Here is a 127,358-nt window from a genome sequence, read left to right as displayed (position 1 = left end):
TAGTGGTAGGATATAATGGCGACAGTCGTTACCAGAGTGCTCCAGAGCTGTTTACACAGTGATTCAGGCAGCAAAAGCCTCATAGGGGAGGCCAGGCAGAATTATTTCTTTCATGTAGTTGAAGTCCAACAGCTTGGGCTGGCCAGTGTGTATTGTGGTAAGGCCCAGAGCATTTCGAATTGATGTAAAGTTTTTTAAAAGACAAATTAGTCGTTCCATTCCCTGTTTGAGTAAACAGTTTTCCTGTTCTTGATCTAAGTTCCTGGCTAATTTTGTAGTTTTTTTTTCTTTTTTTTCTTTCCCCCCAGTGCTAGCTTGGAACAAGCAGTTCAGCCTTTGTCTTTTGACACAGATAAAGCACCTGTAAGCAATGCTCTGTCCAACTGTTTTATGTGCTGATTTCTCAAATCTGCAATAATTTACTTCATCAGGTTAATGTTTTTACCTGAATATAAATAAAAAAGTTTGCTTCACCTTTTTGTTTATAGTTTTGTACTGTATGCCTAAAGTTCAATTGTGTAAATTACTGTAACGCAAGTAAATCATCCTAAATCTACTTGGCTAACAACCTGCAACTTGTGGATGATTTACTACTAAAACAAGACCTTTTAAGACCTCCAGCTTTGAGGGAAATTTTGTCCTTTCTATGCGTTCAAAAAACGGGCAATTACAAATATTCCTGAGATGTACCTGCTACATAGGTAATCTTTATGAAAATGTGATAGTTAATTACTTTTATTCAACTTTGAGAAATCAAAATTCCTTTCAGTACTTAGAAATTGTTAAATTCTGGCTAATCAGGCTAGTTATTCCCCCTAAACTAACAAGTTTTCTTTTATCCAGCTGAAGAACTCGTGCTTCCAGAACATGTAACGGACATTCTTCTGGTGAACATTCACAGAGTTACCTGTGCTTGCTCAGACCAGTGCTACTGAAATGTAATACAGACTTGTCATGAGCATGAGTAGAATGTGAAATCCTTGCACAAAGAACCTGATAACTGAACAGTTTTTTATTACCGTATTAAACCCGACCGAAGGCGCTTCACCCTGTACATACAATAATGGTAGCGCGCAGTGCGGCATAGTTTGCATCCAACTTCAAGGCAGTGTTTAAACTATGGACTGGTGTTTAAATTGTTCTGATAACTTGATCAAACTGAGCACAAACAAGTGTTTATAGTGTGTGGATAGCAATTTGTTCATTTTTTTAAGGTTCTATATTTTAAAAAAAAACTGACTTGTGTAAAAAAAAAAGAAAAAAGCTAATATTTTGTATTAAAATATCATGTGTATTGATACTTTTTTACCCATGTTGTCTCCCTCTAGAATCTGGCTTTCATTGACTTGGAAATTTTGAGGAGCTTTGAGATTTGATAGTGTAACTGCTTGTGTAACTGTTTCAGTGGGAAAATAGGTTGGTGCCTGTCTAAAAAGGAAGGAAAAAACAAGTACCTGTGGTGATCTGTTCTGGCTGTCATTTTGAGCGCAGAATACGGTTTTAGTTTGCCTGAAAAGTGAATTAAACCCTTTTGGGTGACACTTCTTTTTTCCTACTAAGGGCAGCTTTTAGCATATTAGAAGAGCAGTCTGGCTTACAAGGTAAAGATAGTAAATTACAAGAATAAACTGAAAAGTCACATTTTGCATGACTGCAAGTACTGTCCTGCAAACAAATATGTATATCTACAAGTAGTTGAGAATGAGTGGAGGGGTGGTGCGAGATCTTAAGGATTTCTCCTTTTCAGAATTTTGGATCAAGGGAAAAGCTCACTAAAATCAATCCATGGGTGTATTTGGTCATTGTAGTACTGCACTGTTTTGTATACCTTTATAAGGTATAATAAAAGGTGCAATCAGAAGTCTTATCTTTGAAAATGGATGCTTTTTTAGCATGGTAAGTTCAACTCTTTTTAGGTAACACCACCAGTTCCTGTTTTGGATGAGTTTCATGTCCTTCTGTGTTAACATGAGCAGCAAAAAAATAATTATTTTATGGAAGGGCCATACAGGCACTGGCAGTTCCTACTGACCTTATGCAATATTTATGTTGTTGTTAGATGTGTTGGCTTTTTACCAAAATACCTGGTTTAGGGAACACTTTAGCATCCCATCTGACATGAATTAGTTACAATTGTTCTTCATGTTCTCTAGGAAGGTGCACAAAAATTAATTCCCATCATGTGTGAAGTCCTCCATGCTCACTGCCAAACTTAATCAGATACTCAAATTTCCATATGCAGACTGCTTGCATAAATGAATTGTCCAGATTCTGCTTTCCCCTCAACCATGTGTTTTATTTTCTTCTATCTCCTTTCCCTTACTGAGCTGATGAGAAAGTGGGTGCCTGAGGGCAGGGACTGGTGAAATTCCAGGTGCCTGTAACACTTGTGCCCTCTCTTCTGGCCCCGATGGAGGTAGGTCTGTCATGTGTGGAGTTTCTGGGCCTTGGTCCCCCCTGTCTTCCCATGAGTAGTGCCAGTTCCCATGCTCTGAGCAGCCTGGACTCTGCAGAGGCAGGAAATAAGGGCCTACCTGGCATGAGACAGAATGCCATGGTTTCAATATGATCGTGCCTCCCCCAAGCCAGAAGTTTGCTATAGCTAAAGCTGTTGGCAGTATGGAGAAAAATGAAAAGCCTTGCTGAAATGGATTCTGGAAATGCTGAAATTTTAAGAGGAGGTATAATCTGCTGATAGGTGAGCCTTTTCAGGGCTTGCCCTGTCTTTTGCCTCCTTTCCTTTCCTGGTTTCTTGATTGCTTGAACTGTAAAGCATCTGTGCTATGTGACCTCTTCCTGTGTTCCCAGCGTGCCATATCTCTCCCACTGTGTTGTGGTTTTAGGAGCTTTTCTCAGGTGAGTGTAGATGGCCCCAAGAGTAGGAGTGGTCACCCCAGCCCAGTGCAGCAGCAGAGGCTGCACAGGCAGTGCTTGATCAGAACCTTGGTGCCTGTTGTACAGCAGATGGGGAACATTCCATCCTCTGCTGCTTGTGACTGACAGCCAATGGCTGAAGGAATGACTGATGCCTCCAGAGGAATACCATGTTCTCGTCTCCTGGTACTGAAACGTGCCTGTGTTGATCAGGTATGAAGCTGCTTTGGGGCAGAGGGAGGAGCAGATTCTGGGTCTCTTGTGTGTATCTGGGACTAGTGATATCTCGGGCTGTAGGCAGAACTCTAAGTGGAGGGAGAATAATTAAGACACATTCAGTATTTCCAAGGCACTAGATTGAAGTTCCTGAAAGCTCTGAATTTAGTTTGGCAGCAGCTTCTGGAAAGTTGGTTTAAAGAGAGAAAAAGAGGAGAGCAAAATGCTACAAGAAGACACAGAACCCAACCTAAAAGGTGTAACAGCTGACATGAAAGCCCCTCTCCCACCTACCCTTCACAAAGAGGGAGGATCTCCCAGTCCTGTGCTATTTCCCCACGGGGAGAACACCGAGCAGTTGAAGCTGGAAGCAGTATGCTGGGGTAAAGCAGCACGTGCACTGTGCCTTTGCTCTTGTCTGCCTCTGTCCTGTTTCCCCTCCTGTCCCTCACTTCAGGATTAGGATTCCTAAGCCCCCATAAAAGACAGCAGTAGACAAGCCTGGGCGAGAGTGTGGGACAGAAACCACCCTGCCCTCTTGCAGGAAGAGATGTGGAAGGAGGTTTCCCTTGCAGAATGTAAGCTTCCACACTGAAAGCCAAGGCAGGTTCTTGCTCTGGAAATAGATGTAATGCAGTTTTCACATCTCCCAACTATTTCCCAAATATTTTACTCTTCCTTTAGCTGCTATCCAAGGTGTTCTAGGCTAAATATAGGCCTGGTCTGACTGCAGCTCGGCTGTTCTTGGGACTTCTTGCATGCAGAAGCCTCTTTGACAGGCAGGGTGATGCAAGCACTGATCCAGAAATAGTTAGCCAATCTAAGAGGTGGCATTTTATTTCCCAGCCTCATCTTCCAGCCCTTTTTACAGATTATTGCCTCAGTGTATCAAAACTGTCAGGATATTGGCTAAACAGTGAAAATTTGCTAGCTGATTACTTTTCCCCCCACAATGTTTCCCATATTCTGTGCTATGCTTCTCAGAAAAAAAAAATTTCATTCCTTCACTTTTTAACTTGGCATGCTTAATTTACTGGAAGTACTGCTGTTACTAACCATTCAAAAAGGTTCCCCAGAGTTTTGATATTTCTTGATAAAGGACCAGTTATTGTTCTGGGGCACTAAAACTATAAATGCTATTCAAAAGGGGAGAAGTCATTTAAAAACTTAACCAAGCAGCAAAATTATTCTATCTTTACTAACACTGGGTTCTAAGAGTGGTAATTGCCAATTTATAGCCAGCAGTACTGGCACTTGTACTGGACCAGGAGCGGGAGGGAAAGGGAGAAAGTGGCAAGAGAGCAGCTCTGCTGGAAAGGCTGAGCCCTGCTCAGCTTTGTGCCCTGGCAGCCAGGGAAGGCAGCAGCATCACACTGCAGTGATGGGAGCACAGCTGGTGAATCAAGGGAAGGGATTATTTCCTTTGCTTCATATCCCCAGAGGAGAGATTCTGCAGTCCCCGTGGGTTTTTTAAGACCCAAATGGATATGTGTTTGTTTTACTAAAACATACCACAAATGAGCTCTCTTTAAAGTAAGAACTGTATGACAGCGTCAAACTAAATTGGTATGCATTTTACCCTTGCACTGTTTGTGCTACATCAGTCCCATCAATTTAAATCAATTCAGTGGGAGAAATTCATATGCAGAGAGGTTTTCTAAATTTTCTGATAAAATGAGTGGAAAACACAAGGGTCTTAGCTTCAGCTGCAGATTATGGGTAATCTCCACATCAAAGCACTCCTTTTCAATTGGCTGAAAATTACAGGCCTTAATTACTTCTACCTTTCAAAATCGTTTAAATTCTCAAAACTTTTCTGGCTTCCTCGTCTGTTTTTAATATTGAATGAATTTCTCATCTGTGATGAGAAACTGTTATGACTCCATGTTCATCTCTGCCCCAGCAAGTACCTGGTCATTTCCCATTTCTTCTGGAGAAAGTAGTTAACATGATTTGACAGCACTTATGGAGAGATGCCATAATTGCATATAGAGGAGTTTCTAGAAACAGCAGTTTCCACAGGTATTAGCAAAAAATAGCATCCTGAAAATGGAAAGATGAGAATTAGCAATGCGAAATGGACAAGATAGGAAAAAGTTCTGTCCTGTATTTGGAGGGTGAAAAATGAGTCCTGATAGGTGAGTGACCAGCAGTGCTGTGGATGTCCATGGAGATGCTCAAGACATTTATGGTCATGTTCCATCACTCACCTCCTGCTTTACTGTGTTAGTGCAAAAGCTTAGTGATACAAAATACATTTCCTACCAAAAGCTCACTGTGCAGGTTACACATGAATTAAGCCTTGATCCTAAGAAATGTATGGGCAAAGGAACAGAGTAAGATGCTGTTTAGGATCCTATGCCCAGTGTTGATACCCCTTGTACGTTCCCATTGTCAGTAATATTTGATGTTGTTGAAAGCTGTTGGCAGAATTCAACAGGAGGCCTGATTTTGAATTGGTATAGATCCTTCTTGTCTATGACAGGATAAACAGAAAAAGATATATCCAGAAAATACCAATTAATTCAAATCAAGTAGGGTTTCATTTTGTATATCAGTTCTTTGGTGAGAGGCATTTATGGATCCACTAAGCAGTCTTTGTTAATGAAGTTTCATAGAAAAACATTTGTCTGAAGAACAACAGTGAAAAAGCAGAGATGGGAGTTAAAGCTGTACAGGCAGCACGTCATAGGAGGAACACAGGTGCTTTGTGCTAGCAAAGGTGACCCTGTAACTCAGCAGCCCCTGCTCTGCCCTAGCAGCGCTGATCTCTTACACACCTCTTCCCAAAGTAAAAGCAGAAGTGATGTTACTTTACTCTTCCCAAAGTAAATGCAGAAGTGATGTACAAGCTGCATTGGGTAGGCAGTCAAAGCTTTACAGCTCCTGAATTGTGGAAGCACTGCTAAAACAGGGCCAGAGGCTGTGCAGTACCAGCTCTATATTGTACAGCCCTATGTCACTTTCATCTTCTCATATCCTTGTTATTTTTGCTACATACATTATATGTTACAATTACTGTCTCCACTTTTGCTTTCCTCTTTTTCTTCTCTCCTGGTTTATTTTTCAGTAGTCTTGTACTAAAACACATTCAACTGCTTCCCTCATACTAATAATTTAAAGTGCTGAAGCAGACTATTTCTGACCAAATCACATAATAGCACTGATGTCCAGATGTTTCACATCTGTTAAGTCCAAAATAAGGCTTTTAATCATTATTCCAAGAGATTTACTTTTTTCTTTTTTTTTTTTTTTGTCACCCTGACTTCAAAAATAGATTCTTACATCCACACTGGATCTGAATGTGCTGATGCTTTGTGCAGGTCCTCTCCTATCCACTCACATCATTCAGTGGTTGCATTGGGTCCATTATGTAACTGACATTTTTGTTTTTCTTTTTTTTGCTGCTAAAGACAACGATGCTTATTCCCATTCAGGGGATGGATACACAGACTGCAGCTTTGCCTGTGTTAGTAGTCTCTTTTCCCCATGTATATTTCTTAGCTCCCTTCCCTCCACCACATTAAATATAAAGTTCTTGTCTTCCAGTGCTCTGAGAAGGAACTGTTGTTCCCTCTCTTGTTCTTCACCTCACACTTGAATGTATTCTCATGGCTGCCTCAGGCAATTAAAAAATCTTTAAAAAGCTTCTTTGTCATATTTGCCCCAGAAATGATCATGATAAATGACAATTGCTGTGCATGCTTCTGGCTTGTTGTGATTACAACTACAAGAAGATATTGCATGTATAGTGGTTAGGAGATATGGTGAAGATTCAACTTTTACTGCCATGATATGTCCATGCAAGATATAGCACCTTGGTCTTAAAAAAAAAGTGACCACAAAACGTTCAGCTAATCTAAAAACATGTTTAAAACAGCTTAATCTTAATGTAGAATCACCTACAAAGTAAAATTGCTATGTTAATTATTTTAATAGCTCCTTCATCTGTGAGGAAAAAAAAAAGTAAAATTAGACCTGGTGACTGAAAACTAGAATAATTCAGATTAAAATTATGATTCCTGAGAAAAATATACCTTGAGCCTTCATCACTAGTTGTTTTCAAATAAAGACTGGATATTGTAATTTATGCATATTTTTAGTCTGAATATAAAATAAATGAGAGGCTCTTTATGTGGGAGGCCTCATGAAAACTGGCCCAGAACTGTCTTACAACATTACCATTTTGTTTTGAAAAGGTTTTAAGAAACAGTGGAGAGAGTTTCTAACAGGCTGTCATTAACTGACTGGGGCCTGTGTGGAATGCCAGCACACATCCTCTGCCTCTGCAAACACCACTGATACCTTGCATCTGTCCAGTCTACTTCTCCCTAAATTTGTGCTGTGCACAATGGCTCTCTTTTTCATGATAATGAAGTCATACTGGCTTAATTGTTTTCCCATAAACATATAATATTTATTTTTAGTTTTTACAGAAATTAGAGCCTGGTTGTTTTCCCTAGCAAGGTTCAGCATTGTGCAAACCAGTAGTTCAGAGCTTTAGGATGAGTTTTGTGCTTACCACAGCCTCTCTGTAGCTGTTAGGCAAGAATCCAGCTTGTTGGTTAAGTCTTTAAATTGTTTAGGATCTGAAGCTTGAGCAGGAATTCTTCTCTGTGGTGGTGGTGAGGCACAGAAACAGCTTGTCCAGAGAAGCTGTGCCTGTCCCATCCCCACAAGTGTTCTAGGCCAGGCAGGATGGAGCTCTGGTCTAGGGAAAGGTGTCCCTGCCCGTGGCAGGGGTTGGGACTAAATTATCTTTAAGGTCCCTTCCCACCCAAACCACACTGTGATTTCTTTTTGAAATAAATGCTAAAGGAGAAAAAGAAACTGAAAAGACAAGCCCACACTGAGCCATAGTCTACTAATTATAAAGTCATGTAAAAGAACAGAGAGCAAAAAAGTGATATTTTATTGTGAGTTTCAACTCTAGTGAGGTTGATATTATGGAGCAATAATAAATTGAAAGACTTCTAATGAACACCTGAAAAAGGTTTGAAAGAATAATTGCATGAAAGAAAAAATTGCAACTTTGTTTTGTATTTTCTGGGAAATTTTGTGCTGAAATTAAAGCAATAAAAGCAGTTCCTTATTTGGGGCATTTTTTACTGCTGGCTGCCCCTTGAGAATCTCAGGTACTGTTCTTTTTTGTCTATCAACCACACTAAAGCATCACCTTATTGTTAACTGCTCAGGAAGAATAACAAAAGAAGCATTAAGCCTTAAAAGCTGTCAGTAAATTCTCTTATTAAATTATCTTATTATCTTTTTTTTTTTTTTTTTTTTTTGGTTGGTTGGGTTTTTCTTGAAGGGGGAAAAAAGTGGTAGGGTCAGCTGTCTATTGGCATTTTATTTTTCCATTTTACAGCTTCTAATATGTAAGGTTTCTAGTCAACCAGAACACAGATGTCACGTCCTCTGCCATTCACACCTTGAAATTCATAGAAATAAAAAGTCATTTAATTGCTGGATATAAATATAGCTCTTCTTCAGATATCTTGCTTCCTTGAAGTTCTTACGGTCAAATACTTCTCCTGATTGCTGCCTTATTAAGCACAACACTTGAATTACTGAAACATCTCTATAAATTCCAGGATGAAGATTAAGGTAATTCTGACATTAATTAATTCTGATCCTGTGCTTTGCACTTGCTCTCTTTCTTTAACTAAAAATTACTGTCTGTATGAATGATACCTTATGAATTATTTGCTTTATCTCTACTGAAGTTGTAGTAACATCAGATCATTATTTGAAAGTCTAGGTCACAGCTTAGAAATAGAGCAGAAGATTGTAAATGGCAAGCCCTATCCATTCTAATTATTGTTGTATCTACATCATAGGATTTAAAGACCTTAAGCTGCACCTCTGCTGGTTGCAAGATCTGTTTTGTGAGAGAATTTTCCAACAAGTGAATTCAAACCTGTTATAAATATGCAGAATTCTACTCGATGCAGTTTTCTTAGAGGTAGGTCCAGATCAGTTTTTTCCTATGATAAGTTTCTCATTTTATGATGTACAGTAATATCTGCTGTGGTGTCACACAAAATGGTGGTAAAAAACACTATGAGAGTATAAAAGCCACTTCTTGGCTGAAGAGTGCCTGTGTTCAAAGGATGTATACAGCTTTTTGGTGAAAGGTGTGCTAGCCATTGAAAAAACCTCTGTTAACCCTTAGAGAAAGCTTTCTTAGATATCTGAGAGTTCTGTTTGTGAAATATCTATACTGTGTATATTTTATCTCATTGTTCCAAAATTAAATAAAACCCACACAGACTGATAAAAGTTGCTGTAAACCAAGCAAACAGGTGAAGATGTGGGAAGTTCTGCCACTCCTCAGCTGCCTGCCCCTGATAAAACACACATCATGCATTTTCACAGCACGGTGGCTTTGTGCTCCCTGATAGAAGAGTTTAACTTCTGCTCTATGGATTTTGTCTTAAAGCACCATTTCTGACTCCCAAGAAGTTATGATTCCCACAATGAAGAATGTTTCTCCACCTGGGCTGGCAGCTCTTGATATTCCTTGTGTCAACACCTCCCTACTTGTACCACAGCTCCCCTGCCCAGCAGACATTAAATAACAACACACACCATGCACACAAATCTGCAGCGTTATCACCACTTCTTACTGCAAAGTTAGCAAACAGAAAAAGAAAACCTGCAATTTCCAAACAGCTTAACAGAGGGGAACAAGTTAAAATAAATATAAATGCAAGAGCTGGGTAGAAAGGCAGATAAATCCCTACACATTGTCAGGGAGCAAGGTGTGTGCCAGGCTGTGCCAGGAGAGAAGAAAACCAGCAATTATTCAGGTGCACACAGAAATGAAGCAGTATTTTCCCCTCATCCAACTACAGCAGTAAATAATGTATTTTAAAAATTCTGTTTCTGTTCAGAGCCTTAAACTACCTTTCTCCTATGGTTAAAAACTGCCCTCACAAACCCAGGAAGGAGAGACAAAATAAGTTTCAATATGAAACACCTGAGCACCTTCCTTCCAGGGTGAGTATTCTTACTGAATTCTGTGGGCTACTTGTGTGTTTAAATTTGTACTCTGGTATTTTGATAAATTGAAGTGTGGGTCATTCAAAGTTAAATTAACAGTTTCTATTCCAGTAAACTCAATGTGTTTGGAAAAAGAAAGTTAAAAACATGCAGCAAACATTTTAAATAAATGCATTTAAAGCTTATGAAACACAACTTTTAACAGTAATAATTTGTGACTCCAGCAATTATTTTCAAGGGGATGTAGCTTTAATTTTGCCTGCTATTCAGAATGAGATTGGGAGAACAATGGGCATTTTTTAAAAATTTGCCTTCAGTTGCCTGAGTGAGGCCCTTCTGATATTTTCCAAATTCCATTAAGGTCCCAGTCCTTGTGCAAATTGGAACTGGAACTCCTGAGATGCTGTAAAGCAGGCACAAGCTGAGGGAGGCATAAGGAAAATGTTAATTTTTCAATTTCAGTTTGACCCAAAACAAGCAACAAAAGAGTCACAGTCCAGACACTGTTCAGAAAAGGCTCAACACAGCAACTTTCTTATATAAATTAACTCTTATGCTAGTAAAGAAAAATGCAAGAAATAATTACTAGTTTTAAAGGAATTAATCAATATTTAGAAAATAGATCATTGTTGTCATGGGAGACATTTAACGCATGTGGCTTTCTTTTAGCAAATAAGAGTGGGGTTTTTTGGTTACTAAATATTTAATCAGAACAGATAAAAAAATCTCTGCAAAATCTCCTTCAAGCCACTAGAGGATGAGTACTTCTCCATCAAAATAAATAGTTAAGCTGTAATGTAAGCCACACTAATAAGCTATTAAACTGGTAATACAATTCAAATCCTAGCAAGTGTAAATGAGGGAGACAGCTTGAATCCTTATTGAATACTAAGATTATTAATTTGTTTATGGAAACCTGACTATGAAATTATTTAAACTATGCACATTAGAATGTTAATATGCATAAAAAGAAATAGCATTTCAAAAAAAGACTAATTAGGTAAGCATAATATCTTCTGTTGTAAGGTTAAATATTTCCATATGAAAATAATGTAAACATTGCTTATATATTCTGTAAAAAAGCTAAAAAACTGAGACTCAGAGCACTGTGTTATGTCTTGGTCAGCTGCATTGGTTGACCAGCTTATTTTTCAAGTTGTTATTTTCTGCAAATATCAGGCTACTCCACCAACAGAACTCATTGTCTAGTGTAGCTGTCAGTCCTGAAACCATATTTTCCAATGCTTATATAAATGTCATACTCCCAAAAAACCTCAGATATAGACCAGAATTATCAAACCCTTTGGGGGTACAGGAACAACTGAAAATAGGATCACTACATAGCTGACTGTTCATCCCTCTTTGTTAGGGAAGGTCAGTCAGCAGCTCAACACAATTAGCATGAGACAGGAGCAGAGCTTGAGCAGAAAGATGGGTCAGGTTCGAGAGGAGAAAATTCAGATTGTCTGGTTTTGATGATTTGTTCTATAAACAAATAGAGAACTGGCCAAAGCTTGTTATTAACAAGTATCTTCGACAGCCTGTGCAGAAAGGTGAAGTCCTATGAGACTGCAAAAGGACAAAGATTATTGAGGAGGAGGACAGAGAGAATTACAGCCCTGCTGCTTTACCAGCAAATCCCAGAGCAACCTGGGATAGATACAAGTTATTTCAGAGCACTGGGAAGATAACAGGGAGACAAGCAGCAGCCTCTGTGGACTTATCGAGAACAAATCCTGTCAAATGTAAATGGAGTCGGTTGGAGCGGAGCGGTCAGCGCAGCGCCCGGGCCGCAGCCGGCGGAGGCAGCAGAGGGAGCCGGAGCGGCACCGAACGGGCTGCGAGGAGAGAGGGGAACAGGGCCGGGGGCATGGAGGAGAACAGACAGGGCTGGGGAACTGAGGAACGGGGCTGGGGGCATGGAGGAGAACAGACAGGGCTGGGGAACTGAGGAACGGGGCTGGGGGCATGGAGGAGAACAGACAGGGCTGGGGAACTGAGGAACGGGGCTGGGGGCATGGAGGAGAACAGACAGGGTTTGGGAACTGAGGAACGGGGCTGGGGGCATGGAGGAGAACAGACAGGGTTTGGGAACGGGGCTGGGGGGATGGAGGAGAACGGACAGGATTTGGGAACGGGGCTGCGGGCATGGAGGAGCACAGACAGGGTTTGGAAACGGGGCTGAGGGGATGGAGGAGCACGGACAGGATTTGGGAACGGGGCTGAGGGGATGGAGGAGAACAGACAGGGTTTGGGAACTGAGGAACGGGGCTGGGGGCATGGAGGAGAACAGACAGGGTTTGGGAACTGAGGAACGGGGCTGGGGGCATGGAGGAGCACGGACGGGATTTGGGAACGGGGCTGAGGGGATGGAGGAGCACAGACAGGGTTTGGAAACGGGGCTGGGGGCATGGAGGAGCACAGACAGGATTCAGGGACAAAATATCATAGTCAAGCTGCTTGAGACCCTGAGGAATTGGGCTGGAGGAGCGCGGACAGCCCTGAGAAACGGGGCTGGGGGGGGTGGAGGAGCACGGACAGGATGCAGGGACAAAATATCATGGTCAAGCTGCTTGAGACCCTGATGAATTTTCAGTTCAGTTAGCATCACCAGTTATTTCTGCTCGCGATAGAGCTTTCGGTCGTATGTTAAGTGTGAAAGTTAACGAAAATTGTAGCCAGGAATCCTCCTGTGCCCTGTCAGTTACGAGAAATTCAAATACTTCACTTTTGCAGAAGCAAATGGATAGAAGGCCAAAGAACAGGGCTTATCCTTCTGCTCTCTGTTAGCTGATTTACAGATCTTGTACCTTAGTTCTAGTAAGAGGTAGTAGAAAATTCCCCAGAAGACTGGTAAAATAAAAATCGATTTTTAAAAATCAGCCGTAGGTAACCCCACTTGAAAAAACATATAGGTTCTCTACCGTATGAGAAATGACAGGATTAGTGTTTATGCTTTTCATCTGACTCTGCTTCGGCCTCAACAGAACTTTAAAGTAATCATCAGCGAATTTCACTAGTGAAACAGTAAATAAGCAGCAAATGGAGAGCTGATCTTACGCAGGAGTGTCCCTTCCCGGTGTCTGCCTGAGCCGGGGCAGCGCTCGGTCCCGCGGGGCACCTCTGCCCCGTCACTGGCACCGGCCGCGCGGGCGGGAGGCCCGGAGCGCCCCTCGGGCACCTCAGTAACGCGCTGCTCCCGTTTCACGCCAGCGGCCGGGGCGCAGCGCCGCTCCCCGTGCCCCGGCAGCTCGGCACAGCCCGGCCGCCGCCCCGCCCGGGGGATGGGGCTGGTGCGCAGCGCCGTCCGCTCCGCCTGGGCTCAGCCTGGCCCGGCGGGTCGCGGCAGCCCCAGTCCCGGTCCCGGCCCCGCTGTCCCGGCCCGGCCGCGCCCCCTCAGCCCGTCCCGCCGGGCCCGCGCGCTGCGGGCGGGCGGCGCCCCCTGGCGGTCACGCGGCGGCGCGGCAGCAGCTCCGCCCCGGCCCGGCCCCGCCCGCCCGTTGCCCGGGGAACGCGGGCCGGGAGCAGCAGGGCGGCCGCTGCCTCCATCCCTCCATCCCTCCTTCCTTCCTTCCCTCCCTGCCGCCGCCAGCAGCGGAGCGGCGCCCGCACCCGCACGCCCCGCCGCCATGCCCCGAGCCGCCCCGCTCCTGCTGCTGCTGCTGCTGCTCGCCCTGGCCGAGCGCCGCTCCTGCCTTCCCGCGCCGGCCAGCGCCGCGCCCCCCGGCCGGGACCCCTGCCTCAGCCAGCCCTGCCGCAACAACGGCACCTGCTCGCCGCTGCCGCCGCCCCGCCGCCTCCAGCTGATCCTGCCCCAGCCCCCGGTCGGCTACAGCTGCACCTGCCCCCCGGGGGTCACCGGCGACTCCTGCCAGGTAAGGGACGCGCCTCAGCGCCGCCCGCCCGCCGCGCGTCCTTGTGCCCGTCCCTGCCCTTGGGTGTCCCCGCGCTCTGTGGGGACAGAGCCAATGTCCCCCCCCGCTCCCGCCTCACCCCTGCCCCGTCCGCGGGCGGCTCTGCCCGCCCTGCCCCGCACCGCATCCCGCCCTTCCCGCTGCCCTGCGCCGGCCCTGCCGCCCCGGCCGGTCCCGGTCCCTGGCGGGCGGTGTCGCGTCCCCCCCGCCCCGCTCGGCCGCTCCCCCCGCCGGCTCCGATCCCGGCCGCCGCGGGCACTCGGAGCTGCGCTGGCCCCGGCGCTGCCCGGGCTTCCCCAGGGGCTGCCGGCCCTGCGGGCTGCGAGCCGCGACCACGGGCGGCAGATGGAGCGGCTTGGGGCTCCGGGCTCGGTCGGGGTGCGGGAGGATGGGGCTGAGGTCAGCCGGTGCTGCCGGGTTAATGTCAGTACTTCAGCCCCCCCGCCGCCCAGACCTCGCAGGTTATTTAACACTGACTTACTGTAAGGTGAAAAGGATGGTCCTTGGAAGCGGATGCTCCATTGCACTGAATGCTAGTCCTTAAATCGTGTCTCCAGCAAGCAGTCATTTTCATAGGCTAGGAGCGCTCGCTCCCACGTTTCGGGTGCCTTTTGAATTGATCTTGAATTCTGAAAGATCGGAACGCTCAAAGTAGGGATAATGATTTAAAATACAAAGAAGCAGTAAGCGGTATCTTTCTAATGTGCTTAGGACCTAATGTAATATAATATTTGAATTTAATTATTGTAACGTGAAATAGTATTTTTCTCTTTTTTTGTTTTTTCTCTTTTTTCTCTAGCATTAAGGATCTTTGTTATCATGTTAAGAAATTCACAAACACTCAGTTTTGTCTATTTCCAGATAAGGAAAAGCAGGTGCAGGTACACAGAGGTTTGTTTCGTGCATGTGTATATGCTAGGATACTTTCTGTGGCAGTGGTGTACAAAAGGCTCTGTGGATTGATGTCCATTTGTCAGTGCGCTCGTTCGTAAATGCATTTGACATAGAAGCAAATGACTTCAAGTAATTTCAGTCAGCGTTTTAGTCTTTATTTTCTTGTTCCTTTGTCATGTAGTATCTGAACTATACTGCTGAATAGATGAAAGGGATAATGAGTTTACTGAAGACTTAATGTGTAGTGGAGTGTAAGAGTCATTGTAAAGCAGGAGCGCTATGCACAGAGTTCTCTGCTTCCCTTGAAATGCCTCAGCTAGTTCAATGTAACAATGAAAGTGAAAATATTTACACTAATGAGATTCTGTAAAATCGGAGAGATGAAAGTGGATTAAATAGATTTCTCTTTGGCTATTTTAGATCTTGTCTTAGGAATTTACTGTTTTTATCTCTACAAGGAGAGAAAGAGAGCGCTGTGTGTTTGCTTCTGCACGTTGCTGTTAGACTTAAGTGTCTGAGATCGATGACTGAAAGATTAATGACCCTTTTGAAGACCTAGTAAAATGTAACACTTGCTGCCATCACACCTCCTGTGAAGTGTTGTGCCTGGGGATCTGGGTTTAATTGTTTTTCTAATAAAAGACATAGGCGATGTTTTCAGAGCAGTTATGCATTCTATTAACTAATAACAGGAGGCTCATGGTGTTACACGTTTTGTTTCTTTTTATAAAACAGTGAGCAATGACCCCTGCAAGGAATACTGATAAAGAAATGAGTGCCACTTCTAGCTATCACATCAGCAGCAGAAGTGCGGTTACCAGGTAGTTCTGGAAAGTTAATATGGTTTTTAAATGTAACTTTAACTGGAGACCAGGCAGGGTTTTTTAAAGGTGTAATATAATTGACAGTACACACATCTTTGAGGTTTTGCTCATTTTATCAAAATAGGGAATAAATAAATGTTGTATAAATGCCTTACTTGTGTTGCTCTGTCATTCAGATACCTCAGAGATCTATCAGGTCTCATTCAGGTATCATTCAGATACCTTAACAGATGCCTAATGGCTTAAACTTCCACAAAGAAACGTCATGTTTTCTAATTCAGTGACAGTAAATAACTATAATGATTTAGAAATAACTGTAAGGATTTTTTTTTCATGTGCCATTACAGGTTATGAGAAAACTATTGGCTAAATCAAGGCATCATTTGGATGTATCTAGATATGGGTTTTTGTTTTAATGCTGCAGTTGTTACTGAACAGTTGGACTCATAGAGGGAAACACCAGGAAGGGAAGAAAGAATAGAAATTATTGTCTTTAGATACTCAGTTCATGGAAAGTAAGTTTGGATTTTTGGAATTTACGGTGGAGCTGGAGTTCTTTGGGAACTCCAGCTTCCCTAAAAAGATAGGATTGCTTTTGTGTTCCTTCTTGTAGTGAAGGCAACGTTTCAATGATTCTGCTCAGATGTGTCAAGATTTTAGAATGAAGACAAAATGTTCTCAATGTGCCTGTGAGTCAGCTGGGCATGGTGAAGTTGATAATGCAGAAAGATTGCTGAGAGTCAAACCTGGAGACTGCACATCAATTTTACCCCTGAAGATTTTACTGTAACTGGTTTGGGTGCATCTGTGGATGCTGGTGCTGGCATGGGAAAAGAATAAAACTGACATCACATGAGATACTTCTAAAAGTCCAGAGCTTTCCTATCACCAAGTGATGTATTTTACTAGGGCAAGCCAATTCCGTGATTTCACGTTAGAATTGCTTTAGTAACTCATTATTTATTTAACAACAGAAATTACAGGTCCTTCTAGTGCATCCATCCCATGAATTATGCATTTGTATATATCTCACATTTTTTATGGTTTGAATATACTTTGCTTTGCAAACTTCAGGCCTTTTTTTTTTAATGGATTGTCTGCTCCCCCTTTGTGGGACATTGCTCTAATTTACCCCCATTTGTTTCCATGTTTCTGAATTTTTTTTCCACTTCTCTTTACAATACTTCTAGTCTGTAAGGGAGACATAGAATTACTGTGTTGAAGTATCTTAAACTTTGGTCTGAGCAAAGAAATCACTTTCCCAAGGAAATTGTACAGAAATTATAGTGAATTCAACTGCCTTTTTTTCTGTGGGAATTTGAAATTGACCATTTCTCAGGTTTACACTGAGAGAATTTGATGAAATAAACTGAAATGAACATATACTAAAGTTCCATTAACTTTATATTCCCTAAAGTTTGTGTTTTACTTTTAAAAACAATCTTTGTTTTTAAATTACTAAGGTAATCACTACTCTGTTATGTTTAATGATGTATAGAACCAATAATATAGTTTTTCTTGACCCAGAAAGTTGTATGTAAAAATTAATCTTTGTTAGTGCCACATGAACTAATTCTAGAGGCATCAGACACAAAGTAAGTAGTCAGGAAATGAAAAACCTTCATGAACAACTTGAGAATTTGCTTAAAAATACAGACATGAAACTTAGCTAATTGCATTGAGTTGCATGATGTTTATTTGATCTCATGCTAGTGCTAATTTTGTTAAAAGGCTATCACATGAAGAAATATTAAATTATTAATGTATTTTAAAATACTGTCATACATGCTTTGTTTTAGTTGCTTTTCTTGCTTGTTTTTTTAATTTAAATTTTTTCTCTTTTGGTTGATAATTTTCTCATTCTTTTACTTTGCTGCTTCTTAATATATTTTTAGTTATTTTATAGATTGTTAGTAATGAAAACTAGAAAACAAGTAGTGTCCAAGCATAGTGAAGCAGCAGTCTGACTTTGCAGCAGTTCCCTTCCATCCAGTCTGATTAGTGATGACTGCCTGTTCCACTTCTGACCCTGGCGTGGTAGCCACTGGTGCAGGGCGTTTTTGAGATAGTGCTCAAGTTACTCTTTTCATAGCAAAGAGTTCTCTTTGGTCTTGGGGGTGATTTGTTGTGTTTACTCTACTGGTTGTATTTCCACACCTAGAACAGAAAATATTTTTTAGACGTAACTGTGGACATTTTATTTATAATGGAATTTGAGAAGGATGTAGCCTGAGTTTAAAAAAGTCAGGGAAGGAACTGATATTATAAAAACTGGACAACAGATTATGTTTTAAATTTTGTTCTTATAATTATTTTTAGAATTTTTAAAGTTATTTTTTATTTCCCTCCTGAATTTCTGCCTGATTGCTCTTCTTCATTCCCTCCCTTTTGTTTTGTACCTTTGAATGCCAGATAAATTTATTCTTGTCTTTGATCGTAGTATTTGAATGTTTGTAGACTTTAGTGCAGGGATTTCAGGATTTTTTGTCCTTTGACCTCTGCTTTTGTACTTTTATCTTGTGTTGGGGTTTTGCTTCTTTTTTCTTTGGATTTCTTTTTTTGTCTCAGTAGATTTCTAGTAATGTGTTTAATGCTGAATGCAGAAATCCAGACTTAGAAAGTGCTGCAGGAAGAAGGGTTATTGTTTCTTGGCTCACTGGGCTAATACTTCAGCATGAGCAGTATGAATTTCATTGGCCAGGTTATTTCAGGTTGCACTGGACAGTGCTGTGTAAAAGGACATCCTTTAATCTAACTGCTAAATCACCTTGGTGTCAGTATCCTGATTAATTCCTCACATGATCCTGTTTTCTATTAAGCGCTGACATCCCTTCTGAACAGTCTCTAGTCCTTAAATTAATAATGAATCCTCTAATATATTTAAAATGCTATTTTTCCCATTCTGTACTCATTAATGAAGGGTATATACTTAGATTATGTGGTTATTGTGATTCAAATGTTTTGTGATGTGACCACTGTGTTTGCTCTTCTACCTTTAATAACAGTAACATGCAGAGTTAGCAGATGCCCTCCAATTTTCTTCTTTTATTTAGATGTCCTTAGCCTGAGTTCTGAGGTACCATGTTGTTTCCTGCTGACTAGCTCTGCTCACTCTTGCAGTACTTTCAGGATTCAGAATTTAAATATTTGCGCTGATGAATATACTGTGTATGAGAAGAGGCTGTGAGAGCTAAGTTTGTTTTACTTGGAGGCCACAAAGGGGGATCCAAGTGCCCTTCTCAGCCACATAATGGGTGGTCATGGAGAACAGGAACAAGATTTTTCCCAGATGTAATTAGTGAAAGGAGAGGGGACACACATACTATTGTAGGGGAAGTCCCAGAAATCTAAGGAAAAAATTCCATGCAATGATGGTGGTCAAACACTGCAATAGGCATTTAGAGCAGTTGTAGGACCTTCATCCTTGGAGATTCTGGGTTTGAGTGCCCAAAGCCCCTGTGCCCTGTGACCTGAGCAGGGCTTGGAGCAGAGAACTCCCCCAGGGTCCTTCCAGTCTGAACTGTTCTGGATATACACACCCCTGTATTTTTTCCCTTCCCATTAGATTTTGCATTTGCCTATTAGTCTTGTCCTGTTCCTGCCTCCCCTTTGCTGGAAATCTGAATTATTTCCCTGTTGTTAAATATGTCTGTTTTCCATCAAGTTTAGACTGTAGCTGGATGCTGACAAACTTCTTGCCATGCAAGCAGGATTCCTAAGATGGCAATGTTACTGTTAGATATCTGAAAAATGAATTCCAGGACACTTAGTTTACATCTCCTTTAGTCACAGATGACTATTTTCACATTGCACAGTCATTGTTGAGGATTTTTTCAATTTACAGTTGTGTGTCACATGGAACTTCTGGGTGTAATTTGTTTTCTGTGAGTTCCTGTGGTCTGCAAGTGCAGTGTTGTTCAGGCACCTCGTGAACTCTGATCCTCAGGGTTGCAGTGGAGCTGGTGAAATTCTGCAGTGTGGCAATGTCTGGTTTCAACAGCACAGAATAAATAAATGGGAGAACTAGTTTCTTCACCCAATTTATTTTAGCTGTTAGAACATCTGGTTTCTCTGGGTGTAGTAGAAATGTATTTCCAGTCAGAAATTTAAGCTTTTAAAATTAGCATCTTGCCTTGAAGCATATAATGTGAAAATTTGTAAGAGACTACTCAGCAGTTTCCTAAGGAGTCAATAAAAAGTTGTGCTGTGATTTTTGCCATGTGATCTAAACAAATTTATTATAAATATCTGTAGAATAAAACTGGAATTATATAATAACCCAAACTATCTCAGTTATATGAGAAGTTTTTATTTAGGTGTCATCTACACACTGACCTTTGGAATCTTTGTATTGTCTTTTCCAGTTTCTCAAAAGGCTCTCTTTAAATTAGGTAAAATAGTTAATTTTAAAGGCTAGTCAGGTCATTACATATAGTGCAAAATACTAAGTTCTGAAAAATTCCATCATAGAAATGAAAGTTTCATGTGTTACTTTCAATACAATAATTTTTTTATGATTAAAGATTGCAAAAAGCTGGATCAGGTGTAAAGTAACAGAATAATAGTAGAAGATATGCTATGCTAAGATGCTTCAGATTTTCACGTTGTATTTTATTGCAGTTTATGCTCTTTGATCTGAGAGAATCAGTTTGCAATCATATCTGCTTAAAAACCATCATTGTTTTCTTTCCTTTGAAATAATCTAACTTGATGTTGTCGTGTGTATACTGTGTAGCTCTGGAATTCATCTTTAGTGGAGCAGCTTCTCAGTGGAAGGGGAGTTGAATGCCTTGGTTCAGTGTTACAGGAGTAGCAGTAATTTCAGTAATTTCAGAAGTGGCATTTCGCAGGATCTTGATTGATCACGGGGTCATGAGTCCAGAAATCTTAGAAGATGATTAATTAAGATTAAAATTCTGTTTTAATAGGCAGATATGGGTCTGCTGAAAAGAGTGTCCCCTTGACCACCAACATACGTTTTTGGTTTTGCAGTTGCTTTTGGTGTTCTCACAGCTCACTCTGTACTTGTTAAATATCAAACTCCCGTGATATTTTGTGTTATATTTGTTAATCCCATATCTTAATTGAGTGGTAAAAAATAATTCGGCCAATTTTCATTTTCTGTCTTTCAATGTAATTGCATTTTCTTGTTATATTTTTTTCCCTTTAAAAAATGAGTTGTTCCACTCTTCCCTCTGTGTGCATTTAGTGAATATTTTTTCTTTTTGTGGTGCCCTTTCTGAACTGAGTAAGTCAGTTAATGATATTCCTGTTGTTTGTTTGTTAATCTAAAAAAAGGTTTAGTGCAATGCTAAATCCCAATTTTATGTATGCTGAGAGGTCATCTGTTCTCTTGACAGCTGCGCTAGAAGAAAGGCTTCAATAATATTAATTTTTTTTTATACTTTTGGTTGACGTGGTAAGCTGAGCTCAGCAACCTGCCTAGTGGCATGGTGATTCCCAAATGAAAGGTTCCAAATTTTCAGTGCACCAGCATCAGCTGAAAGCACATTTTTTGGCAAAAATAGGGCTAATTGCATTGCATGAAAATTTCTTAGTGGCATTTAAGTCAAATTTTCATTGCTAATTGCATGAAAATTTCTTAGTGGCATTTAAGTCAAAATCTGAAGGTAGAAACAGTTTATTATGAGCATTTGACACTGTAGAGCACTGTTAATTAAGGATCTTGTATTGTTTTTTAAGGAAAATAAGTAGTTTATTCAGCTTTTCATTTCTGTATAGTTTTTCCAATTTATACATTACTGGAATGATGTAAACTCCAAAATAAATGTTCTCTGGAACGAAAATATTAATTTTTCAATATGAATTCAATATGAATTCACAAAACATAACTTGTAATTGTGTTATTAGAAAAAAAGATCTTGAGCTGTGATTCAGTTGTAATTTTCCAACAGTTTGGTAACAAGAGAAAGGTACATCAAAATAAACATTGAGAAAGTAATGTTTGCTTGATCAGAAAACCCTTTAATTTTTCCATTGGCTGAGTATAATCTCTTACAAAGAAGCACTCAGGCACTCAAAAGCTGATTTGTGTGCTGCATATGGATCCTATTTGAGTTCAGCAGTACATATCACTGCCCTATATTATTTTTCAAGTTGACCTTGGTTTGCTTTACTATTATACAGACTGTGACAATTATAATGTATTTTTAATATTGTATTCTGGTGTAAACCCTGAAAAAGTAGCTGTAAATTCTATAGAAAGGTCTGGAATTGATAGATAGTGGCTAGGAATGGGGATATCAGGATTTGGTGCTTGCAATTCTCACTGCCTTGCTGAGTCACACTGGGCAAAAACTCATAGAACCTTCTTACTTCCATTTCTCCTCTGTAAATTCAGTTAATCCTGGGTTTTCAAAAGGTTAATTTGCGAATAAATATAAAGGCTCCAAGACTGCTGAGTGAGAAGTACTTTATAAGGAAGCATAGTATTGAAATGCCAGATTCTGAATTACACATCAGTGATCCTATCAGGATATATTTAAATTCTAATGAAAAAAGGCTTCTTATTAAAGAAAAAAAAAAATCAACCACTTGGACTATTTTTGTATCTGGCAAATATTCAGTCTAGCAGTTTACAGATGAATTTAGTTTCATAATGTTCTTTCCCACTGGAAACAGGGCAATATATCAATGACCAGTATTTCAAAGACTTCTGTAGCAAAGGTGTTTGTGAACAAGGTGCTCTTGAATAAGGTAAGAACAGAATTCCAATTGACAATGAAAGTAGGGTTGTTTTACTGAGATAAGGTCACTGAATGTTAATGATTTTGAGAACTTTGTTGTACCTCATGTATTAGTTGCAACAGCAGCTGTATTGTCCGTTTGAGAAGACTTTGGGGTAGCTGTAGGAACAATGGCTGTAAAGAAAGTAACAAGATAGGGTTCCTTTTCTTTCCAACAAGCCTCTCTTTCAGCCCAGGTAGCCTTATCTGGTCCTTTGTGCTGCATCTAATAAAGCTGCAGCTTGTTCACACAAGTGTACAAGAGCAGGAATAACTTCACTCAACCATGCTTATTCTGGATAAATAAATAAACTCTGATACTTTGGGAGGAATATCTGTAAGTTTTGGTGGGTATATGTGGTAGAATCTTCACTGAGCCTTTTAAAGATCTGCAATTTAAAGATGTGCAGATAATGTCACAAGAGAGCAGAATGTTGTTCCCTTCTATGAACAAATAGGGCTTGGTAGCCTGAAGTCACGTTGTGGTAACTTTATTTACAAGCTAGAGAAGGCAGAAATAGAGAGCACCCCAAGAAAGATCAGTAGATATGGAAAGATTTGAATAATGTGGGATGGACTACTTGTTCACTTTTATACAAACAGGAAGAGTCTGAAGGTAATCTTGTGACAAGGACAATCCCTTAAAAAACCAATATCAGTAAGGCAGTTAAATTCTTTTGGGCATCAGCTATTAATGAAATCATGTGGTGAAGGAATATAAATGGACAATTTTTTGTAATTTTCCAGACGTGGTATGTTGCTTTGATCTCCCTTTGAAATATTTATTGGTTGTGTTTGTCCATAAGGACAGTAACTATCACCAAGAACCACAATGACAATTCTTCAGTTTCTTATTCAGCCTTAATGATTTGTGCATTCAATTCAGCAAATCTGTAAAAATTAATGCAAATTTTATTTTTATTTTTGCTTTAAAGGTGATGTATGGTTTCTTCTGCTGAAGAAATTAAGCAAATTGTTAAACACCTTTATCAAAATCAAATTAGTGAATGAATTTCTGTAATGGCTAGCCAAAACAATTTTTTTAGGTTTCTTACACACCTAGCAGTCTATTAATAACTTGTGATTAACTATATACTTGTACTTCTATTGTAATCTAATTTTCAGGCAAATGTAACTGTTTTCAGACAAACTGAACATTAAACAGAAGGAAGAAGGCTGTGTAAAAGTCTAATAATAGTTTATGAGCTAATTCCATTTTGTGTTGAGATTTCTGATCCTGCTGTCTGGTCACAAGAGAGTTTTCTGGCATTTATTGAGATTATGGAACACCAAGGTTGTGTTCTGGTGTGTGGGGATCTGAGAAACTTTCGCATTTGAGAATGTCTTTGAATTTCAGGGAGTTGGGTTACATGAGGTTTACTGACATGGGCAGGGTCTGTAAGATCAGATACGTGATTAATTCTTTTTAAGGCTACAGTGTACTGTGTGATGATGGCATATGTGACAACTGAAGAAAATGGTGTTGAGTCCCCGGGGAAATTAACATGTTTAATTGAAGGAAGGACAAATTGACTTAATACATGACTGTAATAGACTCTAATGTTAAAATTTGTCTAATTATTTTAAAAATAATGGAAAGGTACTGAGTTGATGTTACAGAAATCCTGGTTAATCTTTCTGAGGATTTGTGGGGACCTGACTTGTACAGAGGATTTTGAAAATATGGAACATCTTTAGAAGGGTGCTTGGGACTTGACTGTGATATCACTTAAAGCTGATGTAAACTCATAGTAATTTTTTTGTCTATGAAAATATTAAATGTAAGTTTAGAATTTGTTATTTCAGTAACCATTTGAGCTTTAGTTTCTTGGAATGTACCAGAAATTCTCTAAGGTGAAAGAACGCAGGAACAAGGTCAGCTGTGCTGTTTGATTCCGAAACACCTTTCTCTCCAGTTAAACATCTTCCCCTGCAATCATCAAATGTCATAATTTTATTTTCTGCAGGTGAGTGAGAAAGGATGGATCATTAGTTACAGTGATTCTGCCTTTTCTACCTTTTCACAAAGGCCTGCTTAAGAACAGCAGGATAGATCTGACGTTAGTTTGCTCTCTGACTGTCAAGTCCTGCTGGTTGCAGTGTGTAGCAAACCAGGGTATGGTCCAAACCTTGCTGGTTTTGATTTAGGAACATGGAGGCTTTTCTGTTAATGTAACATATTTGTGAGTGATTTAACCATGTTTTATGTTTACATGAGACATAATGTAAATGATCATACTAATCAATTGAAAGATGCTCTGGAATGACAGCTGTGCTAACAAACCTTAGTATGTGACACACAGTAAATGCAAATGTATCATCTTAGTTATTTTTGCATGATGTATGTGCTTTTCACTTTGTAATGAGTTCTGCAGCATCTTCCAGCTTCAGATTTTTAGTTCTGAGGATATTTTTCTTTTCCAAGATACATTTGCATCCAGCTGTATTCTGTATTCTCAGATTACCTAAGCTCCTTGCCTACGATGGTTCACCCCACCTGGAGGTTGGGCTTTTCCTGCCAGCAGCTATTGAGCTGTGGGAGCTGCTGGCTGGCAGAGGCTCTTCAGCCTTCTTGGCAGTGGGCAGGGCAGCTCTGTGAAGTCTTGAGAACTTCAAGTTACCCTGGCAGTGTTATGGCTTTGAGATCCTCTTCTCTGATTCGGAGAGTGGGGCTGCAGCTGAGGGCTTCGAGGGGCAGCATTCCCTGATCTTGGAGCAGAACATTAGTGCTGCAGAAGGGAGCTAAAGTGTCTGTCAGAAACACATCTGTGATTTGGCCTCCTCTGATCAGAGGTGCCAGCACAAAACTCATTTTAATCAATGAATTGTCATTTTCTGATAACCCCTATGTTCAGCTAGAAGTTTCTATCACTTGTGGTGTCTGGAGAGAAAAGTTACTGAGTATTTAATGGTGTATTGATTTATATGCTAACTTTGCCATTACCTAATCTAATTTTGGACATAAAACTGTTGAATACCAGTTGTTGATCTGCACAGTTTATTTTTCTCAGTCTCTTTAAAATAACAGAGATGAGATTTTCTGTTTTTCAAGGGAATTGTAAAGGTGTGAGGTTGATTGCTGATCAAGCTGAGCTGACAAAAGTTGTATCCCTCATTTTAGAAGAATTTGCTTTCTTTCTAGAGACAATCATGTCAACCCAGAGGGAACCAGAGTGTATGTAGGGATGTTCCAAGTGCAGAAACTAATTTGCAGTCATTCTACTGCAATTATGGATGAGTAGAATAATAAGTCATTCAAAGTCCCTTTAAACCTCATGGAGTAAGTGGGATGAAGATGAGTGTGGAGCACAGTATTATGTGTTTGCATTTCTTTAGTTAAGACAGGAAGCTTTGGGAAGAAAGAAAAGGACAGAAGTTAAACTTTATGAATGACTTTTAAGCTTGTATAACAGATAAGCTGAAATATTTGCTGTAGATATTCATCATAGAATGAGGAAATCAATACATTCAGGCTTAATGATAAAGCACTTGTGTCTGTGCTCTGGAGTTTGACAGTTATAGAAGCTTTGATTTCATGTACAAAACCTGCTCTGAGCAAGGGGAGTTTGCATTGCTGTGTTGGCTGGTTTGGAAAGGGAGAGCTGGGCTGGGGCCCTGCTCTGGCATCCACTCCCACAGCGCTGCTGCTCCTGAGCACACAGCTGCCCTTGCCTTTGACTTTCACAGGCTGAGGAATACTTTTGAGGATGCTAGCTAGATGAGTAAATATATACTTCAAACGGCCATTAGAAGGCAATCTGAAATATTCTCTAGGTATGTTTTTCTGGTTTTCCTCTACCTTTATCAGAATAACATCTGTTCGATTCCCTGTTTGTTTGATGCTTTGGCATCTGTTCTCTGCAGTTGCAGGAATGTAATTTCTGTAGCTTCTGGTGTTGTCTTTTAACTGTGAGTTGCATAAATAAAGTTAGCTGCCAAAAATAGTTTTTATTTTCTTCTTAGACAAAGAGGATTTAGATGCTGAAAAAGTCTGATAGCTTCTTTTCTTGCTTGACTTGCATTTCAATGGCATTGTGGGATTTTCCTTTTAGTACTGACAGTTCTTTAGGTATAACTAAAAGGATAGTTGGTTTGAATTTTCTGTGTCTCAGCTAGGTGAATTCACATAATATATCAGAGAATTTGACTGCTGGCCTTTCCTCTAGCACCTGCCTGTATTCCAGGTCTGAATAAATGCATTAATGATGCTGCATAGTGTTCCAGGTGTCTTTAGCACTCTCACAGGTATGAAAGGATTATGAATTTTTCTGGTCCTGTTATAATGCTATATACCATTGTTCATGTGGATACAGCAACTCACATTATTTTTAGCCATCTGTACAGATTTTTGAATTTTGCTTCTTCGAAGGCCAGCATTCTTCTTTAATACAGAAGCAGACATAGTTAGACATCTGCCATGGGATTTCACATGAATAGAAATATTAACTGATTTGTGGCATTAAGGTATGAATTGGGATATACAAGAAGCAGATAATTTAGAGAAAAAATAATCAGTTTTCATTGCTAATGAGTTTCCAAATGTAATAATATTTATTTTCCTTACCTTTCTTTTTTGGTAGCAAATCTGCTTTGCGTTTCCACAGTGAATGCTAGAGAATTAACTAGAGTGATCCAGTTAGATTTCACTTACTCCTGTTAAACAAATGATGGACTTATAGGTAAAATATTTTTTCTCAGCAGCAATAACCTCAGCAGTGACTTACCAGCTAGAAATAATGGTTATATTTTAGTTCTGAAAAATGTAGTGATACTTGCTCAATGCTTGACAAATTTAGTAGATTTCTCTGTTTCTATCTTCTTAACCATGACTTTCACTTATGACTTTCACTTATGAACATTAAGTAATACTGTTATTTCAGAATGTATTTAGGTCTTTAGCCTTTTAAGATCTCATTTCTGCTTTGGCCAATAACTAATGTGGAGGTCACGTGCCTTTTTGCTGAAGTCATATTGCATAGTCATCTACATCAACTTGGAAGTGTGAGTGGATTGCATCTCTTCTTATTCCAGATTGAGTGAGAGGGTTCTTCTAGAAAAGTTGTTTCTCTAAAATTCCTTTTTGTGAAACATGTTGGGAGTCAGTCTTTGTAATTCTTCACAGGTGATAATTTTTGATTTTACTTATAAGATTGAATTTCTGAGGGACTAAGTCCTTCAATGAGTTTTTCCAGTTGTAATTACAATTTCACAATTGTTTTGCTGTTCCTGTTTATTCTGGAAGGATGTTTCTGGAGCAAGTAGATGGCTCCTACCACCAAGCTAGCTGAGAATGGGAATTTTATTTGAAAATCCTATCAAGCACAGAGGCATCATTCTGAACAAATTTGTTTTCAAGATTTTACTATGAAATTAAAAATGCTTTCTGGAAAATCAGATGACAAAATAACTCTTACTAGTGCTGCAATTCATCTTGTTTTGTTTGAACTAACAAGACCAGATAGCAACTTTCTTATTTTTCTACACTTGTGATAACTCAGTGCAGATTGATGGTGTAAGTAAAATCTGAGATTCCATTTTTGTATGGGTTTTGGAATTAATTTAGAATAATCTATTGTTGAAGCTGCGTAACGATAACTTCTTTCTAGCAACATTTAAAAATAATCCTCTACAGTGTTGCATTTGAGTTTAGCAGTTGAATTGGACTCCCATCACTTCTATATAAGCAGACATACCCCGTGGTGTGGCAAGTGTGGTTTAATTTTTTCACAGTGGATTGTGGTGCTGCTGACAGTCTTGGAGAAGCTCATTTCTCCAGGTACTCTGAAATGGCCTGAATAGAGCAGTGCAGCTCAGAGGCCTTGCTCTGAAACCTTGAATCATTTGCTATGCTGAATAGATGTGGTAAGCACAGTTTGTTCTAGGTGCCCTTGGGTTTTGTGCTTTTAAAATTTTTTTTAATGTTTTCATTGTGTATTGCTATAGGGTAAGTTCTGTGTTGGATTCTGTGTGAAGATAAAATATTTTATATGATTCAAGATGAATGAAGAAAGAAAGAAATAAGAATCTGTTTTGCAGGCATGTTTAAATTCCTAATTAAAGACTGTTTCCATTGCACTCAGCTGATTGTGGATTGGATCAATAGACTGCAATAGTGATTAATATCTGCAAGACTGCATTATTGGTCAATTCAGATAAAATAATTCTGGCTACAAATAATAGATGTAAGAAAAAAATTCCTGTCCTCACCCTGCTTGTTCTTCCTTGTCTCCTGCCTGATCTGGTAACATTGTTGTTTTTTGATCTAAAGGTTTGGAAACTTGGTGTTGCAAGTCTTGATTTATAATCTGCCCCTAGAAATTTTCTCACAATTTTCTTCAGCATCAAAAGTTTCTGTGTGTCTATAATGTTGGAATAAGATGTGCTCACATTTCACTTTGGAAATATCTTGATCTTTTAAGAAAAATATAGACCTTCAAACTACAAAACGGACTCTGTATTTTTCATTCCAAATATTGCAAACTTTCTCGTACAATTTAACAATATGGTGACCTTTTAGAGCTTATAGAGGTCTTCTTCAGAGCTGGTAGGTACTGTAGATTTTTACCTGCTGATACTGATTTACTTTCCTTATTGTCCCTATCAGATTTATTCTAGAAGTGTTTTAGTAATAAATCTCCAGCAATCTGGTGGATTTTGGTGCTATGTTTAATTGTGCCAAAGTCTTACTTTGTATCCCTTTGTATTTAGGCCTTCATTTTGTCCCCCTTTTATTTTTCCTTTTACCAGTTTACCTTGTTACAGGACATTATTATTTGTTTAGTTTGTCTTAATTTCTGTAGAGTGGTTCTGAATCCCTGAGAGCGTTCCTTTGTGTGGGCTACAACCTTATGGAATTCTCAGTATTGGTTAAAACTCCTCTTGTTATGATGAAACATTTTCACTCAGCAGTAATAAGCACACCAAATACAAATTCTATTTTTCACTTTATTGCAGGTTTTTGTTTGTGCACATGTGACAATGCAAAGGTCTGCTTTCTTCTCCTAACTTCCTCCTTTCCTTGTATGTTTTGGGGAAGTTTTGTACAGAAGGGCTGAAACTGGGATGGAAAAGCTTTGGACAAAATCTTTCTCCTGCTAGTAGTCACTTTCCATTATCTGTTATTGGGGAATAGCATACTCCACATGGAAGAAAGCTCCAGGGTACTGATGAGGATCATGTGGAGTCACCTACATTTGTCTGTGTAGAGCTGAGCTTTATTTAGAATGGTTAATGCTGATCAGGAGCTAACAAAGCTCCTGACTCCCTGCCAGCTCCATGCACAATTACCCTGGTCCCTGGAGTGTGGTGCTGAGGCACTGCAGCTGACTGGTAATGCAGCATCATGCCACAATTAACCCTGCTGAGCCAGCTCCAATGTTTTCCCCATCTGTAGTCTGCTTATTTTCCACCCTAAAAAATCTGCTAACAACTGAAAGCTGAATGTAGTCATCAAATTGTCCACGTGGAATTCTATTGTTTTATATGAATAAAATGAACCAGTTCTGATTTTGTGTCTTAGGAAGTTTCACAGAATGCTCTTTACTAATTACAGTAGCCTGCAGATGCAGGAATCTTTTCCTGCTCATTTTTCCCTGACTGCCAGGTCAGCTCTCTATAAATGCTGATGCACATCCAGCTCTCTCCCAGCTGTTTGCCTACAAATTGCAAATCAATATTTGATGGTCAGCCAATTGTCTTTTCTAGACTTGGTTGAAGTAAAGAATTTTTTCTTTTACAAATAATATATGTATAAATAATCATTTATTTACAAATAATAAATGGCATTTCTTGGAAGTTAGAAATTCTATTTATTATTTGTAAAAATAATGGCAGTTTCTCCTTGCCACTCTGGCTCCCATGCCAAGACAGCCTTGTGTAACTTGGTCTGATGCAGAGAATGAGCCTTCTCCAGGAGACTCTCCTCACAGGAAAGTGTGCATTGTCTGAAAGAATCCAGGCTTGGTGCATGCTGGCTCTAACAGCTTCATGGGTGCTGCATCAGAGACACAGTGTCTGTGCTCCCATCTCCATTCCTCTGCAATTTAAATTCAGGTATCTGGGTTGCTGAAGGACAAAATCAGATAGTTCATCTGAAAAAAGGAGCTATCATATAGATTCACAAAGTTTATCCTTCCATCTGTTTTCCAATTAACAATGAGAAGTATCTCATAACTTTTTAAACAAAATATATAAAATTTAGGAACCAGAATATGTATATGTAAGATGTAACTATTTAGACGAAGAACTTTGCATAATGGGTTGGCATTTGTGACAAAAAGTTTTGAACTTGGTGTGATAGCTGCAGTAATAAAAAAAAATATTCCAATAGTTATCAGAATGTCATCTGGATGTCATCTCTTCTTTAGGAAAGCATATGAAATCTAAAAGTCAAAAATTCAATTCAGCACATTTTTAAAATCAGCATTTTGAAAATTAGAGTTTTGAAATTGATGTGTTTTGATGTGTTTTGGTTTATACACCAGTCACTGTCAGGTCCTTTAGCTGTTTCCCCTTTCGTGTCAGTTCAGGCCAGCTGGTAAGAGCAGTGAAAGTGTTCAATGGTACCAATTTTGAGGCTGGTGCCCTGAGAGACTTTTAGGTATTTATCTAGCAAAATTACCCTCACATTTCAGTAACTTTAAGTGCCCATGAGTGCTTAAGTGTCCTAATTAATTTTTCTTCTTAGAATTAACATAAAAAGATCCTGTTTCATTCTGAATATGGGTAAGTAATTAGTTACAAGTACTTCTGTTTATCTGGCTTCTAAAATTAATATTTTTCATATTATACATAATTTATATAATAATATTGTTGTTGCAATACAGTGAAAGGCATTGAGTGATAAGCATTGTTCTGTTTATCTTGAACCATAATTCAGCTCTGTTTCCTAGAAATTCGGAACTATCTTATTCCTGTAAAAAGTATAATGTTTTATCTATGTTTGCATTTTGCATGCACGCGTAATTCTTAAAGTAAAAGTATTTTTTTGGTTGTTGGAAATAGAACCAACAACCAAACCAACCAACAATATGATGATAAAAAGTGAAAAAACCAATTTGATTTCTCAAGAGAAATGCTTTTTCACTAGACACAAAAATGGACACTATATATTCCTATCTAAGTTCCTTAGGGGTGTCATAGAAATCCTTTCTTTCACATTTGTCCATCTTCTGGGAAGCAGAGCCCCAGAAGAAGAATGTAAACAATTGTTATCAGCTGCTGTGAAATGTAGCAAGTGTCCCTGTGATTGGCTCATCTTCCATGTGTACCATTAAAGGCCAATCACAGGAGCAGCTCAGGGACAGATTCCCTGGACACAGAACTTTGTTATTCATTCCTTCTATTCTATTCTTAGCTTAGCAGCTCTCTGCAACTTCTCTTCTTATTCTTTTTAGTATAGTTATAATGTATTATATATATATATGAATAAATCAAGCCTTCTGATCAAGAAACAAGATTCTTGTCCTTCTCTCACCACAGTGACTGTCTAAGGTCACTGTAATAAGGGGAAATTATTGGTGCTGTCTTAACTGAACGGTTGAATGCTTAGTTGATTTTTTAAAGAAAGAAATGAAATTTCTCAGTTGTAATCCATCATATGAAAGAATTGCTTATAAATGCTCTGGTTCTATAGACATCCACAAAGTAAGTGTTCTTGCTGTTTTGAAATATGCTTGAAAATTAATGCCATATTGACAGTCCAAAAGTATAAAAGTGATACCTGTTAAACCCTAGGATCATAGGCATGTTTTACATGGTTTCTTTTTTCAGAAGACACCCTGAATGGTTTCAGACTGCATGAGTCCAGTTGAGAATCATTGCTTTATTTCACTAGATTTTCCTGGGTTCTAAAAGGATGGAAACTAAGCAGCACCTCTGGCTCTTAATTGCTCAAATCATTCATGCATTAAACAATGCACATGCAAAGCAATTAAATGCTGTCAGTGTGAAGTCTGTTTATACAGTTTTGTTGTAAGACCTGGAGAAATACTTAAAATAGCAATATCTAATAATAGAGAATGTATAATAGAAAGACTTAATAGTGTGGAACAATATTTTCTGCAGAGGGTTTTGCAGAGGGCACACAGACTGTCTCAGTGGCTGAGGTTCCAACCTTGCTGAACACCAACCTCGAGCGGCTGCCGTGGCTTTTTGCAGCCACACCTTTATTCAAAGTTCAGCCCGGCTGTGGCCCTTGGTGCTGCCCCAGGAGGGATGGGATGGGATGGGATGGGATGGATGGGATTGGATGGATGGGATGGGATGGGACGGGATGGATGGGATGGGATGGGATGGGATGGGACGGGATGGGATTCCCAGGGCCTAGGGCCGGTGCCCGGGTGGGTTTCCAGCCCAGGCAGGGCAGGTGTTGTTCGGTGACATCGACGCTGTCCCTGTCCCCGACCTGCTGATGCTTAGCTGCAGGACAAAATGCCCACGCTGAGGGGCACAATTCAGTGATGGACAAAAGCCTTCAGCCTGGGAAGTGCTTCCATCCATAGCACAAATCCTCACTGCAATGCCATCTGCATCCTTTCTTTTTTACTCCTGCAGAATCCTCATCTCATTGTTTGTGTTTTATTGCTGTTTGAGATGTGCACAGTCAGTAAAGTAAATTTATTGCCACCTCTTATGTGAAAATTAAACAGAGAAAGGTTTGTAAAATTAGGAAATACGGAGTCAGGCCTGGAGGTTTTCTGGGTTGTTTCTGAGTAGGAGGAAACTAGTGTATTTTGCCAAGTATCTTTAATTGTAAAAATGTTAACAGTAGGTCATTCTGATATTTTTGCAGGCAAGGAAAGAAGTAAGATACTATTTTCCTGTTACAAATGGGTGAATCATTGGGATTTAAAATGTTTAACAATTTAATTTTCAATCTGCTGATTTTAACAGCAGAAATTTTTGGCATATGCTTGATGTTGCACAGAGATAGTTTATTTCAGTCTTCTGTTTACATGATGATCTCTTGCAGTAAAGAAGGGGAGGGAGGGGCAATGAAAAAGGAGAAAGAAGGATGAAAGTTCACTTAGAGAAAGGGCCTGCTTTGCTTACTGTGTTACTGCAGTGGATGGTAGCACTCAGGTTGGATGAGGACGAAATTTTATTTTAAGGAATTACATTGTTAGCTAGAACTCATATAATTGATTACTTTCTGCAACATAGCTTGCATGTGTCTCTGCATCTGTGTTCATAATGAGTAAAAATTATTTGTGACTTTATATTCATTTTATCAGATGAATTGCACAATTTCAGGGAATAGTGATAGTTTCTCTTCAAAACCATCAACCATTTCAAATTATAGTGTCCATTATCAGGAAAATAAGCTTTCTAGCTTGCACTTCTTTCATGCTTAGTCTTGTCCAGATGCAGGGATGTCAGTGAACTGGTCTTTTGATGTAATAAATCAAGCATGTATTCCTAGGCACTTCTAAAAATATGAAATCTTTTGAAGTTTTGTGACAGTTGTAAGCAAAAGTTTTTGGTCTGAAAGCTGCAGTATTTAATGACTTGTGAGCTTGAAATTAGAGTATTGTAAAGCAAAAATATAATAACTGATATTGCCAGCAGCCTATGCAGTGACATCCTTCCTATTCCATTGAATTTCGTGTGAGACAGATTTATATATAAGAAATTAAATCTAAAGGATTTACATCTATTTGGAACAGGATTATGTTAAAAACAAGAAACAGGGTTTCTTTTTTCGTAAATTACAGAAAGGAAATTTTCTGACTTTGAAACCTAGTGTCAAGGTTTTTCTGATTCTGAAATGTGTTCTTTTATTTTGATGTCTCTTTTCTTTTCTGCCAGTGGGGTAGCACAGTATAATGTCACTTCTAATTTCTCCTACTTTGAACGATTTTTGAGATTTTTTTCCTTCCATATCAAAGATGGTGTTTGGTGGCAATTCCTCATTAGTCTCAGTTTATTTATGGGTTTGCTTATCCCCTTTGATAATACTTCTCAATCTTGCTCCGTGTTATATAGAAAGTAAAAAAATAGTAAGAAACATTCCTTGCTTAGTATTAAAGAAATAGTATTTCTAATAATCTAGAAGTGTATCATTTTACTCCTGTCTTTCTGTCCCCAGATGTATCTGACTCTTCTTTTCATAAAACACACCTCAATGTTCTTGAGGTGGTAAAATTTGCTATCACTATCACTGCCTTGGTTGCTCCAGGCTTTTAGTTATAATGTGTTGCTCTTTCATTTCTCTCTTTGCTTTCTGCTTTTTAATAGGTAGACATAAGATTAAATTTTAACATTCTTTAATAGGCATGCTTGACAAGCACAGAAGTTAATGAGGTAGTATTAATAACTTTTTATCAAAGTATTTACTTGGGGTTTTAGATCTTACAATTTACATTAGACCTGACTTTAATATCATATTTTTAATTAAAAAAGGAGGTTTAATGAAGGCATGTTTGTAACTAGGGAACATTTTCTACTATGTTGTTTTGTTTTGTTTTCATTAAAAAGTAAATGGTCCTACACATAAATTCTCAGTTATGGTTGTAATTTGAATAGAAATGGGGAAGTCTGGCACTATGGAGAAATTGGATCCATAGGTATGACTGTCAGGACTAGTTTGTACTTGGTTCAGTACAATGTAAGTGGATACCCTTAATTATTTTGTACTTAAAAAAAAATCCTCACAACCAAACAAAAAAAATCCTTACTTTTTCATCATAAACCGCTTGAGAACTTATTTTTGAACAAAACCTTTGAGCTGATAAAAATACTGCCTTTCAGATGTGTGCATTGTTTCACATTGAAATATGGAGAATTCCAATGGCATACTTTTTTGCATACTCTTAAGGAAACAATGAATACTTGCTTTGCATAAAATAAAAACAGCTAGATAAACAAAATTGTATGATACCCTGAAAGAGAAATAATTTTGTCATCAGCATGCAAATAAGAAAGTTTAGATTAATTTTTTGTTCTTTGATTTGACCATCATCGTATGGATGACACATGGGTTTACAATGATGGAAGAATTCACCCTTAGGTCTACTGCAGAATTTTTAAGAAAACTATGTTACACAATTTTTATAGTTTTTAGAATTTTTAGTGTTGAATCTTTTTATTTCTAGGAGAATTCAATGGATGGGATGCTAGTTTTAATAAAGAATTCAAAGAAGCTACCTTCAAACTTGCTTTATTTGACAGAGAGTGAAAACAAATACTGTCCTTTACTGTAGCCTTTTGTTGGGTTGAATATTAAATAGTGTCCTGGTCTCAATTCAAAAAAATGTCACTGAAAAGACTTACTTGGTTTAATGGATCAACCTTGTAAACCAGCAAACAGCTTATAAGTAATGTACTAATATTGGGCTGGTGAAAATTTGATTGAAGAAGTTAGTCCAATCAGCATTGCTCTGTCTAAAAATGTTTGGAATGTTTCTATAACAGTCCAACATATTATTGATATTGCAGAAGATTATATAGGACAGGACTGAAGAAGTTGCCAGAAATTATTAGAAAAACCTTCAGAAGAAATTGTTTTCCAAAATCTTGTAATGTGCTGTCAGAACCAGTAATTCTTATTGTTTCAGGTGTATGCACAGTTTAATTGTTTTGAAATTGAATAGAGAAGCACATTGTCAGTGTATTTTCTGAAAAACTTAAGTTCTACCACAGGGGAAAAATTAACGAGGAGCCTCTGAAGCTGGTAAGCTCATGACCAGAGGCTGTTAAATGCAATGTTGCCTTGTTCTTGCTCCTGGAGCATGCAGATCCTATCAGGAAAAGTGTGTCTTCAGTTACCCCTTCTATCAGACTATCAGGATTTGATTTCTCCTACGTGTATGGGTTCATATGTCAGGATCAATTAACTGAATGATTTAATAGTGGGACACACCCCCCCTCCAAAAAAATTCACCATCCTTGCCTAATGTTGGCTAGAGGTGTGATGGTTACCACATATTAGTTAAAAAGTAGTAAAATGAGGGATTATTTTGTGAATTTTCAGCCCACAAAATGGGGGAATATGTTTTTATATGTAAGAACTTAATGTGACAGCAAAGCTTTTGCACATTTTTTTCCCCAACATGCATTAATATTAATCTCTGTCACTTTCTGACAGCTGGCTGTTTATTCTGGATACCTACCTAAGAGTGAAACAATGCTAAATGACAATGAACCCCCAACTTAATTAGGTAAACTGTTGACTGTGACAAAATGTGTCTCAAACTCCTTGTTTTCTTCTACATTTCATGTAGGCTGCAGGTTTAAAAAGAGGATTTATTTTTATTTTTCCTCCTAGAACCACTGACTTCTCCCTGCCCCCCCCACAGATTTTTTTTTGATGGGTTACCTGAGGTAATTCTTGAGACATTTAAGCTCCAAATATAGAATGACCACAACAGAATTCTAAATGAAAGCTTTGAGTGGCTTCCTACATGTTTTATTTAACAGCTTCTCAATTTAAGGTCACATGTTTTGGATTCCAGCTAGTTAAATTTTTAGCAGTCTTTAAGGATGTAATGTAACATACAAAGCTCTTGCATTTAGGCATTCTCATGGTAGATATTCTCAGATATGATAGCTGAAAAGCAAAATGTGTTTTTTCCTAAGCTACCTTTAGATAGAACTTCTGAGTTACAAGCCTGTTATCCCTGGATGTAGACTCCCTTCTGATAACACTGATCATGAGGTGTCTCCTTCTTGGGTCAGATGGTTTTAGGCAGTGTCAAACACACTCGAGAGCTCTTCTGCTCCTGTTGAGAGCTGTTCACAGTGATTTAGCTTGGGAAGGGCTGCAGTTTGCATAGCCTGTCAAATTTGGGTCATTTGAGCTGACTGCAATAACCTCCCATAGAAGATTCTGACCTTGCAGCCGTGGTAATCAACCAAGACCATCATTTTCTTGTAACTCTGTGTATAATAGTTCATGTGTGTTTGTAGTATCTATACAATTACCAGTGAATGAGAATCCTGCTGTACTTGCATAACGTAGAGGGATGGAATCATTCCTATATGAAAGAGCTTCCAGTTTGTCACAAAAGAAAATGGATGGTGAGACATGGAGACCTAGCAGTGTTTGCTCCACGGTTGGTTTGTCATGACAGTGCAGAAAAAGCAGTGCTAAGGGCTTGATTAATAAGACATGAACAAGAAATATTTTTGTCTGTCTTTGGAAGTAAATGGGAAAGCTGCCTGTCTCCAGTCTAGTAATCCTCCTGCCCTATCTACCCTCTCCATGTCTGCTGGCAGCAATGAAAGTCTAGGAGTTTGAAGCAAGAGTTCTCTTTAGCAGGATTATATGAAATTCTCATAAAATGAGAACAGCACAACTTCACAGACACAATTTAAGTTGAAATAACTATTTGAAAACCTATTATAGAGAAGTCCCTGCACAAAGAATGTATAGTTTAAGAAAACCAATTCATTTAACCTGGCATGACTTCAGTAACCAGATTCCATAGGAATTGCCTACATTCTGCTAACCCTGTATCAGTGGTTCATGGCTGCTGTATAAACATCATTTTCTAGTCATAGAAGATTTTGTATAAATGTAATTCCTGGCATTATTATCCACTTTTGACTAATACATGTTTTACAAAGTGCAGAGCACTTTGATGTGAATGGGTATCCTCTTCCATTATTTACATATTCAAATCATTGTTTCCTGCAGTGTGTATCCTCAAATGAAACCTCAGGAAAGTATCTGATGAAAGATGTCAGTTAAAATACCTATTTTATTTTAAAATACCCATACTTTTTCTTTCTTTGCTTTTACAAAGTGTAGAGGGGTGACTGCTTTGGTGAGTTAAGGCAATTCAGAGATATCTTAAGTCTTACATGACATGAGATAAAAAACCAAATTACACAGCCTTGAAATATGACAGGGCAGACTTTATTCTACTGCATAAGGTGGATTTTAAAAATAAAAAGCTCCCAGAACACAATAATTTTGTTCTTATCCAAGAGATTGTATTATTAACTGGTAATCTTATTCATTTTTACTAGAAAGTTTGATAAACATCCTGAGCTTTCATATGGTACTGAAAATAAGCTGCTTGATGAAGAGGTCAGCTGTAGTTTGTGAGGGTTTTTTAGCTCGAGTGCTTTTATCTCCTCTTCCTTACTTACACACATCAGTGGTGAGAATTATCCCCATTCTTGGATCATGATGGCATCTTTGTTTTGGCCATCTTTGTTTTGTTCTGGAGCTAGTGTAGGTGTTTTCTGGGAAGTGCAGCCCTGCTCTCCCCCTGTGAACATCCTTGTGCTGCTTTGGAGCCATGACAGAGTTCAGCCAAGATTGCTAATGATTTCTGTTCCAGTGCTATGTCAGAGTATGTTGAGACAAAAGATCTTCAAAATGTGCCATGAATGTAAGGGAAGGGGAGAGAAAAAAAGAAAAATATTAAAATTTTTGAAATAGGATAGAGAAAATAAACCATTTATTCAAATCCACATACATCTGAAGGAATAGAGTAGCAATCAATCTTCATAGTATCAGGAAGGTTGGGAAATAATGCAGAGCTGATAGTAATGAACTGAACTTACAGCATCTGTCTTCTCATATCCATTTCCCACTGCAGCTAAAAGATGAGGAGCCCTAAAAGAACTAATTTAAAACCACAGTTTTTAATTTTAGGCTGTGGTGTTTTTGCCTTTCATATGAGAACCTAATGAACCACAGCATGCAGATCACAGTTTTGTTCATTAAATTTTAGGAATGTTCATTTCTTATATGTATTTATAATAAGTAGTTCCTGTTTATAATAAGATGCAGCATGATGCTCAATATAATTTTATAAGGCAAGATGGAAATGAGTTGTTTATATCTTGAATATACAAAAATATGTTTGAATGTCTCCTAAGGATGCAACAGCCTTGTTAGGAAATGTACTTCTGTTGAATCAGAGGAATTGGAACACATACCTAAAAGGTATGCACATTTTTAATTAAAAAAAAGAAAAAAAAAAGAAAAAAGGATGGTGTTGGTGGTCCATGCTTCAGTCCTGAAAAAGTTCTTTCTGCATTACACTTAAGTATTATCCTCTTATGTGTGAGGATGTATTTGGAGGCATTGGCATATAAATGTCTTGGTAAATATCTTTCTTTCAGAAGGGATGTGTTTCTGAGGATTACACAGGTGCAGGAGGGTTGCAGCTATAACTACCTTTATTTATAAAATATGTGTACTTTGCTTTATAATAACTTTTGAAAGTGTATAAATGCCCTTGTCTACTGCAAGGAACAAGAAAAAACCTTTTTCCATGTGTTTTTAAATTTTTATTTATTTTAGCTTACTAGAGTTATGAAGGGTGCTTTGGTGGTGATTGGAGCAAAAGTAAGGAACAAACAGATTTCTGGATCCACTTAATGACTTAGCTGAGATTAATTGCTGCAGTCTAAGATGCTGACAAAGTAGATTCTAATAGGGTTTTTCAAAATATTTATGGCAATTATAAATTTCAGTGTGAGATGCAGAAAGACCACTGTCTTATTTAAGCCTACTTTTGTCCAAAGGAACTTTGAAAATGTTGTAGTCCACATTTTTTGAGAGTTTTCATACTTCTTAGAACATTATTAGGAAAAAATTACTTCTTAGTCACAGAGAGGAAAAATTAAGTTGTTTTATTAAAAGGAAAGTTTTGAAAGTTCATTTTCCTGGCCCAGTGTTTTATACTTGTCAGTTACAAGCAGTAACCATATCTACAACATTTTGTCTGATTTTTTCTATAACAAAATTAATTATAGAACATATTATGAAATCTTTGCTTCCATATGACACATGCAATTTAAACTGAATTATGTTTTTTGTAGTCCCACTTCATAAGCAAAGCAGGTTGTATGTGGAAAAATATAAAATAAGGCTGATTATTCTAATCTAATTTGATATCTTTTTGAGGCATAAGAGCTTGGTTTTCAGTGTTTTATGACAGCAGACATGCAGATAATATTTGTATTATACAGTAAAAGGCTATGAAGCAAAATCCATGTTGTGCCTGTTTTGGCTGAAGTTTGATGCTTTTAGGTTGTTGGTGTCACCAGTGTTTTGTTCTGAAACAGTGAACGCATTAAAATATCCGTATTTTTTTTTTTTCTTTTAACCCCAGCTATGACCCTTCAGCATAGATTAGAGACAGGGCTAAGAGTTCTATCTAAGTCAATGTTAGATGACACAAATCTTGCTATTTTGCTTTATTTACCGAAAACCCCAAATGTTTTGACGTGGGTGAACTTTGTGATGGCTTCTGAATGGAAGTGCATATAACTGGAGATTTTATTGTCAGGTGTAGCCAAGATATATTCGTGCACAAATACAGAGGCTCATGTTTATAGACACTTAAATACTGGAGGTAATCAAAGAAATTCTGTCAAATTGTTTGCTGCTGTCAAAGCCCTGGAGATCCGTCGGAATTGCCAGTACTGAGAGTTCATAAAATTTGAAACAGCAGTACCCAATTCTAAGCATAATAAACAAACCTCTTACAGCTAAAAAAAAGAGAATTTTAGAATCAGAACAGAAAGAGTTTGGAGAGATTTTCTCAGAAGTTTCCTTCACACATGGAGGAAAGTCATCTTTGGGGTTACTGACAATAGAGCTCCTCATATTGAAGTTCAGTCACGATAGAAAGAAAATGTAGGCAGCAGGACTGGATGGTTTTGGCATTGTAAACACTTGAAGATCAGCATGTTTGATGCATCTGAGAAAATAGTTCATGCACAATGCAGGTTCCAAGAGTACTCCAGATTTCAAGAGAATTAGAGAATTGTCTTCCCACTTTGCTTTCAGTTAGTAAGATGAGCATAATGCTCCCAGTAATTTTATATGCTCTCAGACTCACAGTGTTCTGTGGTGTGCTCTGCTTGTTCTGCTGAACAATGCTGGCCCACTTGTTGGGGGACAGGTGAAGTGCTAATCTAGGATAACTCATGAGCTGTTTTTTGGATGATGTCTGTGTATGTCCTTTCTAGAGTTCTAGCAATTCCATGGCTTTTCCATGACCAGACTTACTCATTAATTTTTATATGGGGTATATGAAATGTCCCCTTGTGTACTCACAATGTCTACAGAAGTTAGGTTTGTTTTTTTCTTCCTTTGTAAGCCTGTGAAATCTGTGAGGGACAGTGCTCCTGAATGACTGCCTGGATGGGCAGAAAGAGATTAGGAGGATAAAAGTATCAAGTAGAGATCCCCCCCCCCCCTCAAATGGTTCTTATTTTTATATAATAGAACTTCACATTTTTACGTGTTTTCACAGCCCTGGTGAGAACAGCCCATTTCTGTCTTATTTCAAAGGAACCTTCCTGCCTGACTGTACATCTACAGTCTCTTGCTCCAGCTGTGGCTTTGGTTCGTCAATTCACCCAGTTCTGGGTGCTGCAGAATTCTGATAATGAGGCTTTGCCATTTTATATAGGTCATCACAAGGACACAAGGACAGAAATCAGATAAGAGGAAGCAATTGGAAAGGAAATGTGAAAATTCAGTAACCATATCTTTTAATAGGGAGCTAATTGGGTAAAACTTTTAATCCAGAAGTTTGATTAGCAAAGCCTTGGTTAGGATTTAAGACATTATACTTTATAGCCTTTTCTTTCTGGGTGAAAGACATTTTGTGATGTTCATGGATTCAGACACTTTAAAATGCAGAGGCTCCCTTTGCCTGCCAGGTTTTTCCATGGAGTCCAGGTAGAACAAGTGTTAGTGAATATTTAACATTTTTGCAGGTAAAATCACTGTGCAGAAGACTGAATATTGGAAAAGTTCTCTCCTTCTCTCCCTCATTTTAAGCATCTTCTTTTTGGTTTAGAGATGTAGTATTTAGCAGCCAAGGATATCCTGGAGTGTATGAAAAATCTCTGTAGAATCCAGGGGATTTTGCCTAGCAAGTGGATTAACACTATCATAAAATTGTAGAGTTTTCTTTGATCTTTGAGAGATTGCCAAATTATGATGATCCATGGAGCAGAGGATCCAAATAAGATTCAGCAGGTCATTATTAAAACAAGTATTGATGATAGCACTGAAAGGCCAAGTCAGGATTGGATTAAACTATGATTTAGTATTACATGAATATAAAAAAAGGTTTTGTACATAGTCCACAAACTTAGTCTGGTGTAATTGTAAGCATCTGATGCACCAACAGTAAGAGGTGTAATCTGGTAAATGTGTGCTTGTGTTAGTAAAAATCACAATTAAATGTTTGTCTTTATTCGCTGAAAACAAACTGATCTGAAGAAAGTGCAAGATTTCAAACAAAGAAAATGATGGGGATGTGTGCCAATAAATATCAGGTTTTGATGGAAATGTTGGATGCAGGGCCCACTATCAAGTTTTTATTTTACTCTATTTTTAACCTGTAATTTAAGAATATTTTGTAACCTAAAATATTTATGTATGATTCTGGCTTATCCTCAAAACATTACTGTATCTTCAAATTAGTGGAACAAAATGTAAATCCACTACTGTTTATAAAGAAGTGAATATAAAAAATCTTCCATAATGTTTTGTGTCTTGAAAGACTCAAGGACTCTGAGTGAATAAAATAAAAGTTTGAAAGTATTTTAAACTGGAATACTTTCTGGGACAGATATAGACAAAAAGGTGTACTTTTTGGTTTTTTGCTTTATGTGTAAAGTTCTCTTAACCAGTGTGGAATTTACTATTGTTCCATCTTATCTATGTGAAATTCTTGGAGAAGTTAGGCTACATTTTCTTTAACAGAAAATGATAAATGTAAGCTTTACATTTCAAGAAGCAAATTAAATTTGTGCCTAAATATTGTTATACATCATCAGAGTTTGTGGATATGTACGTGTGCAGTTCTGGCAAGAGCTCAGAAAGGGGCAGATTTCCACAAAGACATATTTGAAGAACTTGGCTTTGAGTGATAGAGGAGTGGGGAGAGTGGGGAGTTTGTTGTCTTTCAGTTTATTTACTCCCAACCTTCCATCCCTAATGCAGTTTCATGATGCCAGTGCACACTATCTGGTGCTTGGCTTTTGGCCTGTGGGTAAATATTGATTGTAAGAAAAATTAAGGTCGATGTCCTGTTTGGTTCAGTTTTCTGCTGCAGAGATCAGAGAATCTGTAGTATTAAGCAGTGTGCAAACATACATTTTATATTCCTGTGATTTACCACGTGTCTTGACTTTTTCGTATCAATTTTGGGAGACTGTATTTAAAGACTGTGGGATATATTTTTACCAGTATTTCTTTCCTCAGCCTCAGGGGTGTTGTTTGCATTGTTAGGTCATTTCTGTACTGCTGGCTGCTGTGGGGTGTAACTTGTCATATTTTGACAAGTTATGGAGAAAGACTTGATGCTAAATCAAGAGAATTTCTGTCATCTAGCTATGCAAGTACTTGAATATTAACAATGTGTCATGCATTGCTTCAGTTGTAGGGTGTCAGTATTTCTTACAGAATGTAAATTCTGCTGTCTTGTCATGTCACTAAGTATCTTACTATTTGCTTTGTCAATAAGTAGCTTGTTCTGTCTCAGGGCCTGATTGTTTTCATAGTTCTTAACTAGCAACTTAAGCTCAGTTTTCCTTCAGTATAAAAATATTTTACACTAGTTGAGTAAGTTAGTAAATAGAACTGACAGATTTTGCTAGGTGAGTTTGATATAGTTGGAAAATGTTGACAAGCTAATAATTGTGTCTATTAGGAATTCAAAGGAAAAACTGCATAGTTTGTGGGGTGTAGTCATATGTAATATGGAGCCATATGCATTTTTTGGTAAGAGCTCTTTATGGGAAATAAAAATTACAGACAAAAACATTGAAGTTCTCTGGGAGCAGAAAAGGGGTTAGGTAAGATTAGTGTAAAAAATGTTCAGTTCATTCGCTTGTTTTGGGTAGTAAATCTTGGCCAGTGATGAAGATACAGTATGTGTCTACTCAGATGGAGATAAAAGATAGTTTTATTTCTGGAAATATTTCAATATTTCTATAATAAGCAGAACAGGTAAATAGGTGAAATAGATATGCTGGCTTTTATCTAAAAAAAAGAGAGAGAATAAGAAAGAATGTGTGATAATGCTTTGTTTTGCAAGATCATTGCAATTTGAAATCCAATAAGGATTGGTGGAGAAGAACCATATTAAATCACAGGTATAATTTTCTACTTAAAGAATAAGTGCAGTTGCAGTAGGGTATATCCTAAATTGTGAATGCAAGTCCAATTTCAGCACTCTAGAGTGCATTTTTAGTTCCAAGCTGATTATATTGTGGGACAAGAAAATATGACTAGTTACCAACATATGGAAAGTTATTGTAAAGGAAACAGAGTAATTATTGTAGGCATTTTACCAGATGGCTTGTTATCTAAAAACAGCATTGCTTTGCATTGCTTTTATTTTTCTGTCTTTGCAATCAGAGTGAGCAGAAGGAACATACCCTAAAGAAATTTAGGATGGGATGGTGCCATGCTTCAATCTGCTTGTAATACCAGCTTTTCAGTTTCCAAATATTTATCTGGCAGATCTCTACATGTTTGTGATGGAAAATGACTTTATTTTTTATGTGCTAGGTACCACAGCAAGGAGTTACAGGCACACCTACAGCACTACTTGCTGCCAGTCTACTGGCTTATGAGGAAGGGGTTTCTGTGTTTGGTTGTTCAGTTAGTATAGCCAATTTTTTTAAGTTGCGTTTCAGACATAAATAGCATTGACTGTGTTCCACACAAGACAAAAATCGCAATGCAAGAAAGTCATAATTGAGGTTGTGCTTTTTATCGAGACTCAAGTTCTATTTGAGATCATAAATTAAAATGAAATTGCTCGTTATTTTATTCTTACTTGACATTTTTGTGTGCAAGAAATGATTCCCGAATGTCTTCATCAAATATGCAATCTGTTTGAGTAATGGATAATAAAAAAGTAAAGAAGTGTGACAAAGCAAACTGGAAATATATTAGCAAAGCAATGTCACAAAGCTTGTGCACGGGCCACATGCTTTTATCTTACCTTTCAATCTGTTTCCAAATTCAGTACTAATTCACAAGACCAAGAAGGTCCCTTAAAACTTTTGTGGCTTGCAGACTTCACTTTACTCTCCGAATCTATTGAGGGCTAGAGTGTGACTGCCAGAACTGGACTGACATTTAACCTGAATATACCTAGTCACTAAATTCCACTAAAATTGTCATGGCAATCGTTCATTCCTGGTAAGATATTTTTTGAACTTAAAATGAGTAGAAGTAAAGCCATTGGCAAAGGACAGCTTTTGGATATAATTATGTTTATAATTTGTTTATATTTTTGTCTATACCTATGTTTTAAATGCATGTGTGCCAGCTAATCCATCCAGAAGTTGACACTGGGACTGAAACAGTTAATTTTACTGCATGTGTTGTGTTAGGCTTTCTAGAGGTCTGTCCCTTTGTTCCACTTGGTATGGTAAAAGCAGATAGTGAAATATAATTCAGTCTTGCTGAAAGCCCAAATGAGCAAAATTTTTTATCTGATTATCTGATTTAAATGGGAATTTAATGTTTCATTTACTATTCTTTCTTTCTGCTGTCACAGGAAGCCAGTGATTCAGTAGAGAAGACCAGAAGAATAGTAGTCACTTTTTATATATTGTATCTCTCCACCCTTTAGGCTTCAAACGTAATTTCAGTAGTGTTTCACAAATCTGTACTTATTTCCCTCAGGGGTTAGGACCATGAGCTGTAGGCACACAGTTTGTGGTGATTGGGATGGGCTGAGCCCCATCCCCAGTTGGTTTCAGCTGCGAGCAGCAGGTGAGCAGCACTGCCAGCAATGAGCCATGGAGTGCCCAGGGGCACTGACCAACCACCAAAGGGAACAGAGGGCACACAGGGGCAGTGCATCAACAGGAGGGGATAAAAGGCTGGGCTAAAGAACTAGAAGCGATGACTCTTGAAGCCTTCTGAAGTGGTGTGGTGTTACCCTGTATGAGTTGAGCTTTCTGAAGTTTTCTGATGGTACTCTATGCGTTGTGGCTATCTCAACTGTGACAAGTGCTGTGACAATGAGGATTTAATATGCATCTGATTGCAGAAGATTTTTTCTTTTTTGACCACAAATGTATTGTGTCTCTTCTGTCTCTGTATTATTTTTTTTCTTCCAGCGTGTATTTGGCCCTGGAATTTAAGGAGGTATTGAAGATGGATTATGACTGGAGTTTCTCTGAATCAAATGCAGGAATTTTAGGATAATGAATTGTTTACTGCTGAGCGATATTGATCCTTCTGCATGAGCTTGTAATTCAGCAACAGATCATTTGAGCAGGGAGGGAAAATTGGTGGCTGCTGTGGGGTGGTAAACTAGGTAAACTATGGATTTGGTAAACTAGCAAAGCAGACTCTAAGGTTGTAGAGAGGGATGCTTTTTTTAGTGATTTTTGGTGAGGAGAGTGGATTTTGCAAGCCCAAACAGAAGAAAGCTTTTGGGCTGATTTGTAACCCAAGTACCCTAGTGTAGCTTGCAGAAGGGAAGAGGGATTTGTTCACCTGCTGTTGATTTTCCACCCGCTGTACTCCCTTCCTTCTCACCCAGTAAAGTGGGTGTATGTCTGGAATCTGGGTGTTAGCTGACTTCATTGTCAGAGGTAAGCAATGAGCTAGTGTAGTCCCCAATGAAATCCCCTTTGAGGACACTCACAGACTATTCTGAGTTGGAAGGGACCCACTAAAAGAGGGTTTCTCTTGAAACAAGTGCACAGAGATTTGGATGGTGGTGTCCTTCAAATAGGAGATTAGAGATGTTGGGGGTGCTTGTCAAAGGGTGCTCAAGGATTTGAACCCAGAGAGACAAGAGTAAAACTGGAGTGAGCAAATGAAATGCTACAGAAACCCAGAGTTTGTTAGAAGTTCAGTCTTTTTGTGAATATCCATCAGAACTCACAGAAGGTATCAAGCGTTGTTGTCATCTTAATTCCTAATACCTGTTAGGCAGGACAATGATATTTTCTAGGATATTTATTGAGTCTCTAATTCTGAATCTTATTCTGAATTTGCAACTTATACCCCTTTACTAAAGGATGCAATATGCAAAAATGTCGATTGCTCATTAGAAGCTCAGTTCCAACATATGTTTGATCATCAAGACCGGCCTCTGAGGGTGTGATTGCAGTAGATTTCCCATAATGGTACTTCAATTGTGTTATATTTTAGCATTTACAGAGAACTTACAGAAAATTTGATCAAGAAGCAGTAGTATTGTGATGAAGAATTCACAAGAATTTTTTTTTCCTAAAGTGAGCAGCAGCCCAGTTTTTCCTGAAGAAGAGAGAAATGGGACTATATTATTTTCAATGTTTCTGTTCCAAAATGTAGGTCTCAGTAGTTCTGTTGTGTTATTCAATTTTGCAAATACAGCATTAAGAATCTATTTCATTGCACTTTCGATCCTCAGAAGGAAGGCAGTGGTGTAGTGCCTTAACATATCGTGTAACCTGACAGAATAAGATGTGTAGGATATGGTACAGCAGGAATTTAATGAGCCTTTTTTTGTCCATTATCAGAAACTTCCTGCAAGATATGCCCATAGGAGTGGTTTAAAATCGTTACTATTTTTTTTTCTAGTTTTCCTATCTTTTAAAAGAAGTTTGTTGTAGTATAAATGTATTTGCTGAAGGTCAAGGACAAAATGCTGATGCAAGATGTGTGTGTGCAATTTTCAATAATTTATAAAAAGCCTGGCATTTGTGAAAAAGATGCCATCTCATTCCGTGATATAAATACATGGAATGGACAAAATGAATTCTCTGTTGGGCCTCCAGTGACAGAGATACTGTGCAAAAGGTGCTTGACTGTTTTGCTATTTGTAGACTTGGTGTTTGGCTGCCTGTTCAAATGTTTCCTGAATCACCATCTTTCAGTACAGTTACAACAGGAGAAGTGGCATTTTTAATATTGTGACTAACACTTGTATCAGAGCTAAGCATTCTAAGAGACAGTGTCCAAGTGCCTCACTAATGCATGATGTGGAGGCAATGTGCTGGATGATAACCCCAGAAATAACCTAGAATTCTTTTACAGTGCCAGGAAATACTCACTTGAATGCTTGTAGCTATTTCAAAAGGAGATAAGTGCTTCATCCCCTAAAAACCTGAGAATCTGGGGGAAAATAATATCAATAAACACTTCTTGTTGCCTCTGGAGTACTCTCAGACACTCTTATGTGTCTTGCTATCTATTATATCATAAATAGATATAGGAGAGTGCCTTTCAAAAGCCCTGATGTTTGCCACCAAAATTGAATGTTTTGTTATAGGAATTAATGGAAACTTGAAAAAAAAATACACAGAAAATTATTAATAATGTAAGTGTACATGTAGGACTCTACCTGATGAAAGGCTGCTGGAGTGACCTGCAGGAAACACAATTCTGCTGCTGTTGCCTTTGTGTTCCATACAAAGCTTCCCAGCATGGCTGTGGTCAGAGCTGGAGGTCCTTGCCCTCACAGATCCTGTGGGTCATTGCTGTCAGGTATTGTACAGGGAATGGGGACATGCAGAACCTCAGAGGGGCTGTGTCCAAAGCAGCCAGGACAATTTGGGCCTTGAATAGAGTGAGTAGAGAGTCATGGGTCAGATAGATAGGAGACAATGTATAGTGTCAAAACAAAGGAGACTTGGTGTAAATGTTGCTTTTAATATTTTGGTTACTGTGATGAAAGGGCCAGAGAAAAGAACAGAAGAATATCACAATACCAGTATATAAATCCAAGATATACCTGCATGTCTGGTACTCTTTCCACATCCTAAAGGAATACTGAATGAAAACAAGGTGTGTGAAACAGCTTCTAAATATATGACTTGGATCTATATTTAGATCTATGGATCTATATTTAGTTATTACCCTTAAGATTTTTTTTGGATGCTATGAAGTATTGCATTAGAAAATTAAAAGTCTAATTCATAGATCAAATCATGAAGGGATAAATTAGTATTGGTATTACTAGCTAAAACAGCAGATTTGAAGTAATTCAAAGAGAGTAATAATGGATTTAGAGAAGTAAATAATATGGGGATTGATCTGTGGCATAGGTTTCAACTTGTCTGGATACAGACTAATTCATAAGGGTAAACCACCAGAAGAGAAATTTAAGTGACAGAAATTGTAGAATGGTATTGTTTAAAACCCACTCTTGTTTCTAGAGCTTCTAGTGGACAGCAGAATGACAGCGTGCATGCAATGTAGTTTGATGAGAGGTATAAAGTCTTTTGATGTATGACCTCAGAACAGAATTCATAGGAGAGCTGATTTGGATCGCAGCCCTGCTTTCTCAGGGCTAGGAAAATGGGCTGAACAGTATTGTGTCTGTTTTCATAGATTCCAGGGTTCAGACCAACTGAAAGAGAGACTTAGACTGAAGCAGCCCTACAATGATTTATGCCCTGTAGGGGCAGGGCCCCTTCATCTGTGCCCTTTCATCTGGAAGGGGCACAGATCCTGTCCTTTCTTTCAGGAACTGTTCATTAATATTGTAATGCAGTTGGTAAAAGCTGGGATTGGGCAGATTTAAAATGATAGAAGATGGGTTTGTTGCTGGGCTGAACCTTGACTCACTTTACCATTTCTGCCATGTCTTTCATCATGGTGAACAATGAGTATGCATGGCATCTTGGAGACACCAGCAAGAACATATAACATGTTTTGAGCACTTGACATTTCTCATGTGACAGTGAACACACTGAGAGGCAATTTTCCTATTTATCATGACAGGCTCCCTGCAACTTGCTTCAGGAGACCTGAGATTGCATACAGCTGTCCAAGAGAGGAAGGCTGTGCACCAAATTTTTATTTCTCTAGACCCAGAGATTCTTGAATTGTTCTATCAGGAAGCACATTCCTCTGCACTAAAGAAAAGTCTGTGTGTATAACCAGAAGGTCTGAGAGTGGTTGAGTAGCTGAAATTGAAAGAAAGTGATCAAAACCTAGCATGAGAAGAATTGTGCGACATAGACTAGCAGGACAAAACCCTGAGCAATTGTTATTGGATGGCATAGGAAAACTGATAATCCATTTTATTTTAATACAACTTTAGAAGGTATTTTGGATCTCAAGATTAATTTGTTTTAAAAAAGTAACCCCAGAAAGGATGTTCTACTGACTGGGCAAAACTGCTATTTCAGATAAGGGTTAAAGAAGCACTGCCTCTCACCACTGAATATAAAGACCTATTTTATGGCTCTGCAGACTGGTTTATTCTCCAAGTTCCGGCATATGCTGCTGCTGTTTTCATACCTTAACTAAGTGCTGTGAAGCAACTGAGTTCACCCAGGCTGTCATAAAATGTGAGATTCAACATTGTAGTTGAAAGTGCTTTCACAGAGAGGGATGGTGACAATGGCAGTGAGTGCCAACATGAGTGAGTGAAGGTGTTTAACAAGTAGGAGTAGAGAAATTTGGGGTTTCTATCTCCATCCCAACGTTGTTCAAATATTTAATCCTGTTACTTTTTGCAGTAAAATGGTAAGTTCTTCAGGGATGAGGGAGTGGATGTTGATTTGAAACTCTTTGGACATGATGTGTGGGCAGGTGCTTTGTTATGAAATAAAGATGCCTCCAGCTCTGTCTTAAAATTAAAAATCACTTTTGACCAGAAAACTGTCAGGTTCCTAGTTCAGAAAGGAAGGCTTTGAATCCTTGTCCACTGTAACAACGAGAGAGCTGAAGTCAGTTTCTTCACACTGGCATCTCTTTTCACCTGCTCTCTGTAGATAGAAGATCTGACATTGCTGAAAATGTCAGATGCACAATGTTGTTTAGGTATATTAATTAAGTATATTTAGTAGTCAATTTAACCCTCGATAACAATATAAAAATGTAAATATGTTGTATTTGTAAAAATATCAAACAATTTGAATGTTCTTTCACAACAGGAGAAAGGCAAATATATATTTTTAAAAAAGAATTGAAAATAATCTGATGAGAAAAGCAGGAAAAAAAGTAAGGTGCTTCTCCATAATTGTTTATGTACATGCTGACATCTGACAGTTGTCAGTGGTTAGTGTGAAGCAGATATTTTCCTTTCATTGAGGGAGAGGGAAGGTGATCTCAATTTACTTTGCAGTTATTTCAGGATACCTTGAGGTAAGAATGTGCCTGAGGACAGGTAGAGCAAAGCAGTTGGTGTCTGGTAACTTATTATACAAGGGTAAATCAGCCATTTGCTGGAGCTCTGTTTTGAAAATCTATCAGGCTGTTCAAATTCTGCCCTTTATGTTTGCTGGTTTTTCAAATAGATTTGGGCAGCCAGGCTTTGGTTTGCAATTAAACAGACAATTTCTTTAGGCATTTTTTTTTCTGCTTCACTGAAGTAAAGAAAAATGTTTTATATCCATTTTTTACATTCACTGGCAGTTTCATTACTCTGAATATTCAAAACTCATGGAATGAGAATTGCAGCTTGGAAGAAATCCCAAGTTCTCATTGTTAATGGTGTTTCAAAGAATCATATTCTGAATTATCTGATAAAGGTTACACTTTATTAGATTTATTGATAGCTTTCCTCATGGGTTGGGCCATAGGGTTGAATTGCTAAATGAAAAGAGTAAGTGTTTGCTTTTAGAAAGAAGTTGCTTATATTCTGTTTTTAGTGTGACACAGTTGTTGGTCTTGGCCTTCTGAATCTTGATTAATCTCAGTTTTGTCTTGTAGCTAGTTCCTAATGATTGAACCTGACATAGCTGCCAAATTCTTGTTTTATGTAATAGAGAAATGTCCTGTTTATACTTTTTTTGAGGAAAGCCCTGGTTGCTCTGGCTTCCAGGACCTCTGTATACAGCAGTTTTTATTGCTTTGTTGTTGCCCATCCTGTTGAATCCCTGATACTCAGGTCTCAGACTGGTGTAGTTCGTTGTCCACGGGCAGCTCACAGCACCATGATGGCACAGCCTTCCTTCTGACAGACCCTGCCATTCCAATTCCTGCACGGCCTGGCTCTGCTCGCTGTGGTCACCACACCCTCTCAGGCAGTGTGTCGCTGTGTCCTGGTGCACGTGGCAGAAGAATTGCTTCCGGAGAGCGTCCTTAAATTCTCACACAAAGGACATTGCAGGCAGCTTTTAGGGAGCAGCCATTTAAGGTGGCAGTACCTGTGTGATCACAGTGCTGATCATGTTCTATTTTTACATCCTCATGTGACAGAAAGCTCTCATTCATCCTGACTCTCCTAATCAAGGTGTTTCAGCCACTTTTATTTCTGTTGTGTTCAGTCACGGCTGGAAAATGAATGTATTCTTCAGCGCATCTGTTTTGAAGCAAATCTTGTTCTGAAGAACAATAGTGTCTAAAGATGCAATATTAAGATGGTTTTCCTGTCTAGTATAGGTTAATTAAAAGAGTTAATATAATTTAGGATTTTTCTTGACTTTAAAGTTTGCTCAATAATTCTGTAAACACTTCTGTCCATTGGAGCAAAGAAGTGTTCAGAAGAAACCAGAATGGCCACAGAGAGAAGCAAAAAAGAAAAAGACTAAGTAACAAACCTGAATAGCTGCAGGTTATATATTTAGCCTTGCTCTACAGGGATGTATTTCTTGATTGTATTTATTTGTATTTCAGTGCTGCTTGAGAGTTCCTATTGCCACTGTCTCTGTGGTTCCCATTCTGAAAAAAAATTGCTTTCTAACCAGCCAGCACTGGCAGTGTGAGGAAGGAAGTGTAATCCCCATTTTACAGTTGGAAAGAGGCAGAGATGGAGTCTGGCTGTTCTCAGCTCACACAGGATGTCTCTGGGAGAGCCAGAAATTGAACCCAGATATGTTGCTTGAGTCCTACCGAGTCTCAAGGCAGTCTTTTCTCAAAACTAAAGAAAATGCATTTATTTGATATACTCATCTCAATGCTATTCCTGTGGATACTATTTGGAGCATCTGGGTTTTTTTAAAAATTCAAATTAATCTCTTTTCTTGCTTTTCATTTCATATTTAGCGCTAATATTTAATGTGAGATGGAATGGAATTTACAGCTTCACTGTGTGAAAGATTGCATTAGAATAAATTTTAATAATAGTTTGAACATAATTAAACAAATTTTTTCAAAGAGATTACATTTTTTGATAATCTTTATTGTCATTGCTATGTAAAAGATTTAAATCTGTTTCCATCTCTTTTTCATAAATTGATGCATATGCAAAAATAGATGATATTTCAGATGCTTAAAAGGAAAAATATTTCCTCCTCTACTTTGTTAAAAGCAGATAATAGGTTAGACTGTAGGTTTAAATTATTTTCTTTCTAAAGTATTCAGAAATTGATAACTTTTAATGTACCATGCAAATCTTGAAATTGGTGTGTGAATGTGGTGGATCTTCCCATGATTTCATCTGGGAGAGAAGTTGTTTGCTTTTGTATTGGGGAATTTCTTCAGCAATGCAGGAGCAAAACCAGTTTTATTTTTACTGATTTGAATTTCTCCGAAGATCTTTTTACCAGAACACGTGAAGAGACTTGTCTAAGTCCCAGCCACTTGAGTAACTCTACATATTTGAGAAGCACAGCAATTTACCCTGTAACTGGAAAAACTATCTCAGGGAGCCATGGAAAGTTGGAAACTTTGGGCTATGCCGGTTTTAATATCTGCAGGCTGTCTGAGGTACTGAGTGCTTCTGGATGCATATGCCAAGTATCAGCCTTTGACATGATTGTGGCAGCTTGGCTTTGTTAGCAGGTTAAAATTCACCATATAGAATGAATTTAAACAATCTGCTGAAGTCTTAACATGAGGACTGGTTTTACTGTTTTCTTTATTTTCCATATTTTACTGAAGTTGTAAACTGGTGTAATATTGTCTGTGGCTGTAGGCAACAGCAATAAAAACTGACCTAGAAGTTGGTTTTGTACTGACACATCTAAGAGGAGAGTTGCAGGTGGAAGAGAGGTTTGGCACAATGTTTAGAGCTCATCTGTAGCCTTGGCTTTAGACTTGCCATTCTATTTTTTGAAGCTCTCTGGAGGATCTACCTGGACTATCTCCAGGTGGAACAAGTAGAACCTCTTTGAAGAGAAGGTGAATGAGCATCAACTGACAAATTGGTGTCATCACAAGTAGTACTGGCAGAAAGATCTTGCAGATTTACATCCTGCAGTGTTACATCTTGAAACCTGAGGAAACAATTGGACTGGCTGGCAAAGGATCCATGTTTGTGAGTGTGATTCTTAAAAAAGCCCAGTTTGTTATACCATATTCAAACTGCCTTTGGAAAATTAACTATGATCTGAAGGGCACCTTGGTACGCATCTGTCTTGGGATTCTACTGGAAAAACATTTCAGGGATTACAATTGTCCAGGCATATGGAATAGTAATTGCATGCAAATACATTTTATGCTTTTTAGCTTGGCTCTGTCAGCTGCAAGGGCTGGCTGTGCCTGTTTAGTCAAGGGATGTATTATAAAAACAGACAAACTATTAAATGAAAAACTGGGGATGAAAACAAGAGGCTGAAATACAAAATATACTTTTTAATAGTGACTATGGAAATTCTGTACCTAAACAACCGTGGATTTTTTAGTGGTGATCATACTGATTTAGTATTTATTCATGGGCTATATGGATTTTTGTTACTTGCTGACTTCTTTTCTCTGTGCAAGTCTCTGAAGATACTGTGAACTGCATGAGGAGTGGCTAAACAAGGAGTTTGTAATTGTGTATGTGTATTTGCAGTACACTTAGGTATACTTAGGTCCAGCTCTTAGTTATGAGACCCAAGGTGTTTTGGTTTTTTCTTTTGTCTTGGTTTAGGTTTTTTTTTTTTGGTGAGCTTCAATAGTTCATTGAAGGGTAAGCCTTGAAATTTTGCTAGCTTTAATTCTGATGTAGCCATGCTGTTCACTTTGTCAAAATATTTCTCAGATCACTTGGCTAACCATTGCTGCCACCTTCGTGAGGACCAGAGAAACCACAGAAACATCACAACCAACACAAATTAATCAGTTTTATTTGCTTATCTCTTTTTATCTGATAATTAAAATTGACTCTTTAGTTCAACAGAAAACCTATGCACAAATGACATTGATTTGTTTTGATAGGCTTATTGGAAGACAAATGAGCTTTTGAATTCCTAGTAACTAAGGAGTGAGAATGATGATAAAATCCTTTGAAGTACTTCATAAAACTAAGTTTTGAGAAAGTCTATGGCTGAAGTTCAACATCTATTAATCTTTTTTAATTTTTCATCTAATCTAAACTGTTTTAATTATTTTCACTTCCACTCTGTCTGAAAGGGTATGGGTGGTTCCTAAAGCACAAGGTTTTCTTCAGTGCGTGACAGGGACAGCACTGAGCAGGACTTAATAATTAATTAAACACATCTGTTTCCAGTCAAACAGCTCAAATCAGTTTGCATCAAATAGAATGGATCACACAGAATTTTTTATTATTGTACTTGTTAAGTGAATGGATGTATTCAATAATGGGAGAAGTGCCCTTTGTGATTGAAGGAGTTATTTTTTTCTTCCTTGTTACTAGGCTTGCAGGTAATAACCTTAACGTTTTAGGTGTGACAAGAACAATTGAATTACTAACACAAAATAGGCTTATTTTGAATTTGGATTTATTTTGAAAGCATGAGTAAAGAGCTTATCTTTCAATAGGAAATCTGCAGTTCTTTGAAACTCAGATCTAGTCCAAAAAACTAGAATATGAAAAAACTGTTGCAAGCAATTTTTGAGCCGTGCTTTGTTCACATGTCAACACATTTTATCTTCAGTACTCTTAAAGGGAAAGAAAATTTCTATGAATATCTCTGGCACTTGGCAGTGGAGCAAGCTTAAAATGTAACTGACAAACCATAGAACAGAACTAGCTCCTTCCTGAAAATTGTTCTTTTCTGTCACTTAAATGTTATTTTGGGGAGAAGAAATGTAGAAATTGTTCTTTGAGAACTTAGGTATTGTTTTGACTTGCAGGGGAAAGAGCCTTTAAGGAGATAAGGCCTTCTGAACATAAAACTCCATACTTCCTTGATATGTCAAGTATATATGTAAACTTGCCATATAGTTGAGTGTTAAAATGAAGAAGAGTCAGAGCTTGACCCTGATGTCTAATGTATCACCTTATATGTATGAGCTGTGCCCCCAAGCAAAGTAAATAACACTCTGAACTGTGACCAAACCATGAGATAAATTATTAGACCATATATTTTGGACTGTCCTCTATGGCCTCTAAGCCTTCTGTATCAGGACAAAATCTGACATTCATCATTGACTGTCTCTAAAATTAACTTTCCTAATAATCTTTCCTCTATTTTCTGTTCAAAAATGTTACAGAGTCTGGGGTATACAAAAATTTGAACCGAAGAAAGAATTCCAGCTGAGGTCAATAATAGTATTGTTTTATATAAGGAGGTTTTAGGATTTGGTGTCCCTACACCAGACCTTTGGATTAGTGGAAAGATAAAATTCTTAGTGCAGACCCAATACTTGTTTTTTCCATTAATGATATTTAAGGTTTATGTAATTATTGAGGTATTTATAACAAATATTTAATAATAAATAACTGTGCTGCTTTACTGAGAAATGTAACATGAAGCATTGCTTATGCAGAGAAGAGAAGGAATATTGTACAGGAAAGAATGGAGTAGGTTTTAGGACTGGAGCACTTGGGTGAAATTTACATTTAAAGATGAGGAAATGTCTTCTTCCAGTGATGTGTTTTCCCTTTGATATGAAGACAAGTGAAGGGAGCTGCCTGATGGTCTTGGTTGATGCCAGAGAGCCAGCAGTGTGATTTAGCTCTCATTAAGGCAAGCATTTCTTCACTATTATCTTGGAAGCTGTTTCCAGGACAAGCAAAAGTGTTGATGCTTTTGCAAAAGGCAGTGCTAAACTTTGGAGTCCCAGGTGCAAAAATAAACATGTGTCTGGAGGGATGGGCTTGTCCTCCCCAAGGAAACAGGGCAAGTACAGCTGATTTTTCCAGGAGATGAATCTTGAAGAGTTTGTAGATGTATAGCTACAGATCTATAAATGCATTATGAATGTAAAATTCAACAGAGAAAAGGGAAGACCTTTAACTTGAAAGTCAGTGATGACATAAGGAACTACAAAATAGCTGTAGGAAAATTCAAGATAGAAATTAAAGGCAGCGAGGCTCGGAGAGCATTTTTCCTACATCACTGGCTTAGTCTTGTCCATGCTACTACAAATGCTGTTTTAAAAACAGGCACAGTTTTGCCCTTGCATTTTAACTCCTGTTAGAAAGCTTTCAGCACCCAAATGAATTGGACTCTGAAACTGCTGTCCACAAAATGAAGTGTAGGTAAAAGGCCCAGCTCTTACACAAAGGAAGTTGTGTCCACAAATAGGATTGTGTGATGTGGTTAGCTCTGACCACACAGAGCTGCTTTGTAACCTGCTGATCTCTACGAGTGCTGTGCCCTTTCCTGTTTCTGTTACTCCCTTAAATTCCAATATATCTGATGTTTTCTTTGAATTGAAGGTTACTCTTTTAAGTCTGTTTTTGAAAATTCCTGATAGTGAATAGTGGTCACGTTCCTTTTTTGTTTATCTCTTTGCTCGAATGTGGCAACAGTGAATTAGCATAAATGGTGTGAGGAAAGTAGTTAATATAATTTGTATTCTTCTTTAATCCTTTGAATTTACCTCCTTGAAGATACATCAAAGATGAGTTTGGTTCATAAATATGTTCAGAAGATGAATACAGTAGGGGGAAAGAATCCTGTTTTATGGTATTTTTAAGACCAGAAATAAATCCTTTATAATCAGTAATTGACCTATATGATGTGTTTTTTCCAGTTTGTTTCAGATCCTTGTGCCAGCAACCCCTGTCTCCATGGTAACTGCAGCAGCAGCGGGGATGGCTACCTGTGTGTGTGCAGCGCGGGCTTTGAGGGAGCGCACTGCGAGCGCTCGGCCCGCGGCCCTGCGGCCTCGGCGGGGACAGAGGCCAGCCCGCCCCGGCACAGCAGCCCAGCCTCGTCCACCCTGGAGCCCGACATTGCCCTGCCCCGCTCCAGAGCCACCGTCACCTTACCCACGTGGCAGCCAAGGGCTGGACAGAGAGTTGTGGATCTCAAATGGGATGAAATCGAGGTGAGACTATTCGGTCGCAGTGAAAATTCACTGACAAGAAACCTTTCAAGTGTTATTTTCAGGTGGTTTCATGATGTCCTCATGAGAAAGCTGAAGATGTGATCTCTGCCCCGAGTTAATATGCTGATAAAATTGAAACAAAAACCCATTTGATCCATGTTATGAGTAATGGACTTAAGTTGGCTGGTGTGTTGTATTAGATTCTTCTTTGAAATGGGGTAATATTGATTCTTCCCATCAATTGTGTGACAACATATCTCCAAACATCAAATAAATTCAGGAAATGCTAAAAATTAAAGCAATTCCTTTAATATATTTTTTGGTATTTGCCATTATTATCACATTTTGCTGCATGTTTCTGCATTATTGAGACAACACAGTTTCTTGAGGATTGGAAGTGGTAGCTAATACATTACGCAGGGCACAACTCTAGGGATGCAATGACAGTGGTGGAAACTTTTAAATGTTTAAATTGTAAACATTTGTTGTAACTCCTACAAACAAATCTCTGTCAAAATGTAACAATATCTGGTAAAACTACAGCTGGAAAGCACACAACGTATGATCCTTAATAAATGTGATCTTTGCTTTCCACTGTGTTGCACTCTGTGCTGTTTGTAATGCTTAAACATTTTGCATAGACTGAAGTATCTGCAAAAATTAAAAAAAAATCAACCTTAACCAAGTTATTGTTAAAGGAATGATCAGCTTAGTACCAAGTGCTAGGAATAGTGAAACTTGTTGCTGAAAAAATACTTTAATTTCTGTAGGCACATTTTTATGACATCTTTTTCTTTTTGAGAAAGACCTTAATATAATTTTGTTTCAGGTTATTCAGGAATAAATAGGTAAAATGTCAGTTGTGTCTTTTTTTTGAAATGTTTCAATGAGTTTGATTCTCCTGAGGTGTTTTAACATACTGCATAATGAGAAAGTAAGCAGGCAGGAGTTTAATCATGGAACAAGTGTATTTTTCATCACTCTTTTCCAGCCCAAACATATTTGTTGAAGTTTCCACTGTAAAATTTATTTAATCAATTTTATGAAAGTAGAATCAGACCATGTAAAATATATGTTTGGTGTGTTGCAACTCTGATATTAGCTGAAGTAGAAGTATTTATAGGGCTGTATTCCATTTCAGTGGGAGTGCTGGTGGGCAATGTCTGGAGCATAAAGCTTTATTTCCTGGAATTCCATCTCCCATATCTGTTATTTTACAGTAGAACATATGTCAGGCACCAAGGATGGAGTTTGGAGAGATCACTGAAGCAGAAACAAACAATGATCTGCTCTTATTACTTAGTTTAAATGCAGTCTCATCTCTGCATGGGTTTTCCATATGTCCTGATCAATTAAGGGCATGCTCTTCCCTGTTCCAGATTTCCCTGGTATGTCTTCCTCAATCTGTGGTCTGGTGTTGTATAAGGAACATTTCTGCCTGGTTTGCATTTTAGGTAGATTCAGTAAGAATTTCAGTCAGGCAGATAATTCTCAAGTGACTATTCCGATAGCTGAAATTCACCCTTCTGCATGTCTTCTGTTACCTAAGAAATACAGATAGGTCATCAGTTGCTATTGCATGACTAACGCTACCATGGCAATTACTTGCTATCCTATTACCAAATTGCTTGTGTTGATGTGTTTTAATATACTGTGGTGGGTCTTGTATTTTTGACAAGCTCTCCAGTGTGGCATAATGACCTTCTACCTTGTTCTTTGGAAGTCACAGTGAGAGAGATGATTATCTGGAACAAAGAGATTTCACTTGCTGATTCGAGACATTGTATCTGATCTCTATTAACTGAGGAGAGTTGATTTGCCTGAAGGTCTGTGCTCCAAAGCCTCTTTAGTGGAGGTTTCAAAAGTCAAATGTGTTAATAATAAAAACACTACCTTTCCTCATAGCTGTAAGAACTTTGCAAAACTTGATCATTCACTCTCTTGAAAGGAAGAGTAGCTGTATGTTTTGTATTGCAAAAATGTTCTCTTGTGATCTTTGAGTTTCAGAGAATAACAAGTACTGATATTTGGTTGTTGTTGTTTTTTTTTTTTTTTAATAAATCTTCCCGGGCAGTCTGTTTTCCAAATTATTCTATACTGGTACTGGAAGTGAATTAATGTTCTTCAGACCCTATGGTCTCAGAGAGAAATTTTGCCAGACTCTTTCCAAATGGAAGGTCTCACTATCTTCAAGGATGAAGTTTCCATGAAAGCTTTTCTGGGAAGTTTTGGGAACTCAAAGAAGGAACACCTGAGAGAAGTAAGCTGTCTAGGAGAGGCATGATGTGTGCTTACAGTTGGACATGTTTTCTGTATTCCCTGGGTAGCAGGGATACATTTAGCACTGCTTGCTGGAATCAGCTGTCTCAGTAGTGTCTGTACCAGCAGGTAACACACAGATGTCTTTGGACGCAGTTTAATTTCTGAGTGGTCTGTATAAAAGAAATTAATCTTTTCATGATGTCCAGATTAAGGACTAAAACCATAGATCATAAGCAAGTTTTTTTTGTCTCAGTTGATTTTCTTTAGTATAATATGAATGTGTCTTTGTGCTTACCCATTGACAGATAATTCTTTTTCCTACTTGGGGCAACTGGTTCCCCTTGTAGAGAGACCCAACTAACAATCCCCATTTCCCCAGTTCAATAATCTTTTGTGTTACAGTGTATAGGAGATATTTATTAGCCAGTAATGGAGGGAAAAGGAAACCATCTCATTAATCCTACTCAATTAATAGATTTAATAAAGGTTTCAATGTACAAAATCAATGGTAAGAATAGCAGTACCATACTCTTATATACAGCTTTTCATAATAGACCTAAAATTCTTTTCAAAGGAAATCAGCTGTATTATTCCCATTTTACAGACTGAGATGCTGAAGCACAGAGCAGTGGAGTGATTTGCCAGGTGTGCAGCCAGAAATTAGAATGCTGAGCATGTGAGTCCTAGTCTAACCTTCTATTTATACTGCAATTTTGTGCTCAGATTCAAGGCTTTGGAACTAATGATTAGAGGCTACAATAAACTTCTCATTCCCCTTGCAGTGGGGACAGCATTTGTTTTATGTGTGTCCTTAGTCAGTAAATTGCAAGCCTTTAGGAGAGTGGCTGAATCAGGTGTAAAATCCTGAGTGTTCCTGCTCTGTAGCAATGGCAGAATTATTCCTTAAGTATATTCTTGAAACAGGAACCTTTTAGTCTTGACTAAGTTTATGTGTTGCTAAATGTTTTTGCATTTTTTTGGTTAAAGTATGATATGAGTGCAGAAGGAGGAACAGAATCTGAACAAATCCATTTGAGATTGATAAATACAGAATAGAAACTTGATCCTTAAAAATGATGTCTTAGGAAAACCTTTCACATGGAAATGGGTGCAGGTTGGAGTATAAATGTTTGTCCTCTGCTTACCCTGTTTTCTTGACATTCACTCTTATTATTGCTGTTAAGAGCTGGAATGTGTATAATTTTGATTTGACTTACGACTGCTTTTTTAACCGTGTATAAGATTTGGTTTTGAAATCTCAGTAATTTTTCTTTTGTTCTGAGAAAAATAAATTCTACAAACACCGAAGAATGGAGGAAGCACAGATTTTGGTAGAATAATATTTACTTTCTTCTAGGATAAATCTGTAATTTCAATAACTCCTTCTCCTACAATATTAATTTCTGGAACTTTTTGTTTATATAGAAACATAATTTTCATAGACAACTTGATGTAAGTATCTCTGGATAGCTGCTACTTTTTATTGTATTTATTTTTAAATAAAACCCTAAATGTCTCTAAAAGCTCAATATGCTTAAACAAAACTTATATGAATTTCATAGAAATGTCAGTTTATTATATTCCATTACTAAATCATGTTCAATAGATAGTCATAAATACTAGGTTTCCTAAAATTTAAGCTCTTTGAGACAGAAGTTATGTCAAGATATTGAAGGTCTTCTCTTTTGAAGCTGTATTGGTGGGTGGGCTCAGGATTTTTGGTTATCCAGAGCTGTTTTTGAAAAGTATCTAGATTCATTTAACTGTTCCTTCAGAAATCATCCTGTTTTGAAGTCCTAGAGAGTATGAGGGAGAAAGAAGGGAAAAAAAACACCCAATCCTGATGTGTTTACTGCCTTTCAGTGTTTTGGTGTAGAAATATCTATAGCTGACTTGACAGTCTTAGGTTGAAATTTATGTCCCTGCTTATCCTCCAGTGACCTGAGCTCATACACTGCATGCAAAGATTTGACTATGTGCAATTTTTGCTCAATGAACTTGTTTACACAGTGTTTATCTTTCTTTTCAGAACACCTCCATAGACTCTGGAATAATAAATGGCTATTAATTCTTGATGGAAGTAATCTTTGTTGAATGACTGTGCTGTGATCTAAGTAGAGGATAGGCAGCTAAGCCTCACACAGCCACTTACTCACTGCCCCATCCAGTGAGATTGGAGAGAAAATTGGAAGGGTAAAAGTGGGAAAACTCATGGGAAGATGAAGACATTTCAATAATTTTAAAAAGGAGAAATAGAAAACAAGAAAGAAAAAACCTTAACAAAACAAGTAATGTAAAAAGCCCTAATTACTCACCACCAAGTAACTGATGCCCAGCCAGTCTCTGAGTAGCAGCAGCTCTGGCCAAGTTCCAGCCCCAGTTTGATGGCTGAGCATGGCTTCCTGTGGTGGGGATGTCTCTTTGGTCAGCTGGGATCTGCTGTCCCACTGTGTTCCCTCAGCACCCCCAGCCTGCCCCTGGTAGGGCACTCTGAGAAAGAGAAAAGGCTTTGATGCTGTGTGAACACTTCAGTGATAACTAAAATATCCCTGTTACCGACCCTGTGTTCATCACAAGTCCAAAACACGCAAGCATAGCAACATAGCACCGTGCAAGCCATTGTGAACAAAATTAACTACATCCCAGCCAAAACCAGTACAGACTGAATGTCAGATTTCATGAAGCTGACACTGAATTTGGTGGATGGCTTGAAACAAGAAGGCAGCTTGCTGAAATGATAATCTAGGTAATCTGTCATTGTGTAAGAGAGCCTCCTGTGCCTGCTGATGCCTCTTGGTGGGATGTTGGCATTGATAGTCTATGACAGAAAAACAAAGTTTTAATAATGTTATCTGGAGGATTGCCGTGCACTGGAACCTGGTGCTGTGGTTGCTGACTCTACAGAGTGGCTCTTGCTCAGATGGGCAAAGAAACAGACTGCCAGCAACAGAATTTGCTGGGTGGATGTGCAGCCTCCCTTACACCAGGTTTCAATGCTGTGATAACTGGTAAGCCTTCTTCATCTGATACTGTTTTTGGATGCAGTCTGTCAGTCTCCCCCTGGTGTTCCTCAGAGAGGCACTACTCCTACTCTAAACACTTCTGCTTTTCTCTCCCACTGGTGAGATTTGTTAGAAGTAAACCTTGATTTTCTTTCTGTTCTGGTTTTCTTTCAAGCATTGTCCCATTTGAAACTCTGAGGGTAGAACCAAGTGCAGTGATGTGGAGGTTAAGCTAAATGACACTAGATTTTTCAGCAGCAGTAGTTTTTCTGTGCTATAGGACAAGGGTCCTGGAACTGTTGGGTTTTTTTTTTTTGGTTTTTTTTTTTTTTTCTCTTTAAGGATTTTGTTCTGAGTTCAGTTTCTGTGCTAGAAATGATCCTGCTTTGTTGCTTGACATCCTGACATTAAGAAGATAGTACTAGATCCCTCTCTTGTGGTTCTATTCTGTTGCCTTTTATTTTCCTGCTTCTCTTTTCACTTTTTATTTGCCAACAGCTGTTCAAGATCTATAGTTAGGATCTAACCTGTTTTATTTCTTTCATGTATTATTTTTTCCTTACATAAGGAAGACTGCCAAAAATGTTATATGTCTTAAAAATAAGGGATGCTTCTTGCCACACTTACAGGGTCAGAAGAGAATAAATCCTGCCGGCCTTATTCTGATAAAAAAAGTAGTTGTATGTTCAGAGAAGCTAAAATTGCACGTTATGAAACTTGCTTTATTGAACTGAAATTTAATATGAAATCCCTTGGAAGAAAATCTGAAAGAACTAGCATTTACAAGACCATCCCTCATACTGCATTTGTCATGACAGTTTCTGTCCTACTGAAGAACTGAAAGGTTTTCTTTCATTATGACCATGCCAGTTTTCATGGGGTACCACCCCAGAACACAGCCTTGCTTTTCTCAAAAAACTCATTTTCTCACTCCTTCCATAACATAATGTCTTGGATGAGTTTGTGTCCATCTTTTTTATTTAGTTCAAGAATTATGTGTGCATTCATAAATTCTGTTTAATTCTGGCTAATTTGCCCCACTTTGCTCTGGCTGCAATACTGTGCAGAGTTGTCTGTTGCCCCACTACGAGGTAAAATAAGGAGAACAGTTTTTGGAGATGAAAAAACAAGAGGTTGACCAGACAGAAAATTCCCAAGGCAATATTTTGAAAGAGAACCTTCTCAGAACAGGGGGAAGGTACAGGTATCTGTGTGTGTCTGAATGTGCACACACATGCACACATACTTATTTGTGGTTAATTTGGGGATATTTTCAAAAGAAGCACTTTCACTGTGTGCTGGAGAGGGGTTTAGTGAAAGCTGTGGTGTCACTGAAGTTACAATGACAATTAACAGGGAATACTTAATAGGCAACTGGCTCATGGGATGACTTTTCACTGACAGCCTCATAGTGTAGGTGAGGCTCAAGGCACCTCTGGGTTTTTTTCTAGTCCAAACCCTTGCTCCAAGCAGGGTCAGCTAGAGCAGGTTGCTCAGGACTTTATTCAGCTGAGATTTAAGTAACTCAAAGGATGGAAGGTCCACAAGATACCTGGGCAGCCTCCTCCACTGACTGGAACTATCTGTTGGTTTTCAGAAATATTTATTAATACCTTGTTGATAGGGTAGTGAGAGCTTTCTAAGGCACATATGAATTTGGCCATCCTACTTACAAACCACTTTTAAATTTGAGGAAAGTGTGGTGCATTTTGCAAGAAGTAAAAGCTTTCTGCCGTTCTATCAACTTGGGGCTGAGGTACAAAAGAAATGCAGACGTATCGTGGCAGCAGAAGGGCTGGATTTTGCACTGTCAGGATTAGTCTGCCTGTGTTGATAAGGCCTTGTAGAATTACAAATGTCTGCTCAACTTTTTAAGAAATCTACTATGAAATTTCATATACAATAGCTCTCTTCAGAGAACTAATTTCAGCACTGAGAGGCTGCATAAATGTAGACTTAGTCTGTATGCTCCTCTTCTCAGCCTTATTGAATTAAAGTCTAGTACACTTAGGAAAGTAATAAAGGCACTCACTCATGTAAAAATATTGCCTTGAGATTTATATATGTGTTTCAGCACTTGTTGAGTTAAGTGTATATCTCATTATTCTGGTTTTGTTAGGCAGGAGAATATCTGCCTAACTCATGCTATTTAATTTCTTCAGAAAAGTTGCAATATGGAAGAATAGTCTATTTCTCTCTTAGGCACCAGTCCTGATTTTCTTTGCAATCTCTTCTATATCACTGCCATGGCCTGGTAGGGAAATCTAACAAAATCACTGCTGGCTTGTTAAGGCCCAGGTGGAGATTGTAGGAGTGAGAACTCTCAAGATTTCACTCTTGCTTTCTCAAATGATGCTGCTCTTTTACCTATGTAAAGTCTAAAAACATTTGAAGCAGAAATATAGTTTTTATATATTATCTTTTAAGAAAAATATAGCATGATTTAGATGCAAACTTGTGAAACTTATGTAAAGAGGAATTCTGTATTTAATATCAACAATTTGATATTTAATAATTTTTAACTCTAAGATATTGAAGAACCATCTTGGATGTATTCTATGTTGACACGGGAGCTTATCTTTGTAATCAACTCCTAAACATACTTCAGACTCTGGAGGGTGCATGAAGGTTTCATTTTCTTTGGTGACTATTTTTAAAGTAGCTGCATCATTTGTGTAAATGTTTATAAGTCTGTTCCCCAAGAACCTTCTCTCTGTCCTGACATTTCTGTACTATTAAATGTTTCAGGAGAAGTGTTGGATGTCATTGCAGTTATGTTATGTTTTCTTTTGATTGTCTTTAAATGACAGTAGATATCTACTCTATTTGTATTTTTTACTTTAGACTAGGAATGATCTTTTTTTTGTCCTCTGAAAATCATTAAAGTATATTTCCCAGTGACTTCAGTTTTAAATATCTCCTACCAGTTCTAGAAGCCTTTTTTTCTATTTGAGTGTGAAAATTACAAATTGTTTTCATCTTCTGAGTGTCCTTTGTTGCTGTAATATATTGGTTGTCTTTGGCCTCCTTCTTTAGTAGTACAGCTTTGCAGAGTGCTCTGTTAAGACATGAAAGAGACACACTTAAAACTCTTTATAAAAATTTATCACAGCTGTGAAAAAACTGCAATTTGTTTCTTAATGCAGGTGTCAAAGCTGTCATTTTTTGTCTCCACAGAACTTGGCTGAAATAGGACGCTGCTGAGACAATTTTTTTTCCTTATGAGAGTTACTGCTTCTTCCTATGTTTTTTTGTCTGTTTCAAGTAGCAGGGTTGTTAATATATGAAAAAATTCAAATTTCAGTTGTCATAATATCTGGGTTTAGCATCCTTTTGGTTTAGATGTTTCTTTTTACCAGATTCTTAGAGCAGGAAGTCAGGGCCAATTACAAGAGGAGTTCCTAGAGAAATACTTTGAACATTACACATCTCTTAATAGAAGAGTCAAAATCATGCATTTTGCCTTCACTCTTGTAATTATCTTTGCAATATTTCCTATGTGTGCTTTTCCTGCTGAGTAATCCTAAATTCTGATGTGTTTGCAAACTAAACTCTTTTTTTGTTTCATTGGTTTTTTTTCCATTTTATGAAGGTTAAATCTCAGGTCTTGTTCTGTAGCCACTTTGTTCAGCTCTTGCTTCTATGATTCTTTTATTTTTATTCTAGTTGCAAAGACATCAATACCTTTTACTTAAAAAACTTCCATTATTAAACAGTAAGGTAAATCAAATGCTTACATTACAATTTCCCCCCTATGTTCTAAGGTGTGATCCTTGAAATTGTAAAACTATAGAAATACTATAAAAAGGAGTGTGTTATAGATGTAGTATAAGACTGTATGAGAGTAGAGATACTTATTTCTTTTTCCCCTTTGTTCCAATAGGCATGCAGATTCTCAAAGAAAAAAAGTTTAAATGTTGGCAAATATAAAAGGAAAAGTGTTAGCCAAACTAATTTTGGATGCACTGTACTTTGACTGTTAGTTCCATACTTTTGACTTCTGAGATTTAAAAGTTGTAATGAATATGTTATAATTTTTCAAAATTAATTCGAAAAAATACAATAAAATTGCATCTTGCTTTATTTTCGTGAACTATATGTATTCATATTGTATACATCAGGGAATTCAACAATGAATTGAGTGATCTAGATACTGGGAAATCATTCACTTGGGAAATGTGAATACTGAGTATTTGTCTTGCCTGAGTCAAGATAAGCTCTGAGTGTCCTAAAAATTATTACTTGCATCATATTCTGGACTTCTGTTCATGTATTATTTACATGTGTTTCATTACATTCATGTAATATTTAAAGTTTCAATTGTATTTAAATTTACAAATTTTATCCTGGCTTTTGCTTTGATGTAAGATTAATTCATGGAAGTGTGTCAGGTTGCATATTTGTATTTTCAGATTAAGGTTGATGTAAACAGTTTGAAAAACATTCTCTGTGGCTGAAAGAATAGCATTTCAAACTGCCTAGAATTTTGAAGATTAAACTGATATGTTGGTTTTTTTTCCAATGTGACATTTCATAAGCAAGTTGATGAAGATACATGAAAAGTTATTTTAAACTGATGATGATATTGAGTGATAAACTCAATTATGCCACATAAAGTATTCCTTATTTGAAATAAATGTACTCTTGGAAAGACTAATAATTTTCACACGATCGTAAGGAAATTACTGCTATGAAGATCTGAATAATTAAGGAGTCTCTGTGGTTCCTGTGTTGCATGACACTGTGTTTGGTGTCTGGATGTAGTTAATGTAATAAATTATTTTTTTGCCTACTAGGCATCACTGGATTTGGGAAATACATCCTTTTGTCTCACTGTGATCATATTTTTTTTTCCATCTGAAACTACTGTTTGTCCAAGCAATTTTTACTTGGAAAGAAGAGTAATGGGCCAGTGGGAGAGTGTTTTTCAAAGGAAAAATGTTTTTTTTTTCCAAACACATATATCAATATGGTAGAAAGGCAATGTCTGTATTTGTTAGTATAAATCCTTCAGTATTGCATAGATTAATGATGAACTATTTCTTGGATGTAGCAAATATTAGAGCATCATTTATTATTCTAAAGGACCAGAAAACTATTCATATTTTTCTAAATATGTTAACTTTTAAAGGAAGATGGCTTTAGAAGTTCAGACTTTTCTGCAGGAGCTTTTTTTTAAAACAAAACCCTGGAAGGATGGTTATGTGAACTTTCAGCACCTCTTTTGGCAGCATTAAGGTTTCAGTGAATGTTCCTGAGGATTTTTAGAAGATGACTGCTGGACTATTAGTGTCATTTGTAAAAAAAAAAAAAAAAATCTTTCATGTTTTTAGTCAGATTTTATGGTTTATTGTTAAATGAAGTTATTTTTCTTTTCAGATAACCCCAGATGTGGCTTGTGGAAATGCCAGTTCCAATACTTCTGCTGGAGGCCGGCTTATCTCCTTTGAAGTTCCACAGAATACATCAATAAAGTGAGAATATTCTTATATGTGATGAAATACAAAAGCACTTTTATTTTCATTTGACTGGATATTTTAGAAAATGGTTTTTCCGATAGGCAAATTTGTCAAATGACTAAAGGACAATGAGAGAATTCAGACAGACTTCAAGCATGTAGCAGAGCCATGATAGCTCTTTGCTTGGCATAATTTCTCCCACATCTTTAGTGTTTTAGAAGATGTAAGCATGTAAGCTGTCTCTGGGCCATCATAATGCATTAGAAATTAGGGCAGATGTGTTGAAGATGTCAGTTTGGAGAAGATATGACTTAGTGCAGTGAACACACTTTTCCCCTCTTTAATCTCAAGATGAACTTGCTGATAGAAAGTGTTATTGTTGACTATATAAGTGCATGTATATTGTGCATTTGTATTTGGTTTCTGGGTTATTGCTTTGGGTGTCCCCATTAGCTGTGAAATCTTTGTGTATGTCCTAAAAAACATTTCTCAAAAAATTTGAATTTATTCTGTTATTCACTTTTCAAAATCATGCTTTTTGGATAAATGCTTGTTTTGTTTTGTTTAATTAACAGAAACTGACTTCCTAGAAAGATCTGATTCTGTCACTGGGATGAGGCATTTTCTTATTGGAAATTTTATTTAAAAAAAAAAATCTGCCAACGTAGTTCTCTGGCTCACAGCTTTGCTGCAATTTTAGACTTACATTTTCCCAAAATAGCCTACTTTTCTCATACTGTCATCTCATCTTTCAGAATCCCATGTTTCTGTTAAAAAAGGCCATGCTCGCAGGAGAAAACAAAGTGATGCAAGCAGACAAGCTGCAGACAGTTTGGAGCAGTAACTGTTAAACGTGGGGGCCGTCCCGCCCTTCCCACGGCTTTGAATTGTGCTCATTCATGAGCCTTGAGCCCAAGTCAGGAGCAGATCTGGGAGCGTGGATGCCCTGGCTGGCTGCAGTCTGAAAGCAAACAAGTGGCTTTTCTTGGAATCAGGAAAAAGCCAGCATTTGTGGATTCTAAAGTTGTATTTAAGAGCCTTGATGGAGAAACCCAGTTTTAAAGGAGGTTGCAGAGTACACAGTTGGTTTTGATAATTTTTACATTGTATATATTTAGTAGAGTTTTATGCCTGAGTAGATTAGTGCAAGTCAAGATCGATTTTTATTTCATTTACTATCTTAAAAGCACAAGGAACTTACCTGATTCAATGGCTATCTCTGAAAGGGGAATAATTTCAGTTCAATAGGCTGATTTTGTTTTGATTGTCATATGAGACCTAAACTGTAAAACCAGTTGCTATCCTGTTCTAAAAGTGAGACATTCAGCTTTTGTAATAGCAATTGGGGTTCTTAAAGACGGTGCAAATACTGTAAAAAATTTGCTTCTTATGACATCTAGTTGCAAGATTTTTTCAATGTCTGTTGCACTTTGGTTTTCTTGTTTTGAAGTCAAATAACAAGTGAACAGGGATAAACTGCCTTTGTTTTTAGCAGAATTGAAATAATTTCATTACAAAATATTGTGGAACAGAGCTTCATCTCTAGGTATTTGAAGGTCTGTTTTCAGCAGGAGAGAATTACCAGTTTTTAGCAGTTGGATGCAGTTATGTTTGTATTTCTGGAGGTTTGTTCAAACTCATTTTGGATTCCTTCATAGGAAATTAATGCAAATACTTGGGACCTTACCAGAAACATGACAGATTTTTATTGTTTCATTATGGAGGTGAGTAGGAGAAGCAGTGCCCTGTGAGTACAGAGACTGGCATAATGTAGCTCCCTAATGGAGCCGACAGAGTGGATGCAGCAGTAGACTTTCTATCCAATCTGTCAATATTCAGGAAGGCACCATGGGCTCAGTGACCTTGGGAGCATTACATGACTCATTTGATTTACAAGAATAAACTGTCCTGAATCTTCGATCTGGTGTGTCAGACAAATGAGGATTTCTAGCAGGATCTGTCTCCTGGTATTGAGTGAACATTGAATGTTCTTCAGTAAACAGCAGGGCTGGGTGTACTTTAGCTGCAGAAAACAATGGCACTGTAGGATGGAGGTAATACTGAAAAAGGCATAATTAAAAAGACTGAATAAGGATCCCTCTTAAGGATATACCTCACTATTATGTGGTATTTATCTAAAACTCTTCTTGGGTATTAGGATGGTGACCTTCAAGTATCAGAAATTGGGACTCTGTATGATTTAATCTGCTATTACATAAACTATTATGCAAATCTTACAGCTGAAGCATTTTTAAGTTCTGTGGACATGCTAGAGACATTCAGGGTTTTTCCTAATTCCATACTTGCTAGATTTAGGTTTCCCATCTTTGTTAAGGTTCAGTTCTACAGTGATGTACTTCTTAATTACACTGACTTCCTCAGTGTAAATTTTCTCATAATTTCTTTTCTTAGAATAAGGCAAGATGCTACTGCTTCTCTCATCCTGCTATGGAAGGTCACAAGCACTGGATTTAAACAGTGTTCACTCATTGATGGCAGAAGTGTCACTCTTCTCCAGGCACTGGGTGGGCTTGTCCTTTCTGAAGAAATGCTTGCATTAGGCAACAACTACTTTATTGGTGAGTAACGTGCTGACTTTCTGTCCATCACCTCTAGGTGACAGCTGATGGTTTGCTCAGCATTTAGGGGAACAAAGGACTAATTCCTTTAAGTGCTGAAAGATCCTAATGGGATATTGGGACCATGTTTCAGACATTGGTTCATTCAAACCAGACAAGAGCTACTCTAAATTCTTACACAGTGGGCACCACTCACTTTAAAATCTACACAGTCATTTTTGTCTGATACCTTGAGATGATGCAAGTTATTTTATATGTTCAAATTTAATAAGCTTTTGGCAAATGCTGAAGTATATAATTGAATGCTTGAGGTGTTTCTTTGTCAGGGATTGTGTCATGGGATGCTTTGTGAAGAAGCTTAAGCCTGTAGACAGGAAAATTGAAAAAATACATTACAAGATCAGATTTCTTATTATATTTTAACAGTGTTTAATTGCACAGCTTTTTTATCTTCTAGTGTTGTCTCTGTGACTATGGAGCCTTAGAAATACATTATTTGTTTCACTCAGCAATTAAATGTTAAGCATCTTTGTGGAAGGAGTATAATGAAAATAGCCTGATACATTATTTTTAAGGGTATGGGAAATAACACAGATTTAAAGCTATATTTTTGCATAGACACAATAGACTTAATTAAATTGAGATTTCTGGGCAGATGTTTTATTATACCAATGACATGAAACCAAAATCATTGTAATAAAAGTACTTATTGTTATCTGCTTGAAAGCATGCATATTTTTAAAGGAACTATAAGCTGCTACAATTGTTATTTGAAAACTTACCATGCTAATAAATGTAAAATTAAAAACATTCTGATGTAGAAACATGGGGAAAAATTCCAAGTGCGTAGCCAATACAGAAAATCCCTAAATACAGAAGTAGTACCTTGTTCTCTCCTTTTTCAGCTATCACTTTCCAAAGATACTGCATGAAGGTTGTTAGTAGAATAATTTATTTCTTATCATCAGTGGTTTCCATTAGTGATGTTTATTTCCTTCAAATAATTTTCCACTTTCTTTTAATATTATTATTCTTTATAAGAGACTTAGTTTTAGGCTTTTCCCCCCCGCTTTTAATCTTATTTTACATTTAATTTATCAGAGTTAAAGCCTTCCTCTCATGTCTCTGGAATAAATTTTTGAATTTGCTTTTTGGTAGTTAATGTATGATAAAAGTATCCTGAAGACAGGATAATTGGTAGCTTTTATGCAGTGGTGAATATGCCTAAAGGCACAGTTTGGTCTGAGCTCCTAAGCAGAGGGCCCAGCTTGCTCGATGAAAGCTCCACTTGGCTGTACAAGCCATAAAGCATAGGTTATTGATTTAGATAACTAAAATATGTATTGTGTTACTCTTTCATAGCTTTTCTTGTCCTCTCATTTCTATAGCTCAATTTCTGTCACTGGGATTCTTTGAATTTTTTATTGTGTGCTGGATGATGTCAGGTGAGAGTGTACCTTTTCCTAGATGAATATAACACGAGGTTGAATTCACAGAAATGGCTTATTTCGTGCAGTACAAGTATTCTGAGACCTCTTGCTTTACTTCCATGTGGTTTTCAATACTTTCTTTGGTTTTTCATTTCCTGATAGTGAAGTTCTTTGTAAAATTTTCCAGCTGCTGAAACTAAGGCATAAATTTTTTAGTTTAAGAAAGAGCCTTTGAATTTCCTTCTCAGTTGTATGGAAATATTCTGCTTACTTCCCGTCATCAGTTTTTGTCCAATGAAGTGGAGGTCTGGGGTGATTTACTTAAAAAGTAACTAAATTGTTTGGTGTGAAAATGAATTTTATATTCACTCAACTGAAATCCATAATTCTGCCAAGACTTATAGAAAAATAATTTGATCTTTACTTCAGATTTGATCCAGATGCGTGGAAGAGGTCTGTCAATTTGATGTGCCTTGCGAGTTTTTAATCATTTAGCTTTCAATAAGTCACTTGAATACAGTTTTTCTTATAGACAAATTTCCATGTTTCTTGATAGACATGAAAAACTTATTCAAAGGTACAAAAAGTTAAAGTGGGTGATTTTATATTGAAAAACCAATAATGTTGCCAGTGCTTTTGTTGATGTTATTTAAGCTAGAATAATATGAGGAGGCCACAAGATGGTGTAGGTTTCTGTAAGCAGTCACACAGTAAAGCTGTAGACCATGTCAGTTGATACATTTCTATAATTTCCTCCTCCTTCCCCAACTCTTTTTCTGTTTATTCTAGTGTAATTTTAAAGGATTCTTCTCTTAATTGGTTAATTTTGTGTGAGGGCACTTTTTTAGTCTTGTAAAAAATTTCTGAGTAGATCTGTAAAAGAAAAATGAGGAAGATATGAATGAGTTTTTTGGTTTGACTTTTTCAGTGCGTATGTCTCTTTTTGATCTACATCCTTTTTGAGTCATTTCTCACTGTGTTCCTTCCAAGTTTTGTTACTCAGCAAGGTACTTTAATTGCCTCTTGCAATTCTTTCTGAATAAGCTATTTATATCAAAGATAAAACATTTAGGGAAATATTATTTGTTTTGTGTTACCTTGCGGTGACACAAGTTTAAAGTTGTTTGTACAAGATTGAAAAGACTCAGAAGTCAGCAGTAATGTGCTGATTTGCTGATCATGTGGTTCAGGGCACAGTGTCTAGAGGTTGGGAAGAATGCTGTTTTTGAGATCTAAAAATAGACCCTGTCAGCACAGAGCTGTTCACCCCAGAGACAGTACCTGCACTGTGTGAGAATGAAGGGGAGAGCACAGCACAGCTCACCCAAAAAGAGCACTCTGTGTTCTCTGATGGGCTTTATAAAATGGCTGCTGCATCTGCAAACAGCCTCTCGCAGGGCAGGAGAGAGAGATGGTGCTGTGATTATGCAGCAGGATTATGTGGATTAATTACAGCATTGACCTGGCTGTGGCCAGCAGCAGGCTGCCTTGCACATTCTGTAACACATTCCTTCCATGTTTTGCTCAGGGGATTTTTAACGAGTTTCTCTAAGATTTGCTACTACACACATGCCAGTCTTCTAAAATAATTTTTTATGTTTTATTAGAGAGTGTACCTATTAGCCAGTGGGGAAGAAAGCCCAGTATGGCTCAGGCCTTGAAGTGAGCAGGTGAGTTGCGGGGGTAGGAGTAGGATGGAGCACACGGCCCAAGCCGAGGCGCTGGTGGCTGTCAGTGCCCGGTGACTCCAGACAGAGGTGGTGATGAGGTGGTTGGTCTGTGGGACAGGCCAGGTGAGCTGTTCCTGTCTGCTCACGGTTTGCAGCAGCAATGTTTCTTTTCAAACCAAGATTTGCAAAAAAGGGTGTTTAATCAAGAGCATTTCTGAACAGGAAATGCTTTTAGTGTCTGTTCTGTGGAGTGCTATGGGTGGGCATCAAGATTGGCCAAAGAGATAGTGAAAAAGAGAAGCAGGAGGAATTTAATAGTGTCTTTGAAGAAGAGATGGAAATTAAGGGTTCAACATTAAAAACATTATTAGACTTATAGATTCGTACTCTTTGTCCCAGTGTTCTTTGAAGTTAATGAGTGATTCCTGCATAAACTATTTATGATATTTATAAAATGTCTCATCAGTATTTGTTTTATTTCTGGATCTTCATATATTCATGCTAGCAGTAATGGTACTAGAATGTTTGAAAATGAGTTAACTGCAAAACTTCACATTGTTAGAGTCATACACCTATTCTTCATTGCAATATATCTTGAAAAATTGAAATCAGATGAAATACATTTTACAAGTCTGAAAAAGTGAGATAAGAGGTCCCTGATGCACCATCAGTTGGTGGAGGAGTCTTTCAGAAGTTCTCATGAATGCTAATAAGTTACAGCTAAGGATCTCTGGGGTGAGTTGAAATTGCTGCTTATTATATGTTTTGGGAGGAATCTAATCTACTCAGCACTGTGCAGTTCTCTCTTTCAGGGAATAATACACTGGATTTTGGAACATGTATATATTTTTCTATACTAGATTGTTGCAAATGCAGAAGATTTACTGAATTGATTAAATAATAGCTGTCTTGAGAAAAAATTATGCATTAACATTTTTCTTTAAAAAATAAAAAAGGGCTTTGAAGGACATTCTTAGCTTGTATGGCATCTCCCACAAAAATCCTTTATGATTTGTTGCATGCATCTCTTTTATCCAAGCATGCTATCACGTGGTGACTGAGAACTGGAACATTAATTTTGAGAACATAGGTTGCCGTCAAAATACTGTAAAAACCAAATCCAATGTAGACTAAAAGCATTAAAGCATTTCCTTTTTTTTAATGCTCACATTTTGGAAGTTTTACAGTGATTGTACACCATCTGCTTCTTCATGAGTCAGTTAATTTACCCTGGTGCTAAATGAATATACCTGTTTACTAAGGCAGCAGCTCTGCCCTTCAGGTGTATCCAAGGTACACCTGTGGCTGGCAGACTTGCAGTCAGGCAGGTCTAATTTCAGACAGTTTCCAGTCTGCTTGGAAAACTGGTATATATCCACCTGTGTGGCTGTACAGATAGCAGAACATATTTAACAGTCCAGTTAACAGCTAGGACACAAAACAACCAGAGCTGCTCTTTAATGAATTTGGAGATTGAGTAATAATTCATTGAATCGCAGAATATGCTGAGTTGGAAGGGACTGACCAGGATCATCCAACTCGTGGCCCTGCACAAGGCGCCCAAAGAATCCCACCCTGTGCCTGAAAGCATTGTCCCAACACTTCTTGAACTTTGTCAGCCTTGGTGCTGTGACCACTGCCCTGGGGAGCCTGTTCTGTGCCCAACACCTTCTGGATAATACGTATTTTCCTAATATCTGACCTAAGCCTCCCCTGACAGCTTCATACCATTTTCCTTTTCATACCAATACAAAACTGCATATTATTTGATTATTGTATGTTTATGACTTAGTTTTAAGAAGTGTTTATCTGGAGGTTTTGGGCATAATGAAGAAGGTGGAGCTGGCACTGCTGACTCTGTGCATGCAACCTATTTTCTTTCTTTCTCCTAACAACATTAAAAAATGAAATTATGTTTTCAGGTCATTATAATGGCTGTTAGGATATTGTCTCTGTTGAAAAAATATCATCTTCTTATCAGCTTTCATGATAAAATGTTGGTAAAATTGATCTTCTGCCTCAGTGTGCCCAGAGCTGAAGCAGTAATGATGGGAGCTTCTTCAGAAAAAGAGTAAAACAAACAGCTGGGCATTAGTATTTTGCTTCCATTTTCCCATAGGTAATATGATAGAAAATTTGTATATAATTGTACAAATGATGCTTGTAAGTAGCTTGAAACGACTTGCTTTTAGACTTTGTGCTTTATTTAGCACTTCCACGTGCTGCTTAAGCAGCTGCTTAAAACACAGCTTCTATGAGATATTGCTACATTTGCTTTTTAGCTTATTGTCGGCTTATAAAATCAAAGGAAGACATTTATAAGCAAAATTGCTATTTCTCAGATAAGCCCTTGCACATAATAAGGTAGAAAGTTTAACATTTAATATGAATTAATATTTTTATCTGAACAGAAAGTAAGTCCTCCGGCACAGCCTTTAAATTATAATGTTTATTTTCATCACAGCAAACAGAAACTGATGTAGACTTGTCAGTTGACATTGCTTGGCGTGTCATCTGGTGTTCTCCAAGATGCCCAGCCTTTTAGATCAATACAATATAATTAGCTGCTTTAAACTATAATTATCAAGAATTTAAAAAATATTTCCTTAAATAAAATTGGTCGCTGTACAAACTCACTTGAAAATAGGTGCTCTAGCATCTTTGTGATGAGATGAGGAGTACTGATGCCATTCAAATGCCAACACCTCTAAGGCAGCTTGCTTGAATTCTACTAAACTTTTTGATGTTTGGCTTAAAAAGGAAAGTTAATGCTTGGCTTCTGATGCACAAAATATCTGCTGCTTTTTAATAAATGTGGGAGCCATATGGTTCTATGTCAGGAAGGATAATATTTTTCAATCCAAAATGCTATCCTGCCTTTCAAATGCAACAAAGTATTTTCTATTCTAACCTGAGCAGTTATTCTAACCCTGAGCAGTTATTTGGTCTTCTGTTGTTCTTTGATTATTCAACGAGTTTCCCTGCAAGACCTTAACATGCATTAAGGAGTAGTCACCACCAATATTTGTGCAGTTATATTGAACAGGCAAAATGAAACAGTATAAAAATAGTATGTGAAATAAAAATAATAGAGAGAGATATTTTGAAACAAGTTGGTCTTTTCTAACTTTTGTCTGAAAATAAGATTTTAGATTAGGAGGCAAATTGTAGCTGGGGTTTTGAGATGTGGTTATTGTTGTTACAGGCCTCTAAAACATGCACACATTTCTGTCTAAAGAAAGCAGTTTACTGCATCTTGAAATTGTTTTCACTTAAGCAAAAAATTAAATAGGACAATTTTATTTCATAATAGGAGATGTGTGAATTGAATTCACTGAAAGCCACGTAATCAAGTTACTCTAGCTTTAACAAGTGGCCATGTCTCAGCTGAGCATCTGTGTGAGCTCCCAGTCCAGGGCATATTGCAGTGATTTGACTTAACCCTCTTTCACTCTGGACCTCATTAAATCTCCGTGCCCTGCCCATGCTGTGGGGATGTGCAGAGCCCCTGTCTGTGTATGTGGCTGCTCTGCTCCTTTGTGCAAGGCGGCCTCGCTGGGGGAGTTGCTGATGACTGCTCCAGTGAGTGGGGTTCTCAATTTTAAGTGTGTAATTTGCCTGGAAGGGCCCTATTGTCTGCAGATTTGAGCATTGTGCTCAACAGAACATTTCCCTGGGGTTTTGGGCACAAGAGCTAACCTTGCAGAAAATGGCCTTTTGGTTAGCAATAGCAGCAGCAGCAAAGTGTGAACTGCAAGAAAAGCGTAGTGAAGTGTTAATTTCAATGATTTATTTTAAAAGATGGCCTTTCAGCATTCAGCTGAAATCCAAAACATTCTGAAGAATGCTGTTGGCCTATATAAGAAAGAATATCTTTATAAGTATGGTAAAATAAATATCCTGTCCTTTGTGATCAAGTTGCATGTACCTCATCTCACATATAAGTAGATGTAAACATCAGACTAGTTACTATTTTCATACATTGTATTATGTTTTAAGCTAGCATTTAAACAAGTTTAGAGTAATCTTTATTGAATTAGTAAATTATTAAAAATTAATTTCTATTAACTTCTATTTCTAGCAAGTAATAATGGGAAATTATTTTTCTAGTGTGTCATCTAGTGTGTCTAGAGGTTCATCTACTCAAATTTGTAATGTTTGCTGAAATACCTTTTGTTTGTTTCTCTAATTTTAAGATTCCTTTTTCTTCAAATATGACTTCTGTGACCAATTTGCAATCAAGATCAATGCATTTATTTTAAGTTGATCACATGGTTGTTTGCATGATAAGATCTTGGACATACTGCTTAACCTGATGCATGGAATATGGATACCAGTGCATAACTGGTACATTGTCTCACCAGTGTGAGACACGTTTTAATAATGCCTGTAAAATGTATTGAGATCTTCAGCTGGTAGTGTAACATGCTGTAATGTGTATTTAAAAGTAGGGTAGCCACTAATAGGGCCTTTCAGTTGAACCAGTCCCTAGAGATATATCCTGGCCAACCTTGTCATCCCATCTTCTGCAGCTCCCCTTAGTGCAGTCCCAGCTGTGCCACTTGTATTCCACCACACTTAACTGCATTTGCCAAGCGAGGAATCAGAGTTTCTAGTGGTCTACATTTGGGCCCAAAATAGTTCTGTGCCAGCTTGGCAACTTGGCTGAAATGCTGACAAATAAAGATACACTGGGAAATTGTGATACAGGAAATCTTTTAGAAGGATAGTCATGTCACCCTTTGCTGGGCTTTCACCATTACTGTGAAAGCAGAGTCCTTGAAGCTGGGGGAGAAGGTCACAATAAACTACTGCCACAGCTCCTTAATAAACTGAATGCAAGTGGCCTTGTAAGAGGAAGTGCACTCCTGCTAGCTGACTCTTTCATAATTCTGTCATGGGGTTTGGTCCAGGTAAGTTATTAAGTTGGACAATTGTTTAAGTAACAGTGAAATTCAGAAATTGACATTTGTTATGGAGGAAATGTGGTGGAACATGGGACTTTGCTATGCTAAGTGAATTAAACTATTTTGCTCAGTTCATAAATATATTTTTACTACCAGTCCTGCAAAATTGAGCTCCAGCTTGAAAGGCAGGCTGTGTGCTGTTTGTTCTCAAAGTTTTGGTAATAATTTTCTGACACCCAAATTTTGCTTTCTCTTACACCAGTATAACACTATCATTGTCAATCTGCCTCTGGTAGAACTGTAGGATTGTTACCGAGGATGTAACTTGAACAGCAGCACTGTTACCTTTTAGTGGTTATACTTGAGATGAGAGTGTTTGATTGCAGGAGCCCAGGCTGTTTTTATTGTTGGTAGCAAAGGAAGAAAGCAGATCCATCTAAAACTGACTGTGGCTATGAATGCAACTTGGAGAAGACAATGAATGTGATGAGGTGGTTTTCAGTCACCTCCCAGGAAAAATTCTTTAAATTACTGTTTCACATGAGCTTGTAAAAAATATTTGAAACAATTCTTGAACTGATTCTCATTAGAATCTATATATACTTTCAAAAGCAGTATCTGATCAAGGCTTCTGTGAATAAAGCACAGTAAACATGCTGATCTATATAGAATTTGGGAGAGTTGTGCCACCTATAAATAGTGCTATTTGTGGACAAAATAGCAATTTTTCTATTGCAGCTGTATTTTTGTATCCCCAGATGCTGTGTTGCCTAGCAGCATCGTTAGAGAGTGATCTCAGATGTTCTGTACGGTGCTGATGGCACTGATGTACTGCATCAAAGATTGCAAATGGCATTGATTACCTGTTCCTCACTTCTCATTTTCTTATGTATGATAATCATCCTGAGGCAAACTAGGAAAGGATTCCTGACCCATTTTTCCTATTCTGTAGCACAGTATTGGTGTCAGGGTGGTCCTGAGGGGATTGGTAGGCCTTAATGACCCTGAGTATCAGTGTCATGGAGAGGGGGGGTAAATGTTTGTCCATTTGTAAATCAAAAGCAGGCCTCTACTACTTTAACATGTCAAGGTAAATTGGCAGAATTGAGTGCATCATGAGAATGAATATCTGGTCATGCTTTTTCATTTGTTAGGTCTCTAGAATGAGTTGGACATGGCCTGTATGAACAAGAGAAGGATTGAGCTTGCTTAGATTTGATAGATGGAAAACTATTTGAGATTGTGATATACAGTGCCATAAGAGGGAAATCGGTTCATATAGTTAAAGTAAATATCCAACTTCATGCTTAGATCCAAGAAGGCACTCTGAAGCATGGTGGGTGATTAGTACAGACCTCTGTTTTCATAGTAATTTTCATGGTATTGAATGTTAGCTATATCACATGACATGGACGTGAAATAGTCTTTGAATAAAATTTGGACAGCAAACATTTTAGGAGGAAGAACTAGAATTCATTCCTTTTTTTTTCCTAGTGGGTACTGTAATAAAAATAGAGTTCTCTTTCTTTCCTAGCTTCCTTTTTTCAAGTATTCTTATGTCTGCAAAGTTCAATGGCCATTAAAAAGAGGTTGAGCATATTGACCACTCTTGTTTAGCTTGCTGGATAATGTGTTCTTTTGTGGGGGAGAGATGTCTTCAAACAGAAAATTCCTCTGGACTCTTTTACACTTTAGGTTATTTCTATGACTTTCCATCATCTGTGGATGAACTATCAGATATACTTAGGTAGCTTCTCTCCTGGACCAGTAAGGTTTATAAAGGATGCTCATTCTGCTCTGAAACAGCAGTGTTTTCTTTAGAAGCTGAAATCTGATCTGGAAGCATCACAGCTTGGCTATGTTACTGCATGACAAGAACTGAAGATATGGTACAGGCACACCAAGTACTGCTGCTTTGATCCTGAAGGACTGATATGATCTGTTTTTCTTCCATTTAACAATATCTCAGTTTCCCATTTTCCAAATAATGAATAGCTGACTGTACTCTACATGGGAATGGGGTGGAGAATCTACATCACCTTATTCTGGGGCCCTTTTTAGTTTTCCTACCATCTTGACTTACCAATGCCCTTGGTGCAAGGGCTGCTTGCTGTGCAGGGGAGCTGTAGGCACTTAGTGTCTTTGAGAACTTCATTGCTTTGCAAAATGTTGAAGTTGGCTACTGACCCCAAAAGCTTTTGGTGTGGGAAAGTGTTGAGAGAGAAAAAGAGAACAGATGGAAACTGATAGACATCCCACTGCTGTCTCATTTCCTTGGGAAACCAGGCTAAAAATAAGTTGAAAACTTGAGGACTGATATTTTGTTGTGAGTGCCCAAACCTGCCTTGGCAGTAATTCTCACTCATCCAAGAAACCTTTAGGTGAACTCAAAGACCTACTCTTCTGTGAACTGGAACTAAAAGGATAATCTACTGTTTCAACCAAAGGTGGATGTCTTTGGAATGCATGTATTCACTGTGTAGAATACAGAGATACATTTGAGCCAAATGCAAAAGGCGTTGGTGTGTGTCAGAGCATGTGGGGTGCATAGCAAGAGTTAGTGAATGATTTCTAGTGAAGTGTTTTGCCTTTTGCTAACATTATATGCAATATGATAACCTTCTTGGTGGTCTGTTAGCTTCAGTCTTCCCTGTTTTGACTGTCCACTGTGGACCAGCTCACTGAGCTCAAACTGCTGTGTTTAGAAGGAAGGTATTGCTCAGAGATGGGGCTTGTGGGGGAAGCAAATCAGTTTGTCTAGTCTAGAAAGCATACACTCAATTAGTGTTTGAGTGCTGGTAATCTGAATGGCATGATAGGATCTTCTGAAAGTATCTGGACATAATGATGACACCTGTCCTCTTTTAGTTTAACTTTATTCCTTTTTTTTCATTCTTAACTTTCTTGATGTGAGTGAAACAGGAACACCCATACCTTGTGCTCCTAGACATATGTGTGTGGAACTGCCAGGGAGGAAGGAGCTGTAGTGTATTTTACCATGCTTCCTGCCAAGGAAATTGTCCAGGCATTTCCCAGACTATCAAATGTGTGTGCAAAAAGCTTGAAAATGCCTCCTCTGCAATTCATGACTACTCACATCACATTATGATTTATTTGGCTTGAGAATTGTTTCCGTTATATTACTGTAAATAACTCAACCCTGAATTCTGCAACTAAAAATGCTTTGATGCCGTTATGTTTTAACTGGCTTTAGAAAATCAGCAAGGTTGAACTGAACAAAATTACCTTTTGGTATAAACTGCTGTAATATTTTTCCCCAGACCTGAGATGAAAGGAGCTGTAAATATGGTTCTGAAATTATTCTCCCATCTAGAAGTTAAAAATAGAACTTAAAACTCACTGTAGTTCAGTTGCTGTTATGGGAATTGGGGAAAGAATTAATTGAAGTGCTATGACCTGAGTTAAGCAGGCTGTTATATTTAGATGGTCAGACAAGCTTCTTTTAGCCATAAAACCTAGAGATCTCAGAACATTATATGTAACTTCTATAAAGTGAAAATAAATACCCACGTTTGTATGTTTCTAGTATTTACAAATTAGGTGAGATAATTAGAATTCACAGGAAAATGTGTGGCATTCTAGAGAGAATAATGATTTTTTTCAGTGGTTTGCCTAAAGGCTTTTGATACCAAAATAGTAACAAGATTCAAAGTACAAAGAAGGTTGATTTAATATTTCTTTAGGGAACTGTCCTGAAGAATATGTAACAATCTGCTTCAGACAAGGAAATGTGAACCCAAAGACATTTTCTAAATACCACATTCTTCCAAGCATTCACATATAATTGCATGACTGCCAATGACAATTGCATTCAATTGTTAAAGAAAAATTCTGGCTGCATCTTTGAACAGATGGGTAAAAATGGGGTATGCATTGAGGCCAGAATAAATTGGCTTGCTTTGAAGAGGTCATCAGATTACAATAATCTTCACTAGCCAAAACAGACCATTAGGCATTTGGAACTATACCCAATACATGTGTTTTTGGTTTTTTTTTTTTTTAATCTGATCCTTTAGAACATTCAGCTAACTTGTAGAGGCTGTACTCAAGCCAGTGGTGTCTATGTAGGACATAAGATTTTCCTGTTTGAAGGCAGGATTTAGGGATCATAGACAACTAACAGCTGAAGGAATGAAGCATTTAAAAAAGTGAAATCTAAAAATGAAGAACAAAGAATTCAAGTCTTCCACATGATTTTGTGTGGAATTTGTAGAATTAGTCATGCTTTACACTTCCATATGCAAAATGTAAGTAATGCTTAGCAGCTGTTCTGAAAGAGAATTCACTTTAAGCTCTGTTGCATTAAACTTTTGTTTATTCCTGTTCATTAAAAATACTTTGTTTTATTTTTTTTCTCATGACTAAATGTTGTGCTATCTCTAGTCTGTAATGCAAGAAGCTGAATTTCATCTTTGAAGCTCCTTAGAAGTTTAGGCTGTAAATTAATTTTGCAATTTAAAGTGGACAATCTAAGAAAAACATTCTATGTCATACACTGCATCTAGTGTTGTTCTTTTAAAAGTTAAGGATATTTGTTTAAAAAAAACCCATCAATTTTTGCTTAAATTCTTTCTATATTTTCTAAAGAAAAGGGGAATCATAGAATGGCTTTGTGCCTGCAGCACTCCATTTTGGTACTACAGACTCTTTGTAGTCTGCCTACATGGAAGATAGTGAAATCAAGGTTTGACAGTTTATGGAAGGATCTTTGGTGGTTTTTATGCATAAATTCTGCGTGCAGTATATACACTGTACCAAACCCACATTTTTGTGTCAGTGCACATTTATTCTCAAACAAAACAATTAAATGGAAGGGCTGTGGTGCAGGACTCTAATCAGAGTGCTTAAACAAGGCAGTACAAGCACAAGTACAGGAGCAGGGGCTCCTGTGTATTTTCACATGAACACTGACTTTATCCCATATGTCATGGACTGTGTGTGTGCGCCCCATTTTATCTTTCCTGTTGTCCTTCTTTTATTTTTCAGATAAATCTGTTAGGAGTATGTGTGATAGTGAAGTTGTTATGCTCTGGCGTTTTTTAATATCTACCAACCACAATTTTTTGCCTTCCATGTAATTGCAGGTGCTAGCCAGAGATTCATGAATCTTCCTGTTCCTTGTCCAGTGTTCCTATTTCCACTTTTAGTTCACCTTTACCTGCCATATCAGCTTATAGAGACATCAGATCACACATTCAATCATACTTGTATTGCAAATACACAAAGTGCTGTCAAGTGGTATAAGTATATTCTTGCAAACTTCATAGAAAACAAAACAGAAGGGACTCTCCATCTTTTACCAATGTAAGGAATCTGGCTGCTTTTTAGCTCTGAAAGTAACTTTTATGAATTCATTTAAATGAATTTCTTCACAAAATTTTATTTTCATGTTCCTTGTCATTAAAGAAATTAAATATATATTTTAACTTTTCAAAAAGTAGCAGGCAAAAGCATTTATTTTTGAAACATAAAAAATGTAGGTTTGAGCTCTGGAAGTAGATCTGTTTCACCATCCTGTCTTACTTTTTAAAATCAATATAATGAGGTTTGTCTCCAAATTGTATTTTAATTTGTATTTACATGGCTTGCAATCAGAGAGAGTGTATTAAACATGAGCAATTTTGTTCTTAGTTGCCAGTTTATTTCAAATCAGTTTTATTTGTTCATCTAGCTGCAGAGCATTAACAGTATCAGCTTATTTTGTCATATAATAAGAATATTTTCTTTTGTTTTTTAAAAAGGTTTTTTGAATGATTCAGTTACCAAGTGCATTGTGGCTCTGCGCCTGACTGTGGTGGTGAAAGTGAGTACCTGCACGCCTGTGGGGAGCCATCCAGACAACTTCCCATGCTCAGGCAAAGGGAAATGCATCACCAGGCCAGATGAGGTAAGGTCAGCTCACCAGGACATTCCTGTAATGTGGCAATTCCGTGGTAATTAAAACACACCGCAAATTGCCCTTGGTGTTTATACCTTGCAGCTGTGGAACAGGCACTGGCATCTCACAGGTTTACTAAATAACAATATTTATCTGCTACACCTGAAAATCAAGCGCTTGAAGTAAGAAAATAACAGAAACAAGATGCAGAGATTCATATCCTGCCCTGGTAATAAAAACAAATCAGGTGTAAGGGAATTGGTTCTGCATCTTAGAGTCACTGCAGAAGGAAGGTTCCCTAAAGGAGGACCATGGTGTGGGCACTTGGGATCTCCAGTCTCCAGACCAATGTGCTCAGATTTGGGACGTTCTCAACTTTGTCATAGGTTTTAGGTCAGCTTTAATCTAGTGCTTCTCTCTCCACCTCTTAGTAACTGCTTACTCAGAGTAGACTCACCAGTGCAATGAAATTACCAGACCATAATTATAAGAAGCAGAATGGAGTAATTTGATAGTGGTTGCAAGGTTTCCTGTACAGCTTTGTCCTTTACATAATACTGCAGTAGGGATTACAGTGGCAATTCCACTGGACCCTGGGGATTTTGTGTGATAGAGCAGCATAAGAAAATAAGAACCAAATCTGTCAAATTTGCAGTCTATTCTGCTTTTACAGAACCAGACTGGGCTTTTGTGATTTAGATACTGTATACTCTGTTACCTTCTATACGTATTATTTCTTATTTCATGGATTAAAAGTCTTTTACAGCACAAATATGCACAGTTAATCTTTGGTTTTATATTATTCATTTGGGAGATAAAAGCAGTAGTAACTGTTGAGTAAATATTAACAGCTGTGAGCCTGCTGTGAGCACAAAAAATTTGGCATATTGAGTGAATTCACTTGTAGTTCATCTGCTACCATTTTCTGATTTAAATTCTCAATAAGCGTATTTGATAGAAAATGGTGTTTTGAATTGTAACAACAATAATTAAATTGCCACAGTAATCTATACATACGTGGCAGTACTAACATCTGGAATAATTATCTGTTTTATTTCTCAAAAATGAATTTGTAAAATGCTTGAGGTAATGTGTGAACATAATTATTGCAAGATGAATTTAGAAATAAATGCTGCTTTACTATACCAGCTGGCTGGTATCCAAATAAATTATTCATTCAGATGCAGTGTCGTATTTCATAGTCCAGTTTAGTTTTTTCCTTTACTGTATTTATCATTTTTATTTTATAAAGTCAGTATTTTGAATTTGACTTACATAAATAATATGTTCAAGTTTATTATGCATAACAGCATATAAGAATATTGTCTTTTTCCATTATTTGTCAACTTGAGTGTTATATCTTTTGATACATTGCCTCATTTAATATATTTTCATGTTGTTTGTCCAATATGACTCTAATTTCTTCCTCTTGTTGCATGTGATGTTACAAAATAAGAATAAATTGTTTCCTATATCTATGCAGAAGAATTAATGCATTTCTGTATTAAGGGAAAAGTATATATGGCCTCTAATAATTATCCATGTGTTATTAACCTTTTAAGATGTAGCAAATAAAGAAATTTTTCTTTAAAAAAAGATCGATTGGCTTCACAGCAAGAATGAGAAGCAATTATTTAACTCAAAACAAAGATAAACCAGTATCTGTATGTTCCTGGCTGTAATCTTGACATTGGAAGCTTTCTATGTTAAAAGCAGAACAGTGAGTGATGAGAGAGCCTGCCTTGTGCACATGCAGGCTGCTGCTTTCCCTGGCAAGTGAATAGAAAAAATTAGGATTGTTTTTATCTTATCACTACTCTTTCTCTGAACCTAGTAACCAGAAAATTTCTAAATATAAAAAATTTATGAAAATTATGTAAATATATTTATATGACCATTAAAGATATATAAATATCTTCAAATAAAATTTTAACTTCAGAAATGCAATTGCTTCTATTTTTGCTGTCATTAACTGCTCCTGAGTTTTCTAGAACTTGAATAAATGAGGAATGCTCCCAGTGTTCCTCTCAAATGCCATCAAACCTGTGCCATGTGCCTGCTGGGCTGGCTTGCTAGAACATCAAATACAGTGACCAAAAGGAAGTTAATTTACATCCAGCCTCCTACTCCAGGGGAATTAAAATGCCATGTTGTCTTTTTGCCTGTCCTGTGTTTCTAAATCCATGAGCTTTCCTTGCTCTTTTGGCTATTAGGTGCATCAGAGAACTTCAGATAGGACCCTGATTCATGCCCAGCATAAAATAAAAATAGAAGGGCATATTTCATTAAGTAGAATGTTTTTGCCATAGTTTAACTGAAATTATGTGAGATGTGCTTTAAAATGTCTTGATGATTTCCCTAATGATGGAGCAAGTGGCTGCCAAAATTGCATGCTTGACATGACCACCATGGTCTGTTTCCCACAAGGCACTTCTTTTTGCAGAACATAAACTTTAATTTTCTTTAAATTTAAAATGCGCCCTTTGTGATTTGCTGTTTGTTTTTATGCATAATTCATTCTGGTTTTGCACAATCTGGTCTTGCAGGATGCAAAGCAACTTCTTAGAAGAAAGCATAAAAGGCCCAATGCCATGAGCAAGCTCAGAGCTCTGCTGGCTATAGTCATTGCTTCCAGTGCCAAGAAGATTAATGGTTGTCTTTGAGCTTTTATGTACTTCATAGTTTTATTTCAAATCTAGTAGTGTGTAAAAGAATGTAGGAACACATCTGCTTATTGGGAAATTTAAATGAAGTTAACAATCTGCAGTGATATAAGCACAGGGGCTTACTGTTATGTATAGAGTGCATTTAACTATAAACAAATGAATTCTGGTCTAACCTGGGAGTCTTGGCCAGTTTTTACTCATTCCTTGCTGATCTATAACCTGACTTCTACTCAGCTAGATGCTTTTTATAGAGTGTGGTTATGAAAAGCAAAGTTCTAATGCAAAGTTTTCTCTTCAATTATTGTTGCTTTTGAATGGAAGATAAAATTCATCACCTTGAGTGAAGTTCTGTGCAGTGAGGTGATGCTGAGCTCAAGTGATGCCTCTTCCTTCCTTTGTATGAACTTTGTGCCTGTTTTGTGGCAACTTCTCCACTTCCACTTCTCCACAAGGGAAACAGGAATGTGTCAGAAGTACACTTAAGAAGGGCTTCTGGCACTCCTGATAAATAACATAGTCATGGATTTGAGTTTTGAAGATGTATCATATTTATTCTTGTGTAACTCTGCCAGTGTGATAGTTGTAAAGAAGAGTGGAATCTGGAGTTTACTGAGTGAAGTTTTTTATTTAGGTGGAGATGATTATTTTCTACTTAAGTCACAGCTGATTATTCATATGAAGTAAAACCAGAAGCGCCCATCTCTTTGTTTCCAGTTCCATGTGTGTTCTGCACTTTGCATTCCAGTGTTTGTGCATGGGACAGCCGCGTTCCAGCACTGAAGGTCTGGCTTTGGGAGAGCTGAGAGTGAGTGATGATGCCATCTAGTGTTTGCAGAACAAAGATTCAGATCTCATCTAAATGCGTGCCACAGAGGAGAGAGCTTTCCTTGCTGCTTTTCTTGGAGACTTCCTTGACAATCTTAGTCACCTAAAGAGTTTCTAAATCTGATTTGAATCATTTTATTACCAACAAAAATGTGCCATATCATGCCTCCTGTAGGTACTTTAAGCCTTTAAGAGGTGTAGTGGTCTTGATTTTTATTAAACAGCAAAGTTTGGAAAAGGTAATAAATGCACTCAGAAGAAGACATATTTTAACAGAATTTAAAGGGAGTGTTACTGCTGAAGTACCACTCTGGGAGCTTGTCATGTAGAGAGTGCATATCTGTAACGGGACTTTGTTGCAGTAAATCTGCACATTATTGATTCTGACAGTTATTTCAGCCTATAAATCTAATTTCTGGAATGGAAGAAAAAAATGTATAATGATTTAGATATTATGGATCTGATCCCAGACTCCTTGTCTAGATGAAATGACCCAACATCATTAAAAATTTAAGCTGAAGAATTGGTGCAGGTTTAGTATTTCAAGGAGTAACTTTGTTCAGTTGATGTATTTATAGCAACTACTGCTGTTATGACCAGGAAAACCAAACCATCTTTGTTCAGAAGTGTATAAAATGAAAGCATAATCTTTGAAAATTTATTGTGAAGTACATATCCTCTTTGTTTTTAGGCAACATTTTTTTGTGAGTGTGAAGATGCATATAAGGGTTCCCTGTGTGAAGAATTTGATGCCTGTCAGAGCCAGCCTTGCCAGAACAATGCAACCTGCACGGATGTAGCACAGAAACACGACAGGAACAATTTCACCTGCAGCTGCCTGCCTGGTAGGTTTTGAATTCTTGAATAATGCAGCTTTGCTTGACATTTGGTGCATCTCTTTTTGCAGAGCAGTGAACTGTGAAACTTCTGATACCAGAACAGACAGAAACTGCAACAACAACATAAGGGCAGTGGAAGGTTCTTCACTGGTGAAAGATGCCACAGAAAGCACATGTCTGAACCTTAGCCCTGTGAGGGAATTAATCATAACTAGTGGAGCTTTACCTACTAAAAACACAGGAGGAAAATTTAGTTTACATCAGCTTTTTTTTTCTCCCAGAAGTGTTCTGTGACCACCACATAAGCTTAGGTTTAGCTTTTTGGGTTTTTTAAACAATTCTTCTTATTATTTTTTTTTTTTAATATCAAATGTCTAATGTCATTCAAATGGCTCAATCATTTTTAAGTTCAGTGGTTTGTGTTTTACCCATAATTATTGTATCCACCAAAATGTGTGTCCACACACTAAAAACAGTCTGGAAAACTAACTGTTGTTCATTTAACTTTGAATTTCTAAAAAACTATTCATTCCATATGAAAAATATTAAAGAAAATTGAAAGTAAGAGTTTAATTATCCTATGTGTCTCCCTATGGAAGTTTCAGAAACATTTATATGTGAACATGATCATGTTTCCCAAATTCTGGGAGAAGGAAATGTTATGAAGTTAAATGTCAGCACAAAATGTAGAGTTGTAATGATTCTTAGTGTGTATCTCACAAAAAACTGCTTTCCCCTCATTTCTCTGGGGACTGTTTAGTGCCTCTGTATTTCTACTCCCTGCAACATACCTGGGATGCTTTTCCTAAATCATATTCGCTTTCAGATGGACAAAACATGCCCTATAGGTGGTAATAAGATAGGACATATTTTCTTTATAAATGATTGCATTAAAAATAATTATTTCATAAAGCCATAGGTGTTTCCCCCCCAAATTGTTTAATTTTTGGTGGGGAGGGATTTCTACTTTATTTTCCTTTTTCTCCCCTGCATCAGCTAAATCCTGTGCATGTATGTCCTCTATCTCACCTTGGGGGTCTTTCTCTTCTACATCTGTTCATAGCAGTGATATTCATTGCATACTAGCCTTTAACACCAGCCATTTGGTTAAATATGCTCATTATGGAAGATTATTAATAATTTTTGTAGGGTTCCTTTTAAAAAAATAAGATGTGCCTGGATGTAGCATGTGTTTTTTTTTTCTCAGTCATGCATCCAAGATATTTTCTTGGAAGTAATTAAAAATTAGAAAAGGGGAATGTGTGGTATTTGTTATGAAATTTAGGTATGGAGTGTAGAATAATTTAGATTGTATTTTAAGTTTGTTCATTTTTTGGGGATGTGTTACAGACATCAGACATATGGAACAAAGCAAACTTATGGTCAAATAGTACAGTACACACAATCTGTAGCTTGTGAACTTATAGAAGCATATTTGGAAGAGTTTGCAACTGTGCTGAGCAGTTCTTCACAGCTCCCACTTAAAATAAACACTCTTCTTGAAGCCCAGAAGTAGGAGCAAATGACAGACATTCAGCATATGCACAAATAATTCACAGTGTTAAGTTCTGTTTAAAGCCTTGCTAGAGATTATTGACTTGGGATTCTATTTGCATTGGAAAGCCAAACCAAAATGACTGTATTTTTTTGGTTCTGTGAGTACCAGTGAGGACCCAATATCTATTGCCAATTCACTAGTGATGTCAGAATATTGCTGTTGGTAAAATACAACAGATGAAGTCTCTAGAATTCTGCTGGTTTTGTATGCTTCTCTCATGAAGTATACATTTTAATTAGAAATCTCATTTTGTAAGGAATGAGAGACTGTCCTAGATTCTATTGCTTCTATTGGTTAATTTGATTCAAGAAAAATAATGGTACTACTTGGCTGGCTGACCAGTATGTTTAGTGGTAAACCCTTGTTTTTGCTTCATCTTCTGAATATTGTGAGCCTTTTTGTAGGTTACACTGGAGAGCTGTGCCAGTCAGAGATTGATCATTGCAGCCAGCAGCCGTGCCAGAATGGGGGGACCTGCTCATCCCACCTCAATGGATTCAGCTGTCAGTGCCCTGAAGGTAACCAGCAAACTCCTCTCTAGTACCTCGTAGAAAGTGCTGTTTTTACTCTAAATTTTCAATTATATTGACATGTAGAAATGTATATTTTTTTTTTTAATTGTGCCTTAGCTTGTAATTGTAGGCAGAAAAGAAAATGAGATGAGAAATTTTGGATAATCAGCAGCAGGATATGAACTCTTGTAGGAGTTTAGTGTTTCAGTGTATATGTGGTGCAGAAATGTTCTTTATTTCTACAATAGAAATCAGGCTCCAGCACTGATGAGAATGGTGAATTTGAGGAGACTCAGGATGTGATCTGATTTTCATGTTGTCCACTAAATGTGTGAGAAAAAGATGTCTCCCTTGTAGTATTTGCACTTTTCCGCACATGGGTCAGTTGACTAAAATGTGTGTAAAAGTAATAACTAAAGAAATTATTTCAATCCCCAAAAGTTTTAATTAATTCTCCTTTCCATTTGGACGTATTCCTTTCTTGACATGAAAGCTTCTCACTGATTCTCACTGGTAAATCTTGTAAATGTGAAACAAGGACACCCCAATGCCAGAGTGTGCTTTCATAACACTATGCTGACTGCAATGACAGATCCCTAAATTGCGCATGAAAAAATTATCATGAGTGGAAGTTTTCAATTATGAAGCCTCCTATTAGTTATTTATAATTAAGATTGGAACTTTGAGCTAATTATACTTCTGTCCTTCCTTGATCTGTGGACGTTGGTTTTGTTCTACCAGTACTTTAACACTTGCTGTAAGGGTGTAAATCTTTGATAGCTGCTCTGGTAATATCTACGTGCTTAATAATGAAGATTATTTGTAGTTTCTTCAGGCTGATTCCTTGCTTTTCTAGAGTGCTATGCTTTAACACTTAACTGCTGTGTTGAAACTGACTTATTGACAGCCATACAGATCCTGCATGTGGAAAATTCTTGGAAATTGTTTCCCTTAAAAATAGTAGTGAAATTCAGGAGAAAAAGTATTAGATATTAGACTTGGTCTGTAATTAACTTGCAATTTCCCAAAGAAATCTTTTAGGAAGATTCAAGAATCTGAAAGGAATGTTCAAGAATCTTTAAGAAAGCAGTGCAGGCAATGATCTTTCCAATAATGTTGGGAAGAGCAGCTCCTGGGATTTTTGGTTGTTTTGTGTCTGCCGTAGGTGTTTCTGTGTGTGGCTCATTAATTCTCTGCTGCTGCCCTGTTAATGAATATGCTGATCATGGCCCAGCCTCACTCCTGTGCCCTCGGGGCAGGGTCACTGCTGGGCTCAGGGCCCTGCAGGGCTGCAGTGCCAGGCACTGTTGCTTCTTCATTGTGTTCTGGAAGGTCTAATGTCAATGAGCTGAAGAATTCAGATATCTTGTGAAAGGAAAGAAAGTTGATTTAACAAAATGTATTGTCTAAGTTTACTAATGACTGTCCCTTGATCATTCTTACATCTTTTGAGGTGTTATCCTTTCACAGAGGCATAATTTGGGAGCTTTTTTTTGGGCTTTAATCTCTGAAGAGATTCAGTGATTTTTGTACATACAACAGAGTAGTTAATTGAAAACTGCAGATGCAGTAACTTGCAAATTTCCTGCCAACCTCAAATTTTCTAATTTAAGTGAGGTCTCTTGCTCTGCTGCTATTCTGCTCTGCTTAATGGCAATCGCTTGTTGAGAAAAGGCTTTTCTTTCTGTCTCAGTGGGGAAAGGTAACCAAGGAGCTTATGTTTGTGTAGAAACTGCAGTCTGCAGATAGAATACATCTTGGAAAAGGATAACAAAATGCAGAAACTATCACACAAGGAAAAGAAAAAGATGGCAGATGAAAAATGATCTTGAGATTGTGCATTTCTTTTACAAAAGAGATCTGTAGTTCATGAAAAAGCGCATGATAACTGACAGAAAGCTAAACCTGAGGCCTTGAAAAAGCAGCCTACCTCAGATGTGAACAATTCTTGATGACTCTTTAGACAATTTTACTGTCTTAAGAGTCCTTTAGTGAAGAAAATTTCATTATGCTTACAGATTCCATTTTCTGTAGGATGCACTGTACATTTTAATATCCAAAATACATCAGAAAATAAACTCTTATATGACGTTGTGGAATCACCTGTAAAGAGAAAATTGGATTTTATACTTGAATTTGTAGTGAAGAAGCTTAAGCAATACTAAGACCAAAGAATTTGTTTAAAATTTTGACACTGTTGCTTTCAAAATAATGTTTGGATCTTGTACTTGCTTACAGTTGGATAGGGATATTTGATTGTTTTATTAATTTTATGTTAATAAACATACATTTAGTAAATATTAATTTCAAATGATCAGGCAAAGGACCTTCTAGACATTCTAAAACCCTACGTGTAGTAAGCATGAAAATGAATATTTGAAATTTATATTCAGAATCATTCCATCCTTATCATTCTTAAATATCTCCTCTTGTTTTCTTCCACTTATTGCAGAGTATAACACACTATTGTATTGACAGTAACATTAATAGATGTTATTTAAACTGCTTGGGGTACTGCTCATCTGTTTACAAATTTAGTTACTCCATTTTCTTTAAGCTTCTGAGAAGTTATGTGTATTTCCAAAATACCCTGAAGTGGAACTAAATATACAAATAATAATTGGAAACAGAAAATACCCCTAATTGGTAGAACTAAATGTCATTGCATTAAATTAATAAACACATATTATTAAATAAATCAATGTAGGTTTTAGAGATGTTGAAGCTAGTGATCCTTATTTATGTAGTTATCAAATTCACAGAAATCTTTGTTGAAAGTTAAATAAAAAACCAGCTGTATGGAAATTAACTGATTGTGTGGTGAGGAAATGTGTTCCTTCCAGACAAAATTTTATAAAATTAGATAGAATGAAAGACTTGGTACTTGAAGGTACTTCACCCTTTGTGAATTTTGCTCATACAATAATACTAAAACGATTTAGTAGTGGGCTGTGGTTTAATACAAAGCCAGACAATAATGAGCAAAGTGCAGACCAGTTACAATAAAGAAATAAACTTCTGTTGCAAGATATTTCTGAAGTTCTGTTCCATGCAAATTTGATGTTCTGATGATAAGTATAGATTAACTGCCTTCAGTGTTACAGGAAAACATTAATCTTTGATAAAAATAACTTGCATTCAGCTGGCCAACCCCATCAAACTGGCCTGGATTCTTGGGCTCTTCCTACATGTTTTATGTGGAGGTCACCAGCTTGGACAAATGGAGCAGAAATATTTTAATTTGGCTTAATATATTTTTGAAAAATGGCAGCAATAATGGATGTCAGTCATCCTCTAGAATAAAAGAAGACAGAGCGAAAACAATGCTGTGATAAAGAGTTTAACATAGATTACTTGAAATTCACACTTTAGCATTGATTTTATTTTACTTTTGAGAGTTTCATTTGGGTAGCTGCAGGTAACTGCTGCTGGCAACACACTGAGCAAAAGTGTCCTGAAATATGTGCAGGCATTTCTGAAAATACTGGAAAGCAATAAATTTATGAATGCTCTTATAATGGCTTCTGGTTTAGAAAATGGTTTGACAGCTATAGAAGATGCTAAGTTGTGATTCATACGTGTTGATTTGCAATAGCAGCCAGAAAATGCACATTGTCACCATGAATCTTAATCGACTGGGAGAACAGAAATTATTTTCTGGGAGTTATAATAGTTTGAGTTTCAAGGTTTTCACTATTTTCTCTGCTTCATTGTTCATGTAAAAGCCTTTTTCTCTAGGACATCTTGCCAGATGTCATTCTAACTTCTTTAGGTTTACATAGAATAAACCCATTTACAATCTTGATCACAGGAAACTGGGTCACACAGCTGTTGCATATAGAAGATTTCCCAAGGTTACTGGTGATCAGAATGCAGAATTTTTCATATTACCATAAGAGAGTTTAATTTACCTGAAGAACATTTTGTCGTTAATTAAAATTTTTTATGGCTGTTTAGTTTCTGGTACTTTCCACTAATCTAATGTTTTTACCTGGCACCTTCCCAAATTGCTCCTATTTTTAATAGACTTCTCCTTAATGCTTGAATGGGTTTAGCCTCTATTCATCTTCATCAAGAAAGACTTAGCTAGAGTGAATTTCAATCAAAATCTTACAGTGTTTTAATGGTTTCTTGATCCTTCTGATTAGTAACTTTTTTTCTCTCTACAGAATTCTGATGAAATACCATTTATTTCTATTTCCTTACAAGACAAATTTCTATAGGGAAAATAATAAATTGCTTGTATTTCTTTTAGTGCTTATCCCTGCATTTCAAAGTTAAAAGTTTTGTAGTCCTGAGCCCTTGCAATTCACAGACCTAATTTTTCACATACTTGTAATTATTGGAATTGGGTCTAATGTAACATTCAGACAAGGTAGTTGTTCTACAAGCTGTATAAAAGGCAGTTCTGTGATGTCTTCAGAAAATGTTTGACTTCCTTGACTTGCACATGACTCTTTTGCTTTCAGTAGCCAAATAATTAAAATCCCACTGTAATGAGAAATTTGGATTTATTCAGAACCTTTCTGTCTCTGAAATCTGATCTAGTTTCTGTCACTGCACTGGAGGTCTGTAGCAATTTATAAAGCACATCTCTATAAATTTATAAAGTATATCTCTGTTGTACTTCCTGACAAGTAGCCAAATTACTATCCATGTAAGCACAGGCATTGTACTGTGGGTTTTACCAGTATAAATATTTTCCATTATTGCCTTTCCCCTTTACCTTCTGTGTTATTCCTTGGTAGATTTTGTATTCACTTCTTTCAAATTACCACTACACTTTGCATTTCATGTCCCTTTTATGCCGGCAATGACCTTCAGGCAGGGTTGGGTCCATGTTAGCTGGTTGAAGAGCAGTTCAGGGGATATTTTTCTGCGGATAAACAATTATGGTTTTTTTCCTTCTGGAATTTGGTTGTTTTCAGTCAATACACCTCTGAATTTGATTTTTATAGTTGTTACTTGCATTATTTGCTTTCAACAATTGAACTAGTATGGTTTTAAGTGTACATTCAGAAATGCCAGAATAATGGATTTCCATATTTTCTGCTTTGAGTATTTTCAGATATTTGACTCATGCTTGAGATTTGAACTTCCAGAATCACCTAAATGCATTTCACAGTGCAGTCAAAGATAGCACAAGGGCAACATGTTTTGGTGTATTTTAAACCTGCATATGTTCTTGAAGTGCTTTGTCACTTGAAACATTAGCCATCTGCCAGTAACCTCCTCTTTGGAGGGAAGATTACTGCAAAGGTTGTATTAGTGTCATTGTGTGACCTCAGATCTCCTTAAACCTTGTTAATCTGGTTTCAGAGTTACTTGAGAGATTTCACTGGACTCACTGGCTGATCTCCTCCTGGTAATAGTTAAAAGTCCTTGCAGATTCTTTTAAATCTGATCAAGATTTTATTACAACAGTACAGGCTTTGTTAATTTGCTAGTGAACCATTGCTGGAATTACATCCTTGCTCTTGGGGTTTCTGTTCTTTGCGGTTTCTGATGGTTTAGTTATATTTTAGGCTCTCTCTGTTCAGCATTGCTGAGCAGGTGGTCCTGACAAAGCCCATGAAGCAATTGAAGCCACAGGACAGCAACATGGGGAGGACAGAAGGCTTTTGCCTGTTCTTCATCTGTGCCCTGCCAGACCTGATTTTCTCTCCTGGTCTGTTGCAGAGTTTGTATGACAAAACTTAAAAGTCCAATCTGTAGGTTATTTCTTTTCTTTCCATCTTTCTAGCTACCTTTTTTTTTTGTAAATTATTTGTAAATGGTCTGTACAAAAGGACCAAATACTTATTGAAAGATATATAATTGAATGGAAAGGACAGATGGTTCTGTTATTTGGAAGGGTTCTAGAATTTGAATAGGCTTTTCTCACTTTAGGATACAGTAACCATGCATTGTGTTACTACATCCCTGATGTATGTGTATGTATAGATACAAGATGCAGTTACTGTAACTTATTAAAACATAATTCTTCCCTACATCTGATTAAAAGTTCCCTTGCTAGAATATCCTTTTCCTTATGTCTGTTTTTGGTATGGTGTTGCTTTAATAAACCATTGTCTCTCCTGCTAATGAGAAGTTTGTTCTTCTAAAAGATATTTCAATTATTGAAACTCAATGAATGCATGTTATGTTGTTACATTTTACATACACGTTAACAGAGGAAAAATAGGTCAGTTTGGGCTTTTTTTTTCTTTTTTTTAGGCTAGCCAGCTCCTGATCTTTAGAAAATCTCCTCTACTTTTCAAGCCAGATTCACTCAGAAAGCAGATAAGCACTGTCGGTTTCAGAAAATATTTTTGCAATTCCCTGCCTAAATAATTTATAGTATGATATTAGCTGAAGCATCTCTTTTCAGAGAATGCTAATAGGCAAAAATTAGAGTTTATTGTGTAAGAAGTCTTTATTTTTTATAATATTCATAGAATTAAAAAGAAAGGAATCTAGATCTCTCTGTGGCTTACTTTTGACTTGCTTTAGTTCTTAAAATTGTATGCATATCAGGATGCTTACTTACCAAACCCATTTATTTCTTTTAGGGTTTTTAGGAACCACTTGTGAGGACAAAATTGACCCTTGTGCATCATCTCCATGCCAGAACAATGGAACCTGCTATGCAGACAGACTTGCCTTCTCCTGCAGCTGTAGTCCTGGGTTTACAGGACCCACGTGTGCTCAGCTGATCGATTTCTGTGCTCTGAACCCGTGCGCACACGGCATTTGTCGCAGCGTTGGAACCAGCTACAGATGCCTCTGTATCCCTGGTTTGTACCAAGTTACATCCTCTGGAAATCTTCTAATATTTTTATATGTAGGTTCCATATATAGCTTAAAATGACTTCCTTTTCTTCTCAGTCTATAAAACAGATTGAGCAGATGTTCTGTCTGTTTAGAGCAGTGATAGGAATCTACACATTGCACTTGGAAAACCAAAAATTGCAGAGTGAGCACTGAAATACCCACTGAGATCCATATGGCTTGAGTGAACTCTACAGCTGTATTACAAAACTGAAGTCTGCAGGATAAATCTTTCCAAGGCAAGGCATCAGCACTGTTGGAATTACAAGATTTGGTAGAAAGAATGGAAAATTTGACACAGATCATTTGGGAAAAACAGACAAGGCAGTTGAACAGAAGTAGAGAAGGAAAAACATTGGCTATTCCAAAGGGTTGAGTTCTGCTGTGCATGTTTACACAAATTGTCTCTCTAGAGGAGATCCAGCAGGGCTGCTCAGGTGAGTCCAGTGAGGAGACTCAGCTGGGAACTGTTTGGCAGCACAGCCTGACATTCATGGGGTCTCTGTAGCAACTGGTTTAGCACCAGATTTTTTTCATCCTTGTACCAACACAACAGGATATTGGGGTGCTTATAGCCCCCTTTCTTCATGTTAGCAATGCTAATTAGAGGTGAAGTAGCAGTTAAAATGTCTGATAACCAGAGCTACACATCCACTGCTGCTTGAGCACTTACAGAGTGAGCATCAATCTTTCTTTTCACTTGAATAATTTTGGCATCTTTTTTTTTTAGTCTGTTCCTATGAAGCTATAAACTTGAAAACTGAAGAAATTAAGGATAAAACTAATTTCCAGTCTACAAGGGATAAACTAAGGAGTGACATTTGATAGTTAGTAGCTCTGCTGTGACATTTACATTGTTCTACACTCCTTTCAGAGGAATACCTTCTCTCTGCTGCTTTTCCTTGTTTTCTGAGAAACCAGTCATGATTCTTCATCTCTTCCATCTCAGTTTTCAGGATGTGCATGTATCCCACCAATCTATTTATGGATATTTATGAATATGGGGATTTTGTAATGAAATTAACTTATTCAGCATTTTTAGGTGGTGTCAGAATTTATCTGCTGTTTAGAGACATGAAAGGGACCATCAGAAATATTTTGGGAGGAACTCACAAATTACCAGAAGCTATGGACATTTGTTGTTGGAGTTGACAGATTTATAGTTAAATTACATACTCTTTTATAAAGGAGAAAAGTATGAAAGTGAAATGCTGACAATACCACAGTAATGTTATAATGCATTTGTTGACAGCACTTGTCATTAATAGTAGGAAAAACTAGACATTGTTCTTTCCAAGAAATCCTGGAAAGTTTTACTCTTCTTCAGCATGTTTTTTGCCTGTAGTTCAAACAAAGAAAAGCTAGTCAAATATTCTCAGTCAAATAAAAGCTTTTTTCAGAACTTTGTCACCTAAACCTGATTAGAATTCCATAGTTTGGCTTTTTCAAAATTATTCTGTCTCTCTCAGGACTTAAAAGTAATCTTAGAACTTTCATGTTATGAAAACATATTTTTATTTGAACAATACTTATGCTTTTAAAAGTTACAGATAAGGAGTCTTAGAGGTGGCATCCAGGACCGTATATGGCATTTATTTAGCTAAACTCTTTTGTGTTGCTCCATGTATTAAAAAAAAAAGATTTTTTTTTTCCAAACATTTTGTAGGGTGCTGTAAACTTCACTTTTAAAAATAACATTATTTGCTTCACATAGAGGTGAAACTAGAGGCAAAATTAAGTGAGCTCATCATTAATCTGTCAATAGTTTGAAAACTTGGGTAATTTATTTCAGAAGGTCATTTAAGAACTGCACCTAAGTGGCAGCAAGATAGGGGTAGACAGAATATTTCCTGCTTTTATACCTTTTATGCTTTTCATTATTATGAACATACCATTATGGTCTTTTATTAACTCAGAGCAGCAGAATTTTAATCAATTATTTTCACGTATTTTTCCCATAACTTAAAAGGATAATAGACAAGTGGCAGTCAAGTTCAGTGTAGATCATCATGTAGGAGGCTCTGTGACTTACACTTGCCCTTGGTTTGGGTAATTATTGAGCGTAAGGCAGGTAAGAGCAATTAGACTTGAGGATTCCTATGTTGCAATTGCTAAAAAAACCCAAACTAAAATAATGACTACAAATCTTAACCTAATACATTTTTGGTATATCTATCAAAAAGCAGTTTGATAGAGGGGGTGAGTAATGTAGTTTTGTCTCTGGGATGTTAAGAAGCTGGATTCTATTTACAGTTTTGCCTGAAGAGACCTTGACAGTATCTGTTACATTACTTGTAAAGTGAAGGAATAAAATTTGGGTACAGTTTAGAAGCATTATCAAGGGTTGATAATAAAGATATTTCCAGGAAAGAAATGGTCTTTGCCTTGTGACCTTGAGGCTTTCTGACTTGCAGGCTCTCAACATCTGTGCCTGCTCCCTGATCATTGGCTTCTTTGTACAGGAGGCTTTCAGACATACCCCTGAATTCCTACCTGTAATTTTTTTTTTTAGGTATTTTAATGGAAAGGCTGTTAAATGACATTTTAGAATTGTCTTCTGTATTGATTATCTGACATGTCTGAAAGAGTTTTATGAAGTTTGGAATCTGTCACTTAAATTTTGTGTTCAGCTCTAGGATGCTGTAGTCTTTTTTTTTTTTTTTTAAGTATTTGACAGAGGATATAATTTTCTAATACAGAAACAAAGTGCCTAAGAGTTTTGCTTATATGTGTGACCTGAACACTGTCCTTCCTTTAAGCACTGTTTTACAGTGTCAGTTGGATTTTGGATTTTCATCTGTGGTACTTCTGTCTCAAAAATTAAACAAGAGAGGAATTTTAAATTGTTCCAATTAGTCCAAGGTCTGTGCAAGTCTCCTTGCTTGGTAGCAGTTTGACTTCCTTGTTTCTTTGGCCAGTGTACAGATTGAAGAATGATAAATGATAGTTGTTATACTTGCATAGCTGCACAATTTGCAGAACATGAACAACCAGACATTTGCTACTAATTTTGTGTGTGTGTGTGCTGGTTTTCATTGTGGGCGTTCATCTAATAGCTTGCAGAGGAAAGCTAATTTGTATAAGCTAACTTACAAAGCAGTCTAATATTTTGAATGCTCCTATTTTCAGAGTGGAAGGAAAAGTGTGTAAGTTATTTCCAAGATGAAAATACTTCAAATGTCTGCTGAGGGGCTCTGTGGAGCTCCCAAGCCTATGCAACCATACCTGCTTTGTACTGTGTGTGTGATTTTTCAGTTGCACATGAAACCTTACCTCAAATCTGTATTTCTATGCTTACACACCCTGATTATTAGCACTTATCACCTCACCCTTTACAGGCAACAAAGAAATACTTAATGTTTGTACATTAGATACAGAGGTTGTTTCATGTTTTACTTCTTACCTCATATTAAAGAACTAATTCTAATAAAAGTTCCTGTGCTCTTTTGCTGGCTTCTCATCTAAAGTCTGGTTGGTGAAACTAGTGGGAACCCTTTGTGTCTTTTTGTAGAATGTTTATTTAGTCTCTGGATCCCCAACCAGTTTCTTTCTCCTGATAAACCTATTTACTCTTTATATGCAATTGTTTTAATACAGCCACCATTATAAATTTCCAGTGCAAATATTTAATATAGTATTTTTAGTTTTGTCTGGTCCTAAGTGTAGAAATATAGCTAGAAATTGCATGGCTTAATATCACAGTAAGGTTTTGGATTTGGGTTTTTTAAAGACACAGATTTTGAAACTGCACAGCACATGTACAGACATTAACACCTGTCCTCCATATAGATATATATGATGGCATATATAGAACATTTGGGAAAAAGAAAAGAGAGGAGTTTCAGAAAAAGTGCTGCAGGGTATAAAAAGTGACTGCAACTTCAGAAGTAGTACCATGGAGTATGTTCCCTTGATTTTACTGCTCATGCAGCTTAATAGATAGTTCTAGGAGCATAAGTTAATTTTAGTGCCTTTGCAGAGGCCAGAGCAAGATTTGTCTTGCAGCAGTTGCAATTTTTCTTTTCTGTGTCTTTTCCCTTCCCACATTTTGTAACTGGGACAGGTATGTGAGCTCTGGAAGAAGTGACTTCAAGTTAATTCCAGTTCCTGACTGTCTCCAAGCCCATTATTGCTTCTGTTTCCTCATCTTGTTTCCACTTCTGCATTAAGACAACATTCCATGCAATCTGACCATGGCTGGTGAGCATGGCTTCCTACCTTCCTGCCACCTGGAGTATTCTTCTCTTTTATTTAATTGCTGTGTAAGCTCAGATTTAAGTGAGCACATTTATTTCCTGGCTATATAACATGCAGCTCTGTTGTAGTGAACAGCCACAAGTGTGAACTGATGCTGTTCCCTGCACAATAGAGCTGGCTTGCATTGTACCCCATTAGGCCTTCCCATAAAGATGGGATTTATGTTCTGCTGCCTTGATTGGGTGAAATGTTAAGTATGGATAAGCCCAGGGAGTCACTATTGAGGGGTTCGTGTCTAAAATGGCTCAAAAGATTTCAGCTTTGTTCTTTATTGATTCCTAAAGGAAGAGTAAGCTTTTGCCTTTCTTTTGTTAACCTGAGAGTGCAGATATTCTTGAGAGATTATTCTGCTGTATCTTTTGCTCTTGAAGGCTTTTACAACCCCCATGTCTTCTCCTCATCAGCCTGTGAGACACAAGATTGTGGGTTCCCTTTCCCATTTTCTCCTCTGCAGTTTTTAACAGCCATGTACAAAGACAGTGCAGTTCAGCATGTAACTGAAGGCCATACCTTGGCACAAATGGATTTTCTCTGTTCTTCTCAGATGTAGTTTTTTCTGCTGTTTTTATGATATGTTAGAAAGTGATGAGATTTTATTTCTATCAGGAAAATAACCTGCTCTCTTCGAGGCAGCCTTCCAGTTGCTGAAGAAAGAGGAAGAAGAATTTGGGGATCAAGAGGAGAATGGCAACAAATCTGTTTCTGCTTTTGTAAAGCCCAGTAGCAGTGAGCAGTACCAGTGGGATGGCCACATAGAGGGAAAAGGGGTTACATAGGGACATCTCTATTTTAGGGTTTTTTAGACTCCCTGTCCATTCCTCAGCATCTGAAGAGAGCACATCAGAATTGAACCTTCATTTTCAGGTTCTGCTTGAGTTCATAAAGATTCTATTTCTAAAGATTTTTCCAATTTCATGTGGCCTGGAAAAGTTGCCCTTTTTTGAAGCTGCAATTCCTCCTATGGGTTTTTTTTTATCCTGTTCAGGACACAGTAGCTGGAGAAGTGTTGTTAATGTAGGTATATTTTCTTTCTTTCTGAGTACATCCACAGAAATATTGCACACCACAAAAGATGCAAGGAGCTGCATTTGGCATTGGCTGGGAACATAAAAAGAAGCAGAATCATAACACTGCTAGAAGGAGAGGAAGCAGCTACACTAGAATCCATTACTCTGAAGTTATTTATGAAAAATGCTCCTTTTTCAATTTAAATTCTTCAACAAAAATGTATAAATTATTTATGTAGTCTTTTTGAAGATATCTATATGAATTCAGTGTACTACAGGGTTTTTGTATCAGTATAATTTAAAAGCAGTAATACCAGGAGAAATGCTCATTAGGAATGACAAGGTAGCTCTTATCTCCCTGAGGAGAAGCAAGCCTTTCCCTCAGGTGGTCCCACAGTGGAATGTTCTCCATCCCAGCAGTTCCAGCAGGAGGAGGCTGCTGGCCCCAGGGTGAGGATGTGAGGGTGAAATTGTGTGTGGGTGAGACCTGCCCTCTCGTGGAGAGAGGAAACATCTTTCCCTGGCTGTGTGCAGTGTCTGGCAGCGTGGGCTGGCTGCAGCCTGAGGAGGTGATACCATCGTTCATATCGATTTTGGAAACCAGACAGCTATTTAGTCACAAATTCCCTTCGTTCTCTTGGAAAGGTGAGAAGTGGGAAACATTTTTCTGAGAGTATCTCATTACATCGGTGTTAAACACTGGGAATTCCCATCTGTTTTTCTGACTGATTCTCCCATCTGATTTTGGTGGTTTTTATGTGTTGGCTACAGATCTCACTACATCAGAATATTTCATATACTCATAAACTAGATAAACTTCATTGTAGGCTAGCAGGAAAACCCATAACATTTAGCATAATTAATTCTTTATTGCCTGGCTGGCAGCTTTGGAGAAAGTGGTTCTGAAATGTTTCTTAATACCTTACTAGCCCAACTATTTCCTATGAAAAGAGGATTTTTTGAGAATCATAATGGATGGTATTGCCTATATATCTTGACTAGTACCAACAGTTGTATCTTCAAAAAATTTTGTTTTGAATTATCCATAATAGGGAGGGAGAGGGTAAATGCAAATATTGTCTGAAGGCAGCATTTATCCTATTTTCTATTATTTTATGAGAATTTTGGGGAATATTTAGACCAGGATGCTGAATACCGATTGATTGTGACTTACTAAGAGAATATGCCGCTCTCTTTGGTTCTGTGTTCATGAAAGATACCCTCCTTTCATATCTGACTTTTGCTACTAACTAGAGATTACTTTAAGAAGTAAAATCACACTGGAGAATCTACACTTCATATTTTAGGCCTTTTTGCTGGCACCTGTATTCATGTCCACTGCATATTTATTCATTGTATGTTCATTAATTTAATTTTCTTATAAGTGTAATGAGGAAATCAAGCTTTTATAAGCACATGAACACAGTTCCAGTGCCTGGTATTATATCATAGACTACTCTAGGTCTGTAATTTCAACTACTGTTAGGGCTAATGATTGTGTGGCACACTAAGTAATAAAAAAGGTGCTGTTTTCATGTGGATTAACTCCTTCTTTCTTATCTCGCAGTACAAATTACTCTGTGGCTTTAACAGGCCATGTAGCTTTTCTCTGCTTTTGCTTTCTATGTTTACTTAATCGGCCCATAGTACCTGCCTGTGGCTTGGAAATACTGTAAAGATGAAAGTACCTTAATGCTTCTGCAGTGCTTTGACATTGTACAGCATTAATGCTAAAACATGTAATCATTCTAACTACTGTTATACAATTATCCCTTCTTTGATGAACTATGGCTTTGATGCAGGGATCCAAAGGAGCTGGGATACAGTCAATATTCCTGTATTTCTTTTAACAATCTGAGTGTGGGTATTCACATTGCTGCTTCTGACCTCTGCCACCACCCTCCATCCTTACACCTCATTATGGTTTATCACAGGAGCTAGGAATTCTCTCAGAATACTATGCTTCCAATATTTTCTTGGTAATTTTCACCTGGGGAACAGATGCCTTTAAAATCAGTGTCTTAACAAATATCAGTTTGCACAGTATATTTAAATAAACAAGCATCTGCCCATGGTCTATAGTCGCCTAATAGTTAATTTTTACTGCAAAGTGTTCCATAACTATTTTTGTTTCCCCTTCGTGTGATTTAGGTTACCACGGCCTTTACTGTGAGGAGGAGTACAATGAATGCCTCTCTGCGCCCTGCCAGAACGGAGCCACCTGCAGAGACCTCGTCAACAGCTACGAGTGCGTGTGCCTTGCTGAATACGAAGGTAGGCTGGGCTTTGCAAGTGTTCTCTGCAGTTTTTGTGGCAGGTTCTGTTACAGAGATACCATATCCTGAGCAGAAATATATCCCTCATGTAAAATTAACAGAGACAAACTTCAGTATTGATCCTGATCCCTTCATCTTTATTCAGATTAATAGTTAAGATTTAGCTCCTCTGTGAATAATGCATGTCCTGGTCTGGGCACAAATGGATTTTTCTCTGTTCTTCTCAGGTGTAGTTTTTTCTGCTGTTTTTATTATATGTTAGAAAGTGATGAGATTTTAAAAAACCCATAACTGTTAAATAGACTTTTTCATCAGTTGTTTTTGGAGCCTTTACACAGAGAGCTTTCAAATTATTTTTTATTTTCTCTAGTGAAGTGAGCTAAAACATAATAATAAAATATTAGTATTTGAAATAGATTAGCACAAAGGAGTAGAAATAAAAGCTTTATCTTCATTGTTCATTTAGAGGACTGTAAAGCCCAGAGAGGGTAGTAGGTCTGTGGCTGCTTTTCCATGTTAACTGCAGCTATTCTTAGATCTGTGTTCAACTGGAATCCAGCTTTGGCATTTTTGAAGTAATTTATAAAAGAGATGAGAATAGCGTTTGTTTGGGTATACAAAATCTTTTCTCTCACAACAGATTTCAGCTCTAAACAAATTAGCACATATCAGTGGTCTGTGACAAATCCTGTAGGGAAGGCTAAAGTGATACTTTTTTAGTGTATTCTGTGTTGAATCGTTGAGGACATTTTGAATGTAATTTTATATGCTATTAGGATTATAAATAAATAAATATTCTAACAGAATGACTGTGTTTTAAGGAACATTGCTCTAGCATTTTCTCATTAAGCATATCAATCCTTATCTGTGCTGATAAGTAACGCTCACTTAACAGCTGCTTGAGGCTAAATATGTGTTTCACACTGGTGATTGCACTGCTCTTTAACTATAGATGCAGAATTCATCATTTTAGAGGCCTGGTGAGGAAATGACCCTCAGCTTTTCATGACAGTTTAAGCAGCACTTAATCATAATGTTCACCATAATATTCATCTTCTGTTCTTACCCGGCCTGTTGGTGGAGCTGCAAGCACTGTGTGCACAGCACATCGTGCTGGAAATGAAAGCAGGGAGCGCCTGGTCCTGGAGGCTGCTTCTGCTGATCACTGAGCTCCCATCATTGCAGCACTTGGGGAGTTCAGTGGCCCCCTATGTTTCGTCTGAACAGTAGACCCCAAGAAATAATGCATGCAGCACTGGCATTAGATTCTCTCTCCTGGTCCCTAGGTGGGAATATGCTGTGTTACATGTTTTGTATGCTAGGTGCAGCTTGCACTGTCTTCTGCAGGGCAAACCTGCTGGATTCACAAGGCCTACAATGGGCATGAAAGAGTGGCATGAGGTAGAGCCATCCAGTTATACATTTTAAACTATACATTTGAATTTTTTTTTATTACCTTAGTTATATTCCTCATTTCCAGCAACAAGTAATGAGAGGCATCTGAATGCTTATCTATGTTAATAAATAAGTTATTACATAAAATTCATAGTCAAAACAATTATTTTTGACGTGTTACTGAAGAATTTTAGATAACTGATCTGTTTATGCTTCATTACATGGTTTTTCATAGACCCAATAGTTCTAAGCAGAAATTGCCCTGTCTCTCCTAGCCCACAGCCTGTGGGAAGAGCAGAGAGGAGGCATGTGTGTAAAAAGTTTAGCCAGCATAAACTATGTGGCTTTACTGCTATGGCATCATTAGCCCAGAATGACAGGTGTGGAGTCTGCACACTCATCCTGGTGAAGTCAAGTTATCACATGTACTGATTCCATGCTGCCAGTATCAGTCATGTCAATGGCAATTACTGATTTTTCCTTTTCAGGAAGGCACTGTGAATTATACAAAGATCCTTGTGTTAACATCAACTGCCAGAATGGTGGCACTTGTGACAGTGAAGGTCTGAATGCTACGTGCATTTGTGCACCTGGATATGCAGGCAAGTGATTTGTGTGTTACACAGAACACCTAGCTGTCATTGTTCACTGTGTCTAGAGGAAGACAAATACCAAGTAAGACTGTGTCTCTTCAAGAAATGAACCAATGTGAGCTTTGCTGTATTGTGAGCAGTCTAGCGACAATGAAAAACTTTTCATATTACTTACATCTGCTTTGAACTTTGTAGCAAAAGAGGCCTGTTACTAAAGTGACTTCACAAAGCTAACAGCTATTTAACATGGCTTATGACCTTGCTACTTGAGACTAGACTGCATTTTAAAAATAGTATTTTGAAGATTTCCAGGTAACCCAATATACTAATGGATACTGTTGAAAATGAAAAATCTTTTAACAGTGACCTTAGTTTCTGTGTGCTCAAGAAAACTCTTATTCCATTATCTTAATAAGCAACTGCTGAAAGCCCTAAAGTACTTATTATGAATCAATTTACACTTTCAGAGTGCTGGTAAGAAACTCATTTAATCTTTTGGCCTCGAACTTAGACTGATGTGATTGGCATAATCCAAATATCTGATGTCAAGATAATTTACAATCTGATGTTCTGTTAGTCATGTAAGGTAATATCCAATGTGAGAGTAATGGGTAAACCCATTCATAGCTGGTTTATAGGTCAAATTGTGCTTTTTGATCTCTTCTAGTTAAAGGACATTCTTTGGAAAAGAATTAGCTTTCCATTGTACCCTGTCAGTTTCTCAGGCACTGATTATCTACATTATTGCATAGCATAACAGAATATCCATGATCGTCTGTTATACCACATTTTCTTGGGATGGAAATTATATTTAGAGAAATAGGACAGAGTCTGTGTGAGGTTAGTCAAGTCCCTTAGTCCTCAGGCTTTATTTTCACCTGGTTGAATAAGGATAATACTTTCTCCTTGGAATCCTTTTGATGTTCTGAGAATAGAGATGTATTGCACTATAAAGAGTTTTGCAGCAACAGAGAAGTTAAATGACTGAGGATGTACTGCTACATCAGGCACCTGTCATATATGGTTTTGGTTTTTTTCCCCTATGTAAGGTGAAGACTGTGAAATTGATGTAAATGACTGTGACAGCAACCCATGTCACCATGCTGGAACTTGCATAGATCAGCCTGGTGGTTACACCTGCCATTGTCCTCATGGATGGGTCGGTGCAAACTGTGAAATACGTAAGTGTTGGAGTTCTCTAAGCATTTCTAAAAATTGTAAGTTATATTAAAGGAACTTTTTCTTTATCTCTAGATACCTATCTGCACAAATACTCTGAATCATACGTAAATGAACACAATAATGGTAAATTAATTTTATTTTTGGCCATAGCATTTCAAAAGTGGTTGTGAAAGTTAAAAACTTCTTTTTCTGGGCACCCTGCTTTGAGACGTGTCAGACTGGATTGTGATTGTCTCAGAGCTGGGCACTCAGTTTGCATTTTAATTGTGCTCATGCTTCACAGCCTCCCTGCGCACTTTGGGTCAAGTGTGTTCCATAGCAGTATAAGCACATTCCTAACAGGCTTGTATTGACTTCTGAGCACCTGCAGCTCTAGTGATGTCTCAGCAAAACAACTTGGAACTTGCTTACCTAAGGAAACTGGTGTAATTGTTCTGTAATTTGTGTGTGCAGGCATTTAACAACTTCTTCAGGAATAACTATTCCAGCCATAGGCTAATTTCCATCAAATTTGTTAGACAGAAGAAGGAGTCCAAGACCAAATATTTCCAAAGTATTCAGTGAGACTTAAATGAGGTTCCCCTGGAAGGAACAGCTTCAGTGTGGGCTTCTTTCTCGTTTTAGAGAGAAACTTCACTGTAAGGGCATCCTTATGGCACAGTGGAGAGTCCAGGAGAGGCAGAATGTATGAAGTAGCCATGTGAAGATCTTTGTGCTCACTGTGAATGAGCTGTGAATTAACGAGCCGATGGGAACTTAATTCTAATCATCTCTAGATAGGCCATATCCAGCTCTTTTATAAACAGGGGGAGCACGTCTGAACTCACTGGAGACAATGACAATGGAGACCTAAGACAATGGTGCAGTGGAATTCTTTGAGCTCTAAAGTTTGAATCTATTAGTAAATGTGCTTCTGTTCATCTTTTCAGTTCTCTTTGCCATATTTATTATATTCAGCAGTTTGTACATAATGGTAATAATGTGATGGAAGTTAAACACTGCATACTGACTTTGTATTCGACCATCCCTCTGAATGCTAGAAAAAGACACAAAGCCAGACTTATCAAGAAATTGGTGTTTGAGTGGCATTTGACTAAATAAATCACATTTTATCCTTTGAGATTTTCTGTTACTGACCATGAAGGAGGCTATTGCTACTTAATCTTTTTTGTAGAACCACCCTATTTATAGTTTTTTCACCAGCTGGTTTAGCTGCTTGAAGTGACTACTTTAACAGGATTTCAGGGTTATCTTCTTGTCAGACTGTTCTTTTTAATTTCCAAGTGCTGTACGTACAACAAACTAGATAAGATGTACGTTGCCTGGATGAATTGTGGTATTTTTTAATATCATCTTATGATCCTTACCAGTATTAGCAATTCCAATTAAATAGGATTAAATTGGTCTTAATTATAAAGAGGATATTCTTTCTTGCAAAATGAAATGCATTTGCCTAAAAAGTTAATGGAGCATTCACATTAAAAATGCTTACAAATGTCTCTTATGAATTCTCTAATGCCTGCTGGTTATTTGTTAATATCATTACCTTTGCCACATTTGTAATTATTAATGTAGTCACTGAGGTATGCCAAACCGTGTGGTTACTTGAAAACTGACATTATGAAGAATTTCTAGTACAGACCATGGTGTGCATTGAAATCTTATTCCTAATTAATTTTATGAACTTAAATATAACAACTGAAAATGCTGTGATTTTGAGCTGTCATATGCTATTTCTAATCTCTGGAGTACAAGATATTAATCTTTGTATTTTGATATGGTGAGGAAAAAGGGAAGAAATTTTTCTCATCTTTGTCATCCAGAGATGGAAGACATGGAATCTAAATCAGAAATGTCTTGCCATATATCTGCAGACATTAGATCTGAATTCAGCCTAGCCTGACAGCCTGACAGAAACCACTGTGTGTGACAAATGTGCTGCAGAACAGAAATAGAAGCCCATCCCAAACTGCACAGAGCACAGCTATATTCCCTTCCTCATATCCTGACTGGGCGAACTGCAGTAACAGTGCTTTAGAAACATTAAATCACTGAATGATTCAGGCTGATCAAAACTTTACTGACCTCTGAAGAAGATAAGAGAAATGAACAGCCAGTCCTTAAACTCAGCTCCCATTTGTGGACAAAGTCTGAGCACCCCTGAGCTGGGAGGTGCTCCAGGACAACTTTCACTATTGTGACAAAGAGCAGCCATTTCTCCAAACTCTGCCCAGCTGAATCCCACATGTTACAGCTTTGGCCTTTCTCACCACCTGCCTCTAAAACAGATTTCTTTTCTTTTCCTGTCCTTGTACGCTCCCTGTATTTCTGCTGTAGATTGAGATTTTATCCACTGCTGCTGAACTGGAGATTTCAGCTCAGGTGCTTGAATTATCTGCCATCATCAGCATCTTTGAGAGGTGGCTTCTGAGAATATCTTAACCTCCCAAAGCAGGTGCTTGGAAGCCCTGTTCCCAGCCTGTTTGTGATTGAGGAAAGGGAGATTCTAAATCAGGGCAAAGCAGAAGTACATTTGAAAAGGGAACAGGCACCTGCTAGAAATAACTTTTGCAGAGTGCTACATTTCTGTAGTCAGGATGATTCAAGTCTGTTCCTGTTTTGAAATAATATGAGACCATAGGCTGCCAAAAATGAACCCTGGAGGCAAGTACAGGTTAATTAGAAATATTCTGATCCATGCTAGAGAGAAACAGATCTGAGGACATAGGCAATTGATAGAAAATCTGTTTGGCATAGATATAGTTTGGGGATCAGGAATATTTATATAGAAGATCTGGAATACATAAATACAAGAAGCCTCTTCCAGATTGGCTTTACTTTAAGGTCTGCTTTGAGAATCTCAGGGAAATTATGCTTGGAAAAAGACTATAATGGGCTCCTTACTGTAGGACCTTATGATGTGTCCCTTTTGTCCTTGAAATGCTGAAGTCTCTGCAGTTTGGTGGAGATAGGCATAAGAAAGTCTGTGTTTCAAATTACAAACTAAGTGTGCATCTTAAATAACACATTTTAGTGGAAGGCTTTACTATTGGAACAAACTGCACAAGAGAACTGGTTGTTTCCTAGAAGCTTTTGCATAAAACCTGCCTGCCTTTGGAGAGCCTGTAATATAAAAATAGCATAATGCAAGAATAACTTGATTTTCTGTTCCTTGGGTGACACAGGAGATCTAACTAGATAGGTGTTCCTATATGACCTTAAAAATCAACAGAAAAAAGTGGGTGAAGGTTCAGCATAGTGTTATTTAAATTTATAGCATGTCAGGCCTGGTGGTGTATTGGTAACAAAGCCTGGGAAAGTTCAAATTACCTATCTCCATCATTTCAAAAGTCTTAGCTATTGAAAATTCATATCTTAAAGTAGTTCTATACAGCAGGACGGATATAAATTATTAATTAATGGTAACCTTTTATTTCTTACTGGCAGATCTGCAGTGGAAGTCTGGGCACATGGCAGAGAGCCTGACCAACATGCCGCGTCACTCGCTGTACATCATCATCGGGGCGCTGTGCGTGGCCTTCGTGCTGATGCTGATCATCCTGATCGTGGGCATCTGCCGCATCAGCCGCATCGAGTACCAGGGCTCCTCCAGGCCCGCCTACGAGGAGTTCTACAACTGCAGGAGCATCGACAGCGAGTTCAGCAGCGCCATCGCCTCCATCCGACACGCCAGGTTCGTGCTGGGGTGCTGATGTCCTGGCAGCTGCTCTCAGGTGCCAGCCAGTCCATGCACACTGCACACAAGGGCTGGTGGCAGAGGCAGCGGGCTGCTCTGCTGGGAAAGCACCAGCCCTGCTCACTGCTCCCACCTGAGGTCATGTGCTTGTGTTCACAGGGACGAGGGAAGAGACGAGAATCTGATACACTCCATGTTTCAGAAGGCTGATTTATTACTTTATGATATATATTATATTAAAAGAAAATTATATACTAAACTACACTAAAGAATAGAAGAAAGGATTTCATCAGAAGGCTAGGAAGGAATAGAAAGGAATGGAATGGAAATAAAATCTTGTGACTCACCAGAGAGTCTGAGACAGCTGGACTGTGATTGGCCATTAATTAAAAACAACCACATGAGGCAAATCAAAGATGCAGCTGTTGCATTCCACAGCAGCAACAGATAATTATTGTTTACATTTCATTTGAGGGCTCTCAGCTTCTCAGGAGAAAAAATCCTAAAAAAAGGATTTTTCATAAAATGTCTGTGACAAGGTGTGACAATACAGCAAAACTCATCGAAAACAGAGTTATTCTGACTTTATTTGGAGTAACTGGTGAAGTGGGACAGATGCAGAGTTCTTAGCCTGTCAGATCTGTTAGGGATGTAAAGATTCTTTAACTGCTATGCACAAGTAATATGATCAGACAGGAAAGGCACATTGATTTTTGTGACTAATTTACCAGATTATTCAGTGAGAATCTCTTCACATCACTCATGTTTGTGCTCCTATTTGCCTTTCTTACTTGCTTTCCTAGAGACAGTAATTTTTTTACTTTGAAATTTAATGGAGCACTTGCAAGGCAGGGCATTGAGTGTCAGAATAATCCAAAAGCAGAAGTAGAAAGGATTTGAAAGCTCAAGTGTAAGCCATGGCACTTATATGGCATTAAATATACCTAGCTCCCTGCCAACAATTGTGTTTAAAAACTTCCAAAGGAGTTGAGTAGATTTAGAAAGGGCTTTACTAAAATTTAACCTGGATTTTCTTTGCTATTAACCTGGCTGCTTCTTTCTTACTGCTCTTCAGGCTGTCATGAAGGATAATTTACTGCTGTTCTTATCACTTGTATATCAGGTGCTGAGCCCTCCCCCCTTCTCTTATATGATAAAAAACAAACAAAGCAAAGCAACTTTTTTTCTTTCCTAGGTATAACTAGCCCATTCTTTCTGTATCCCCCCGCAGATCATGTCCCCTTTCTTATTGCCTTCCTAGGACACACTCCAGATTATATTTATCTTCTTTTTCTTTTTTGAAGGGGGGTCCCTAAAGCAGGAAGTAGTTCTCTGTCTGAAGATTCAGGTGCACCAAATAAACTGAGTAATCACCTCCTGCATCTTCTATATGGCATTCCTGTTCACACATCTGAAAAGGAAACTTGCGTGGTTGTTTGTTTTCTTTTCTTTTTTTTTTTTCATTTCTAGTGGCAAATGACATACTTTTGTGACCTGTGAGACCTTTTCCTCATCCCAAGATCCTCAGTGTCATTTTGCTTCCTAGCCAGTATGGTTTCTTCTGTGTTTGACATCTCTCTTAATAGGGTGGAACTTTGATTTTTGGTGTTTCTTTTTTCCCATTTCTTCAATTTATCAAGATCCCTTCAAATTCCAGCAGAGTATTCATGTGTGTTACCATTAAAATGCTCTTAAAACAACTGAGGGAGACCTGTTCCTGTGCACTAACATGGAGAAATATGTGCATGTTGGTTGGTGATTGCTGGTAATTCATTTTCTGAGTGCTCCAGTTCTGTTCCAATGAAGATGAAATAGGTTAAATTGTACCACTGCTGAAGTCATCAAAATTAGCTGAAATGGGTGAGGCGTTCCCCCAGGCTCAGTTAATCACATCATAGCTTTGAGTAGTAGCTCTTCAAAGTGTTCCAACTTCAAAAAAGTTCTTAGACTGGGATGGATAAATGATGATTTTTCAAATCCATATTATGTAGTTAGAAATTACATTATTGTCCATTGAGAGTTTCCCTATCTTGGAAAAGGTATTTCTACTTAAAGCAAATGAAATATTTTAATTCCAAATAATTTTCAGTGCCTCCAAGAATGTGATGCCTTATAAAAATCCAAGATGGAGCTGCCAAGTAGGGTAGTTCATGGAGGTTTATTGTGGAGATTGTTCTGTATATTTTGAGTTCAGAAAGATATAAACCACTGGTTTGGTCATTTCAATCCGGGAAAAGGAGCAAAACTTTTATAGTTATTTTTGCATAAATTCTTAAATCTACATATCTAAAGGTCTGAATTTTCAGAATTGCTGAATCTGAGAATTCTACTTTCAAATAACAGAAAGTTAAGAATTTTCTGAAAATAATTCCTTTTCACAGTTAGATACCGAAACTTGCGAGTAATTTTAGAAAATGGAGGCCAAGGGAAAAGGTAGTAGATTATTTTCTTTAAAGGGAAGGTTTCTGATAGTAGCAGGTGTCTGGGGCTTGTGGATGCCTGTTGCATAGTCAGTAAATTATTTTTAAATTACTTGTTCGTCTTTCTCAGCATTTTTTTCCTAGATAATTTTTAAAAATAATTTGATCTTTACTAATCAAGGTATTTGCTGTAAGACAAAACCAATGTGCTTGAGGATCATTACTAATAAATGTCTACTTCTAGGGAATGTTCCTAAGGTTAGCAGATCAGAACTAGGTAATTTTCTGAGCAGAAAAAGCACAGTTGTCTTTAGCATCCATTATAGCGACCGTAAAGAAAAAAAAAAAACACCTTTTGCAGACAAAAATAATCCTTTTATGTTAAAATTTATACATTCTAAACCTGGAAGAGAGCAGTGGAATGAAATAGTTGGCTAATAGGCTGCTGGCTATGGCAGCCATAAGATGTCATTGAAATGGAACCAAGATCTGCTATTGAAACAAAATGGTTCACTTTAGAAAAGCATTCACACTGAGTTCATGAATTATCTGGTGACAGACTATGCTGCAGTTAGTTCTGTGTGTGCCCAGATATCAGAAGCCTTCATGCACCACTTACAGTGTAGTTTATTTAATTTTTATTTTCTCGTGCTGATCTGTCCTGTCTCTGTGTCAATTGAAGAGTCTGGTTCATCAGACTCTGATTAAGTTCTCTTGTCACAGCAGGGTCAGCTTCTCTCCACTGCATATTCTCCCCATTCCTGTGGAGCTGCCTGCGTCCCACTGTGGTGTTCTAAGCTTTCTGAATTGGATGAGCATCAGCATGCACTCATTTCTTACTGGCACAGATCTCTGTCAGCTGCCTTTTTGTAGAAGTGTGATCACGTGCACATGTTCTCTGGCCTCCACATCATCTATCAATTGCTTAATATATATCCTCTGCCAGGGTTAATTTTCTGAGATTATAGCTCAATTTCTCTAAGCAAGGCACAATTCCACTTGCACATCTGACCTTTTCTCTGAATAATGCAGAGGAAATAAATCTTCTCATTCTCCTCCTGTGGAATCCAAAAGAATCCCTTCGTTCTCTCAATGTGTGTTATCCCTTCTTAAACTTCTGGTCTCTGTCTTTTACTGCTCTTGTTTAAATTTTATTTGTGGGCTCAGTTTGCCAGTTGCTGGTTTTGAGCAGAGTAGCAACATGTTGTTGGTTTCTTAATTCTGTTTCTGGGTAAACTCTGAACTTCTGCATGTCCCACAGAAGTCGGAAGTTTCCATTTCCTCAGGATTCAGCTGTCCAATGTTCTCAAAAATTTGAGTGAAGTTGGTGAGGTTAATAACTCTATAGTTAGCCATCTCTTGAAATGTTGTTCTGAGGAAGTGGAGGAGCTGGACCATTCCAAATCAGTGAAGCTGATTTGCAGTGTCTGTCACAGACACGGAGCTGCCTTTGCCAAGAATTCCTACAATGAATATGTGCTATCCTCAGAATTGTCATGGAACCCTCAGTTTTTCTCAAGCTACACAGGTCTCTCTTGTTCAATGCTTCACTGCAAAATATATTTTCTGATTGTTATTTTGTATACTTTGTGATTATCTTTGTGACGTGTAATATTGTTATATACTGGTAAGCATGTCTGATGTACACATTGGAATATCACCATCCTCACCCATGAAAGGACATGGCAAAGCTAAATGAAGAACTTCCCCAGTGCTACTCCTACACTGTTAAGCAACCCAAACACATAATTGTTCACAGTATGGTATTGAAGCTAATGTAAAAATTATTATCCATTGTATCCCTCCAGTATTTTTCCACACTCAGTGCTTCCCAGGATCAAGATTTCCCCACACAGTCTATATTCTTTGTTAGAGGAATAATCTTGTGTTTGGTGGCCCTGGAAAGAATCTTTATTCACTTGTTTGTATATGCTTTTGTTGTAAGCAGGCAGTTAATTGATCCAGAACACTGTAGCAAGAACCTGCAGCTTTTCACTATTGATTAGTCCTTGAATCATTGCCTCCTGCAGATCGTATTGATAATTGCTTTGTGTGTTCCTTTATGCCATCAATTCCATAGCATAGCCCTGCTGTGCATCCTAGCACATACACACCCATTGAACAGAGCTCCCATTTTACACTTCTGTCTTTAACATAAACCTCTGAGGTTGGTGATGGCTCTGTTTCTTTGCTGCTTTGGGCAGAGGCTGCTTCTGAACCACCTGATCAAAGCAATGTGGTTGAGCAGCTCCATGGCTCACCAGACCATAAACACAACTTGCACATGTGCTGGGCTCTTTCCTCAGCCTTCTCTAACTAGGGGCACATGTCAACCCTGACCTCAAGGAGAAAACAGATTTTGTCCTGCTTCCATGTATGCTACAAGCCATGTGCTCTCCACTGTCAGAAAGGGCAGGTAGACTGGCTGAAATCCCTGGAGAGTGTTCACCATCATTTGTACCTCTGCAAAGCTCTATATTTCCTTTAAACCCTTGAGAGTGATGGTGAAAATGGGTGATTCAGAATTCAGTGCTGCCTCTGCTTTAGTAAGATGCCATGAATTTATTTCTTCATTCAGTTCTTGAAATTTTATCTCATTTGTAGAAAATCAGGTTTATCCATCATGATGGAGATGAGCAAATGTCACCTGTCTGCATTTATTAAAATAGCCTATAGAAGAAGGCAGACATTCATGCATGGGAATGAATCTAGTGTAGCCTTATGGATAGCTGAAGTACTTTGAAAAATGAAATTTTCACCATATATCATAATGCTTCCAGACAATTCAGTTTTCTCTGCAATTCTAAATAACTGAAAACAGGCAAGAATGAAATTGAAAATTATGAACCCTCATAAAAGTCTTGGGAAAAAATCAAGTTTATTTTGGTTTGGCCTAATTATTATCCTCAAAATCTGAATTTTCTGGATTTTACTTTCCAGAGTACAGAAAGTAAATTAATGTATGCTTAATATAGTCAAAAGTGCATAAAAATCCTTACTGTGGATGACTAAAAAAATAATTCTGTTTCTGTGATTTCTGTACTGTTTTCTCTGCATCATAATAATAATAAGAAGAAAAAAATAATTGACCATTTTTGCCTCATTTTCCTGTGATTTCTTTTGTTATATAGAGTTTATCTAAGCTGTCTTTGTTTCTGATCACAGGCCATAAATCACTACATTGTTGCTTTGAACTCATTCATGTTTCTGTTTGTCACCAAAAGTTTTCTTTTATTTCCAGGTTTGGCAAGAAATCCCGACCTGCAATGTATGATGCAACCCCCATTGCTTATGAAGATTACAGCCCAGATGACAAACCTTTGGTTACACTGATTAAGACAAAAGATTTGTAATCTAGTGTATCTTTTTTGGATTATTTTTCAAAAGGATGGGCTACTAACCTAATTTAAATATTTTTAAGAAGAAAGCATAAGTAATTTAAACCATTAGATGCTTCAGAATTTTCTGTAGAATATTTAAGAACCAATTTTCTGCAGCTTTTAGTTTGGAAAAATATTTTAAAACAGAATTTGTGAACTTCATGATTTACATTTTAATGTACCTTGAGCTCTATAAATTATAAGCTTATGATAGTGTGTGCTTTTTTTCTTGGTAGACACTATTACTAAACCCAGATGAGTTTCTTGTGGTTGTTACAGAACAGAAAACAATAATTAATGAGGAGTTCTTTATGAAATGTCAGTGCCAGCTTTCTCAGTAGAGGTAGGAAAAATGTGAAGCATAATATGATATATAATATATCCATTAATTAAAAAAGTCTAAAATGTTTGTGTTGTGAAAAAGAAACTAGTAAAAATTATTATTCCTAATCTGAATGAATTAGCTTTTGCCTTATTCCATGCATGGATAGATAACCTATTCCTCCATTATTTCCTGAAAGTTGCTAAAACATACTCTTGAGTTGATGTTTGACATTTTTGTAATAGTTATTCAGGCTAGGCCTTGTATAATAATTAAAGTGCCTCTTGAGGCAAAGTAAGGGCATGATCCTTTAAACATTGAAATCAATGAGAGAACTTCCATTGAATTCACTGGATATGGGATTGGATCCTACAATTGGACTGAATCTATATTTTTCTTTAAAGGTTAAAGTTTTTTTATATTGTGAGTAAACTAAGCATATGGTTTGAATTGTTTGTTTCCTAAAGGTTGTTGATGTACAGTATTGTTTCATGAAATATTGTGTATTTCTCATAGTGCTTCTTAATTAGGATCAGTATGGGGTTTTTGTGGCTGTATTTGATCGCTTATGGGCGTCTTAAATTCTTGCTTATTTCAGAAAATACTGAATAAAAGTTAACCAGTGAAGATTGCAGCTGTTTCTTTGTTTTTCTTCATTTCAAGCTGAAGTGTTGTCTATAAATTTGAAAGGACATGAGCATATGATGCACTATAAATAATGCTAAAGTTTGACATTCCAGCAGTTAATCTGAAAAGGGAAAAAGGGTTTGTATTGTCAGTGTAATCTCTCAAAAGTGAGATAAATGCAGCTCCAGAATAAAGGCACAGTCCTGAATGGTGCATGTGCAGGTTAGTAACACCATTCTGTGTCTGAATTACAGAAATGCCAAATGCTCCTCAGAAATCCAGAGTTACCTTTCCTGATGTCCTGTATCTGCTATCATGGGCTTTCAACAATGCTGGTCTGGGACGTAATAATTAAAAAGAGGACTGAGGAGCTCAGATCTAAGTTTAAATTAGATTAATTCTTCAGGCATGGTTTTCTGTGACAGAAGCTGTAAATTTGCATCTGGTGGCTGTCAGAGGATGCTTTTTATTATTGGTACAGTTTTCTGCTGTACCAATATATTGAAACTTTTGTTTACCGTGACTTCTAGGAGTCTTTTGAGAACCCTAAAGAAAGAAAATTTGAGAGCAAGCTATACCCTGTACCATTTTTGGTAACTTGAGCAGAAAAGGGGCACTGTTGTAATTGATTTGTTAATCAAAGGAAAGGAAATACTCATTCTTCAGAATATTTGGCCTTTTCAGTCAGTAAAATATTGGCTTGCAAATCTATATAAAGAAGGGAAACAAGCAACTCTGTTGTTTTAGGGAACATACATATTCATGGTCCATATTTTACAAGAGAGATGTTGCAATGAGCAGCGGCCTTTCTGCATACAAATCACACCTTGGCAGCAATTCTTGACCAACCTATATTTCTCTCAATTGACTGACCTGAAGGATAAGTAATTTGTGAGGAGCTATTTTCCTGTCAGCTTGAAGCCTCTAGCTGCTGTAAATCATCCTGTGCATCCTGTGAATTGTGTTCTGAAAATTACTTTGTCTCCTTCCAATTTATTTTATTGAACTCTGATGGCATGTTATGCATGCACTTGTGAGATATTTGTGAGGCACTGCACTGCCTGCCAGATGGAGCTGTCCTAAGACCTGAAGGGAACAGACCCATCTTGTGTTTGTCTCTCAGCTATGAATCTGCAAGAACAACTTGGTTACTGTCTTTGTATGCCAGACTGTGTCCTGAGAACATACATGAATGTGGGCAAGGGACACTGGTTCTTTCATATTCTTTTCCCCAACCATGTGAGGTTTGCTCTGTACAGGGAGCAAATACAGATGTATAGCAAATACCACTTGCTGTTAATATGCTACACTTTTTCTTTTTATCTTTCTTTTTTTTTTCTTTTCCCCCTGTAAAAAATCCATCCAAACTCAATGTTGCATCATCAAACAGTGAAAGTCTCAGTGTGGTTAATCCCTTTGAAAACAATTGGATTTTAAAGACAATGTGTGTGATGTTTTGGGGGAAAGTGACTTGGTGTTCCTAGACATCTAAAAATATACAAGATCTGACCATAGGAGTAAACATTGCTTGTTTTAGTGAAGTCTTGTATGGTGACGCTTCTGTCACGGAACTGATGTTTTCATCTTGTCTCAGCCTCATTTCTGGAAACAGCATGGCTTTTCTCCAGCAGGGCTTTGCTGAGAAATGTCTGAGCAGTTATGACATCCCTGAAGATGTGTAGTTTCTTCTTTGATAGCAATAGACACCTGATGAGGAATAAACTCAACACCTCTGAAAATTATTCTGTGTGAATGACTGAGAGGAATTGAAGAGCCACTCCTCACTTGTGTTGCCAGAGGGAACTTCTTTTCCCCTTCATGTGGCTAAATCCTTCTGTGTCCAAAATTTCTCAGAGATTCCCTTCTCATGTTGCACACAACCACCCAGCAGAGCAGACAGGCACATTGCATCAGACAGATGCACATCCAGCCTGTCCTCCCTTTGGGTGCCTCCAGCCTGGTTTCTGTGGGAGGCATTTGCTGTGTTACCAGCTTTGGGAAGCTTTTTTTCACTGCTGCCATGTTTTTGAGGTTCATGTGCTGCTCAGGGCAGCTGGGCTGGAATTGCTGTTTGTATGGTACCCTGCTCTTGTGTTCCTGACCTCACAGGGGGTGCAGAAGTACAGTCCCCCCATGGATCATGGAGGGCAGCTGAAAGCCAGATTAATTCAGAGAAGAGTTGAGTCTCTCATGCTATGCTCTGCTATGAATAGTTAAAATAATGAGTGTATTATCAAGAGCTAATGAGTTCAGACATGTTCTCAAAATAAAAAATGGGAGTCAGGGCAGTCCAGTGTGTGTGGTTAAACCTTCTCTTCCAACCTGCTGAGAGAGATATGCACTGGCTTACAACTTTGAGGCACCCTTTATTTTAAAACAAAATATGAACAAAATTCTTGTTTAAAATTTGTTTTCTCTCTTAGCATCCATTACCCTTAGGGAATGCTCTGCATGAGCAGGGGAGCAGTGAGAGAAGGGCAAAGCAGAGAGCTGGTGCCAAATGAGAGACATGGAGCTGATCTGCTCTATCTGCTCCCTGCAAGTTTGTCTTCTGTCCCTTGAGACTTTGCCTGAGAATTTGCCAAAACTCTGTAGTTGTGTGGGGTCAGGAGTGGTGGCATAAAGCAGATTTGAGACACTTTTATGTCCATCTTAAACATCTCATCGGGGAGATGAGAGCAGCCAGAGTCTGGCATCTGAGCAATCAGATGCTGCTGCTACCTGAGAATGCTGGAGGTTGCTGCCAAGACAGGCAGAGTGTGATGTGCTCAGCTCCTGCTCACTCTGATGTGCTGGTCACTGGAGAGGTGACCCTCAGAAATCATCTTTGCACATCTTGACTCTCTGCTGTTTGCACCAGAGCTGATCCCTCTGGTGCAACTTCTGTGCTGCAGAATCCTCCCTGCAGGACCCAGCATCTGAACCCTTTCTATCCTTTCACCCCCTCATGTTTTGGAACGGCTCCAAGTAGGTGAAGGTGATTCCTTCCAACAGGACATGGGTCAACCAGTGAAAACAAACAAAACTTCAAAGCAGCTATGCCACATCCAGCTTCATCTGGGCTCAGCTGGCTTCTTTTCTTCTGCAGTGCAAAATGGATAACAAATATGACCTCTCTGGAAAAGTCAGATTTCTCTGTTATTATGAATTCCACTTTCAAATCCTCCTTTTAAGACGTTTATGATAAGATGATTATTGTAAATAATCTTCCCCTTTAGCAAAGAATAAATCATCAAATAGGCTTTGTTTGGTGAGATCTTTGGCAAAGGAATGTAAATAAATAAGCTAACTGAATAAACTTCTTTATCTGATGTGCTGAGCAGAAAAGGCAGCAAAGTTAATCATTTAGGAAAATAAGCTGGACTGCTGTGCTTTCTTCAATAATAGACCAGTGTAAGGAAAACAATCTGCTCTATCTCGCTGAGCCAGGACTTTCTGCTAGCATCCCACAGACCATGAGAGATCCTGTTTGTCACTCTGGCAGCAGTGCTGTCTTGTCAAGGAGATGTCCTTTGGCCTAAATTTTTATTTGTTTCTTTTCCTGTGGACTGGTCTACTTCCTGTCAGAGGTAGCTCCTCACAACAGTTCAGCTATGGCTTCTCTTCCATCTCCTGGGAGTAGAACACACACAGACAACAGGCTGGATCCGCAGGGTCTCTCTTTGGACTCCATTCATGTTTCCGTATGAGAAAGTTTGCATGTGACTCTGCATGGATCTCAGTCCAACACCCCTCAAGGAAATGAGTGTGACTGTTCCAATTTTCACCATGGTATTTTATTGACTTATGGATTTGAAGTAATCTGAAGTAAATCTGCCTGGAATCTGAGCCTATAAGCCAAATACAAGATGCACAAGGTAACAAAAATGCATGTAGCTTCTGTGGAAAAGCAAACAGCCTAATGCAATGGAGGTTATTTTGGCATGTAGGAGCTGCATTACTAATTAGTTTGCCAGCAGAATATTTTGTTCTCATCCCCATTTGTAATTGTTGGGTATGTGATCACTGTTGGTACAATTTGGCCTCCTAGAAGCTTATTTTCTATATTGTATTGGGACAGAGAGAGCACAAATAACATGTTCCAGTTATGGTTCTTTCTCGCTAAGAACAGAGAGAAATATGATGGGTTACAGAGAGCAGAAAGCAGCACCAGCTTGCTGAAAAGGGTGTTGTAGATCCCAGTGTATGGCCTTGATATTTATTCTGCAGCTCAGTCTGAGGTTGTTTGATTTGCTATGTTGCATCTGTCATGTGAATAAGGCAACCAGCCAGTAATGTGTCATGATGCAGAATAATTTAATTCAAGGATTCTGTACCTAAAATGTGCTGCCCACAATGTCTTATTTGTGGACTGTACATGACACCAGTTCCTCCTATTAATTTAATTTGAACATTTATTTCAGTTGTTATGCCTTTGTATGGCATTTGCTAGAAGGGTCTGTCAAAACAAAGCTGACAGAATGTCGTGTAACTGAGAACAGATCTGCTTTCCCACGTGCCTATTATGCCATTTCACTTTCATCTTGCCATGAATTTGGACTTGAGGTTGTTCTACATATGAAAGATGATGATCAGCTATTTTTATCTCCAGTACTGACCACATTGCTCCCCTCTTTCCTGGTGCCCTGTGTTGCCTGTGTGCAATAAGGACAAAGACAGGAGGAGATTCTTAGAGGGCTGAATTAGGTGTGGAGTTTATCAGTTTTCCTCTGTCTTTTGTTCATTTCATTTCAATGGAGAGAATATTTTACAATTCCATGGAGATGCCTTAATCCCTGAGAGATTTGAAGGGTTATTTTTCTTTAATGCATGTGAGATTTAAAATGAGGTGGTAAGCTATCAGTATTGATAGACATGTCAGGTTTAAATCAAAATGTCTCACAGCTGTGATTTACTTAGTGATATATGTTGCTGAATTTTGGAAGATTTAATTTGGAATACATTATTCAATGGTTTAGATTATTGAATGGTAAATATGGTGATGCTTTAATAACGTTTTGGAGTTTCATGCAATAAACTACAAAATTTCTGTAAAAACTGGTTAATACTATCTAATTTTCCCTCACTTTAGGGGACTGCCATTTGCAGAGAAAAACCAAAATTCACAACAAAACTATTACCCTACCCTGGCATTTGGCCAGGCACTATCCATGTTTTTCCAATCATTTTTCAAGAAGCTTTGATTTTGCACGAGGAATAAAGCCATATTCTCTTTCCCCATAAGGCAGTACCTCTCAAAGAGGGCAGAAATTATGGGCAGAGAATTATCAGACTTTTAATTGGCAGTTAAATGTGGTCTTCATTCAAAAGCAACTCAGCCTTGAGATTTCTGAGAATTCATTGTCTCTCTCTTTTTTGTTTATGTGTTGCCTCTGACTTAACATCCCTCTCCTTCAAACTCTAGTGTCAAGGGTGATTTATGAGTGCAATTTTCTGTGTAATATTATGTAGCAATAGTTGGCAAATCCCTTCCCTCAGCAAGGGGATGTATTCTTCTTTGTCAGACACCAAAGAGACACACAACCCTTGAATCTCTTTAAAAAGATAATTCTTTTTGAAAGGACAAATGCAAATCCCATCTTATAACAACTCATAATTATTTGTAGATATGTTACATAGACAAAAACTGCTCTGGCCACATGGAATTGGCATTTTCATGTGATGGATCCACTGGGAGTCCCTCTGACTGTCTCAGGTCCAGCTCTGTAACCAATCTCTTGCTCTTGGCTTGGAACAAGCTCTGCATGGTGCTGAGCAAAGCCTGGGAGACAGCTGCATTGCTGCGCTGGGCACTGTTTGTGATGAAATTAAAGCATAAGATTAATGAAGGACTTTGGAGCTTTGTTAACTTTCTGTTATGCATTTTTGCCTATTCTAGGATTCAAATATTTTTGCATTTATAGAGCTCTTTGATTTGCAAGACTTGGTAAAACCTTATGTGAAATGTTGATGGCATCAGCCTTATATTTTCTGTGAGGGCTCTACATTCACTCTGGTTCCCAAAAACTTAGAAAGGACTCAAGTTCGCTAAATTATTGTACACAAGAGGGTGATTCTTGTGCTTTTCTGGATGATTTGTAAATCTCTATTTACAACCTTTATGTGTATTTGCCAGAAAATCAGTTCACATCCACCCAGTGACACATGTTGAAATTCTTCCAGGTAATGAGTGCAGTGCCCAGGTTAGGGACAAAGAGGGCAGCCCTTTCCAGCTTACCCGTCTGCCTTTTCTTACTTGGGACTGGAGTGAATTGAAGTATAGTTTCATCCTCGAACTCTGCTCTGTTTCCTGTCTCACCCATTTTATAGTCTGTGATCACTGCAGAACAGGGAATATGTTCCCCTCGTTCAACAGTGGTCTGGGGTTTCTGCCCCTTTCTGTGCTTGGCAGAATAGAATAGGATTAGGGTGTTACTGGCACCGGGTGTTGGCTGTGGGACAGTGAGTGCACTAAACAAATGACACCAGGGCTGTCGCACGCTCTGCCATGAACAGCTCAGCAGTGGAATTTGAAAATTACCTGGGTTTAGCTCTTGAACAATGCTTGTGGGCACAGTCATTTCCAGGGAATTTGGATTGTTGCAGCGGGGCTCTAGGTTGCCATGCTCGAGGGGGGAAGGAGAAACATCTCCTGGCTTGCCACACAGCTGACCAGCCTCCCTAAGCCTATGAATAACTGCTGGGGATGTGGCACTGAAATAGGAAGTGTGGCTTCTGGTAACTTCCTATTTTAATGGATAAAATTGGGTACTGGAATGGTGAAATCTAGATGACAGATTGCCAAATCTTCTTCTTGCTATAATGATGCTCTGCAAACAAAACTTGTGATTTGAGACCGTCAAAAGTCTCTTTTCTTGGCAAGTTTTCTTATTCTGAGGGAATATCCAGTACATGTAAAATTGCCCACAGTATTATTTATCATTTATCATGCTTCATGCATTTTTATAATTTCAGTCTCTTCAGTCTCAAAACCAGCTTATCTATATAGACATGATTCTTCTCTCTCTTATGTTGTTAAAAATCAGAAGTAATTTGAATTCAATTAACTGAATCACATCTGTGCAACTCAGAAAAGTGTCATGATCAGGAGCCGTGCAGATGCCATGGATTTAACCCACTGTAAAACTGGTGTAAGGGTCATCAGGATCTCTGCACAGATTTGTGAAGGTACATACTTCTTTTTTGTCACAGACAAATAAGTACCTAATAATCATTATGGGTAATTAACAAATAAGGACAATACAGTCAAAGGGGCACAAGGTGGACAAGGGTCTTAACAGGTCTTGTTTCAAGTTTTTCTGGACTAA

At 37.8% G+C, this 127,358-nt stretch overlaps 1 protein-coding gene across 2 annotated transcripts; it reads left to right on the top strand.

The window, feature by feature from the left end:
* Positions 1–13,588: 13,588 nt before the first annotated feature.
* On the top strand, positions 13,589–120,058 carry DNER (delta/notch like EGF repeat containing). 2 transcript variants are annotated; one of them, XM_064721068.1, is made up of 13 exons: positions 13,589–13,970; positions 58,181–58,477; positions 69,121–69,215; positions 71,613–71,779; positions 85,549–85,694; positions 89,868–90,021; positions 91,978–92,091; positions 98,637–98,861; positions 106,311–106,433; positions 108,319–108,432; positions 109,473–109,604; positions 113,053–113,299; positions 118,964–120,058. In XM_064721068.1, the coding sequence occupies exons 1-13, from the start codon at positions 13,725–13,727 to the stop codon at positions 119,073–119,075; spliced, it is 2,172 nt and encodes a 723-aa protein (XP_064577138.1). In that variant the 5' UTR covers positions 13,589–13,724; the 3' UTR covers positions 119,076–120,058. The 2 variants fall into 2 exon arrangements, with proteins under 2 accessions (XP_064577138.1, XP_064577137.1); XM_064721067.1 differs by lacking the exon at positions 13,589–13,970 and adding an exon at positions 46,377–46,396.
* Positions 120,059–127,358: the final 7,300 nt, after the last annotated feature.

Source organism: Zonotrichia leucophrys, chromosome 9 (assembly GCF_028769735.1).
Source record: "Zonotrichia leucophrys gambelii isolate GWCS_2022_RI chromosome 9, RI_Zleu_2.0, whole genome shotgun sequence".
Lineage (NCBI taxonomy): Eukaryota > Metazoa > Chordata > Aves > Passeriformes > Passerellidae > Zonotrichia > Zonotrichia leucophrys.
This window is presented reverse-complemented; position numbering and strand designations above follow the sequence as displayed.

Excerpts from the sequence above, each read along its gene's own strand:
- DNER (XM_064721068.1), top strand. The coding sequence starts at position 13,725 with ATGCCCCGAGCCGCCCCGCTCCTGCTGCTGCTGCTGCTGCTCGCCCTG. Across the intron at positions 106,434-108,318 it reads GTGCCTTGCTGAATACGAAG|GAAGGCACTGTGAATTATAC; the intron begins GTAGGCTGGGCT and ends TTTCCTTTTCAG. Across the intron at positions 108,433-109,472 it reads TTGTGCACCTGGATATGCAG|GTGAAGACTGTGAAATTGAT; the intron begins GCAAGTGATTTG and ends CCCCTATGTAAG.